Source organism: Phyllobates terribilis, unplaced genomic scaffold (assembly GCF_046119375.1).
Source record: "Phyllobates terribilis strain yellow unplaced genomic scaffold, ASM4611937v1 Scaffold_2__4_contigs__length_985480577, whole genome shotgun sequence".
NCBI lineage: Eukaryota > Metazoa > Chordata > Amphibia > Anura > Dendrobatidae > Phyllobates > Phyllobates terribilis.
In genome coordinates, this window is record NW_027362762.1 from 389179966 (window position 1) to 389300886 (window position 120921).

General features: G+C 43.5%; 2 protein-coding genes across 4 annotated transcripts; one reads left to right on the forward strand and one right to left on the reverse strand.

The window, feature by feature from the left end:
• Positions 1–18732: 18732 nt before the first annotated feature.
• On the forward strand, positions 18733–57177 carry LOC141252515 (F-box only protein 36-like). Of its 2 annotated transcripts, none has more exons than XM_073670521.1 (4): positions 18733–18924; positions 22120–22228; positions 50819–50991; positions 55943–57177. In XM_073670521.1, the coding sequence occupies exons 1-4, from the start codon at positions 18829–18831 to the stop codon at positions 56105–56107; spliced, it is 543 nt and encodes a 180-aa protein (XP_073526622.1). In that variant the 5' UTR covers positions 18733–18828; the 3' UTR covers positions 56108–57177. The 2 variants fall into 2 exon arrangements, with proteins under 2 accessions (XP_073526622.1, XP_073526621.1); XM_073670520.1 differs by lacking the exon at positions 55943–57177 and adding an exon at positions 52786–53363.
• Positions 57178–57756: 579 nt separating this feature from the next.
• On the reverse strand, positions 57757–109110 carry UPF3A (UPF3A regulator of nonsense mediated mRNA decay). 2 transcript variants are annotated; one of them, XM_073664840.1, is made up of 10 exons: positions 108774–109110; positions 92294–92400; positions 87873–87979; positions 86827–86925; positions 82013–82123; positions 81843–81898; positions 81596–81754; positions 77053–77207; positions 60522–60819; positions 57757–58347 (listed from the first exon to the last, which is right to left on the reverse strand). In XM_073664840.1, the coding sequence occupies exons 1-10, from the start codon at positions 108912–108914 to the stop codon at positions 58195–58197; spliced, it is 1386 nt and encodes a 461-aa protein (XP_073520941.1). In that variant the 5' UTR covers positions 108915–109110; the 3' UTR covers positions 57757–58194. The 2 variants fall into 2 exon arrangements, with proteins under 2 accessions (XP_073520941.1, XP_073520942.1); XM_073664841.1 differs by having other exon boundaries at positions 60578–60819; positions 108774–109108.
• Positions 109111–120921: the final 11811 nt, after the last annotated feature.

Sequence of the window (120921 nt, forward strand, 5' to 3'; positions counted from 1 at the left end):
TATGAATCAATTTGTGAAGCACCTGGGGGTTCCAAGTGCTCACTATGCATCTAGATAGGTGCCTTGGGGGGTCTAGTTTCCAAACTGGGGTCACTTGTGGGGGAGCTCCAATGTTTGGGCACACAGGGACTCTCCAAATGCAACATGGTATCCGCTAACAAATTGAATGGAAAATCGGCTCAAATTGTTAGCGGACACCATGCTGCGTTTGGAGAGCCCCTGTGTGCCCAAACATTGGAGCTCCACCACAAGTGACCCCATTTTGGAAACTAGACCCCCCAAGGCACCTATCTAGATGCATAGTGAGCACTTGGAACCCCCAGGTGCTTCACAAATTGATTAGTAAAAATGAAAAAGTGAAAAAAAAAACACTTTTTCATTTTTATGAATCAATTTGTGAAGCACCTGGGGGTTCCAAGTGCTCACTATGCATCTAGATAGGTGCCTTGGGGGGTCTAGTTTCCAAACTGGGGTCACTTGTGGGGGAGCTCCAATGTTTGGGCACACAGGGACTCTTCAAATGCAACATGGTGTCCACTAACAAATTGTCGGCTCAAATGGTTAGCGGACACCATGTTGCGTTTGGAGAGCCCCTGTGTGCCCAAACATTGGAGCTCCCCCACAAGTGACCCCATTTTGGAAATGAGACCCCCAAAGACACCTATCTAGATGCATAGTGAGCACTTGGTACCCCCAGGTGCTTCACAAATTGATTCATAAAAATGAAAAAGTGTTTTTTTTTTTCACTTTTTCATTTTTATGAATCAATTTGTGAAGCACCTGGGGGTACCAAGTGCTCACTATGCATCTAGATAGGTGCCTTGGGGGGTCTAGTTTCCAAAATGGGGTCACTTGTGGGGGAGCTCCAATGTTTGGGCACACAGGGGCTCTCCAAACGCAACATGGTGTCCGCTAACAATTTGAGCCGATTTTCCATTCAATTTGTTAGCGGACACCATGTTGCGTTTGGAGAGTCCCTGTGTGCCCAAACATTGGAGCTCCCCCACAAGTGACCCCATTTTGGAAACTAGACCCCGCAAGGCACCTATCTAGATGCATAGTGAGCACTTGGAACCCCCAGGTGCTTCACAAATTGATTCATAAAAATGAAAAAGTGAAAAAAAAAACACTTTTTCATTTTTATGAATCAATTTGTGAAGCACCTGGGGGTTCCAAGTGCTCACTATGCATCTAGATAGGTGCCTTGGGGGGTCTAGTTTCCAAAATGGGGTCACTTGTGGGGGAGCTCCAATGTTTGAGCACACAGGGGCTCTCCAAACGCAACATGGTGTCCGCTAACAATTTGAGCCGACAATTTGTTAGTGGACACCATGTTGCATTTGAAGAGTACAATTTTTATTTATATTTGTCTTTTTGATCGCGTGTTATTCCATTTTTTGTTTGGCAGTATGGTGATAAAGCATTGTTTTCTGCTTCGTTTTTTTTTTTTTTACCGTGTTCACTGAAGGGGTTAACTAGTGGGACAGTTTTATAGGTCAGGTTGTTCCGGACGCGGCGATACCAAATATGTGTACTTTTATTGTTTTTTTTTTGTTTTTTTTTATAATAATATTTATTGATGGGTACATTATATTTTTATTTTTGGTGGATTGTTTTTTTTATTTTTTTTTTTATATTTTTGCAATTTTTTTTTTTTTTTTCACTTTCTGGAAGCTTATATAGTTTATTACTTTGTCCCACTCTGGGACTTTCACTTTTTTTTCTTTGATCGCCTGCATGGCACAGGAATGCAGCACCATCCCTGTGTCATGCAGGCTGTCAGCGCCGGACAGGGAGAAGATTGTTTGGAGATGCACTGCGCATGTCCAAACAATCTTCCTGCTGTCTGGTGACCCGGATGTTGTCATGACAACATCGGGTCGTCATGGCAACACCCGGGAAGCCTTTGCAGACAGCGCTGGAAGCCGGAAGAGGAGGTGAGTATCTGCGATCACCTCCCCTTGCCCCCGCAATGCTGCGATCGACTTCGATCGACTTCGATCGCAGCATCGCAGGGGTTAATGTGCTGGGAGCGGTGCAGGACCGCTCCCTGCACATAGTATCGGGTGTCAGCTGTGACAATCAGCTGACACCCGGCGGCGATCGCGCCCGCACAGCCTGTGTGCGCGCGCGATCGCCATGACGTACTAATACGGGTCTGGCTCTTAAGTCCCAGGGCACAGACGCGTATTAGTACGTCAGATGTTGTTAAGGGGTTAAAGGGGTATTTCCATCTCCAAGATCCTATCCCAATATGTAGTAGGTGTAATAATAGTTATATTAGCAAATACCTCCAATTAAAAATGTAGTGTATTTTTTCTGATTCACTATCTCTCTTTCCTCATGTGCAGGCATCGCAGGACCTTAGGTATCCATGGTTACGTCCATTGATAAAATCACAGTTACTTAGCTAGTTACTAGTGGTCGTAACCATGGATACCTAAGGTCCTGTGAGGCCTGCACATGAGGAAAAGAGATAGTGAATCAAAAATACTATACTACATTTCTAATTGTAGGTATTTGCTAATATTATTATTATTTCACCTACTACATATTGGGATAGGATCTTGGAGATGGGAATACCCCTTTAAGGTGTTAAAGGGGTTATCTAACAACTTAAACTGTGCCTCTAATTAACTATTAAAAACTAAGAGTTTTTTCTAATTGACACTGTATAAAATTCCCTACCATTTCCTTGTTAGCTTCACTTCAGTTTTTCTCACTTCTTATGTCGCTGCATGCATAAAAAAGTCTCAGAAGATCAACACTGAAGTTCACTCATTGGGCCGATCCTGCACTGTGCTGTCCCTCCCTCCTCCTTGTTTCCCCACCTCTTCTTCCTTGAAATAGAATGTTATTAGTGATGGGGCTGGTCTCTTCTACTCTACTGACTGTCCAACTGATCAGTTTGTCCTCTTTTCCTGCCAACAACTCAGAGTATCCACCAGTTATTCTAATGCATACTTAGTGTGTTCTCTACTAGGGTTGAGTGAGTATGTTCTGTCCGAGTATGCTGGGGCCGAGCTTCGAGTATTTACAGCTGCTCGGTGATATTGTTGAATCGCTCCGGTGTGCATGATTTGCAACTGTTTGACAGCTTTATTACATGTGAGGAATGTGTAAGAAATAGACATTCCTCACATGTAATAAAACTGTCAAACAGTCGCAAATCATGCACACGGGAGTGATTCAAGCATATCACCGAGCAGCTGTAAATACTCGGAGCTCGGCCCGAGCGTACTCGGCGAAAGGGTTAATAGAACATACTAGCTCATCACTATTCTCTACTAGAGATGAGCGTTGTTCTACTCGAACTGTTCGCCAATCTCAAATTCGAGCTGTTTTGGGCGGTGTTCGAGCCGGTCGGCGAACACGAACAATTTGAGAAAAATTCGGCTGTTCGAGGTTATGTTCGATAACTGTTCGTGCACCAAAATCATAACTGGATTTTTTCTCAGTAATGATGAAAATTAATGTTAATACGCAGTTTGAGTGTACAGCGGGGCGGGGGGAGGGGCAGGGGATGGATCTCTACAGGAACAATGAAGATCTCCATTTTTTTTTCTCTTTCCCGCATTTGCAGTGGGGAGGTGCAATCTGTCAGCCTATCAGCAGCGCACACACGGAGCGAAGTGCTTTTTTTCACACAAGCAAGGGCATGTGTGATTGGCAGTGTATGTCACATGTCCTTGCCCTATAAGACCAAGCCATTTTCCCCGTCGCCACCATTTTCTCACTGCTGCAGCTGCGTGTTAGACGGCACCGCTGTTGCTGTGTGCGCTATACCTTGTTAATTTCAAGCCAATTTTCGCACAAATATACAGATAGCTTGGGAGTAGGGAATAGTTGTGATTGCAGTCCTTTTAAGGACTAGGTTACAGCATTTCCTACGACTTTTATCAGGCAGGTCTGTGCTCTTAAATAGATAGATTGTGGGAGTAAAGACTAATTGTAATTGGAGTCCTTTTCAGGACTAGGTTACATCAGTTCCTATCAGTTTTTGCCAGGCAGGTCTGTGCCAGTGCTGTGCAAGTTTTTTTCACAGCATTTGGCTGAATCTAGCAAAGCTAATCCTTTTTGGCCTATTGCAGAGTGTGTTAGTCAGTGGAGTAGCCTATCTGTGTTGCAAGATATACCACCTGTGTATAGAATACCAATTTTTTTACTGCACCTAGTGAAGTAAAATCTTTTGGGCATAGCATCATTCTATTAGTCCATGTATACTGACCTCCATCAGGTTGCAAACTGAATATAATTTTTTTCTGCATCTAGCTCTGAAAAAATATTTGGGCTTCTAGCAGTGTGTGGGACTTGGTCTATTAGTCCATCTATACTGACCTCCATCAGGTTGCAAATTAAAAATAATTTTTTTCTTCATTTAGCTCTGAAAAAATATTTGGGCTTCTAGCAGTGTGTGGGACTTGTTCTATTAGTCCTTCTATACTGACCTCCAGCAGGTTGCAAATTGAATATAATTTTTTTCTGCATCTAGCTCTGAAAAAATATTTGGGCTTCTAGCGGTGTGTGGGACTTGGTCTATTAGTCCATCTATACTGACCTCCATCAGGTTGCAAATTAAAAATATTTTTTTTCTGCATCTAGCTCTGAAAAAATATTTGGGCTTCTAGCAGTGTGTGGGACTTGGTCTATTAGTCCATCTATACTGACCTCCATCAGGTTGCAAATTAAAAATAATTTTTTTCTTCATTTATCTCTGAAAAAATATTTGGGCTTCTAGCAGCGTGTGGGACTTGTTCTATTAGTCCATCTATACTGACCTCCATCAGGTTGCAAATTAAAAATAATTTTTTTCTGCATCTAGCTCTGAAAAAATATTTGGGCTTCTAGCAGTGTGTGGGACTTGGTCTATTAGTCCATCTATACTGACCTCCATCAGGTTGCAAATTAAAAATAATTTTTTTCTGCATCTAGCTCTGAAAAAATATTTGGGCTTCTAGCAGTGTGTGGGACTTGGTCTATTAGTCCATCTATACTGACCTCCATCAGGTTGCAAATTGAATAAAAAAAATTTCTGCATCTAGCTCTGAAAAAATATTTGGGCTTCTAGCGGTGTGTGGGACTTGGTCTATTAGTCCATCTATACTGACCTCCATCAGGTTGCAAATTAAAAATAATTTTTTTCTGCATCTAGCTCTGAAAAAATATTTGGGCTTCTAGCAGTGTGTGGGACTTGGTCTATTAGTCCATCTATACTGACCTCCATCAGGTTGCAAATTAAAAATATTTTTTTTCTTCATTTAGCTCTGAAAAAATATTTGGGCTTCTAGCAGTGTGTGGGACTTGTTCTATTAGTCCTTCTATACTGACGTCCAGCAGGTTGCAAATTGAATATAATTTTTTTCTGCATCTAGCTCTGAAAAAATATTTGGGCTTCTAGCGGTGTGTGGGACTTGGTCTATTAGTCCATCTATACTGACCTCCATCAGGTTGCAAATTAAAAATAATTTTTTTCTGCATCTAACCCAGCCAATAGTTTTGGCCTAATACCACAGTTTGGCCACTCAGCTCTGCTCGGTTACCATCCATTGTTTTTTTGTGCAAACAACTCCAGAGTTGTGAATTAGTTAACCACCAAAATGAGTGGAAAAAGGCCTGCTGCTGGTGGAAAGGGGAATAGGCGTGTTGGGAAGGGGAAAAAAGGTTGTGTCCGTGGGGTAGGTGCAGAAGAAAGACCATCTTCCAGCCAAACTAAAATGTCTACTTCTTTTAGCGGACAATGTGATAAGATCCCTTTCTTACGGCCACGCCAATCGCTACAAATTCCAGATGAGGCACAAAAACAGCAGGTGCTTCAACGGATATCAAGTGCTCCTTTAAGTGGGCTCTCCTCCACATCAACTTCAACATCACAAATACTCCAGTCCTCAAAGGTGTCACCCAAATCGCACTTGCTTCCTCACAGCTCCCAAATCTCCAGCTGCCCGTCTGAGTATGAGGTAGAACAGATGGTTGAGTCTGCAGAGCTGTTTACTCATACTATAGCCTGGGAATCAGAGGTCGACTCCAGCGCTTCTGTGAATCCAGACGAGGAAATGATCTGCACTGATGCCCAGAATCTTTATGAGTCGGATCCAGGACCAGACGCAGAAGGTTCTGACCATAATGTAGACCCTCATTCCCAAACTGTAACTCCTGTTGGTGGAGACAATGAGGAAGACGATGATAAGACTCAAATACCTGATTGGAGCGACAACTTTAGTTTTTTGTCAGGGCAGGAACAGGTTGGCTCTGAGGACGACGGGTGTGATAACGCACAGGGTGATGATGATGAGGTCGGAGATCCCACTTACTGTCAACCCACAGTCAGCCAAGAGATGAGGTCAGCAGAGGAGGTGGAGGAAGATGCTAGTGACGACGAGGTCAGGTTGCGCCTTCCTGGACAGAGACGTAGTACTGGAAGCACGTCAACAACTGCATCCTCAAACACAACTCTGCCTCTCACCACAAGTCGTGGTGGCTCTTCAGGTCGCATGGGTGCTAAGCCTTGCATAGCCTGGGCATTTTTTCAGATCGATAAAGATGACCCAACTCGTGTTATCTGTAACATTTGTCAGCAAAAGCTAAGTAGAGGCCAAAAAATACATAGTTTGAGTACTTCATGCATGAACCGGCACATGGACATGAAGCATAAGTTGCAGTGGGAAGCTCAGTGTGCTACAATGCGGTCTAGCCGGCCGGGCCAACCACCGTCTGCCATATCTTGTGCATCCGCGGCCTCTTCATCCTCTGTGACTGGGGGGACAGCAGTCACACCTGTTTTGGGGCGCAGACCTGCCACCTCTTTACCCGCAACAGCCAGCGTGATTGGCAGGTCATCATTTTCTTTGGAGGTGGTAACACCAGCTGGTCTTGAGCGCTGTCCGACATCGATAGCACCACCTTTGGATCAAGGCAACCTAACATGTCCGCCTGCATCTTCCTCACAGACCGGCAGTTTGCCGGGGACACCCTTATCAACCCCGTCTAAGCACAATAGCCAGCCCTCGGTCCCTCAGATGTGGACAAGTAAAAGACCATTTCCTCCTAGCCATGAGAAAGCTAAGAGGTTGAATTTCACCATCTGCAAGCTCTTGGCTACAGAAATGCTGCCTTTCCGCCTGGTGGACACAGAGGATTTTCGAGACCTTATGTCCGTCGCAGTGCCCCAGTACCAGATGCCCAGTCGGCACTACTTCTCAAAGAAAGGTGTGCCTGCGCTCCACCAGCATGTCGCACACAACATCACCGCTTCTTTGAGAAACTCTGTGTGTGACAGGGTGCATTTCACCACAGACACTTGGACGAGTAGGCATGGACAGGGGCGTTACATGTCGCTGACTGGGCACTGGGTAACTATGGTGACAGCAGGACAAGGGGCTGCTGTCCAAGTCTTGCCGTCCCCACGAGTTGTGCGTCAATCCTCTTTATGTCATTTTTCCTCCACTGCTTCTGCCTCCTCAACCTCCTCTCGGTCTTCCACCTGCACCCAAAGCCTGTCTGGTCATGCCACAAGCTTTCTAACTGCGCAGAAGGGATCCTGCACACCTCCTTACTATGCTGGCAGTAGGGCTCAACGTCATCAGGCGGTTTTTACATTGAAATGTCTGGGAAATGTGAGTCACACAGCTGAGGAGTTGTGGTCAGCTCTGGAGAACCAATTTCATGAATGGTTGTCTCCACTGGACCTGAAACCAGGGAAGGCCGTGTGCGACAATGCTGCAAACCTGGGTGCGGCCCTTCGCCGGGGCAATGTCACACACGTGCCTTGTATGGCTCACGTGTTGAACCTGGTTGTCCAGCAATTTTTAGCCCACTATCCCAGACTAGATGGCCTTCTGCAGAGGGCACGGTCGCTGTGTGCTCACTTCCGCCGTTCGCATCCCGCAGCTCAGCGACTTACATCTCTACAGAAGTCGTTGGGCCTGCCACTTCACCGGCTAAAATGCGATGTGCCTACCCGGTGGAATTCAACTCTGCACATGTTGCAGCGACTGTGGCAGCACCGACAAGCCCTGGTGCAATACGTTCTGACGTATAGCCTGGGCCAACGAGATTCAGAGGTGGGGCAAATCACGCTGGAGGAGTGGTCTCAGATCAGGGACCTATGCACCCTTCTGCACAGTTTTGAAATGGCGACGAAGATGTTTAGTGCTGACGATGCCATTATCAGCATGACTATTCCGGTGATTTACATGCTGGAGCACATGTTAAACAGAATTCGGAGTCAGGTGGTGGCACAAGAGGAGGTGGAGGAAGTAGAGGAGGAGGAGTTGTATGCGGAAGGGCTAACATCTGCAAGGTCCAGTCGGCAGCACCAGGGCGGCAGGCATGTGAGGGTGGGGGAGATGATTTTACCAGGGCGCATGGTAGCAGCCAAACTAGTGAGGAAGGTGCAGGAGCCCAGGAAGAAGTGGAGGACGAACTGATGGAAGACTCATCAGATGAGGGAGACCTTGATCACATTTCTGTTGTGCGAGGTTGGGGGGAGAGGACAGAGGAAGGAAGCATGATTGTTACCTCGCCACCAACACAACAGGGACTTGGTGCTCCTGGATGCGCAACACACATGAGTGCCTTCTTGCTGCACTACCTGCAACATGACCCTCGAATTGTGAGAATTAGAAATAATCCTGACTACTGGGTTGCCACACTGTTAGATCCCCGGTACAAAAGTAAATTTGCAGAAATTATTCCTGCCATAGAAAGGGATGCACGCATGCAGGAGTATCAGCAGAGACTGTTGCAGAATCTTACATGTGCTTTTCCACAAAATACCAGTGGTGCACGTAGTGAATCTCACAGTTCCAACTTGCCAACCGTGGGACCGTCAAGTGTTCAGCACTCAAACCGTAACAGAACCACAGTATCTGCTGGTAACATCAATTTTGCGGAATCATTTCACCACTTTTTTAGCCCATCCTTTGCAAGGCCACAGGAGACAAGAAGTCTGACACATAGTCAACGCCTAGAGACGATGGTACAGGAGTATCTCCAAGTAAACATTGAAGCCACGACTGTGTCACTGGACCCTTGCTCTTTTTGGGCTTCCAATCTGGATAAATGGCCGGAGCTAGCCACTTACGCCTTGGAGATCTTGTCATGCCCCGCAGCCAGCGTTCTGTCTGAACGTGTGTTCAGCGCTGCTGGTGGTGTGCTGACAGATAAGCGCACGCGGCTCTCCACTGATAATGTAGACAGACTCACGTTCATAAAGATGAACAAATCATGGATCCGAAACGACTTTTCTACCCCTGTGTCATCCTGGGGAGAGTAAAAGCTTGATGATTGGTTAAAATCACCCTACCAACCGTTTTAAGCTTTCAAATTACTAATCATGTTTATCTGTATCTTGACTGGAAAATAATTTGGGCTTTGTAGCAGTGTGCAGCACTGATCCTATTAGGCCATCTATAATAAGCTTCACCAGATTTAAAATTAAAAATAATTTTTAGCTGCATCTAGCCCGGAAAATAATTTTGGGGCTCCGAGATGCGCAAGACACATAAGTGCCTTCTTGCTGCACTACCTGCAGCATGACCCTCATATTGTCAGAATTCGAAGTAATCATGACTACTGGGTTGCCACACTCTTAGATCCCCCAAACTTTTCGATCAACCTTTTCATTTTAATAAAGACCAAAAAAATGGTCATTTTTGAAATTATAAGCATTAGCAGGTTGTTAGAAACTGAAATCAAACAGTTTTCAACTCAAAACTTTATTCTAGGTGATGTTACATTTTCACATAGGACCCCTTGTTCGAAAGGAGCTTCTGAACTCTCTCGTCCATTGAATTTGTCAGGTTTTGGATGGTTTCTGCTTCAATTGTTTTGCATGAGGACAGAATACCCTCCCAGAGCTGTTGCTTAGATGTGAACTGCCTCCCGCCATCATAGACACTCCTTTTAATGATGCTCCAAAGGTTCTGAATGGGGTAGAGGTCAGGGGAGCATGGGGGTCACACCATAAGTTTGTCCCCTTTTATGCCCATATCAGCCAGAGATGCAGATGTTTTATGTGCAGCATGAGATGGTGCATTATCATGCAGAAAAATGATCTTGCTGTGAAATACACGGTTCTTCTTCTTGAACCATGGCAGGAAGTGCTGTTTGAGAAAATCCACATACATTATGGAGTTCATCTTTAGCGCCTTCAGGGATCCTAAAGGGGCCGACAATCTCTCTCCCCATGATTCCAGCCCAAAACATTACTCCACCTCCTCCTTGTTGGCGCTGTAGCCGTGTTTGCGTGGGGTGTCCATCAACCAGCCATCCTCCACTCCATTCATCTGGACCATCGAGCGCTGCACGGCACTCATCCGTGAACAAAACAGTTTTGAAATCAGTCTTCATGTAATATTTGGCCCACTGGAGCCGTTTCTGCTTGTGTGAAGTGGATAGAGGAGGTCGACAGGATGGCGTATGCACAGCTGCAAACCTCTGAAGGACCCTGCATCTTGTTGTTCGGGGGACGTTGGAGGCACAAGCAGCTTCAAAAACTTGTCTGCTGCTATGACAAGGCTTTTTTGCCGCTGCTCTTTCAACCTGACGTAATTGCCTGTAGGAAAGAGTCCTCAATTTGCCCTTATCAGCACGCACACGTGTGTACTGTGAATCAGCTACATACTTCTTGATTGCCAAGACACTTCATCCTGATCATCGCACAATGTTGATTGTAGTCATGCCTTGACCTAAACACTCCACAATTTGTTGCTTCTCAGCAGCCGACACATCCTTTTTCTTTCCCATTTTGGCAGAAAATGTAGGCTGCTTAATAATGTGAGAGAGCCTTCTTAAGTAGTCTTGCCTTTCATTGGACACACCTGCCAAACTAATTAGCACAGGTGTCTGCAATTGCTTACAGTGATATAAAGAGCCCTGACACACATCACCATCAATGAGTTTAACTGACAAACAAACAAATTCTTCCCTTATCACTCCTAAACACTTTTTGCATAATAATTTGGAACGCGGTGTACATGTGCTTTTCCACAAAACACCAGTGGTTCACGTAGTGAATCTTACAGTTCTAACTTGCCAACCGTGGTCTGTATGGAATTGTTCAATAAAGGGCCCAAAATTAAGATAACATAGATGGGAGAGGTCTCTATGAATAGGAATTCCTAAGTATTTGATACCCTGTGAGGGCCAGGCAAAGGGAAAGTTGGACTGGATGGAATCCTATATGGATTTAGGGAGGGAGACATCGAGGGCCTCAGACTTCGCTGCATTGATTTTAAAATTTTACCATGTAACAAAGTGATCTATTTCAGCCATAACAGCAGGGATGGATATATGTGATTGAGTGATATATACTAGGACATCATCAGCAAATAGAGAGCACTTGTACTCGGTGCCTCCCACCTCAATCCACCTAATATTGGGGTTATGGCGAATTGATGAGAGCAGGTGCTCCGTCACTAGGATGTATAAGAGAGGGGACAGAGGACATCCCTGCCTTGTCCCATTGGTGATTGTGAAAGGTGATGAAAATGTTCTGACGCACCCCCTGGGCCTTGGGACACCCGGAGCCGGACCCTTTTTGGTGGATGCTGGTGGTTGTAGTCTTCGTGGCGGCGATCCGGTTCCGTGGCTCAGGGCGGTCAAACCAGTGGCGGAACTATTTATGTGGTTTTGATGTTTAAATGTCCGACTACGCCACCCGTGGATTGCGGTCAGAGTGAACCGCCGCTACAGGGCAGACCGCTAAGGCTGGTGTTGTGGGTGCAGCAGAGCGTAGCATAACTCCCCACGGGAGGAGTATAGCCTCAGGGCAGTGTATGCGGAGGATGGGGGTGATGGTGCAGGGCAGCAGCAGTAACGACACGGAGTCAGTGATGCAGTTCAGGGCCTTTACTCACAGTTCTTATTATCCAGACCACGTCTGCAGGTAACGGCTGCCCACGTCGTACTGTGCTCACCAGGTGAGGGGCTCAGACAACTCCCAGATAACTTTGGAGCGCTTCACAGGACCCCCTTTGTGTGTCCTTTGTCTGGCCTTTCTTACCAACACTTCTGTCCGGCTGCCTCGGGCCTCCTCTTGGTAAACTTGGCGCCAGTTTCCCTGACCCTATGTGGTGCCTTCCTAGCGGGTGGAGCAAGGGGCTGCGCCACATAAAATGTCAGAGCCTCCGGTTTCTAGCTGAGGGTCGTTTCCTGCCTCCACTAGTTCGGGGACCGGTCTCCCCCTTTGGCCTGACCCCTCCACGCAGGTGGATTCGGGCGTGCGGTGGCGACTCGCCCATCCGCACCCCTGGGATCCCTTCATTCCTCGTTCCTGGAGCCTTCTCCGCTCCTCTTCCTTCCTTCTCCCTCTTGCAGGCCTGGGCCTCTGTTACTAGGCCCGCCTCCGGAGCAGAGCTCATGCAGAGCCCCTGCTCCCTGCCACTTCTGCTCAGACTTCTCTGCACTGAACTAAGATGGTGCCCACCTTTTATACTCCCTTCTCAATGCACCCAGGAACTGCTTCCTCCCTGCTCCTGCACTGCAGGGTTCCCCTTCCTCAGTGTTCCCTCCCCCCACTCCAGCCAGGGACAGGGACTGTCGTGCCCATCTCAGGGGCATATTGGTCGCCCTGCCCCACGGCAATGTGGTGTAATGCATGCAGGTGTCGGGTCCTGATCCACACTCCATCCTTATCTGAGAGTGAGATATCACACCTCTGGGTGAGGTGCAATACGTCTGTAGCAACCGAGCCCTCGGTGCTACAGTTCCATTTATCTTCAGCCTAGGTGACGTATTGTGATACAGGGCCGTGATTTTGGCTATAAAAGGGTCCCCTAGACCCCTACCCCAAGCTTTTTAAGAGAATCATATATGGCGTGCCAGGAGACTCTATGGAATGCTTTCTCAGCATCCAACGAGAGTATCTACTTACAAATTTTTAACTGCATCTAGCCCAGGAAATACTTTGTGCCTAGTAGCAGTGTCTGCTAGTCAGCGGATTATCCCGGCTGTTAAGCAAGCTACACCACCTGTAGTTTGGACACTTAATTTTTTCAAAGGAAATGCTTCGGGACCACGGGATACTTAGTGAAGAGCATCAGGAGGCACCCCAAGGCATAGGGGCTGGGACTGGCACTAGGATGCCTTGCGGTGGACAGCCGAGCTCGATCCTTATAAAAGCTTTTTAACTGCAGCAGCTTTAGTGGACGCTACTGGAGCTGGAATTACGCGGCTGCTGGCATGAGACTTGCCCTCCAATAGATCCTTGTAAATGGATTTAAAGTGTATTCATTCAAATTAGAGGGACAATTTAAATTAAAAAGCTTAGAGCTGCCTCCACCACAGGGGGGCTCTCTCGACCCACCAGCGGACAGGCACCAGTATTGGGAGAGGGGGGCTGGCCGTCAGGGTTCACCGCGGCTCTGGCACAAACCCGGCGACACGGAGGTGGCACGGGCAGGAGCGGACTGGCCGTCTCGGCTTCTCACTTTTTGGATTTTAGAAGGGCATGACATGCCTATATCTGTGTCTCCCCCTCCTTTTACTCCTCCACCTCTTTTCTTTTCGCATGACTATATGTACTTGTCACTTTTCCATGTGTTAGTTGTGTCTTCTGAGCAGTTTGTCAGCTTTTGGACACCTTTGAAGGTGTTTTCTATGTGTTTCTATGTGTTTTTGTTTGCCTGCCATTGGTTTTAACGGTGTTCGAAGGTGTTCGACGAACAGTTCGACGAACAGTTCGGCGAACACACGGGTGTTCGACGAACCGAACCGAACTCGAACACTACGGGGGTGGCTCAACACTATTCTCTACCCTTCCAGTGTTCTGTCAGAGCACTTTGCTATGAAGCCTCTCTAAATTGTGGCAAGTAGAGAGGACTCAGGGAATGTGCATCAGAATAGAAAACACATGCTCAGTGTGTTCTCTCTGCTTGCTGACAATGAGAGATGTTTAGGAGCAGAGCACACTAACAGAAAGCTGGCAGGCAGAGGGGATGCCTCCTCACTAATGACATTTGTTTCAAGGTAGGAGGGGTGTTAGCAAAAGTGAGGATCAGCATAAGAGCAGGAGCAGCCCACTGGGCGAAGGTCAGAGATGAAATTTTGTTTGAAACTCCACTATGCATGCTTCAAATAAAAGAAAAAAAAACAAAAAGTGAGGTTAGTAAGAGATCCATAGCAAATTTTATTAAAGTGTCAATTAGAAAAATGCTTCGTTTTTAAAAATAAATAGAGATCCATCATAAGGTATTGGACAACCGATTTAGGATCAACATCTGGAAAAGAGCCTAGGTAGAGGAGAGAAGGGCTGGCACCCACTCCTATTATTTAAGTTTTGGTCTGACCACTTCAGCTTATTCAAAACCAGCTGGGGTAGATCAATAAGAACTTGGTGAGCTTTTGAAACAATACTCACAATCTGGGAAAGCAGTGACCATAAAAGGTCCAAATGCTTGCAGGAGTTGCTTAAAATCAAGTCTGAAAGACTTACTTATTGATCAAAATGTCTTGCAAATAATGAAATCTGTTGAAAATGACGCACAACAGTTATGTAGCGGCACTAATTTAATGTTGAGTTTTCTGTCTACCATGCATTTAACCCATAAATTTGTGAAACAGCCTGAGTGGGTGAATGAATTTGGAAAGTGAAAGTGCATTTGGACTTCTAGTTTTCCTGTGTTGGATGAATTTTAGGCTAAGTTAACACTGCATTAACCAGTGGTTTGATGACTTCTTTCCAGGGCTTCCATCTGAATTCCTTAAAAACAGGATTAACATGAGCCCCTGACAAAGCCATTCATTACAATTAGACAAGCGGTGATCAAATAGATGCCACTTGTGATCCTTTGCAGTGGTGTCCCTCTTTTCAAAGAGGCACAAGTACATAGCTGACTAGATTTTTTTGTCACTCTGAAAAGACTGACACCACTACAAAGGATCACGAACTCCATAGCTTCATCAGGGGCTTCCTGTGTTACAGGAATTTAGGCTGAAGCCCCAGACAGAAGCCATCAAACCACTGCTGAACACAAGGTAACTTAATATTTCTAATACCATAATGTGTCCCTGATTTTGTTATCTGCTCCTACAGCTATAATGAAAGTTTTTGGACATCAGTAATTTGTGTTTATTTACTTATTTAAAGAGGTCGGCCACACACTGACAATGCACTTCTGTCCATAAATTGGAGGAGCATGTGGCCAGACCATCAGCCTCCTCTAATTGTAAAACCTCTCACATGGGAAAGCTACTTTTCTATTGGAGGAGGCTAATGAACAGGTTAGGTCACATTTTCCTCCATCAGCATCCATATTATAGACAGAAATGCTGTCTAGAAAAAGTACTACAGTTAACTAGCAATTGGTGGGAGACATAGTAAAGTTAAAATAGGAACTTTTGTTGTTGCCCATTTTAGTGATATACCATTAACACCTTTCATTGGAATACCTTGGTCCTGAAAGAGTTAAAGGGGTGATCCGGCACCTAAATCTCTATCCTTACACCCTAACCACTTTTGTAATTAGCTTTATTACACAGTACCCTATATTTCTCCCTATCTAGCTAATCCCTAAATGTGTTTTTTTAACTGTACTTCCTGTGACGTTTTGTTTGAGAGGAGTCTCAAATATGACAACACAGGAAGCTGGGGCTGCACTTACTCCAGTGTCCATTGACTCTCCTGAAACATGACCTAACCAGGGGTCACTGCTGCAGTTACTTACTACGAGTTTCTTATATCGCCGCCCCCTCTGAAGATGTCCTGGATGCTGGGTGATGGACACTGTAGGAGAGGTGAGTGTAGCGCGGACACTCTCCTTCTATCTCCGCCATCGTTGTAGCTTCTGTGAAAGACATTGGCAGGGGGCGGAGAAGATAGAAACAGTAAGTGACACCAGCACCTCCTCTCAACTTCTAGCACTGTCCTCAAATGATGGGTCATCAGGGGGTAGCGCTGGTGTCACTCACTGCTTCTAGCACCACCCTCAAATGAATCGTCAGCAAACGGTGGTGATCGAAGCAGTGAGTGACACCAATGCTGCCCCGTGGTGATGATTTGCTTGAGGGCAGTGCTAGAAACAAAAGCCACGGCAGCAGCAGAGATAGAGGCAGAGTGCTGGCGCTGCACTTGCATCTACCACAGCGTCCATCACCCAGGATCCAGGATGTCATTAGAGGGAGTGGTGATGAGAGAAACTAGTAAGTAACTGCAGCTCTGCCCCCTGGTGACGTACTGTTCCACAAGGTGCGATAGACGCTGCAGGGAGTGAGTGCAGCTCCAGTCTCTTCTCAAACGAAATCTCACAGCAAGTACAGTAAAACAAAAAACACATGTAGGGATTAGATAGGTAGGGAAAAAATTAGGGTATTGTGTAATAAAGCAAATTATAAAAGTAGTTATGGTGTAAGAATAGATATTTAGAAAACACATTTCAGGTGCCAGACCAACCCTTTAAACACTTTATGTAGCTTTTTAGCTCTATTTTAACATGGCCCAAGATAAGAGACTTTGCCAATGTTATCTTCTCACACTTATAAATGTATATGGTAATGTATAGTACAGACCAAACGTTTGGACACACCTTCTCTTTTAAAGATTTTTCTGTATTTTCTTGACTATGACAATTGTACATTCACACTGAAGACATCAAAACTATGAATTAACACATGTGGAATTATATTCTTAACAAAAAAGTGTGAAACAACTGAAAATATGTCTTATATTCTAGGTTCTTCAAAGTAGCCACCTTTTGCTTTGATGATTGCTTTGCACACTCTTGGCATTCTCTTGATGAGCTTCAAGAGGTAGTCACCGGAAATGGTTTTCACTTCACAGGTGCGCCCTGTCAGGTTTAATAAGTGGGATTTCTTGCCTTATAAATGGGGTTGGGACCATCAGTTGTGTTGTGCAGAAGTCAGGTGGATACACAGCTGATAGTCCTACTGAATAGACTGGTAGAATTTGTATTATGGCAAGAAAAAAATAGCTAAGTAAAGAAAAACGAGTGGCCATCATTACTTTAAGAAATGAAGGTCAGTCAGTGCGAAAAATTGGGAAAACTTTGAAAGTGTCCCCAAGTGCAGTTGCAAAAACCATCAAGTGCTACAAAGAAACTGGCTCACATGAGGACCGCCCCAGGAAAGAAAGACCAAGAGTCACCTCTGCTTCTGAGGATAAGTTTATCCGAATCTCCAGCCTCAGAAATCACAGGTTAACGGCAGCTCAGATTAGAGACCAGGTCAATGCCACACAGAGTTCTAGCAGCAGACACATCTCTACAACAACTGTTAAGAGGAGACTTTGTGCAGCAGGCCTTCATGGTAAAATAGCTGCTAGCAAACCACTGCTAAGGACAGGCAACAAGCAGAAGAGACTTGTTTGCAACGCAGAAAAGGTGAACGGATGGACTCTACATGCCTGTTTCCCACCGTAAAGCATGGAGGAGGAGGTGTGATGGTGTGGGGGTGCTTTGCTGGTGACACTGTTGGGGATTTATTCAAAATTGAAGGCATACTGAACCAGCATGGCTACCACAGCATCTTGCAGCGGCATGCTATCCCATCCGGTTTGCGTTTAGTTGGACCATCATTTATTTTTCAACAGGACAATGACCCCAAACACACCTCCAGGCTGTGTAAGGGCTATTTGACCAAGAAGGAGAGTGATGGGGTGCTACGCCAGATGACCTGGCCTCCACAGTCACCAGACCTGAACCCAATCGAGATGGTTTGGGGTGAGCTGGACCGCAGAGTGAAGGCAAAAGGGCCAACAAGTGCTAAGCATCTCTGGGAACTCCTTCAAGATTGTTGGAAGACCATTTCCGATGACTACCTCTTGAAGCTCATCAAGAGAATGCCAAGAGTGTGCAAAGCAGTCATCAAAGCAAAAGGTGGCTACTTTTAAGAACCTAGAATATAAGACATACTTTCAGTTGTTTCACACTTTTTTGTTAAGTATATAATTCCACATGTGTTAATTCATAGTTTTGATGCCTTCAGTGTGAATGTACAATTTTCATAGTCATGAAAATACAGAAAAATCTTTAAATGAGATGATGTGTCCAAACTTTTGGTCTGTACTGTATATGATTTATAATGTATAAATATACATTTGTATATTGTGTAGATTGTGAGCCCTCGCGGGCAGGGTCCTCACTCCTCCTGTACCAGTCGCTGTCACATTGTGTTCAAGATTATTGTAATTGTTTTTGCTATGTATACCCCTTTTTCACATGTAAAGCGCCATGGAATAAATGGCGCTATAATAATAAATAATAATAAAATATAAATGTATCAGCAGTTCAATTTGCCTAGATTTAGCTGTTTATGCCTTTATCATAGTAGTTATTGTACTGTATATTGATTGTTCAATTGATAATTTTTTTCATACATGTTATAAAAACACAGTATCTTTTTATTTCCCTGCATTGAAGAGACAGATTTTATATATCATCCGCTCCTGTAATATCTGTTGTAAACAATGTATGGTACAATTCCTTCTAAAACAGAAATCTGTTTACATTTATGTGCAAGTATGTATCTATGTAATTCGTTATTCTTTGTGACTGAGGATAATGACCCATTTACAATTAACAGAAATGCTGTTACATTGTAAGGATTAATCTGCTGGTGGATTTTCATTCAAAGGTTTAAGCTACACTTGCTGTCCCCCTGCCAGAAACTGAGCAGGTTACTCTGTAAACAAAGGTAGGTTTACTTAGTGAATAAAAGATTAGCACTTACATTCAGCAGGTGGAACCAAAGAATATGATGCTCTCTAATCAAGATAGATTTGGCAGCCCATATAAAAAAGGAGGTAGTTTTGTACAGGTCACAGAAGAAGTTTGAAAGACACCAAAAACTTGTGGAGCATTTCGCATATTGACTATGGCATCCCTTCTGCAAGAAACTTTGTTCGAAATCCAGAGTCAAGCCCCTGCCCCAAGCAAGGATTTTCACCATCTTGTCATCACAAAGAATGAGGTTAGTTTCTTTTTATTATCCAAATTTAGTATGTTAGCTTTTATCTTATTTCTGAGTTGTCCCATCAAAAACATTGCTGGCTCTTTGAAAGGATAAACCTAAGCCGCCAATGTGTAATTGGTAGCCAGAATGCAATGATAGCGGTACTTCGAAAACACCATGCCACTTCATGTTAAAACAACTCTATTGGGCTTTTTCCCAGTGACCATATGTAACAAACAATTTATACACAATTGCTTAATAGCCATGTGTCATCTGCGGAGTGAAGTTCCAGATTTAATAAAGGTTGAAAGAACAAAAAGAGTTCCATAAAAGTACTTATTAAACAACAAACAGAAAAAAAAACAAAGGTAAATCTAATGACACTAAAATTATAACATTAATAGTCAAAGAAACAAACAAAAAATGTTCACATAATGCAATCATACAAACTTGGTTCAGGTAAGATCTCTATTTTTAGTTACTTAAATATGGGTACGTCTTATAGCTAAAGGGTCTGTCTGGTGAAAGCAAGTTATCGCCTATCCAAAGGATAGGTAAATGTAGCAGCATTCGAGCTTGCATACTGGTGCTCCATTCAAACAGGGATAAAAGTTTCCTGTTCTTCCTATTGGTGCGAGTCTCAAAGATTGGACTTCCACTGCTCAACAAGTTATCACCTATCCGAAGGTATTAACTTGTTAATTGGTGGGGATTTGACCTCTGAGATCAGTTCTGATCCTGCAGAACGGGAAACTTTTATCCTTGTTAGTTAGAATGGAGTAGCAGTGCGCATGCTCGACCGACACTACATTTATTTTCTGTGGGGCTGCCAAGTTTTGCACTTTGCTTTTTCCGGCAGCCCCATTGAAAGTGAATGGAGTGGCGGTCAGGCATCGCTCCATTTTGTAACGGGGAAAAAGATGCCCAGTCAAGAATAAAAACTCCCAATTCTGCCGCTTGTTGTGGGTCCCAGCACGATTGGTGATAGCTTGTGTCGACCGGACAACCCCTTAAAGTCCTTATGTAAGAAATGCCATTATTACGGACAATATCGATATCGAACGACAAAGATTCTGATCAATAACAACATTAAGAAACATTATTATTGACAATAACAATATCAAATAATAAGAATATCACATGACAACAATATCCCTACGTAAATTCTTAGGGATGGTCAGCAATGAAAGCACACCAACAAAAGTGTATAAAATGAAATGATTTTATTTCCTGAATCAAAGGCGAAGTATAAAATTGATAAAACAAATTGATAAAGCAAATCATAAAATAATCATCAATAACAAAATCATTACGATAATACAACAAAGACACCTACATTCCTTAAAGGAGTTGCCCGGTCAAAAGTGGTAAGTCTGCAGTCACTCTGTGTGACCATAAGCTCAAAGGGGTTGTCCGGTCAAAACTACAGACTTATGAATCCCCCCAGCGCAGGCACTGTGCACTCTGGGGATTCGCCGGTATGAGACCCGGTAACAGAGGGTATGTATGTGTTATACATTTTCCCGGCCAGTGGGCATGGGCTCGCTCTCCATACACTGGTATGGAGTGCCCACTTGCCGTCCACGTCACTAGACGGGGTGTGGACTCGCTCCATACACTTGTATGGAGAGAGGCGGCGTTGAATGGCCGGAGGTATGAATAACGTATACATAGCCTCTGGTCCCGGGTCTCATACTGGCGAATCCCCGAAGGTTACAGTGTATACGCTGGGGGGACTCATAAGTCTGCAGTTTTGATTGGGCAACCCCTTTGAGCTTATGGTCATTCACATTATGTCATGATTACCAGAAAGGAACCCTTCACCTAGTGCCTCCTGGTTATGCCACCTTGTGTGGCCCTTATCTCCTTGGCATGGAACATCTTTCTCAAGGACCCATCCATGAATGACAACCTTGCTTCAGTCTCTCAATTTCTTCTCTTCCCTCATCTGTGTCCCACTTGGGTTCTTTACCTGTAACTTCAGCTGTACATCTCTCCCACCAACCTGGAGACACTAAGTCTCAACTTGTGAGCCAAGAACTGTATTGAACTACCTGTTATTTCTCAACAATATGCTTACAATGGATAGTGACATCCTAATTCTTCTTTGTTCACACACTGTATTTAATTTACACAGAGACATGTTGACCAGGTGGTGTCACCCCCTAAGGGTATGTGCCCACGTAGCGTTTTACAAGCGTATATGCTGCGGAATTTCCGCAGCGTAAACACTTGGGAAACGCTTGGTAATCCACCCCCATGGTCACCAATGACAAGTCGCAATGTCAATGCCCATGCTGCGGATTTTTCCGCAGCGTTTCTGCTGCGCTCAAAAATCCACAGCATGTCCATTAATTTTGCAGACACGCAGCGTAATCACCGCCATTGACTTGCATTGAAACGCATAATATCCATGTCAGTACATTTGTACATACGGATATTATGCGTTTCTATATGCGGATGGTACCCAAGTCTGGAGGAGAGGAGACTCTCATCCTGACGCGGGTACCATAGAAACTGTAAAAAAAAGAATTTAAAATAAAAAATAAAGCTTATACTCACCCTCTGATGTCCTTCCGGTGTTTTGTCTGCTCCGTCCGGTCTATTGCAATGCTCCCGCTGTTGTGAAGGACCTGCCATGCCGTCACTGAGTCATGTGACCCATCACATGGCTCAATGACGTCACCGCAGGTCCTTCACACCACCGCGAGCCGCCCAACACACCGGACGCGGCAGAGAGAACACCGGGAGGACACCGGAAGGACACCGGAAGGTGAGTATAAACTTTATTTTTTTATTTTTTACCATTTTATTCTTTTTTTTTTTAACTAACTTGGTCACACTACTATAAATCCATGCCGGTTGCATGGATTTATATAGTGTGAACAAGTTGTCAAGCACTTTTCCAAGTGATGCTAAAATCGCTTGGAAAAGCGATTGATAACCCGCATGCAGAAATGCATGCAAAAGCGCTTGACAAACGCTTCTACCTGGCGGGAAAAAAGCATGTAAAATCCGCATGCGTTTTTCCTGCCAGGGAAAAGCGTAAAAAATATGCAGCATTTCTGCATCGTGGGCACATAGCCTTATATTCCAAAAAATATTTTGGTATAGAGATTGCTGTATTTACATAAAGACTTTGGCACAAAACAATTCTTTCACCAATTGCAAAGTAACACTTGAAAATCTGCATGTGATTCCTATCTTTCCTAGGTTACTTTAAGATCTTGGAAAATTTCTGCCCGGGTTGAGCATAGGAAAATTCTACCAAGGGAAGTAAAGAAAACGCATGATGAATTTTTAAATGAAACAATGATGCACAGTAAGTTTGAAGTTGACCATCTAATGGGAGATATAACAAAACTCACAGTTGAATACTGTTTATGATTTAATTTATGTTCAAATATACAGTGCATATATATATATATATATATATTTATATATATATATATATACATATATATATATATATATATATATATACACCTTGTATAGTCTATATACTATGGGACTGTGCTATACATAATAAGGCTACATTCCTGTATCCGTGTGCAGTGTCAGTGTGCTGCCCGCTTTTACAGACGCATTGAGCATGTCCTATGCTGATCCTCAAAATCAGATCACAACAGGACAGTCTCTGACCCTCACAGATCTCATTCTCAGATCCGTGATTTTCATGGATGTGTGAATGGATCTATAAAACTCTACAAGTCATTGTGCCGTCTAATAAAAAAATCTAGCAGCACACGGACATTTCACGCAAAAGTGAGAATGCAGCCAAAGGGATTCTACAGATAACATTATTACTCCAAGTCACACAGTGCAGATATAGAATAATATTTACATCCAGGCACTTACCGCTGACGTCTCATCTGATCAGAGTCGGTTTCTGCTGCTTCTCCATCTGGTCAGACCTTCATGTAGACATCTCCCAGCCACAACTCGTCTCGTCTTGTCACGATGATCTCCAGCCTAGAAAATAACAAGGTCACATATATTGTATACATACATGTGTCTCCCCCATAATTTGGAGGTGGGGGAAGACGTTATCAAGTACTGAGCATCCTCCGCTATATCCCAATTCATTACAAGCCGCTGACAGCGTCTTCTCCCACCTTTTCAATTCATTATAAAGTGTCCTATGCATCTTACTCCCATCATTGCTCTCCTCCCACCTTTGTTCTCCCACACCACACCTCAGTGTCCTCTCCCCCACCCTCATCATTGTTCTCTCACACCACCTCCATCATTGCTGTCCCACACTACCCCCATCATTGCTGTCCCACGCCACCCCCATCATTGCTGTCACACACCACCCCCATCATTGCTCTCCCCCATCACCCTCATCACTGCTCCCCCATCATCCTCATCATTGCTCTCCCCCATCACACTCATCAATGCTCTCCCCCATCACTGCTCTGCCCCCATCACCACAATCCTTTCTCTCAACCATCACCCCCATCATTGCTCTCCCCCATCTCCGCTATCATTGCTCTCCCCCCATCACCCCCATCAATGCTGTCCCCCATCACCTCCATCATTGCTCTCCCCCATCATCCTCATCATTACTGTCGCCCATCACTGCTCTCCCCCCATCATTGCTCTCCCCCTATCATCCTCATCATTACTGTCCCCCATCACTTCTCTCCCTCCATCATTGCTCTCCTCCCATCATCCTCATCATTACTGTCCCCATCACTTCTGTCCCCCATCATTGCTCTCCCCCCATCATCCTCATCATTACTGTCCCCCATCACTGCTCTCCCCCCATCATTGCTCTCCCCATCACTGCTCTGCCCCATCATTGATGTCCCCCATCATCCTCATCATTGCTGTTCCCCCATCAACCTGGGGATGTCTGGGGATATAAAAGTCAGAGGTCTGGGGGACTCCTTAATCCCGGAGAGAGTCCGGGATCAACTGCCTGCAGTGGGGTGTCTGCAGGTAACGCACTTTGTGAAAAATAGTGTTGTGGGCATGAAATATTCATGGATAGGCCACAGCTTTCACTCTACCTTCTCCACATATTCTAGGGGGGTTAGCATCCTACTACATATGATGGTGGTGATGGGGGGAGAGCAATGATGGGGGAGAGCAGTGATGGGGGGGCAGTAATGATGAGGATGATGGGGGGAGAGCAATGATGGGGACTCTTTCCAGTATATCTGACCAGTATTTTCCTCTATAGGTCCCATTACACTCTCCCATTTCTCTTTTGCTCGTATAGGCTGGTTTGTCAATATAATGTCTAAGAGAATGTTGTAAAGTAATGAGATCAGTCCAGGAGAACTGTGTAGAATAGCTATTCTCTGTATTATTGAGTTTCGGGGTACCCCTTCTTCCAGAACAATGCCTTCCGCCGGAAATGCGTGCCTAAATTGTAAATATTTGTAGAATTCAGAGTGAGGTAACCCATATTCATTTTGCAGCTGTGAGAATTCCTTAATCACATCACCTATCAGCACTTGATTAAGTCTATTTAAACTTGGAGCTCAAGGAGCCAAATCCCACCTGTTTGTATAGATTTGGAAGCCATGGAGTGTTCCATAATGAAGTAAATTGTGAAACACCTTCTATTCCTTGTAAAGTTTGTGACATAACAGCATAGTCAGTATTTTGCCTCCAAGTGTCCAAAACTTATGCGCCTTCAATACCTCACAGAGTTTATCTCATTGGAAATAATGCTGTAGCAACATACGCTGAGCTCCCCCCTCCCCTGGGGTCGTCCCATCCCCGGATATGTTGAAGCTGAGATGTCACATAATATACCTGTTAGAACTCTCCTGTTAGGTTTTTTCTATTTTGCTGGTCACATGACCTTTTTTGCCTATTTAATCCTGCTCCGCCCTTCTGGCCATGCTGGACTTCATTGTAATTTCTGCTAGGAGGTGTCCATCTTTCTCCCAGTCCCTAGTTCTTGTAGGGATTCCTCCCTCACATCTATAGGTCTTCGTTCAGACTAGCTGAGGACTTTAGCGGGTCTGATCGCAGGATCAGGTTCCCCGTTACATCGTAGGGATCTAGCTTAGTTCTATTGTAGAGACAGATCTCCTGTCTTTCCTTAGTGCTTATAGCCTATCATAACAGTAAGTCCAGCCTAAAAATATCTCTAAGGAAAGACCTCCAGTTTCCATCATGGTGTCGGTTCAGGATTTGGCTCAACGCCTGCAGGGACTCTCTCTGGAGGTGGCCGAGCTCCAACAACACGTGAGTAGCTGTTCTGAAGCGCATTTTGTGGAGCCTAAGGTACGATTGCCTGATTTATTTTTTGGTGAACAACAAGATTTTTTTTCCTTTAAAAATGCTTGTTTATTGTATTTTCGTTTGAGACCCAGATCCTCTGGTGATGAATCACAGCGCATAGGGTTCATAATGTCACTTTTGCGCAAAGAACCTCAGGGATGGGCCTTTTCTCTCCAACCTAGTGATCCGTGCTTTAGATCAGTGGATATTTTTTTTTCTGCTTTGGGGTTGTTGTATGATGATCCTGATCGTGTCTCATCAGCTGAGACGGAATTGAGACTTTTGAGGCAGGGATCAGGTAATGTGAAAAATTATTGTACTCACTTCCGTCGGTGGTCTGCTCAGGTGGGGTGGAACGATTCAGCTCTGAAAAGTTTATTTCTTGCTGGGCTAGGTGAAAGGGTTAAGGATCTGCTTATTGCTTATCCTACACCTGGAAACTTGCAGAAGGCTAACAAAAAATCTAAGAGGTACTTTGACAGGAAACGTCAAGAGGTTTTGTTTACGGTTGGTGACATGGTTTGGTTGTCCTCTAAGAATCTGCGGTTGAGGATTCCTTCTAAAAAATTGGGTCCCAAGTTTGTAGGGCCCTTTAAGGTGCTTCAGGTAGTTAACCAATCTGCTGTTAGGTTGGAGGTTCCTACCTCCTGGAAGATTAATCCGGTGTTTCATGTTTCTCTATTGAAAAAAGCTGATGTATTAGATAGAGACGCCACTGCCATGGTTCCTCCGGTGGTGGAGGACGGGGAATATGAAATTTCCCGCATCCTTAATTCTAGACGGTATAGGGGGAGTTTGCAGCATCTCGTCGCTTGGAAGGGTTTCGGTCCCGAGGATAACTCATGGGTGAGGGCGGATGATGTTTCTGCTTCCAGACTTGTCAGAGCGTTTCACAAGAGGTTTCCTGATAAGCCTGGGCCTAGGGGATCCGGAGGATCCTCATAGAAGAGGGGGTACTGTTAGAACTCTCCTGTTAGGTTTTTTCCATTTTGCTGGTCACATGACCTTTTTTGCCTATTTAATCCTGCTCCGCCCTTCTGGCCATGCTGGACTTCATTGTAATTTCTGCTAGGAGGTGTCCATCTTTCTCCCAGTCCCTAGTTCTTGTAGGAATCCCTCCCTCACATCTATAGGTCTTCGTTCAGACTAGCTGAGGACTTTAGCGGGTCTGATCGCAGGATCAGGTTCCCCATTACATCGTAGGGATCTAGCTTAGTTCTATTGTAGGGACAGATCTCCTGTCTTTCCTTAGTGCTTGTAGCCTATCATAACAATACCCGTGGGTTAGGAACCACAAGCCCTCCCATTGTTTTGTTTCTTTGCAATGTTTCCAGTTTAATTCTTGGAGTCTGTTTGCCCCATATCAATTTTCTAAATTCCTGACTGACTTTAAAGAAAAACCTCTGATTTATACATATTGGGGAGTTGTGTAGAACATACAGCAATTGTGGCATCCAGATCATTTTGACCAGGTAAGCACGACTCACAACCGACAACGGTAACTTAGACCAGGCGCCTAGTTTACCTCTAAATTTAATTAAGACTGGATCAAGATTCAACTTCTCATAATCATTTATTTTTGCCGATATATTGATGCCTAAATATTTAAATTCCGATACCACTTGTAAACCCGTGTTAATGTAGTGGGAAGCATTCTCATCTGTATTATCCAATGGAAGTATAACTGATTTGCTCCAGTTTATCTTCAGACCAGAGTATTTTCCAAATGTTTCTATCGTTTCCATGGCTATAGGAAGGGACTCAGAAGTTTTAACCAGAAATAATAAAGTGTCGTCAGCGTATAAAGCGACCTTCTCTTCACTATTCCCTCTACGAAACCCAACTATTCCTGGATGCTCCCTGATAACTGATGCCTGGGGTTTAACCTCCAGTGCAAAGAGCAGGGGGGACAATGGGTACCCCTGCCGCGTACCTCTACTCGGTCCAAAAGCCAGGGAGAGGTATCCATTTACACGTATTCTAGCCACCGGCCTACCATACAGCAATTTAACTCATGAAATAAAACTAGGCCTTATACCAAACTTTTACAACACCGCCCATAAATATTACCACTCAACAGAATCGAATGCCTTAGCAGCATCTAGAGAACCTACAGCTCTATCCACATCACCATCCACCGGCAATTGAAGATTAAGAAACAACCTCCGGATATTAACAGCTGTGGATCTAGCCGGCATGAAGCCTGACTGACCTCAAAAACCTTTTTAAGTTCTCCCATGCTGTATGGTAATCGGGTTGGTCTGGTCCAATAGGCATGGTTTCGGGCTCTCCACACCCCCCGCCAACTTTCCTTGAAGGTCCCATCTGTTCCGGGACTCCGACCTCAAATGCAGGCAAATAATCAAGCACAGTCTCTTGTTCCTTATTTAACAGTTCATCTTTACTTAAACCGTTCAGTTCAGTTTTGGTCTCAAATACAGCACATTGGGGTTCCACAGACACAGTTTCAGCTTTCTTCAATGCCCCTTTCACTCCTAACTCTTTGTTCCCCAGGAATGATTCACTCGGTACTGCAGCTTTCCAGAACCTTGTTCTCCTCGCTATAGGGATGTCCCCATCCATTTCCTCTTCTTGGGAAGTAAGTAAGGCTGGCTCCTCCACGCCTTCTCCGGGCCATAGGCCCCGAACATTTAGGGAAGTTTCCTTGCAGTTTACCGTTCCTTTTTCCATAGTGCTATTCCACTCTTTCTCTGCCTCTTGCTGCATCACTGTCAACCTTCAGCCCACTACCCCTGAACTTCTCCACTCCTCTCAGTTATCCCTCCTGCACATACTTTAACGTTACAACCAACAACTACATCTCTGACTGACTGCCTGACTGACTGACAAAAAAACGTTACTCTACTCTGGCCCAAACTCCTTCCCCTTTTGACTGGACCAATCACCAACTCTTCCTCAGTTGCTGGGCGAAACTTCCCTGTTACTACCCTACTGCAGTCACTAAACCTTCTACAGTTAGGTCCATATATATTTGGACAGAGACAACATTTTTCTAATTTTGGTTAAGGAGCTGAAACTCCTAAACCCTTCATCCAATTTTAATGTGGATAACCTCAAATGAAAGCTGAAAGTCTGAACTTCAACAGCATCTGAATTGTTTTGTTTAAAATTCATTGTGGTAATGTCTAGAACCAAAATTAGAAAAATGTTGTCTCTGTCCAAATATATATGGACCTAACTGTATATCTAAGGTGCCCCCAACTAAATCTTCCTCCTTTCTAACTTAATCCCTAAGTCCTATGCTATGCCTTATGTCTTATACACTAATAGGCCCACCACTGCCTATCTGCCCTAATATTCCTATTTATCACTAAGTAAAAACTAAACTATACCCCATTCTTTCCCTATACACTATATATGAATAACATTATACATTGATCACAATACATTACATTTTAATACAAACACTGTTTAAAGAGGTAGAGGCGTATGACAGCCCCTGTCACACCCTTACACAAGTATCAGTGGTTGCTATGGACGATAGCAGTTTTTTTTTTATCAAATGGTATCACCCGCCAGCCAAAGCTAAGGTAACCGGGAGAGGCGAACGGTACGGGAGGCCTTACAGGAGCTGACTCTGGAGGACGACGTTGAGGCTTTCCTGATTGTATTTGAGAGGGTGACAGACAGAGAGAAATTGCACCCAGAGCAATGGGAAGAAATCCTAGTTCCATACCTTACTGGGTAACTGCAGAAATTGAAGAGAGAAACAAGCCAGAATTTCTTTGAGAAGAGTCTGCTCAGGCTGTGTGCACCAAACTGCAAATATCAGTGGTTGCTATGGACAATAGCAGTTTTGTTTGACCGAACTGGGGCTTGCTCAGCTAGCTATCTCCTGTTTATGACTTTGTTGTTTTGGTGGTATGAAGGGGTGTACATAGAAATTATGGGGCCCCATAGCAGAAGTTCTAATTGGGCCCCCCCTTCAAAAAAATAAAAATTAAATATTTTCCGGGGTCACAGCAAAACGTATATAATTCCATAAAAAATGAAAATAAGGATATAAGGATGGTCCGTATATTCATGTGGATTTTTGTGAAATTATATACCTTTTATGGATGGATTTTTCCTTAAATAAATTTACATGTTTTACTTGAAGTGTTGGATCACCAACTAGTGATGAGCGAGCACTAAAATGCTCGGGTGCTCGTTGCTCGGGTCGAGCAAATCGTAATGCTCGGGTGCTCTACCCGAGCAATGAGCCCGATGTAAGTCAATGGGAAACTCGAGCATTTTTCCGGCGCCCCCCTCCCACCCGGAGGTCTGGAGGGGGCCTAAAAATTGGCCAAATCAATGGGAACAGTGCTCAAATGATATGAAAACTGCATGGGGAAGACCCTTGGAAGCATCTCTGACTCCCAGGTCACTGCTGTGAACAATGTTGTCAGAGTATTATGCCACTTTTATGGACTTACAATAAAACATACAAAAACAAAGCCAAAATGGATTTTCCTGGAAAAAATGTTAAGGAACATTCTTTCCAGGGTAATGACTTGTATATAAGGCAAAATAAGTAACCAAAAACAAAAATGCTCCTCGACACCTTGGGCTATGTTCACACGTATCGTTTTTGATGCGTTTTTGCACTTTTGCATTGCTTTCAATGGTGAAAAATACATTAACTGGTAAATGTAATTTTAGCATTTTACTACCTTATCTGGCCATGTGGTGTGTGAGACATGATCAGACACATCCTCCACATGGGTCTCCTATAGTGGTAATACCCTTGCAGTGACTGCATGGATACCCAATAGTTACAAGGCACAGAGGAATCATGGAGGACGTGGGTATGGTCGGCAAGGTATTCCTTCAGCATCTTCCAAAACTATTCCCTCCTTGTCAGAGTACCCCACGCATCAGGGCCTGGGTGCTGGGAGGGTCTGAAAAAACTGTTCCACGATTCCTCAACAAGGGCTTTCTGGTACTGCAACATTTTATTAGACCTCTCCGCCACGGGAAGGAGAGATAGAAAGTTCTCCTTGTTGCATGGGTCTAGAAGTGTGACCAACCAGTTATTACTGTCGGCCAAAATGTGTAATGTTCTGGGACACGTGCTTGTGTAAGGCGGGGACGGCACATCGGGAGAAGTAGTGGCGGATGGGGACCGAGTACCGAGGGACGGCCGCCACCATGAGGTTGCGGAAAAATTCTGTCTCCACGAGCCTAAAAGCCAACATTTCAAGTGCAAGCAGTCTAGAAATGTGGCAGTTTAGCACTGTGGACTGTGGGTGGTTGGCTGCATATTTGTGCTTGCGTTCAAAAGACTGGGGTAGAGACAACTGAATATTGCACTGTGACAAGGACCTGGATGTGGTTGCTGATGGTGGTGGTTGCGAGTGTGCAATGATAGGTGGAGGGCGGGAGGCATCTTCACCTGCACCATGGACAGAGGATTGACGTGCACGCACAACAGCGGAACAGGCAGTGGTGTCACCCGCAGACACTGTCCATGGACCCTGGCGTTCGGCCCAACTATTCGGGTTCTTTGCTGTCATGTGCCTGAGCATGCTGGTGGTGGTCAAGCTGGTAGTTTTGCTGCCCCTGCCGATCCTGGCATGGCAAATGTTGTTAATGGCCTTTTTGGGATTATCTGGAGAGTCTTTAAAAAAGAGCCAGACTCTGGAAGACCTAACAGTTGGGCTGGCAACTTCCCTCGTGTTGGTGTTCCGGGGAACAGTTGCCTGCCTTGTGTCTGTGGCCACGCCACTGCTTGTTCCTGCCTGTTATGGTGCAACGCCTCCCTCGCCCTCTGTGCTGCTGTCCTCGCTATGCATGTCACCTTGCTAGGTTGGGTCAGTGACTTCATCGTCCACCACCTCGTCTTCCACGTATGCACCCTGGGCCTCCTCCTGACTTGCTGGCAATTGTGTCTCATCATCATCATCCACCTCTTGCGACAGTAACTGCACTTTCCCACCATCACCTTAGTGTGACTGTGGCTCCTCAAATAGTTGGGCATCGCTACATGCGATCTCCTCTTGCCCCGCTTTAAGCGAGCCGAGTGAGAGGCCCGAATCTATAAGTGAAAAAGTGAACAGATCTTCGGAGTGTCCAAGTGTGGGATCACTTGTCTTCGGACACTCGGCATGGTGGGAGGAAGGAGGATTAGTGTGAGGAATATGTGGTCCAGACTAGACTCACGGCTACTGAGACTGGACCGTGTGGAAGACAGGATGGTGGTGGTGGCAAACTGACTGGAAGCATTATGTGCTATCCAACCAACAACCTTTTCACACTACTCTCACTTCAAGAGTGGTGTTCCACAGCCCCCTAGAAATTGGGACAAGAATGTAGTTCGACATGATGTGTTGTTTTGTTGTGCTCCCTCAGCAGGCGCAGTTTAATCTTGCCCATGGCCTTGACCTCTATGTGCAAAATCAGCATAACGTTCACTTCCCCGTCTCTTGCCACACGCCTTGCCCATTTTAAATGGAGTGTAATAATTGGCACGCTCCAAAAAAATGTGACTATTATAACGGCAGTAATATCGGATCTCGTCTAATGACCATGGTTTTAGACAGTGGCCTTATAGATGTGGTATTGGTCAGCGACCAAGTGTGAATAGGTTGAACAACACACGACTAGCAGACTTTAACTGGAGTATAATATTTGGCACGCTCCAAAAAATGTGACGATTATTACCGTAGTAATATCGGATCACGTCTGATGACCACGGTTTTAGGCAGTAGCGTTATAGACATAGACAGATCGTGCAATGAACCCTATTCTGCTGTATACAGTGTCCATAAACTCTGCCTGTGTAACTCCTGCTATCACGAGTAATATGCAGCTGGATTAGTCCTTAGAAGGACTGTTAGTTCAGATTTGTATATAGGTGTGGAATACCTAATACCTGACTAATAAACCGCCAATTCTCTGCCTAGCTCAGCAGCACCTCTTCCCACTCTGCCTGTCTGAAGGGTAGACTGTGACGAGCATGGAGGCGCCAGGTCTGATATAGACCCGATGACCCTATGCGGCCAGCCAATCACTGTAATGCCACAACCAACATGGCTGCGACATTACAGTGAGTGGCAGGCAATCCCCGCATGTTTATTTGCTGTTAAAACAGCGCCAAACAAGCTCGCTCATCACTACTCACAACTTTCCAGCCTTTACATAGTAATTTTCCTCATGCTGAAGTCCTAGATTCCTCTTTCATTGCCCCCATAAAGTATGATGTCAACAAAAGTGCCTCCCAAACACAGTATAGTGTGCAAATTGAAGCGGTCAGTGGGGCGCTAGAAACTGGATAAGGCGCTGGAAAAGGATAAAACAAACCTCTTTATTGAAGTTCTAATGCCCACAACGCGTTTCTGCAGCGGTCTGCTGCCTTCATCAGGTGGAGTTATGGGAAAATGGCAGAAACAGGCACTTTTATACATAAAGCAAAGGAACTCAATGGGAGGTGCCAAGGGAGAATTTAGTACTTAACCCCTTAATCACCATTAAAAAAGACAATTACAATTTAATAACAAAGGGGACTTAAAAAAGCATTACGGGTCAATAACTACACATAAACTTACTATGAAGATGCAAGATGCAGACATTAACGGCAATGCTTTAAAAATACATACATATGAAAATGCATATATAAATGAGGGTAAATAAGCATATTACATAAAAATTGGTGAGGCATATTCTGAGTATACCCCTCAACCAGTTTTTATCCCCCCAAAAATATATAAATATTAATAATTCATCTGCACACATTATCAATCGCTAAATTCAAACCTTCCGGATATAATGTACCCAATTTAAAAATCCAAAAATTCTCTCTCTTCATAAGATAATTAAGCCGATTTGTTACATTATCTGGTACTTGTTCTAAAATCGTGAGTTTCAAGCTAATGGGATCTCTCTGGTGGGCAGTCAGAAAGTGCTTGGAAACACTATGCTGCACATACCCATTCTTAATATTAGAGCGATGTTTATTAAGGCAGGCCTGCATTCTTTGTATAGTTCGGCCCACGTATTGCAAACCACATCCACACTGCAACAAGTAGACCACATAGTCAGAATGACAGTCTACTTTACAGGTGATGGGGAATTGTTCACCAGTGGTTTGCGAGCAGAAGGATACTGCCCCATGATTAATGGTACTACAGCATAAACAGCCAGGAGATCTGCAAGCAAAACAATCTACTCCTTCTTGCCTTTGCCTCCCATATCTCCGTACTGAAGCTGCAGATTTCAATGTCGTGTTACTGGGCGATATGAAGGACCGTAAATTCCGATTCTTCCTATAAACAATCCTTGGTTTACATGGCAAATGTTTGGACAAAAGCGGATCCCCCAACAGGACGCACCAATAATGACTTAATAGTTTCTGTATGTACACTCTAGATTTATTGAAAATAGTCACTAAACTCCAATCTTTATATCCTGTATTCGTATGCTCACAGTTAGGGCCAGAAAATCGAGCCAGACATGATTCCTGACTGAGCGGCTTAATTCTTTTATGTGCATCCCTAATCAATTTCTTAGGATACCCCTTCCTCAAGAATTTTTTTTCAAGGACATCAGCCTCCTTTTCAAAATCTTCATCCTGCATACAATTTTTCCGTATACGCCAATACTGGCCATACGGAATGTTCTTAATCCACCTTGGAAGATGGCCACTGTCAAATCTGAGGTAGCTATTCACATCCACGGTTTTGAAATGGGTGGATGTGAGAACCCTCCCCAAATCATCCAATTTCAAAACTAAGTCAAGAAACTGTATGGAGTCACTTGACATGGATACAGTAAACTTAAGACCCCATGGGTTATTATCCAAAATTTCAAAGAAATCCTGGGCTGATTCTTCCGTCCCTTCCCAGATAAAGAACAGATCATCGATGTAACGACGATATAATCGTATATGGTCTTAGGTTAGAGGAGAAGACGTGATGAACAAAGATTCAAAGCGTCCCATGAAGATATTTGGGTAGCTGGGAGCTACCCTCGTCCCCATTGCACAGCCCTTTATTTGCTTATAAAAATTATCTTCGAATGAGAACACATTATTATTTAATATGAATTCTATTGATTTCAAAATAAACTATTTTTGAAAAAGGGGGATACTTCCATCTTCCATTAAGTAATGGCGTACCGCTTCTGTACCTAGTTCGTGGGAGATATTACTGTAAAGAGCTGCAACGTCTGCTGTGATAAGGATACAGTTCTTCACAGACGGCAAACTTCTAACTGTGGCAATTAAAGTTGAGGAGTCTTTAAGATAGGACCCCAATTCACATACATATTTCTGAAGAAACAAGTCGATGAAGTGTGATAGATTGGACGTAATGGAATTTATCCCGGATATGATGGGGCGCCCAGGCGGATTACAGGTAATTTAGGTAAAAAATAATGAAAAATGGGGGTCCGGTAACTTGAGATATCTAAGAACCTTTTTTCATTCTTATTCAGAATGCCCTTTTCATAACCTTCCTTAATCAAATAATTATAATTAACAAAGATGGAGATAGAAGGATCAATGTCCAACTTATGGTAGTATTGGTTGTCACTAAGTATCCTAAGACCCTCACACAAGTACCAGGATCTGTCCATAATCATGACTCCTCCTCCTTTATCAGCACTTTTTATTATAATGTCTTCAAAGTCTGCATTGCTTCCCTTTCACTTTTCATCAAATTGTCTGGTTTCCTGCGCTGCTCAATCGAGCGTAGATCTCTGAGGACCAATTGTTGGAAAGATTCTATATGTGCACCCTTGTGGTGCATCGGGTAAAACTTATTAGAGCCTCCCGCCATATGCTTATATTGATCAGTAGGGATGGTTACCTCATCAGGTGAATTGGAAAAACCTATGGAAGCATTGGGAGCTGGTAATTTCTTGCCACGTTCCTCTATTAAAAAATGTCGCTTAATAGTCAATTTACGAAAGAATTCGTTCAGATCTAAGAAAAGATCAAAACTATTTAATTCAGCATCTGGACGAAATGATAATCCTTTAGCCAATAAGGAAGTTTCACCTTCTGTAAGCATGTGACTAGAAAGATTAAATATACCACAGGATCTTAAATCACTAGTCTCCGAAATTTGTGAGCTGGATGCTATCTCACCTATACCTTTGTTTTCTTGGCGATTAGGGATTCCGAGGTCACGGCTATTACCTGAGATCCCTCTACCTCCTCTACCTCCTCTACATCCACGTGTCCTCTTTTTCTTTTTGGGTGGCGCCCTGGTGCCAATTGAAAAAACTGAGTGATTTTTGAATCTTTCATTGTTATTGGTGGCTTAAATGGGCCAAATAATGGTGTAGATCTCATTGCTATGTTAGCCGTATCTAACATGGGCGCAGTTAGAAACAAGGCAGAATTTTTTACCTCTAATGCTGGCGAGTCTATGGTGCATGTGGTATCCACAATGGGTTCGACCAAATTAGTATTATTATCTCTTGATTCAAATAATTCCTGACTCATGTCTGGTCCTATTAACCTATTAAAGTCTTGCGAGGTCGGGTGAATTGTGAGACATGAGGAAGCATCCACAGTGTTCGTATTACTAAATGAACATTCGTGACCTGATGCCAACCCAGCACCCTGATTTGTTAAAGGTATAATGTTGGGGAAGGAGGTAATGGAACTACTCGTACATGACATAATGATGGGTTCCATTGTGTTATGTGTAACTACAGGTGTGTTGTTAAGCATAACCGTGGAATTATTAATATCAGAGGCAGTGATTTTTCCTTTGTCACTGACATTACATGCAGCAATAGTGCCCTGTGACTCCGGTATTATTGACCCTATGGGGAGCACGGACACATTGTCCAACCTCATGGAATTCCCCAAACCATCATTACAGCCAAAATCCAAGGGTGGAACAAACTGATTTGATAATGCTGCAGTCTGCATAATGCCATCACTGCCTTGCATCTTATGCTGATTTAATGGTGCACCTGATGGAATGGAGAATACAGCAGTTTTGGGTACACTTCTATTTAAAGCATTGCCGTTAATGTCTGCATCTTGCATCTTCATAGTAAGTTTATAATGTGTAGTTATTGACCCGTAATGCTTTTTTAAGTCCCCTTTGTTATTAAATTGTAATTGTCTTTTTTAATGGTGATTAAGGGGTTAAGTACTAAATTCTCCCTTGGCACCTCCCATTGAGTTCCTTTGCTTTATGTATAAAAGTGCCTGTTTCTGCCATTTTCCCATACCTCCACCTGATGAAGGCAGCAGACCGCTGCAGAAATGCGTTGTGGGCATTAGAACTTCAATAAAGAGGTTTGTTTTATCCTTTTCCAGCGCCTTATCCAGTTTCTAGCGCCCCACTGACCACTTCAATTTGCACACTGTTCACTTTTCCCTTGGGAGTTGTGGCTGGAGGCTGCAGAGAACTGGATACAATTTCAGCTGCAGGATCTGCGATGATGTCATCACCCATGTGACCCCACCCGGAATCACATGATTGGAAGCTCCATCTGCTAATCCAGAGGAGACACTGAAGGCATCGTGGCAGCGCTATCAGCGCCAGTAGCTGTTTAACCTGGGTTGTGCGGTCTGCACAACCCACTCAGGTGAGCAGACCACTGTATCTGCACGTATATTCTACTTCCATACAGGTTCACACAAGCACTGCGCTTTTCCACCCCACCCCCTTTTTTGTCTCCCAAACACAGTATGACACCCCCATTGTAAAATTCCTCCACATTAGTTTCCACATGCACAGTATAATGACCCTACTGTGCACCACTTCAACTCCCAAGGCAAAGTATAGTGACCCCAACACAGTATGATCCCCCAACTGTGACCCTCACACAGCTCTCCTTGCAGTATAATAGCTCCACACTGTATAATGGCCCGCACTAGGCCTCCAAACAGTATTATGGACCCCACATAAAACCTCACACTGTATAATTGCTTGCATACAGTATAATGACCCCCCCACATAGCCTTCCAAATATTATAATGGCTCCAAACAGTATAATGGGCCCCATATAGTTCTCCATGTAGTATAATGTGTCCCCCATAATCCTCCATATAGTATAACACCCCCATAATCCTCCATGTAGTATTACGCGGCCCCATAATCCTCCATACAATAACATATATGCCCCCATAATTCTCCATACAATAAAATACACTCTCTTCATGGTCTTCCACAGAGTATAATACACTCCCCATGGTCCCCTCTAGAGTAAAATGCAGCCCACTGTCCTCCAGTATTATGGGCACCATGTACTCACTGATTGAAAAAAAAAATACAATACTCATCTCTCCTCATTCCCCCACTGCTCCAGTCTCTGCAGCGTGTCTCCTCACCTCAACAGCTCCACTGCTGACACAGCGGGGAGTGCGATGAAGGGATGGCATCGCGCTCGCTGCGTCAAATACAAAGGGAGAATAATGGGAGAGGGAGTGTCACGTGACGTTCCTTCCTCCATCATTGCTAACAACTGTATCGGCTGATGCGGGGCAGGGGAACGACACTGGCTGGTCGGAGAGAGGGCCCGGTGCGGGCGCTGACAACGGCCCCCCCCCCAGTTCACAGGACCCATAGCTGTCGCGTTGCCTGCCGCCATTGGTGTGCAACCTATGTAAAGCAATAAAAACTGCACGTGTTTGTACCAAAGCTGTATTACCTGTGTGAACGCTACCTAATGCCTACCAGAGTGAGTGAATCCCTACAACATATACATATATATATATATATGTAAATATATATATATATATACTGTATACAGACAGACTGTCAGACAGGCATAGAGGAGGAGAGGACCCTGCATTTGTGCACATACAATCTACAGGATATTGGGGAAGGAGACAATAGGTCAAGGGGGTAGTATGTTATTGAGCAGGGGAGCTCTTTAGATTGATATATAGTTTTGTGAGACTAGATTCAATATAATGTGTTTTCATCATTAAATCCTCTGCTCTTTCTGGGGTTTTTAGCTCACTGGGCGGTCCTATCAGTGATTGACAGCCATCTCTGTATGAACACTTAAACATAGAAGGCTGTCAGTCATTAATAGGACCGCCCACTGAACTGAAAAGCTGAGAAAGAGAGTAGATAATTACTGAATCTTTTTTTCACAAAACTACAGTATATATCAATCTACTTAGCTCCCCCAGCTCTATAGCAAAATAACTGCAGGTTTGACTGCATTTTCTAAACCTGAAAATAAATCTGAATCTTCTTCACTCCCACAATTGTAGTGAGAACATACAGTAGTCTAACACTGTCCAAAGATTTTGGAAAATGTTGGCTTCTGCCATATCTACACGTCAGAAACTGTTTTGTTCAGCCTTTGAATTGGTTTAGTCAATTACTTCAGTGCCAAGCACAACATACTTTGAATAAGGATTTCACAAGTGAATCATATAGTTTGGTGTATTACATTAGGCAAATGTCTCTAGCGTATCTGTTACCATAGTGCAACAATTAAATCACAAAATTACAACATCAGCGACTCAAATTTCATTCTAAGTATTCATACCCCCTGTGCTACAATAAATAAAGTGATGATTTCATGAGTAGTCAGTACGTTGTTTATTCAAGAAAATATGTTCTTCTTGTCTATTGTATCCATATGCTCTAACCTTCTTCTAATGGCAAACAATAAAATAGTCAGGCAAGCCTGGGCATTGCTTGGTCAGTTCTCTGCATGTGCAGTTACGGTAATCATGAGTTACCACTTAGGAAATGACAGCTATTTGTTACTTTGATATACTGTATATACATCATGGGGATATGTCAACTCTTAATAGTGCTTCCGCAGAGAATCTTGGCACTAGCCACTCTGCTTAGGAGGTTCCAGGGATTGCTCTGTATTTTATTTTACCCCTATACAGGGATCTATCGTTCTGGTTATCTCCACAGAGTAGCGGCTGGCTAGAGTAGTACGTTAACAGAAGAATGGCCAGCAAGCTGGGTCAGAACCAACAAGATTAGGAAAAAAAACAGAGATAAGATCAAGATAAAAACCAGGTTCTATCCAGTGAATTTGGCAGGGTCATATCCAATAGGGCATTAAGGAGTTAATCAATGGTTAAACTAGACAGTTCTGAGATTAGAATATAAATATATGGATTGTATCCTGAATTTTCACCAATTTACCCCTTTTTGCCTGCTCTCTCTTAATTTGTAATCCACAGGGAACTGGGGGAGGTGACTAGCTGCAGTGATGTATTCTATACACAACATATCACACAAAGAAAATATATCTTTGTACTGTGTTAGCCAGTAGATAGAAACAGTGTTAGCCAGTAGATAGAAATTATTCAAAATATAGAGAGTCCTATAGGCCCTCTACCAGAAGGAACTGTCCTAGCCAGCATGGAGGTGAAATCTTTGTACTCTAATATCCCACACCAGGATGGTTAAAATGCCTAGAAAATACCGGAGTTGATGCTGATTCTGAGATGAAACTTCATCCTCACTCCAGGGGCGGACCTTGCCGGGTGGCTAATATTGAGGGCAATCTGGCCTGCTTCTTGGAGCCCGAGGCTCCGGGGGGGCCATGGCCAGATTGCCCTCATCATATGCAGTGGGCAGGGAGCGATCCCTCCAGCTCCCATGCTGACAGGAAGAAAATGGCAGCAGAGCTGGAGGGATCTGTCCTCACCTCTGATTTCTGCCCGGCGCTTCCTCCCTGACACAGGCCCGCACTGCTTGATGACGTCATCATGCAGTGCGCACCTGGGTCAGAACGAAAGTTTCTGGCAATGAGGAGGATGCTGCAGGGGAGCGGGCTGAGATGTAAGTTGTGTTTTTTATTTTTTTTTTATACTGAAACGCTAGGGAGAGGAACAGGGGAAAGAGGGGAGGTGGGGGGAGAGCAATGGTGGCGATGGGGAGAGCAATGATAGGGCTGGGGAGACCATTGATGGGGCTGGAGAGAGCAATGATGGGGATGGGGAGAGCAATGATGGGGCTGGGGAGAACAATAATGGGTCTGGAGTAAGCAATGATGGGGCTGGGGAGAGAAATGATGGGGCTGGAGTGAGCAATGATGGGGCTGGAGTGAGCAATGATGGGGATGGGGAGAGCAATGATGGGGCTGGGCAGAGCAATGATGGGGATAGGGAGAGCAATGATGAGGATGGGGAGATTAATGATGGGGATGGTGGGGATGGGGAGAGTAATGATGAGGATGGTGGGGATGGGGAGAGTAATGATGAAGATGGTGGGGATGGGGAGAGCAATGACGGGGATTGCTGGGATAGAGCAATGATGTGAGTGGTGTGGGGAGAGCAATGATGGGGTGGTGGGAGAACAATGATGGGGGTCCTGGGAGAGCGCAATGACGGGGGTTGCTGGGAGAGAGCAATGATGGGGGTGCTGGGAGAGAACAATGATGGGGGTGCTGGGAGAGCAATGATGGGGGTGCTGGCAGAGAGCAATGATGGGGGTGCTGGCAGAGAGCAATGATGGGGGTTTCACTTTGCTTGTACTGTAAAGCCTTGTATATTTTCCGTGTGCACATAGCCTTACAGTTAATTGGGGAGAGTCACAGAGACTGAATAATTTATATTATTGGAAGGTGGAGATTATAGTTAATGGGGGGCACAGTGCTGCCTATCACTTTATATTTTGGTTACTAAGTGGCTAATGGTATATTAATGGGGGGTACATATCTGTAGTCAAGGGCGCAGTGCAGGGGAGACACATGTATGTATACAATATATGTGACCTTGTTATTTTCTAGGCATGAGATCATCGTGACAAGACAAGTCGTGACTGGGAGATGTCGACATCAAGGTCTGACCAGATGGAGAAGAAGCAGCAGAAACGGACTCTGATCAGATGAGATGTCAGCGGTAAGTGCCAGGAGGTAAATATTATCCTGTATCTGCACTGTGTGACTTGGAGTGATAATGTTATCTGTAAAATCTCTTAAGGCCCCGTCACACTTAGCAACGCTGCAACGATCCCGACAACGATACGACCTGTCAGGGATCGTTGCTGCGTCGCTATGTGGTCGCTGGTGAGCTGTCAAACAGGCAGGCTCAACAACGATCAGGGGAGCAGCGACATCGTGGAAAGAATCTTTCCACGATGTCCTGCTTCTGGTTACCAGCCTGCTGAAGCAGGAGCAGGCTGGTAACCATGGTAAACATCGGGTTACTAGGGGCACACGCACACCTAGTAACCCGCTGTTTATCATGGTTACCACTCTGCTACGGTGAGAGGGAGGTTACCGCTCACTTTAGCAGGCTCGTAACCATGATAAACAGCGGGTTATTAGGTGCGCGTGTGCCCCTAGTAACCCGATATTTATCATGGTTACCAGCCTGATCGCTGCTCCCGCTGGTCACACACAGCGATGTGTGCTGACCAGCGGGAGGGCAACGACCAAAAAAAGGTCCAGGACATTCTGCAGCGATCAGCGACCTCACAGCTGGGGCCTGATCGCTGCAAAGTGTCACACATAGCGACATCGCTGGTGAGGTCGCTGTTGCGTCACCAAAACCGTGACACAGCAGCGATCTCGCTATGTGAGACGGGGGCTTTAGGCTGCATTCTCACATTTGTGTGAAATGTCTGTGAGCTGCCAGATTTTTTTATCGGATGGTCCACGGACTGGTAGTTTTTATAGATCCATTCACACATCCATGAAAATCATGGATCTGAGAATGAGATCGGTGAGGGTCAGAGACTGTCCTGTTCTGATCTGATTTTGAGGATAATAGCAGGAGTTAGGCAGGCATTGTATGTGGCAGACTGCAGTGCATATAGTGCAAATGAGTCCATTGAAAGTTCTGTCTACTGCTGCTGTTCTGACATATATTTGTAGAGATAACCCCATATATCAGGGGCCAAGTCAATTTTTTTTTATCTTAATCCTGGTTATTTGACTAAAAAACAATCCAGAGTACACATTTTTCTGCTCCATTTGCTTGTTAGCACTGCAGAATACAGCCAGATCTTTTCCATATTTCAGCGATAAAAATCCAGAAATTTGAACTGAACGTGGAAAATATTGGCTTCCTTTTCCATTTTGTTGCAGTGTGTCGGTCAAGCTAATCACACTAGGTCTCTGTGAAGAACAGTATTGCTAAATTACAGGCCTGCTATTTAAAATTGTGGTTCTCCGTCAGACATATCACATATAAAAGCGTTCCAAAATCAGCCATTTCTGCCTTCCATTTCTTTGCAGTTGTCGATCAAGCCATTAGTATTAGTAAATTACAGGCCTGCTATTTAAAAACGTTGTTCTCTGTCAGACATATCACATATAACTATGGTTCAAATCCAACCATTTGTAGTGAATGTGGAAAATATTGCCCTCCATTTATAGATTGTAGCAGTGTATCAGTGTACACCATTTTACAGCTCCATTTGCTTGTTCGCAGAAAACAGGCAGATTTTTTTAGCTTTATTCATATTACTGTATTGTGGAAGCAGAGGAACTTTTTTCAACGTGATCCATATGACTGTCATAATAATACATAGAAACAGAAAAAACTGACGGCACTTCCAATACAAGAAATAGGTGTGAACAGGTGCTTACTAGGAGAAGCTACCTCCATATACAATTAACAAATAAAGTAGCACACTGCAACGCTAAGTCTGTAAACATGAAGTATGAAATATGAATAGCATTACTGCTGTAGAAAATAGAAATAAATGAGAAATTTTAGCGCATAAATTGGCCAAGTCATGTGTACCTGGCAGCCGCGGTAAGGAGTTTTGTCAGTGCCAGGACCCTACCAATCAATAACGTATATCATGTAATCTGTTTCACATGACATGGGATATGGAATTTTGAAATTTTCACCAGTGGCCACCGAAGTGAAATTATCAGTGGAGTGTATAATAGATTTACAACACATGCAGCTCTTGTTGCCACATTTGGTAACTATGTTTTTTCTACCATCTACAACCATATTTGGTTCCCGCCTGCGTAATTTACTCTGAGCCAATATATTTCTTAATGTAGGTGCTCTCCTGAATATTATGGAGGGATTTCTCAGTAAGATCTGATTTAGTAAATGGTCATTTTGAAGAATAAGCCAATTTTTTTGAAGAATTTCAGACATCCATGCCCACTCACCAGCTCTTATGTGCGGAGGCTGACCTGAATGCCGACAGACGTGTTGAAGCTGATGCTCAGCAACTGCTCTCTGCTGCTCAAAATCATTCCAAACATCTGCAACGTTGATTTCCAACGCGTAGTCACATCACACATCAGTCGGTGAACTGGAAACTGCAAACGCTGCTGAAGCCCTGCCATGGCGGCGGAAGCTGTAGCTGACTTTCTGAAATGGGCACACACGAAGCGTACTTTCACAAGCAGCTCTGGCAGATCCGTGTAGATTTTGAGAAACTGCAGAACCAATAAGTTGAGCACATGGGCCAGGCATGGTACATGTGAGAGCTTGCCTAGCTTCAGAGTATTTCAGAATGCAGCAGTTTATTATTTTTTCATAAACCGCAGTTCACACATATAATGTCCACGAGCCCAAGTGGCAGGCAGGCCCACTTGGCTCCAGGTACAGCCTTCAGCTAGGTAATAATATAGCAATGTCCATATCAATGTCCATATAACGCAGTGTATTACCTTTGCCGGGTTTTTAGCTGCTTCAGTCCATTTGGTTTGCCACCACTGTGGCTTTGCGGCTTCCCAGATGGGGGTCTCTAGCCGTCGCTCCCTCTAAGGCTACTGGTATGTCTTTCACACTTGATATCTAGCCTGCGCCTTTCAGGACTCATCACCAAGCCGGCTTTCCCTGCAAGGCCACTAGCATCCACACACAGGATCCAGGCTTGACCTTTCAGGCTGCTAGGCTTCACTCGGCCTCACTAGGCCTCACACGAATGTTGTCCCACACACGGGAAACAGGCCTCACGCCTACCACACTGTCTCAAGACTACCAGGATTTATATATCCTGTAGCACACACACACATACACAGACAGGACCTTAGCTGATGTCACAGTCATGTGTTCAGACCTTCTGTGTGCAAAAGGACCTGTGTGATGTCACAGTCATGTGACCATTCAGCTGAGGGGGAGGTACCTGGTCAGCCAAAACATACCCTGGACCATACAGTAATGCCAAGCAAGGCGCTGCATTACAGACCCGAGCTTGTGGAAGGCGGAGACGATACCGGGTAAAAATAGTGGCGGCTGGGGACCGAGTAAGGACACCTGGCCGCCGCCATGAGGTTGTGGAAAGCTTCCACCTCCACGAGCCTAAAAGGCAATATTTGAAGTGTAAGCAAGCAGTCCAGAAATGTGGCAGTTTAGTACTGTGACCTGTGGGTGGGTGGGAGACTGGCTGTATACTTGCGCTTGCATTCCAAGGACTGTGGTAGGGACAACTGAATGCTGCAAATGGACAAGGACGTAGACGGTGATGGTTGCAAGTCTGCAACGATAGGTGCAGGGCGGGAGGCATCTTCGCATAGGTCATGGACAGGGGATTTGGCATGCACGCACAAGAGCGGAAGAGGCAGTGGTGTCACCCGCAGACACTGTTTCTGGACCTTGGTGTTCGGCCTAGCTAGTTGGGTGGTTTGCTGTCATGTGCCTGAGCATGCTGGTCGTAGTCAGACTAGTAGTTTTGGTGCTCTTACTGATGCTGACCTGGCATATGTTGCAAATGGCCTTTTTGGGGTTATCTAAACAGTCTTTAAAAAAGAACCAGACCTGGGAAGACCTAACAGTTGTACTGCCAACTTCCGTCGTGTTCTGGGGAGCAGTTGCCCGCCTTGTGTCTGTGGCCACCACACTGCTTGTTCCTGCCTGTTGTGGTGCTATGCCTCCCTCCCCCTGTGTGCTACATGTCCCCTTGCCAGGTTGGGTTATTGATTTCATCGTCCACCGCTTCATTTTCCACTTCCACACCCTGCTCCTCCTCCTGACTTTCTGGCCATTGTGTCTCACCATTATCCACCTCTTGCGACAGTAATTGCACTTTCCCACCGTCACCTTCGGGTGACCATGGCTGCTCAAATTGCTACATGCGATCTTCTGTTGCCCTTCTCGAAGCTGGCCGGTCGAGAGGTCCGAATTTATCAATGGAAAAGTGAACAGCTCTCGGGGTAACCCTGGACTCTCTTCATCAAACCACATATCCAACCTCTTTCCACTTCCGAGCGGACCGAGCAAGAGGCCAGAATCTATAAATGGAAAGATGAACAAAACAGCTCTTCGGAGTGTCCAAGTGTGGAATCACTTGTCTCAGGGCACTCGGAATGTTGGGTGGAAGGAGGATCAGGGTGAGGAAGATGCCGACTCCAAGTAAAAAAAAAGTCAAAAGTTTACATACATTTAATTAGTATTTGGTACCATTGCCCTTAAACTGAATGACTTCGGTCAAACGTTTGGGATATCCTTCCACAAGCTTCTCACAATAGTTGGTCGGAATTTGGGCTCACTGCTCCTGAAAAAACTGGTGTAACTGATCTAGGTTTGTAGGTCGCTTTGCTCGCACCTGCCTTTTCAGCTTTGCCCATAAATTTTAATAGAATTGAGATCAGGGCTTTGTGATGGCCACTCCAAAACATTGACTTTGTTATCCTTAAGCCACTTTATTACCATTTTGGCAGTATGCTTCTGGTCATTGTGCATTTGGAAGACCCATTTCCGCCCAACCTTTATCTTCCTGGCTGATGTCTTGAGATGTTGCTTCAGTACTGCAACATAATCTTCTTTTCTCCTGATGCCATTTATTTTGTGAAGTGCACCAGTCCCTCCTGCTGCAAAACAACCCCACAACATGATACTGCCACCTCCGTGTTTCACAGTTGGGATGGTGTTCTTAGGTTTCCAAGCTTCTCCCTTTTTCCACCAAGCGTAATGATGGTCATTATGACCAAAAAGTTCAATTTTAGTTTCATCAGACCACAGGACATGTCTCCAAAAATTAAGGTCTTTGTTCCTGTGTGCATTTGCAAACATTAATCTGGCTTTTTAACATTTCTTTTGTAGTAATGGCTTCTTCCTGGCAGAGTGGTCTTTCAGCCCATGTTGATACAGTACTCTTTTCACTGTGGATATTAACACAATCTTACCAGCTTCCGCCATTATCTTCTCAAGGTCTTTTGCTTTTGTCCTTTGGTTGATATGCACAAGTCGGACTAAAGCAAGTTCATCTCTGGGAAACAGAACCTGTCTCCTTCCTGAGCGGTATGATGGCTGGAGATTCCCATCTTGTTTGTACTTGGGTATAATTGTTTGTACAGATGAACGAGACACCTTCAGGTATCTTGAAATTGTACCCAAGGATGAGCCAGACTTGTGCAAGTCCACAACTCTCATCCTGATATCTTGGCTGATTTCTTTAGACTTTCCCATGATGTTACACAAAGAAGCAGTGTGTTTCAGGTGTGCAATAAAATACTTCCACAGGTGTGTCTCTAATTAAATCATATGGTTCCAAACACATGACATCATCATATGAGCAGTCCAGAACTGTTTAAAGGCATAGTAATCTTAGTGTGTGTAAACTTTTGACTTTGCAGTAAGTAATAAAAAAGCCTTAAAATATTCTCTCTCTCATTATTCTGGCATTTGGCAAATATTAAAAATTATGGTAATCGTAATTGACCTAAAACGGGAAAGGTTTGTTCTGAATTCATGTCAGATATTGAGAAAAACATGCATATGTGTTTTATTATATAGTGTATGTAAACTTCTGTATTCTACTGTATCATAAAGTTTATTTTATTCACCTGTACTATTGATTTAGGGAATGTTTTAAAGTAGAGCTCCATTTTAAATAGGTCAGCATTCATCCTCATGGCTGCTGAACCCACCCTACCATTCATCTACTAATTGACCCCAAGAGCTAACCAATCAGCATGACCTTGTCTATATACATAAATATAATCAATTACAATGTATAAGTGTGCGACCAGCACAGCAACCAGCAGGAAGAGCTACAATTGGGAAAGTTCCTGAGGTTTTTGCCAGGCACTCTGCACACCTCCTAAGATGAAGAGAGATCATTCTACTATATGAATGACAAGCTGGCTAACATACTACCCAGCTGTGGCGTCATCACTGCTTACACGCTCTGTTAGTGCTGTCTACTGAATCAGAGTTGCAGCAGACAGTGTGGGGTTTATAGTTTATAATGGTAGACGATGTTGAGGCCATAATCTTTTTTTTATCATAGTTCGTAAGAGGGGATGGTGTAAATGCTACAGTTCATAAGGGCAGATGGAGTGGAGGTTATAGTTAATCAGAGCAGATGGTGTGGAAGTTATAGTTCATAAGGGGTGATGGTATGTTATAGTTAATAAAGGAGGACTGTGTAGAGGTGATAGGTGATTTTTTATAGGAGAGGAGTGTGGAGGCTATGTACCATAAGCGGGATAGTGTGGGAGTGGCTGGACCATTCCAATACTTTAATCTTCTTCTTTCTTAATCTTCATTCTTTTCTTGATTTGCAATTATGCTTTGGGTCCTTGTCATGCTGAAAGGTGAAATTCCTTTCATCTTCAACTTTATAGCAGGGGCCTGAAGGTTTTGATATAAACGTAACTGATATTTGGAACTGTTCATAATTCCCTTCACCTTGATAAAGCTCCAGTTCATCAGCCAAAAACTGCCTCAACGCATAATGCATAATTTTCATAATGCATAATCTTCACCATGCTTCACTATGGGTATGGTGTTATTTTAGTGATGCGCAGTGTTGGCTTTGTGTCAAATATACCTTTTGAAATGATGACAAAAGTTCAACCTCGGTCTCATCAGACCATAACATATTTTCCCATTTGCTTTGGGCAGACTTGATATTGGGTTTGGGAAAATATAGTCAGGCTTGGATGTTTTTCTTTGTAAGAAAAGTCTTCCATCTTACCACCCCAACACCCCAGGTGAGATATATAAAGAATACAATGTACTGAGCAGGAACAGACAATGAACAGAAGCAAAACATTAATTCTACACCTAGGTTGGTTTGATTATTACTCTGAGATGGTGCTAGTCAGCAGCACACAGGTGAGGGAAGAAACAGTAGCAATGAGTAGAAACAAGTGCTGCTGGGTAATGTAGTTTTAGCAGAAAAGAATAGGACTGCCCATTCAGCTATGTGAAGCTGGATGTACAAAGAGGCAAATAGAGATTAAAAAAAGGCAAATACAGGAAAGAAACGTTATGTTGAGCTTAATTTTGCATATTAACAATAAGTATTTGATTTTGTGCATTATGAAAATTAATGCAATTCTGGTATTAATTTATCACTTTAGTATCTCAGGTTTCCCTTCGTTCTCTACAATTATATTACTATAGTCATCTTATAAGGGGCTGACGCTATTGGAATTTTTATTTTTTGACATTTATATATTCATAGTAGTTCTTTGCATTTATTTTAACACTTTCACCCCGTAGCCTGTTTTCACCTTCCTGATAAGGCCAATTTTTTTCAGTTCTAACCAGTGTCACAGCAGTAACTCGCATGCCTCCTCAGTGCCGCCCTACTCACCGTGCGGCTTCTCTTTGTCTAAGGCCATCCCGCTGAGTTTGCTTCTTACCGCACTCCTCAGCACTGCTGCATCAGCATGTGGTTTCCATCTGGCTTTAGGGGACGTGACCGGGCTCTGCAGGAATTTGCACCTGCATACCCCTATGACTAAATGAGCAGGTGCGATATAACTATATAAAGTGCTTTTTGGATATCATTACAGCACCTTTTTTTTAATGAAAACAACGTGTTACCATACATTTTTACTTGGGGAAATGAGTTAAAACAGCACAAAAATTTCACATACAATTTCTGCTGAACGTGGCAATACCCAATATGTGGATGTACAGTACTGCTTAGCCACATGGCGAGGCTCAGGAAGGAAGGAGTGCGATTTGACTCTTGGAGAACAAATTATTGTAGAATAGTTTGTGGACTCCATATACCGAGCCCCTAAGTGCCAGAAGAGCAGAATTCATCCTCAAGTGACCCCATTTTGGAAATTACTTTCCTCTGGGAATTTATCTACAGGTATAAATGTAGGGACAAGTTTGACTCCGTGGATGTTTTCCAGAAACAATCAGCAGTGAATGTTGCTGAGTGAAAATTGTAAATCTGCAATTGTAGTGCCCAGTCTGTTGTAGTGCCCAATTAAGCTGGCTCTCATCGCTACAGAAATGCCAAACATGTGGATGCTAAATGTGGTTTAGGCACACTGTCGGGATCAGAAGGGAGAGGGGCATTAGGATTTGCGAGTGCAGAATTTGCTTGATTTCTTTTGGGGGATGAGGAGCCATAATGCTTTTCCAGAGCTTTTGTGCTGCCTGTAAGATGGAAGCACACTATATTTCCATTGATGGATTACGGATCTGTGTGGGGACTTGTTTTTTTTGTGGATTGAGTTTAAGTTTTTATTGGGAACATTTTACATAATATTTTGGATCAAATTAATCCTGTGCTCTATGCTGAGCACTTGCATTGGGGTTTCCATCTAAATCTCTGAATGACATGAGTCAGATGAAACCTCGACTGGTTCATTCACAATAATGAGGCAGCAGACTTACTTTGGACACAAAACTGTGGCCGACCACGTTTTTATTAAAAAGACGGACACTGCTGGATCATAAACCAAACAGCATCCACGGTGTCTCCATCTGTCTCATTATAGGGAATGTTCCACCCGGACTTCCGTCTGAATCATGTTTTTCAGAGATTTACATGGAATCCCCGGTGTAAGTGCTCATCGAAGAGCGCAGGATAAATATGCACTGAGCCTTACTGCGATCTTTCGGAGGGAGAATGAACAAATCAACTGCAGGTCGAGAATGGGTTTTATTTATCTTTTACCCAGTTCTTCTTGCTGTATAAGTGATTAGGTGGCTTTATTCTTCTGGTCGATGCAATTACAGCGATACCAGATTTATATTGGGTTTTTATGTTTGGCTACTATAAGAGTAAACCCAAGAAACAATAAACCCCTTTTAAAATTGCTCTTTGTTAAATATCTAAAAAAATTCCAATATATACCATGACTCCATGGCCCATAGCTGTTACAAAAATTTTAAATATTATTTTTGTGGTTGTGCGCTAATGATTTACCCTATTAAATTGTAAGCGTTCTGTTGCTATATATCTCCACCCAAAAAGGATCTATTGGTGGGGGAGCATGTGGTGTCACTTATAGTGGGACTATATCAACTATCCCTACCTATCTATCCCCAATAGCCCAATAATCCCCTGAGCACTGCAAGGCCCAATAGGGATATATAGGGCTAATGACGATACCAGTAATCACTGTCCTCTCCTCTTAGTAATGTAACAATCTGTCTTCACTGAATACAGATTTTACCTGGGAATTGAGAATTTTGAAAATGAGTGTTCAGTCCTGGTGGAGAAAGAATCAGATTTCTCTGATAAGATATGTTACAAAGTTGCTTATTTTCATATGGATTATTGTCTTATGAAATAAAAAATAACACTGCTGTGACTCTTTATATTTTGCACAACAAGTATTTTGTGAAATAGATATGACTGAAAGCTTGTCAGGTCCTTTTTACTTGAACCACAATGTATTCTAAGGTGATTATTAATAAAACGATTGATGCTAATCAAGCATGATTTTTTTCTCCTGTGGCAAAAAAGTGCACTGGTGGGTCAGGGTCAGGTACCATATCAATATCTAATTTATTAAGATCATGCTTTCTCTTAAAAAGTATTTTCCTTGTCTCCGTTTCATGTTAAATTATTAACAATGTAGTTTTTTTTTACCTATCTAGGACCATTAGAAAAGATCTTTGGCAAGGGCACAATGGAATATATATTAAATTTGTGCCGGGGACAATTTGATTTCATTGTTCGGATACCTGATAGCCTCAAGGTACGGATCTTATCATTTCTTGATACAGAAGACATAAAGCAGCTGTCAGAAACATGCAAAGCTTTCCAGCAGGTAAGCTGCAAGGTGATGTTAAGATGTTGGTCTTCTAAAGATCATGTTCTAGTTATTGTGTTCTTTTATTCTGGCAGCTTGCCTATAGTGCTGAACAATAATCACCTTAAATACTTTAGCTGTCCTCACTCATAGAAGGGCTATAATTTAATTACTATTACCAACTTTTTTTCCACCATGTCCAACACTTTACTGTTAGTGGAGTTATTAATTAGAGATAAGAGAATCGACTTTGAGTCAAATTTTCTAAAATTCGCAGGTCCCCATGAATTCAAACCATTTGTGATGCTATTCACGAGGATCGAAAAAATAATGTCTGATGCAATTTCATATTGCAGCAGCCAGGGAGCGGGCTAATGATGTCAGGAGCGGCCACGTGGCCTTCCCAATAATGGCTTGCAGCTATCACCTCACATGTCTAGCATAGCCAACGAGTGGACAGCTCATTCCACATAGGGATAGAAAAGGCTGAAATTAGATTGTGGTGCAGTAGTACAGTGCTGAAGCACATAGAAAGTGGGAGTGGTAGTCTCAGTTTGTGAACAATAATCCAAAGATTCAAGTGATAGGGAAGTGCTGTACCTGTATAGTCAGTGTAAAAAAAGAACATCTGTCCAGTGATGATATTGTTAATAAAAGTCTATTTCTCTTTATTGAATAAAATTTAAAAGATAATCCAGTGGATACAATAAAGAGCAATTACCATGCACCCTCCTACACAGTATTACACCGCGCCTACACATTTAGATAGGTTTAGGGAATAAAAAAAAAAAAGTTCTTCGGAGTGCTTCTTTAATAGGGTTTTGTAAAATTTGCTTGGAGATGTTTAGTTTTTATTTTACATGATAAATACTGAAACGCACTAAAGTTGAGCAGTCCTTGGATTATAGGAAACAATTCAAGTCAAGTCTGAGTAAATCTAATATCTCTAGAAATTAGAAAATGACTCCCAGGCAGCAGTGGTTTAATACAAAAGGAACGCTTAAATCTGACAAAGGAAGAAGGACCTTCCAGTTACTAATGTACGGGTTCTTGATTTCAAAATTCAGCCAGGGAGAGGGAAAGAAAATAAAAAACAGTGAATCTACACATTTATAATGCGTAGATAATAATTTATTTTGTTTTATATAAGATAAATAAAAATCTCCACATTCCAGAAATTTAAATGCAATTGTTTACCCCACAAAGTGTTTGTGTTATTAAAAAATAAAAAGTATTTTTTTTTATACACGTCCTTGTTGTAATAGTCCAACATTACATCCATACATGCCACCCGAATACAGTGATCTCTTGCAGGTGTATACTTTTAGGACATAAAACTGCCTAGCTTTTCTTGTCCTGTCTTTTTTGCTAAAGGCCTAGGGGTGTTATTTAAAAAAAAAAATCTTTTAAAACAAGGATACATTTTAATTTTTGAATATCTGTTTTGATTGTCCAATGTAGCAACCGTACACCGTGGATTTGTAATTATCATCTGGCAGCATTCTATTAATTTTATTTGTTGCATCTAATATATCTTATACTGATAAAGTGGGACATTGGGTACACCATTTGTTCAGACCAGTGGGTGTATCTATCTATTCAATTTCTGGTTTAATGACTTAACACTAGTGATGAGTTAACCCTTTCACCGAGCACGCTCGGGTGCTGACCAAGTATTTTTGGCGTGCTCGACAACTACGAGGGTCAGTCAATAAGTAATGCCTCCTATTTTTTTTCTCCTTATTATGTAGGTAGTTATGTTAAATATTCGAATTTGGCACAATTCCTCAAACCTTCTTCTCCAATCCACAGCAATTGCAACTTCCTGCACCAACAGGTGGCAGGACTGTATCCATTTGCAAAATGGCTGACATCGATGTTCGTATTAGACAACGTTCTGTGATTGAATTCTTGCATGCAGAAGGTGAAACACCCATTCGAATTCATGAGAGACTGAAAAATGTGTACGGTGATGCAACAGTGGATGTCAGTACTGTTAGACGATGGGTTCGTCGCTGTAACACAGCTGAAGGGCCATCACCGTTGGCTGACAAAATGCGGAGTGGCAGGCCAGTAACCGCAGTGACTCCAAGCAACATTCAGCGAGTTGATGACATTATTTGTGGTGACCACCGGGTGACTGCAGATGAATTGTGTGGCATTATCTGCTTCAGTAAAGGCAGTGTGATGAAAATTATTGGACAACTGGGATACAGAAAAGTTTGGGATACAGAAAATGCTTTTTACCATGCTGGAATACATGCCCTTGTTAAACGGTGGACCAAGACTGTGGAAATGGATGGAGATTATATTGAAAAGTGACAAATTAATCGTTAATGTTGTGGTTTTCAACCTATGTAATTGCATTTGAATTTCTTGCCAATTAAAAGGAGAAAAAAAATAGGAGGCATTACTTATTGACTGACCCTCGTATGTTTGAGTCGCCGCTGCTGCATGTGCCATGGCTGTTAGACAGCTGCGATACATGCAGGGATTGCCTAACAAATAGGCAATCCTTGCATGTGTCGCAGCTGTCTAACAGCTGCGACACATGCAGCCACAGCGACTCAAACATAGTTGTCGAGCACATAGTTGTCGAGCTTTTCACAGAACTATTTTAATTCTCATGACATAGGGGTGTGTCTAACTGGGTCTTGAAAGGCCTAGTCATATTTCACTGACACATGCTGGGCAACTTGTAAAGCCTGACGTAGAGCACAGCATAGAGTGGCGGCCATATGTGAAGTGAGCAGAACCCGGCCCAGATGCCGAGACAGATGCATTAAAGTAAAACCCTCTTGGGGCCCCTTTTTAAAGAGTCAGTAATATAAAAAAGAGGATGCTTAGAGTGACATTTCAAGAGCAAGATTGGAGCATTAATGTCCTTTTTGGGGACTCAGCATTAAGGGACAGTATTCCTTTCAGTCTATAAAGTACATGAGATTTCCACTAATCTTCTTACAGTCCAGAGTTTGGTTGCTCTTATACTATGTGTTTGGATCAGAGGCAAAAGTATGAACTGTTCTGACAGTAGGATCCTAAAAAATGCTCTGGGGCAAAATCTGCTTGTTCTGTTCATCTCTGGATCAGGTGATGCTGCACATTTTGTTGGTGGACATTCAACAGCACCTGATAGCTCTAGTCGCAGTGTTGGCGAGTTGTACGTGTGGGCATCTTATGTGTGGTTCTTTGACATTCTGCAGGCTCTGCAAGAGAAAAATAAGCCACGGATGTCATAGTTCGTTTAAACTAGGAACTATGGCTCTCCATGAGCACATGAAGAACATCACCTGGTCATATGGGAAAAGCAAGCCTGCAAGCAATCAGAGCAGGTTTCAAGTTGTCCTTCTCCCCCTTCTCCTCACGGTCCATGTTACATGCTGCAGGAGAATGAAAAGCAGCAGAGGGATGTGGAAGTGGATATTTAGTTGGCATTGGTAAGCCACAAGGTTGACAGAGTGAAAATGATGACAAATGTATTGTTACCATCAAGCAAAGGGATAACTATTAGATAGTCATTCTTTTTGACCCTCACTTTAAAAGCAAAAGTCCAAATTGCTTTGTTACTAGGACAAGCTGTAACCTGCTCTGCAAAGCTTTTGCCAAACAGAAGCCTGTCAACCGCATGACCAACCAGGAGACTTCTCTGCAATCCCTGCAGACCCAACGGTCCCCCGCACGCTCCAGTGTTAGGGCTATAACAAGTAGCCGAGGCTGTAGCAGCATCAACAATATATTTGACATGATGGACCAGATGTTTTATCTGTCATTGCGCCAACCTGATGCACCTCAGCAAAAAGATGCATTGGCTGAACAGATAGGTTTAGTCATACCTAGACTGTGTCCTTTCTCAGGCATACACCTTAAGCCTCGATCCCATGGACTTATGGGTCAGCAGACTGGACCAGTGGAAAGAATTGGTCCTGTTTGCTATGGGAAATACTGTCAAGTCCAGCCTCCAATGTAATGTCAGAGGGGGTATTCAGCTCTGCCAGTGGCTTTGTCACATTCAAATGCACCAGGTTATTCTCTGCAAGTGTGAAATATGTTACATTTGTTCATTTCCGTTGTTCAGAACAATGAAAATGACTGAAGTGCCAGATCCATTACGCAATTGATTATAAAAGAGCATGGAATCTATGACAGAGACTTCTCAGGGAGCCTCCAACATAAGGAAAGAGATAAGTATCTGTGCATGTACCTCTAGCACTTATAAAATAACTGGTATGCTTTGCTTTCTCTTTAAGATAATTCCTGCAATCAGTTATGCACAAGAGGGCAATAAAATTTGTACAACTCCTTTAAGCCATAGATGACCTGTAGTTCTATCAAACAGAATTTTAGCAGAAAAGCTGATTAGATTAGTGGATAGTTTTAGGTTAGGGTCACATGGCTTGTGTAAGCATTGGATTCTCCATCCAAATTTTCTACTCCGTATTACAGTACTCAGTTGTAGAGGTTCAGATTTGACATCCACCATCTGACAATTTATGCTGCGGATTGTCACAGCCGATTTGTATTGCAAAGGGTGAAAACTGCAATAAAACCTCTACGAAGTCCAAAACAGCAAAATCCTCAGCATATATGACATTTGTGCATGTACTCTTGTGGTAGAAATATGAACTTGTGCCAACATTCAGTGTATTGAACTAGCTCCTTTGTATTTCTGCAACTCCATTATTCCTTATGTATACTGCCAATATACTGTATAATGGTATGGCCAATATGACTTCCTGCATTAATAATGCATTACAGAATTATGCTTCCTTAAGAGAGAAAAACATCTCTAATTATTCCTACTGTTAATTGCCTAATAAATGGGTCACATCATGCATGACTCCTTTGCACATTGTGTAATATTAGCACACAGCATCAACTGTTTATGTAATCCTAAATACAAAAACTGTTTTAATGTGATGTATATTTAACTAACAAACGTGTTTTTGAGGTGTTGCATATTTTTTTACAGCTCTGCAGCAGTGAGGAATTTTGGGAAAAAATGAAACCAAAATCAGAAACAAGTTTTAATGCTGTTAACAGAAAAATCAGTTCTGTTTCTATAAAGACAAGGAAGCTCGGTGAGAAGGTGCAAGGTCCAGTGTGGATGCGAAGAAGAAGAAACACATTATTTTAGTGAAATGCAAGACATGGTGTTATTGATTGGACTTACCTATTCTGCAATGGGCTCTGATACATGTTCTAACTGAATTCACTCTGTACAAGCATATAAAAGCAATCCTGCCCTTTATATTACAGTTAATTATTATTTCCATTTTCCCCTCTTGACTAAAGATAGATGACATCCGAATGGACTTACAGCTATTCCTCCCAACCCCTCCATTCACATGCACACTCATCTCGGCCGTATTGTGTTCTCAACAGACAGAGACAAACAAGCGATTGCTGTTGCTTACCTACTTTTTGAGCAAAAGGATTCAATCCAACATGACCAACCCTTCTTTCTTAAAGATATCTGCCATCGGTAGAGAGTCAGGACACCACAACGCATATCATGCTAAAATCGGCATGTTGAGCTAATATTTGCCTAGTCAGTATGGCCAGCCTAATATTTAGCAGCTGGAAAATTGAATACATTCTGCACCTCTGCAATTTCATATATTAATTAGAGTAATATGTCACGACTTGTGGTTGTGGAACCACTGTGCTACGGATCAGGGATAGCCTGGAGGGGAGTATCTTACCGCCCACCTGGTTCTTCATTAGAGCCCCTGATGATGTGGTTACACTTGGGCCGTAGGTGGACGCCAAGTGCTACTCCAGGACAGAGCCCGGAGCTGCAGCAGCTGTCCCCAAAGGGACAGGGAAGCAAGGATTGACTCAGAGAGTCAGGATGGTCAGAAACTGGTTAACAGGAGGAATGGACGCTGTATGACTGGCTAGACAGAGCGGATATAGGAACAGGTCCAGACAGGACAATTCCAGGAACACAAGACGGATCATAGGATCACTGGTGCAGGTTCAGACTGGACAGTAGAAGGGTAGAGGTACAGAAGGCGGATCAGGACTAGATAAAGGCAGGATTTAGGATGAGGTTCAGACAGGATGGTCAGGATCAGGTTGAGGGAGCGTAGATACAGAGATCTTACAACTAAGACAGTAGTGTACACACTAATCACTAAAGTTGCTCAGTGTTGGAATCTGAGAGTCCTCAGTGGTTGATACATTTTAATGGCTAACTGAAAAGATGGTAAACATAGCAAGCTTTCGAGACAACTCAGGTCTCTTCTTCAGGCTAATAATGTATTATTATTATTATTAGCCTGAAGAGGAGACCTGAGTTGTCTCGAAAGCTTGCTATGTTTACCATCTTTTCAGTTAGCCATTAAAAGGTATCAACCACTGAGGACTCTCAGATTCCAACATTGTTCTATCTACTGGCTAACACGGTATAAATATTCTTTACCTTATAAAGTTGCTCAGGCACCTCCCTATAGGGAGGGTGTCTTAAATATCTGATGTCTCCCTTTTGCCTGGGGATATTTCAGAATTGTGTGCGGTGCCCCTTTAAGAAGCCCAAAGCACACTCCCAGGAGACCTGCGTTCCCTGTGCAAGTCCTGGGAAGAAGCACACATGGCAGGGACAGGAGCAGAGTGGGTGGGAGAATGAAGAGGGATTGTGCAGAGACGCCGGCACTGACATTACATAATATCTGCTGCTTTCATAGAAAATGTATGTATGTATGAATGAGTAGGACTGAACATTAAAATGACAATAACTTAATGGTAAAAAAAATAATGTCTACACAGATTGGTAACAACACATTGGTACAGTATGACGTTTATTTACTTGCATACAGAAACATGGAAATGCTGCAAGTATCACTAACCTCACAAAGTACACTGGAAAAAACATTAATACAACTTTATGAAACTGCATGTGCTATCTCTGCATTCTCTTCTTGGACTAAAAGATCACCTAGTATTTCACATTAAATAAGAATAATAAATATAAAGATTGCTCAAAGCTACTAGTAGTGTTTTCTCTCTCTGAAACATAAAGATCAGTAAATGGGCTGCGGTACAATTTATTAGGAGCTCTTTGGCACAAAATGGGTTAGCAGAAAGTATGCACCATTTTTTCTACTCTCCAGGGGAAGAATGAGGCAGGCAACATGTGGTTTGGCTTCAGCTTCTTTAGTCCATAGTCAAAAGTGGAGTCAGAGAACTTGCATAAATGCTTTTCTATCCAGGACCTGTGCTTTATCCAGCATCTTCACTCTTCTCTGAGCTTCTTCCAGATATGTTGTCTGCATCATTCTTAATGAAAGGTGGTTCCTCCACATATTTATTTGTAAATCCGGTAGTTATGCGACTGCGAGCTCCTGGCTGGTACAGCTGCATGGTCGGGCGATCCTGTTAGCGAGAACACAGTTACAATGATACAAGAATTGCCCATATCAAATTAACTAATTTTTTAATACGGCATGCCAAAATCCAATGCTGAAGTAAAGTTGCACATTAGGGAAATTTTAGGGCAAACAACAGTTGAAGCCAAGGTAAAGACCAATGGCCCATGACTATAACAATTCAGTGGCTTGCAAAAGTATCCATCCCCCATTGGCTTTTAACCTATTTTGTTCCATTACAACCTGTGTTAAAATATTTTTGTAATCCGATTTGTGTGTGATGCATCAGCACTAAATAGTCTAAGTTGGTGAAGTTAAGTGAGGAAAATATATAGGAGTAAATTAAATGTATCAGATCAAACAACTAAAAATTGGCATATGCATATATATTCACCCCTTTTGCTATGAAGCCACTAAAAAATTGTGGTGCAAGCAATTACCTTCATAAATCACATGCTTAGTGAAAGGAAGTCCACTTGCGTGCGATCTAAGTGTTACATGATCTGTCAGTATATACACACCTTTTCTGAAAGGCCGCAGAGGCTGCCACATCATTAAGCAAGAGGCATCACTAACCAAACAACACTATGAAGACTAAGGAGATCTCCAAACAAGTCAGGTACAGAAAAAAGCCTTTACTTATACACAAAAATTGCAAAGTTCGTTTTGAGTTTGCCAAAAGACATGTGGGAGACTCCACAAATGTATGGAGGAAGGTGCTTTTGTCAGATGAGACCAAAATTCAACTTTTTGGACACCAAGGTAAACACTATATCTGGTGCCAAACCAACACAGCTCATCATCTCAAGAACACCATCCCCACAGTGAAACATGGTGGTGGCATCATCATGTTGTGGGGATGTTTGTCAGCAGCAGGGACAGGGAAAATAGTGCAAGTCGAGGGGATGATGGATCGTGCGAAATACAGGCACATTATTGAGCAAACCTGTTTCAATCTGTCAGTGATTTAATACTGGGACTGAGGTTCACCTTCCAACAAGACAATGACCCAAAGCATACTGCTAAAACAACATTCAAGCAGTTTAATGGGAAACATGTAACTGTTCTGGAGTGGCTTAGTCAAAGCCCAGACCTTAATCCAATTGAGAATCTGTGATCAGACTTGAAGATTGCTATTAGAGGAAACCATCTAACTTGAAGGAACTGGAGCAGGGGGCAAATAATTTCGCAAGCCACTGTGTATAAAGCAGCCCACACATTTAAAACATCTGTCGGCCAAAAGCTTAACCAGCCGTTAGCTGTTCCTCCCGACTACCCTATATGCATGTACGCTTGAGGAGAGGAGAGAATGCTCCTGTAAGGATAAGGGTATGTGCACAAGTTACTTTTTTGTCATGTTTTTTCTGCACTGTTTTGTCACAAAACTTGAAGGATTTCCTATACAAAGCAAAATGAATAAGATTCCTGAAGTCTCATGTACACATTGCTTATTTTTTCCTTGCTGATTTGCAGCAGGGGTATTCCCATCTCCAAGATCCTATCCCAATATATAGTAGGTGTAAGAATTTTCTTCTACAAATCCTGATCATGTGCACATACTCTTAATGTTTGAGCATGTTCAACATGCCCAATCCTCCTTTACCCCCACATCTGTTGTCAAGGGAAAGAAATCAACACCTTTTTGTGGTGTTAGGTCATAAAACGTGCGCTTTTAATTCAAGATATTAGAAATATAGTAGTGAAATGTTAAAAAAAAAGTCTACATAAAAAGTGTTTCTGATTGTAGCGTTTTGAGAGTCAAAACCAGTTTTTATATCTTCTCACCCAAGTAATGAATGAAAAAACAATATATGCAATGTCCATAGCAAACATTGAATTCAATTTGTCATAGATCATGTTTAATCCATAAAGAATGTGCACTTAAATAGTTTCTATGGAGAACAGCGCCATTTTTCTTTCATTTGTGATACTGTGTTTTATATCATGAATCGCACATTTTTACTTCTACTCACCATGATGTGTATCTTTAGATTTATAAAATGCAATCTAAATGACTAAAACTGAAAGCAATATCATCCAGAAAAGATGCTACATGGAAATGATAAATGTGGTTATTTTTATATACGTGGGTCTTTATGCTTTATTCTTGGTTCATAAAGAACACTCTTTATAGGGGGCATATTTAGCTAATGAGAAATGATCCTAAAAGAATAAAAGAACCTTATTTCTTATGCGCTCCTTTTTGGATGCCATGTCATCACACTTGTCCTCTTTACCCAGTTTGTCTACAGCATCCGCTGCAAAGTTGTTGTTGTGGCTCCCTTTCCTGGTCCGATCTTGGCTGAATCCTTTTCCCCATTTCTGGTCATCTTCATTCCTTCTAAGAAACTTGTCAAACTCATAGTGGTTTCTCGGTTTTCTGCCATCATCCATTCGATGATACCTTTGTCGATCTTGATCTTTATCTCTGTATCTCCTTTCCATATCTCTTTGCTCCTTGTCACTGTCATTTTGAGTTCTACAACCAGAAAACATGGTATTTATTTTATGTTTTGTGTAAGGTCACTTATAGGGGTTGTCCACTACTTTGACATTCACCTATCCTTAGTTTTAGCAGTTATCAGCTCCACCTGGAGTCGGTTATAAAGAGTATATGGAGAAAAACAGCACGGCTCAGTATACTATTTAGTTGATATTGCTGAGAACTGTAGATCAGCTATGCAACTGAATAAAAGCTGACCTGTAGTACCCAGCAGCAGCCACTAAACACTGATTGGAGCTGTGTTGTTCTGGTCCATACACAGTTTACATCTGGCTCCTGTTGGAACTGATATCAGCTGATCAGTGGGGATGCTTGGTGTTGAACCCCACCAATCAGGCACTGATGACCTATACTAAGGATCTTTCGTTAGTTGTTATCCAAATGTAAATTAATAAAACTTACCTATGTTCTTTACTTCTGAATTACTGATCCAATTTCAGGCCCCCTATAAGAGTTCTTTAAGCTCCCTTTCTGCTGTTAAACGCCACAAGCAGAAAGCTTCCTCCTCCTCTCTGTGTCAGTGATGTGTTTTAAAGGCTGTCTGACCCAGTTCATTAGCTAAGTCATCATTCTCTGTCACAGTTGATGTGTAGACAGAATGGGAGGCTAGCTTAGTTAATGAACTGAGCCAGACAGCTAGCCCAATTCATACATGCCACGGACATAGAAAAGAGGAGTCTCTCTGTTGATGTTGGAACAATAGTGATGAGCGTCTGAAAGTGCAATAATTCAATTTATAAAACACAAGTTTTATTCATTTACATTTGGATAACAGGCAAAGAACTTTTTAGAGTGTCCAAGAACTCCTTCAAATATACAACCCCTGGAATCTCCGGGCTCGGAGGATGTTCATTCAGTTGTTTAATGTTGTTGAAAAAAAGCAGATCACAGACATGGCACAAAACTAAAGTCATTTCAAATGGAAACTTTAGGGCTTTAAGAAACACTAAAAGAAATCAAGAAAAAAAAAGTGGTACTCCATAAATGTAATTTTTTTCAGAACAAGCAGAGGGAAAAAATTATGGAATCACTCAATTCTGAGGAAAAAATTGTGGAATCACCCTGTAAATTTTCATTTTCAAAACTAAGACCTGCATCAAATTAGATCTGCTCGTTAGTCTGCATCTAAAAAGGAGTGATCACACCTTGGAGAGCTGTTGCACCAAGTGGACTGACATGAATCATGGCTCCAACACGAGAGATGTCAATTGAAACAAAGGAGAGGATTATCAAACTCTTTAAAGAAGGTAAATCATCACGCAAAGTTGCAAAAGATGTTGATTGTTCACAGTCAGCTGTGTCTAAAATCTGGACCAAATACAAACAACATGGGAAGGTTGTTAAAGGCAAACATACTGGTAGCCCAAGGAAGACATCAAAGCGTCAAGACTGGAAACGTAAAGCAATATGTCTCCCAAACAGGAAATACACAACAAAACAAATGAGGAACAATTGGGAGGAAACTGGAGTCAATGTCTGTGACCGAACTGTAAGAAACCGCCTAAAGGAAATGGGATTTACATACAGAAAAGCTAAACAAAAGCCATCATTAACACCTAAACAGAAAAAAACAAGGTTACAATGGGCTAAGGAAAAGCATTCGTGGACTGTGGATGACTGGATGAAAGTCATATTCAGTGATGAATCGCGAATCTGCATTGGGCAAGGTGATGATGCTGGAACTTTTGTTTGGTGCCGTTCCAGTGAGATTTATAAAGATGACTGCATGAAGAGAACATGCAAATTTCCACAGTCATTGATGATATGGGGCTGCATGTCAGGTAAAGGCACTGGGCAGATGGCTGTCATTACATATTCAATAAATGCCCAAGTTTACATTGATATTTTGGACTGTTTTCTTATCCCATCAATTGAAAGGATGTTTGGGGATGATGACATCATTTTTCAAGATGATAATGCATCCTGCCATAGAGCAAAAACTGTGAAAACATTCCTTGAAAGAAGACACATAAGGTCAATGTCATGGCCTGCAAATAGTCCGGATCTCAATCCAATTGAAAATCTTTGGTGGAAGTTGAAGAAAATGGTCCACGACAAGGCTTCAACCTGCAAAGCTGATCTGGCAACAGCAATCAGAGAAAGTTGGAGCCAGATTGATGAAGAGTATTATTTGTTTTTAAACAACTGAATGAACATCCTCCGAGCCCGGTGATTCCATAATTTTTGCCAGGGGTTGTAACAGAAAGAGCTTGAAAAAAAATGTACCTTTTTTTTTTTTTTAAAGCCAGGCTTTATATTTTATACATGCATATTTACCATTGCAAAGGATAGAAGCTTTGTCATTTATTTATTTATCTATCCATGAAACACATTGATGACACACTGATGGTGAAAACGGACACACAAACCAAACACTAGTGAAATCAGTACCATTTTTAAATGTACGTGATTAAACACAGCTGTGTGAATGAGGCCTTACTCTGGGTAAGCCTCTATGATGCTAAAAGTACTAGTAATACAGCAGGACAGAGAGACGATATTATACTCATAATATGTAAGCAAATACTATGCCAATATTGCTTTACTTTGGTGTTTTTATTCATCTTTAAAAATCAAATTAACCACTTCGCACCAGAGCCTGTTTTTGTCTTCGTGACCGGGCCAATTTTTTCAATTCTGACCACTGTCACTTTATGAAGTAATTACTCTGGAACGCTTCAATGTATTCCCCTGATTCTGAGAATGTTTTGTCATGACATATTGTACTTCATGATAGTGGTAAAATTTCTTCTATATAACTTGCGTTTATTTGTGAAAAAATCGGAAATTTGGCGAAAATTTTGAAAATTTTGCAATTTTCAAACTTTGAATTTTCATGCCCTTAAATCAGAGAGATATGGCACACAAAATAGTTAATAAATAACATTTCCCACATGTCTACTTTACATCAGCACAATTTTGGAACCAAAATTTTTTTTTGTTAGGGAGCTATAAGGGTTAAAAGTTGACCAGCGATTTCTCATTTTTCCAACAAAATTTACAAAAACATTTTTTCAGGGACCACATCATATTTGAAGTCACTTTGAGGGGTCTTTATGACAGAAAATACCCAAAAGTGACACCATACTAAAAACTGCACCCCTCAAGGTGCTCAAAACCACATTCAAGAACTTTATTAACCCTTCAGGTGCTTCACAGGAATTTTTGGAATGTGGAAGAAAAAAATTAACATTTAACTTTTTTCACAAAAATGTGACTTTAGACCCATTTTTTTTTTTATTTTCACAGGGGTAACAGGAAAAAATGGACCCCAAATTTTTTTGTGCAATTTCTCTTGAGCGTGCTGATACCCCATATGTGAGGGAAAACCACTGTTTGGGCGCACTGCAGGGTTCGGAAGGGAAGGAGCGCCATTAGACTTTTTGAATGTAAAATTTGTCTGAATAATTAGCAGACGCCATGTTGCGTTTGGAGAGCTCCTGATGTGCCTAAACAGTGGAAGCCCCACACAAGTGACACCATTTTGGAAACTAGACCCCTCAGGGAACTTATCTAGATGTGTGGTGAGCACTTTGAACCCCAAGGTGCTTCACAGAAGTTTATAATATTGAGCTGTAAAAATAAAATTTTCACATTTTTCCCACAAAAACGTTTTTCATCCCTTAATTTTGCATTATCATAAGGGTAATAGGAAAAATTGCACCATGAAGTTTGTTGTGCAATTTCTCCTGAACACGCCGATACTCCATATGTGGAGGCAAATTACTGTTTGGGCGCATGGCAGGGTTTGAAAGGGAAGGAGCGCCATTTGACTTTTTGAATGTAAAATTTGTTTGAATAATTAGCAGACGCCATGTCGCATTTGGGGAGCCCCTAATGTGCCTAAACAGTGGAAACCCCCCACAAGTGCCACCATTTTGGAAACTAGACCCCTTAGGGAACTTATCTAGATGTGTGGTGAGCACCTTGCACTCCCAGCTGCTTCACAGAAGTTTATAATATTGAGCCGTAAAAATAAAATTTTCACATTTTTCCCACAAAAAATGTTTTTCATTCCCTAATTTTGCATTATCATAAGGGTAACAGGATAAATTGCACCATGAAATTTGTTGTACAATTTCTCGTGAGTATGCCGATACCCCATATGTGGGGGAAAACCACTGCTTTGGTGTACGGCAGGGTTCGGAAGAGAAAGGAGCGCTATGTTGGCTGGGATAGGCAGCAGACACCATGTCACATTTGAAGAGTCGCTGACATGCCGAAACAGCAGAAACCCCCACAAGTGACCCCATTTTGTAAACTACACCTCTCAAGGAATTAATCTAGGGAAGTAGTGAGTATTTTTTAATTTTTAAATTTATACCATTGGGCAGTGAAAAAAGCATAATTATATTTTTACCACAAAAAAATGTTTTACCCTCAGATTTTACATTTTCACACAGGGCAGTGGGTAAAAATGGTGCCGAAATGTGTCACACAATTTCTTCTAAAAGTGGCAATACCCCATATGTGGCTGTATCGTACCACTTAGCCATACGGTGAGATTTGAGGGGGAAGGAGCGCTATTTGACAATTGGAGAACAAATTATTGTAGAATAGGCATTTGGATTTGGGAGCACAAAATTTTCTGAATTTCTTTTGGGGGGCAAGGGCCATTTCGCTTTTCCAGAGCCTTTCTGCTACCAGTAACTTGGAAGTCCCTTATATTTTTAACAGATGACGGACCTGAGTGGGGACTAGCTTTTTTTGAGGACTGAGTTGAAGCTTTTATTGGGAACATTTTACGTAACATTTATCCGGCGCTCTAGGCTGAGCACTTACATCGGGGTTTCCATCTAAATTTCCAAGTGATGTAATTCAGATGAAACCCCTGCCGGATCCATTCACTGTAATGAGGCAGCAGAGTTACTCTGGACACCGTCTGGCCTCTGTGTAGCGGTGTCCTTTTTTTCAGAAGTGCACAAAACTGTGGCCAACCGCACTTTTATGCACGCCTAAAACAAATGACACCGTGGGATCACAGGCCAGACGACATCCACAGTGGCCTATATCTGCCTCATTACAAGGAATCTTCCGTCATGGGTTCCGGCTGAATCACGTATTTCAGAGATTTACACGGAAACTCTGGTGTAAGCGCTTAGCGCAGAGCGCAGGATAAATGTGAGCAGAGCCTTACTGCTATCTTTGGGAGACATAATAAACAAATCAGTAGCAGGTGAAGAATTGGTTTTATTTATTTTTTACGCGGTTCCTAGTGTGATATAACTAATTAGATTACTTTATTCTTCGGGTCAGTGCGATTACAGAGATACCAGATTTATATCGGGTTTTTATGACTGACAGCTGTCACACACTAAAAGACGCTTTTTTTTTGCAAAATCTAGTTTTTGCATCACCATATTTTGAGAGCTATAATTTTTCCATATTTCGGCCGACAGTCATGTGACAGCTTGTTTTTTGCGGGACGAGTTGACATTTTTATTGGTACCATTTTTGGGTACGTGACATTTTTTGATCGCTTTCTATTCCGTTTTTTGGGAGGTAAAATTAACAAAAACCAACAATTCAGGAATTGTTTTTTGAGGTTTTTTTTTATGCCGTTCTGCGTGTGGTAAAAGTGATCAGGCAGCGTTATTCTTCGGGTCAGTACGTTTACAGCGATACTACACTTACTGTATTTTTTTTTATGTTTTGGCGCTTTTACACAATAAAACAATTTTATAGAAAAAAATATTTTTTTTGCATTGCTTTATTCTGAGCGCTATAACTTTTTTATTTTTCGACTGATGGAGCTGTATGGCGGCTTTTTTTTTGCGGAACAAGATGACGTTTTCAGCGGTACCATTTTTATTTCTATTTTGTTTTTGATCGCATTTTTTTCCACTTTTTGTTTGGCGATATGATGAAAAAGCATATTTTTTTGCTCCATTTTTTATTTATTTTTATTACGGTGTGCACAGAAGGAGTTAATTAGTGTGACAGTTTTATAGCTCGGGTTGTTTCGGACGCAGCGATACCAGATATGTGTACTTTTTTTGGTTTTGTAAAAATAAACGGATTTATTGGTTTAATATTTTATTTATTTATTTTTATTTATTTTGTGATTTTTTTTTTAACAGTTTAAAAACTTTTTTTTTACTTTTTTTTTAATTTTTACTTAGTCCCTGTATGGGACATTAATTTTTATTTTTCTGATCACTGATCTCATGTAATGTAATAGACATGTATTACATTACATGAGATCTTCGCTGACTGTTTCACAGTCAGTCTGCTGCCTGGCTTCAGCTGCAGGCTGAGCCAGGCAGGACACCATATATGGCAGATCTGGAGGCGGTCATGTGACCTCCAGCTGCCATAGCAACCTCAGGTCCTGGAAGCTATCAGGGGTCGTCGGAGAGGTAAGTAAGACGACCCCCTCTCCTCCTTCTATCTTCTATATGCCGCGATCACTATAGATCGCGGCATATAGAACATAGCAAAGGGTTAACATCACTGGGACCTGATCCAATCAGGTCCCGATGATGTTCCCTGTCAGAGCTAACACTCTGCACCGGAATCGCAGCGCTTGCAGGACCCTGGGGGTCCTGAGCGCTGCGAGACCACCCAACGTTTTTAAACGTCGGCGCAGCACAGAGCCCAGCAAGCGCCGACGTTTATCTACAGTGGGCGGTCGGGAACCGGTTAAACAATATGAAGTTATGTGGGGGAACTCACAGGGATTGACAGTCTCTTGTGAATACCGTCAATGACTACTGACAGGGAAACTTGGATGATACTTTGAACCAAGTTTCATCAGTGTTTTTCATCAATGTTCTCGTATAAGCAAAATCACTGACATCTGAATGAGCCTTTGGCAGAGACATAATGGACCAGAGATAATAGAGGTCACAGGCACAAAACTTCTCAATATTGATTTCACAATTCCAAGAAAATCCAGAATGGCACATATTTCATAGTAAATTCAGTAAGTCACTCAGCCATAGTTGTGTGTAACCAAACTCTAAGGCTAGGTTCCCACATTGATTATTTGATGTTGCAGATTTTCTGCGGCTACTGTATTATGTAAATTAGGTTACTTTCATTTTTTCATTACGTATTTAACTGTGTTTTTTTACTTGCATTTTTATCGCGTTTTTGATGCTGCGTTTTTGGTCTCTTTTTGGTGTGTCATGTTTTGCTTTGCTTTTGATACTTCCTGCTATTTCTCTTTGACAAAACCTCATGTGTGGCTTACATGCGGTTTTAGTGAATTTCCAGAGAAATGCACTAAAAACGTTTATTTTACCTGTGGATTTTCCGTATCTAATGCACTTCTATGGGGGAAATCTGCACATAAACCTCAGCGTAAAAAAAAAGCTCAGTGGGAATGATATGTATAGAAATTCCATCCACTTTTTAGAACTAAAAGACACTTTGTTTTTATGCAGCAAACATGTGGTTTCAAAAACTCATAGTACAACCATAACCCAATGAGCAGAGAATGAAACCTTTAAGAAATGCTTCTTTGTTTTCCATCACACACATTATTTTTCCAGTGTTTTTTAACACTTGTAATAAATATTCAGGTTTTTTTTTTCAAAAGATATTATGGTGGTGTTTTTGTTTTGCAATATTTAAACGCTTATGCTGTCATTTTCTATTACAGAGAAGCCTATGGAAAAAAACAACAGAAAAAATACCACATCCAGAACATGCTGCATTTTTATACCCACTTCCCCCCAAAAAAACCCACAAAATAAAACACTTTATATGAAGACTTATTAATAACTTGATATAGACTTTTAAACGACATCTAGCTCCAACATTTTTAACATAAAAATCAAAAAAAGGCCTAAAAGGTGCTGCAAACAATGCGTCCCTGATTCATCAAGACCTGTGATGTTCACGCCGGACTTGATGAGGCGGAGTGTTGGAGTCAGATGCTCCTGATTAATTAAGAGGCACCTAGGCACAAATCTTATTTCAGTTAGACACTGGAGTAAGATTTCTGGCCTAAGGAACGCCAGAGCTCATCATACTTAGACAACTTGTGGCATCATACCCCTGTCCCGCCCTGGCTCAGCACATTTTGGAAGAGCTGTGAGAAATTGGCGAAACGCCAAAAGTCGTATGATTTTAACTTTTCAAAGTAATTTATGTCAGAATTCCGGACTAGTTTTGGCTTACAAATACTCCTGATTTTGGCTTACAAATACTGATGTAAAATACTGACCAAATGCTGAACGTGTGAATGAGGCCTTACACTGTGGAGCCAGTCTAAAAATCAGCACCAAAATCTGTACATCTTAAATGCCTATTTCGCCTTTGACTTTGGTGTGGAATTTTGAAGTGGATCACAATCTGCGGTGGAAGTTTAACACTGTGAATGAATGAGAATTGGTAAAACATTGCACTGCACTTTGTCGCAATGTGTTTATCCACAGGTCTACATTCCCATGACGGGTATTTGATGACCTTGTGATGTTGCAGATTTTCTGCACCTCTTAGCTAAATTAGGTTGCTTGCATTTTTTCATTGTGTTTTTTTACATCAGTTTTTATGGCGTTTTTAACACTGTGAATTTTGTCTTTTCAGTAAAGCTGCTTTGTTTTTAAAACTTCCTGGTATTTGACTTTCATAAAACTTTATTGATACAATAGGGTGGATTACATGCATTTTTGTACCTATGGATTTGCCACATATAATGTACTTCTATTATGAATATATGCACATAAAACTCAGAGAAATTAACATGTTGCAAAACTGAAAAATGCATCTTTGGTCAGTTAACACAGAGTAAAAAAAAGTCCAGTGTGCATTAGATGTTTATGAATCCCATCCACTTTGTTGTAACTATAAGATGCTGCATTTTTTTTCTTGTGCAACGAAAATACGTAGTGTCAGTAATTCACCAAAAACTCAACATGGGAACTTAACCTAATTGTCACAAAAAAAGGTAAGAATTCCCAAATACGGTACCATATTTTTCAGACTATAAGGCACACCTTACCATAAGACACAACCCAAGTTTAGACAGCAGAAACTAGAACATACATTTTTCCTATTAATTAAAACGTCCCTGTTGGAGTAAAGTAGAGAGGTCATTATCACTAATTTTAATGCACTAGTGCAGAATAGAGAGGTAATAGATCTATTTTTAGTGTCTCTCTGCAAGTGTGTGGTATACACACACAGCTCTGCTACATATGCACATATACATACACACACAGCTCTGCTACATATGCCCATAAACATACACACACAGCTCTGCTACATATAAACATATACATATACACACAGCTCTGCTACATATGTACATTAGTCAATTAAAAACATTAATTAGTCAATTAAAAACAGAGCCACATATTTTGAAAAAAGGTTAAAAAACAGGACGAAAAAATATATCACATATACCATAGAAAAAATGCCCGCCTCTATGGTGTGAGGTATAGGCACAAAAATAGAGGGAATGGATGTCCCATGTATCATAGATGTTAGGTGTACATATCAAAAAAGTAAAGCATCTAGATATAAAAGATTGGAATCATCTCATCCAATTTCTTCTGTGAACAATGGAGTCATGGTGATCCTATGGTTGAAGATGGCCTTTAAATGCTGTCTTCAGTGGAGCACTTCATCCTGTAAATGCCATAGAGAGCCTAAACTAAACTAGCCCTGTGACCCCAAACTCCCACCCTTAGGCTATGTGCGCACAATGTGGATTTGAAGCAGAAATTTCCTCAGTGTTTGTGCCTCTCCCTGACAGAAAAAACGCATGCGGATTTTACATGCGTTTTTGACGCGTTTTTACATGCATTTTTTAAGAGTTTATGTACATTAATGAATGCTTTTTGGAGCTAAATAAAGTTATTTGGTGGGACATTGCTTAAACCCTTGGATTACCATAGAACTGGGGTGAGTATATTGATTCATTTAATTGAATAAAGAATGTGTCTGCTGTAATTCAAATAAAGTGTTTACTCTGTGTCTGCGTGTTTATTTAACTCTTTACTTTACTTTAATTAAGTTTGCTCATGAAAAGGTCTGATTGACACCTTGTCATCAACAAACAAAAGAGCTGGGTGTCAGCTAGTCCCGTTCGCCCAATCTTAATTAACATTTCTATTCATGTAATTTATGCGGCTGCTGTGAGTTATTATTTTTAGCCTGGGAAGGTGCCATTAGGCAAACATTTTCCCTGGCCATAATTAACATCTCACAGTTGTTTTGTCAGCTACTACGTCCCCCGATCAGCACTCAGCATCGCTTTGGACGCAGCGTATTTTTGTTGCGTCCAAAACGCGGTGTTCTAATACCGCACTTTTGTTGTCGGTACATGTGAATCCACTGCATATAATAACACTTCAATCGGTCAAAATCTGCAGTGGAGACTAGCGTGTCTGCTCCAGAAATTGACATGCCGCGGGTGAGTTTGGGTACGTGGTCACGGTCAGGAGCCGCTGCAAGTTTGACGCTGCGTGTTTATACAGTGTCAAACCCGCAGCGTCCAGATGTTACAGAATAGTGGACGGAATCTCTAGAAATCCCATGTCCACTATGCGTGCATCAGAGGCTGCGAATGACCCGCGGACACTAACATGCGGCGCGTCTTTCAGGACCGCAGCATGTCAAATTCTCTTGCGGAGTTGCTAGTCTCCTTAACAGAAATTTGACCACAAGAAAGTATTGAATGGGGTAAATCAGCATGGTTCAGTAAACACATGTCAATTTACCTTTTTTGGACGCAGAAAAAATTTGTGTCCAAAGCGCTGCTAAGTCTGAATTATGGGCACAGAGCCTAAAATTTAAAAAAAATGGCGTGGGCTCCCGCGTCATTTTTATAACCAGCAGAGGGAAAGCCGACCGCTGGGGGCTGATATTAGTAGCCGGGGAAGGAGCCATTAGTCAATAATGTTCCCTGGCTATTAATATCAGCCCACAGCTGTTTGTTTAGCCTTTACTTGCTAGATTACAGAGGGACCCCAGAAAAAAATTGACGTGGGGTTCCCCTATAAAATATAACCAGCAAAGGCTAAACTAGACAGCTGCAGGCTGATATTAATAGCCAGGGAAGGGGCCATGGATACTAGCCCCCTCCGCAGCTATTAATATCACCCCTCAGCAGTCTCAGAAATGGCACATCCATAAGATGCGTCAAATCTGGCGCTTAGCCTCACTCTTCCCACTGCCCTGTAGCGATGGCGAGTGGGGTAATGGGGTTCACGTCAGCCTTGTATTGGCGGCTGACGTGAAGCCCAGGTTAGTAATGGGAAGCGTCTATAAGACGCCCCCATTACTAACTGCGTAGTAAAATGGTCGCCGCTTTTTCAATAAAAGACACGGCCAGAATAAAGTATTTTAATTAAATAAAAAACACACACGGTTCTACAATTTTTTTAATTACCTTCTGTCCGCGAAGCCCTCGATCTCCTGAAAAAAATGTAAAAAGACAAACAACCATATCCCTCACCTGTCCGACGTCAACGACGCAGTCCACGATTATGCCGAGTGTCCCACAGCGATCTGGGTCACTTCTACAGCAGTGACATCAGCCATCACTGATGTCACTGCTGTAGAAGACAACACTGTATACTGACAGGGGTGTAAAATCACCCCTGTCAGTATACATGCTGCTGCAGGAGGTCACTGAGGTTGATCAGCTGAAGATCAGCTGATCAGCCCCGGTGAACTTACCACCCTGGGATCATTCTTGCGCATCTTCCCAGGGTGAGCATCAGCTGATGGGCACGTGACTGTCAGCTGATCCCTGCCGGCACTGATCAGCTGATGGTCACGTGACCATCAGCTGATCAGTGACGACACCACAGGTCCTGGCACCTCGGTACATTGCGGGGCGCGAGCCCGCTCCCCGTAGTGTACCGCTGGCCGCCGGGAAGACGGTATCGCCAGGGACCAGGAGGACGTTGGGGGCCACCAGACAGGTGAGTATAAAGGTTTATTTTTTTTATTTTTGCTTTTTTTTACTACGTGGGCACGTGGTCTGGGAAGAGCAGACTGCTGCTCCTCCCATCCACGCAGCTCTCACTGTTATCAGCCAGAGCTGCGATCGGATGAGAGGAGTAATAGCCTCCTCTCCTGACCCGGATATCACCCGCAGCGCGTTTAAGGCGCGATTTCGCGCCTTATGATTTTCATTGAAACCAGCAATTCCGCAGGTATAGATATTCTACCTGCGGGTTTGCTGCGATTCAATGCAAGTCAATGAGCGCAGATTTGCCGTGGAATCGTTTATTAACAAGCAGTTTTAATGCGTGGCCGCGGCGGAAAAGCAGCCTTAAAGGTGGGAGTTTGGGGTCTCAGGGCTAGTTTAACCTTACCGGGCTCTCTAGGGCATTTACATGATACATGGGACATCAACACCCTCTATATTTGTGTATATGCTTCACACCATAGAGGCAGGCATTTTTTCTAGGGTATACAGTATGTTATGTTTTTTCGTTCTGTTGTTTACCTTACCTAAACAATGTGGCTCAGTTTTTAATTGACTAATTAAAAGTTAAATTTTAATATTTATAACAATCTTCCATATTGCTGCTAGTGTATAATTGATCAGTTAAGTGATATTGGAGATCGGACTGATTTCTGTGTTCCTGTGCTTTGATATGCACATATATATACACACAGCTCTGCTACATGCACATTTAGACACACAAAGCTCTGCCTGGCAGGAGAGAGAGCAGTTCTCACAGTGTTTAGGAAGGACGAAAGGTCTGTGTTCTCCTCCATCACAGGAAGCTGCCTCCAGACTATAAAACGTACACACTTTGTAGGAAGAGTTTTTCTTGCTCAAAAGTGCATCTTATAGTCCAAAAAATTCAGTACATACAGTGATGGCCAAAAGTATTGGCACCCCTGCAATTCTGTCAGATAATACTCAGCTTCTTCCTGGAAATGATTGCAATCACAAATTCTTTGGTATTATTATCTTCATTTAATTTGTCATCAATGAAAAAACACAAAAAGAATTGTCCTAAAGCCAAATTGGATACAACTCCACACCAAACCTAAAAAAGGGGGTGGACAAAAGTATTGGCACTGTTTGAAAAATCATGTGATGCTTCTCTAATTTGTGTAATTAACAGCACCTGTAACTTACCTGTGGCACCTAACAGGTGTTGGCAATAACTAAATCACACTTGCAGCCAGTTAACACGGATTAAAGTTGACTCAACCTCTGTCCTGTGTCCTTGTGTGTACCACACTGAACATGGAGAAAAGAAAGAAGACCAAAGAACTGTCTGAGGACTTGAGGAACCAAATTGTGAGGAAGCATGAGCAATCTCAAGGCTACAAGTCCATCTCCAAAGACCTGAATGTTCCTGTGTCTTCCGTGCGCAGTATCATCAAGAAGTTTAAAGCCCATGGCACTGTGGCTAACCTCCCTAGATGTGGACGGAAAAGAAAAATTGACGAGAGATTTCAATGCGAGATTGTGCGGATGGTGGATAAAGAACCTCGACTAACATCCAAACAAGTTCAAGCTGCCCTGCAGTCCGAGGGTGCAACAGTGTCAACCCGTACTATCCGTCGGCGTCTGAATGAAAAGGGACTGTATGGTAGGATACCCAGGAAGACCCCACTTCTTACCCCGAGACATAAAAAAGCCAGGCTGGAGTTTGCCAAAACGTACCTGAGAAAGCCTAAAACGTTTTGAAAGAATGTTCTCTGGTCAGATGAGACAAAATTAGAGCTTTTTGGGAAAAAGCATCAAAATAGAGTGTACAGGAAAAAAAAAAGCATTCAAAGAAAAGAACACGGTCCCTACAGTCAAACATGGCAGAGGTTTCCTGATGTTTTGGGGTTGCTTTGTTGCCTCTGGCACTGGACTGCTTGACCGTGTGCATGGCATTATGAAGTCTGAAGACTACCAACAAATTTTGCAGCATAATGTAGGGCCCAGTGTGAGAAAGCTGGGTCTCCCTCAGAGGTCATGGGTCTTCCAGCAGGACAATGACCCAAAACACACTTCCAAAAGCACTATAAAATGGTTTGAGAGAAAGCACTGGAGACTTCTAAGGTGGCCAGCAATGACTCCAGACCTGAATCCCATAGAACACCTGTGGAGAGATCTCAAAATGGCAGTTTGGAGAAGGCACCCTTCAAATATCAGGGACCTGGAGCAGTTTGCCAAAGTAGAATGGTCTACAATTCCAGCAGAGCATTGTAAGAAACTCATTGATGGTTACCGGAAGCGGTTGTTTGCAGTTATTTTGGCTAAAGGTTGTGCAACCAAGTATTAGGCTGAGGGTGCCAATACTTTTGTCTGGCCCATTTTTGGAGTTTTGTGTTAAATGATCAATGATTTGATTTTTGCTTCATTCTCTTTTGTGTTTTTTCATTGAAGACAAATTAAATGAAGATAATAATACCAAAGAATTTGTGATTACAATCATTTTCAGGAAGAAACTGAGTATTATCTGACAGAATTGCAGGGGTGCCAATACTTTTGGCCACCACTGTATAGTGGGTACGGAAAGTATTCAGACCCCTTTAAATTTTTCACGCTTTGTTTCATTGCAGCCATTTGGTAAATTCTAAAAAGTTCATTTTTTTTTCTCATTAAAGTACACTCTGCACCCCATCTTGACTGAAAAAAACAGAAATGTAGACATTTTTGCAAATTTATTAAAAAAGAAAAACTGAAATATCACATGGTTATAAGTATTCAGACTCTTCGCTCAGACACTCATATTTAAGTCACATGCTGTCCATTTCCTTGTGATTCTCCTTGAGATGGTTCTACTCCTTCATTGGAGTCCAGCTGTGTTTAATTAAACTGATAGGACTTGATTTGGAAAGGTACACACCTATCTATATAAGATCTCACAGCTCACAGTGCATGTCAGACTAAATGAGAATCATGAGCTCAAAGGAACTGCCCAAGGAGCTCAGAGACAGAATTGTGGCAAGGCACAGATCTGGCCAAGGTTACAAAAGAATTTATGCATTCCTCAAGGTTCCTAAGAGCACAGTGGCCTCCATAATCCTTAAATGGAAAAAGTTTGGGACCACCAGAAGTCTTCCTAGACCTTGCCTTCCAGCCAAACTGAGCAATCGTGGGAGAAGAGCCTTGGTGAGAGAGGTAAAGAAGAACCCCAAGATCACTGTGGCTGAGCTCCAGAGATGCAGTAGGGAGATGGAAGAAAGTTCCACAAAGTCAGCTATCACTGCAGTCTTCCACCAGTCGGGCCCTTATGGCAGAGTGGCCCGACGGAAGCCTCTCCACAGTGCAAGACATATGGAAGCCCGCATAGAGTTTGTTCAAAAACAGATGAAGGACTCCCAGACTATGAGAAATAAGATTCTCTGGTCTGATGAGACAACGATAGAACTTTTTGGTGATTATTCTAAGCGGTATGTGTGGAGAAAACCAGGCACTGCTCATCACCTGCCCCATACAATCCCAACAGTGAAACATGGTGGTGGCAGCATTATGCTATGGGGGTGTTTTTCAGCTGCAGGGACAGGACGACTGGTTGCAATTGAAGGAAACATGAATGCGGCCAAGTACAGAGATATCATGGATGAAAACCTCTTCCAGAGTGCTCTGGACCTCAGACTTGGCCGAAGGTTCACCTTTCAACAAGACAATGACACTAAGCACACAGCTAAAATAACAAAGGAGTGGCTTCAGAACAACTCTGTGACCATTCTTGACTGGCCCAGCCAGAGCCCTGACCTAAACCCAATTGAGCATCTCTGGAGAGACCTGAAAATGGCTGTCCACCACCGTTCACCATCCAACCTGACGGAACTGGAGAGCATCTGCAAGGAAGAATGGCAGAGGATCTCCAAATCCAGGTGTGAAAAACTTGTTGCATCATTCCCAAGAAGACTAATGGCTGTACTAGCTCAAAAGGGTGCTTCTACTCAATACTGAGCAAAGGGTCTGAATTCTTATGACCATGTGATATTTCAGTTTTTCTTTTTTAATAAATTTGCAAAAATTTCTACATTTCTGTTTTTTTCAGTCAAGATGGGGTGCAGATTGTCCTTTAATGAGAAAAAAATTAACTTTTTAGAATTTACCAAATGGCTGCAATGAAACAAAGAGTGAAAAAATTAAAGTGGTCTGAATACTTTCCGTACCAACTGTACATATCTTTAAATTATGGTAGAAAGTGCTGACACATTCTAACCTCCTTTTTATATTATGCACTGTAAAAATGTAAAATGTGGATGAAATAGCAAAACTATAATAAATGTTTTATTTCTATGTAGAAAAAACAACAAAATCATAATTCTTACTTTTCTTTCAGTTCCTTCACAAAGTTTTCAAATGCTCTCACTTTGTTGTTCCCAGATGATTTTTCCCATTTTAATTCTTCATGGTCAATTTCAACTACTTTCTCCTTTTGTTTCTCACTGATGATTTCATCTCCTTTTTCAGGTTTCTTAAGGAGCTAAATGTGGAGATATATTAAAGTGAACATATAGTGAAAAAAACTTAGAATATGATTCTACATATAACTTTACTTTATACAGTATGTACCTTATTTTTCGGACAATAAGACGCACTTTTTTCCTACAAAATTTTGGAGTAAAGTGTGGGGTGCGTCTTATACTCCGATATATGTATATACTATGGCTGTGGGTGGTGGGGTGGAGTGACAGCGGCGGAGGAGCGGGGCACAGGAGGCAGTAGCCCGCTGCTGCATCCTACACTGTGCCCGCTGCTAAAGAAAATGAATATTCACTGCAGTGAATACTAATCTTCTTAATAGTGCGCACATTGTACCTGCAGTGCGGCTCCTGGTATGTATGGCCCCCTCATCCCTCATTCTGGTATGTATGGCACCCTTCATCCCTCATCCTGGTATGTATATGGCCCCCCTCATCCCTCTTCCTGGTATGCTTGGTACCCCTCATCCTGGTATGCTTGGCACCCCCTTATCCCCATCAAGCTGCACACAAAAAAAATAAACAATTATACTCACCTCCTCTCTCCTCCAGCTCTGCGTCCTGCAGACAAGGATCTCACTGTGTGAGCCGCGCATGGCGTAACTGCCATGCTCCCTCACACTTTGAGATGCTATGCTGGAATAGTCACTGCTCCCCACGCCAGGACCGTGTGCGTGGGGAGCAGTGACCATTCATTCTCCTTAATAGTGCTCACACTATACCCGCAGCGCGGCTCCTGCTGCCGCTCTGCGGTCTGTGTGACCACTATTAGAGATCATGAATATTCACTACAATCCACTCCCATACATACCAGGAAGAGGGATGAGGGGTGCCATACATACCAGGAAGAGGGATGAGGGGTGCCATACATACCAGGATGAGGGATGAAGGGTGCCATACATACCAGGAAGAGGAATGAGGGGGGCCATACATACCAGGATGAGGGATAAAGGGTGCCATACATACCAGGATGGGGATGAAGGGGGGGGCACACATACTAGGATGAAGGATGTAGGGTGCAATACTTACCAGGAAGAGGGATAAGGGGGGCCATGCATACCAAGATGGGGATGAGGGGTGCCATGCATATCAGCATGGGGATGAGGGCCACGTATAACATGAAGGAGGGGGCCATATATACCAGGATGGGGGATATTAACAGAATTGGGGGACATTACCCCTCCCCTATAACAGCAGCAGACCCCCTCCCCCTTAACAGGGCATCATGACCACATGTTTTGCTTAATTTTTTTTCTATTTTCCTCCTCTAAAACCTAGGTGCGTCTTATTGTCCGAAAAATACGGTAACTATGATCACAGGATTTAATTTTGGCTCTAGTGTTTATGCTTTATATGTGTGAAACTTTTTATATTAGAGCCATTTTGGACTGTATTTTTATTATTATGTGACGGAATCAATGCCTACAGTACTATGCAAAGACATATATATATTTCAAATATACTGACTCCTAATAGAAGCATTTTCCAACTAAATTTATATCTGTTAGTCGATTAACAACAAGTATGGTGCATAGTTATCTGCGCCATTCTAGTCCTCTTCTGTACCACGTGACCAGAATTTAAACTGGCCGGATGACACAGCATCTTATGTGCAGACTGGTACACCAAGGCTTTCATAGGATTACATTGTGAAAGTGATTTCTGGCCCAGAAATAAAATGCTGTGTGATCTGGCTAGTCTGAACTGTAGTCATGTGGCGCAGAAGTTGACTGGAATGGAGTGGATAACAGGAGGACAGTGATTGGTAATTATATGAACACTTACACTGTATACACCTTACATTTGTTTAGCACTTTAGGTATTGATTTAGTCGCATAATAATTAATGGATTTACAGTCCCAAATAGCTCTAACATAAAAACTTCAATACAATTAGGCTAAGTGCTCACGATGCAGAAACACTCCGGATTTTTCCTGAGCGTTTCTGCATCTCCCTGGCAGAAAAAACGCATGCGGATTGTACATGCGGATTGTACATGCGTTTTTCCTGCCAGGGACATGCGGATGTGAAGCGTTCTTCATATGCATTTCCGCATGCGGGTTGACAAGCGCTTTCCAAGCGATTTTAGCATCACTTGGAAAGTGCTTGACAACTTGGTCACACTATATAAATCCATGCAACCGGCATGATGGATTTTATATACTGTGACCAAGTTAGTTCATAAAAAGAATAAAAATGGTAAAAAAAAAAAAACATATACTCACCTTCCGATGGGCCCCGGTCTCCTTCTCCAATGCGTTCGGTCTTCCCGATGTCTCGCGGTTGTGTAAAAGGACCTGCGGCGACGTCATTTAGTCATGTGACAGGTCACAGGACCGTCGACGTCAGCGGTCGCGTGACCCATCACATGACTAAATTAAGTCTTGGCAGGTCCTTTTAGACCATCGCGAGCTGCCGGGGAGCCAGGACGCAGTGCTATTGAGACTAGGGGCCATCAGAAGGTGAGTATAATGTATATTTTTTATCTTAATTCTTTTTTTAACAGGTACTATGGCACCCGGGTCTTCTCCAGACCCGAGTACCATCCGCACATTGAATCGCTTAATATCCACATGTGCGCATGTAGTCATGCGGATATTAAGCGATTCAGGAAGTCAATGGCGGCGAAAACGCCGCGATTACACAAAATAATTGGTAGTGCAGCGGATTTTTCCGCAATGATAATCCGCAGCGGAAATTTCCGCAGCATGTGCACATCACATGCGGATTATCATTGGGGAACATTGCAGACCTTCTACCAAGCCGCTGCGGAATTGCCGCTGCGGAAACACTTAAAAAACACATAGTGGGCACACAGCCTTAGTCCAAAAATATTTGGACAGTGACACAAGTTTTGTCATTTTAGATTTTTACTAAAACATATTCAAGATACAGTTATATAATCACTCTATGGTTAAAGTGCAGACTCTCAACTTTAATTTGATGGCATTCACATCCTAATTGGAGTAAGGGTTTAGGAATTACAGCTCTTTCATATGTAGCTGCCTCTTTTTAAAGGGACCAAAATTGGACATTTATCTCAAAAGCTCTTTAATGGGCTGCATGGGCTATTCCCTTGTTAAGACATTATCAATTAAGCAGGTAAAAGGTCTGGAGCTGATGCCAGGTGTGGCCTTGGCATTTGAAAGCTGTTGCTGTGAACCCACAACATGTGGTCAAAGAAGTTCTCTATGGAAGAGAAAAAGACCATCATTAGGCTGAAAAAAAGAAGAAATCCATCAGAGAAATAAAAGAAATATTAGTAGTGGCCAAAACAACAGTTTGGTACATTATGAAAAAAAAGAGAGCAATAGTGAACTTGGGAACATAAAAAAGGCCTGGATGTCCACGGAAGACAACAGTGGTTGATGATCACAGAATCCTTTCCACGGAAAAGAAAAACCCCTTCACAACATCACCCAAGTGAAGAACACTCTCCAGGAAATAGGTGATTCAGTATCTAAGTCTACCATAAAGAGAAGACTTCATAAGAGCAAATACAGAGGGTTCACCTCAAGGTGCAAACCATTAATCAGCTTTAATAATAGAAAGGCCAGATTACACTTTGCCAAGAAACATCTAAAGAAGCCAGCCCAGTTCTGGAAAAGCATTCTTTGTAAAGATGAAACTAAGATCAACCTGTAGCAGAATGATTCAACCAATGCAGAAAGGTTGATAGGACGGCGCTTCACAGTACAAATGGACAATGGCCCAAAACATACTGCAAAAGCAACCCAGGAGTTGTTTAAGGCAAAGAAGTGGAATATTCTGCAATGGCAGAGTCAATCACCAGATCTCAAACCCTTTGACCACTAACAACTAACTAACTAACTAACTGTATGAGTGGTCGTAACCATGGATACCTAAGCTACTGCAATGCCTTGCACATGGGGTAAGCGACATAGCGAATCAGAAGAACTATACTACATTTCAAATTGGAGGCAATTGCTAATATTGTTATTATTATACCTACTACATATTGAGATATGATTTTGGAGATAAAAATACCTGTTTAAGGCAGAAAGACCCACAAACAAGCAACAACTCAAGTCAGCTACAGTAAAGGCCTGGCAAAAGCATCACAAATGGGGAAACCCAGTGTTTGGTGACATCCATGGCTTCCAGACTTCAGGCAGTCATTGCCTGCAAAGGATTCTCTACAAAGTATTAAAATGAACATTTTATTTATGCTAAAGTTAATTTGTCCCATTACTTTTGATCCCCAGAAATGAGGAGTCGGATCTGGCCAGTACTTGCATAAATATTCCAAAAGTCACATTTTTGTAGAAAAATCAGTTTTACTCTTAAATTCTGGCAAATACTGTTTGTTGAATTGGGGCCTAAAACTCTATGTTCTATTTTACTACATATTATTCATGTGAATTGCTACCTTTATACGTATTTCTTTTTCACACAATTTCTTTTGCTTGTCTGCTTCTTTCCGTTTACGCCTTTCTTCTTCTCGCCTTTTTCTTTTTTCTTCCTCTCTCAATCGCTTTTTTTCCAACTCCCTTCTCCTCCTCTCTTCCCTTTTTTCTTCTCGTATTCTCTACAGCAAGGTTACATAAAACCTCCAAAATGAAGTGATACAAGAATCTGTTACATGACACCTGCTCTGGCATTGTGATTTAACATACCTGTTTCTCTAACTTCCGATTTTTGATGAAGTCAAGAAGTGGAGTTGTTCTTCTCGCTGAAAGTCAAAATTGTCATAATATTACACAAAGTATTCTTTATCAATGGAAATAGAACTAAATATGATTACAGAATAAGATAGACATAAAGCAACAAATGGAGCTATACACACCAATGAGCTCCTTTGTTTTTGCTTCAATTTCTCCCAATAGTGTTTCTGGATTTGCACAAATCTTTTCCTCTTCTGCACAGTAGTTCTCCAAAAATTTCTTATATTCCACATCTGTACAATAAAAAAAATGCTTGCTTAGTTGCCAGTGCCCTGGAAGGAACATTTCTAGTTTCTTAGCAATTTAATGAGTTGGTAATTACAAAAGTCCTTTACTTTATTTAGCATTTTATATATACAGGAATGGAGATAAATCCCATAATATATATATATATATATATATATATATATATATATATATATATATATATTGTCATTACATCCAGAAAATTAACTTTATTTCTCGCGGCAGCCGTCGGCTTTCAGTCATGCAGGCGTGCCGGGAGGAAATACAGTCACTACTCACAGCACTAAAAGCGGCAGCAGTAAGCACGCCTCGGCTCTGACTGACAGCCGGCTCTACAGTGCATCAGTACTGTCAGTCAATAAACTTCATTTTCTCCCGCTTCTCGCACTTTCAATACAGCGGCCGGGCACTTTCACAACGCTATTAACCTTCAGATTAACCCTATATCTGCAGATTAATAACATTATAGGACATGTCAAATTGTTGTTAATGGTCTTTTTTGTAATATTTTGTAAATGTTTGCTTTCACTGACAACTTGCATAGATCTTAATGATCTTACAGGGAATCTACCAGCAGTTTTGCATTGTAATCTGAAAACAACATGATGTAGAGGCAGAGACCCTGAATCCAGCAATGTTATCACTTAGGCTACGTGCACACAATGCGTTTTTGGTGCGTTTTCGCTGCATTTTTTCAGCGCGGAAATGGGCCAAAAACGCCAGGTAATACGTGTGCCAGCTAATGCAATGACAATCCTGAAGGGCTGTGCACATGATCAGGAATTTTCTTGTCAGGATTGTCATTGTGTTTAAACCTGCAGCATGTCAATTCTTTATGCGTTTCTGCAGCATTTTTCACCCATAGACTTGAATTGAGTCAGTCAAATCCGCAGCAAAAACGCAGGTATAAAAATATTTGGGGATTTGCTGCGGATGTTTGCTGCGTATTTGACTGACTCAATTCAAGTCAATGAGTCTAAAACGCGGCAAAAACGCACAAAGAATGGACCACGGGAGTCTACTCCTCCCATCATCCTACGGCCGCTCCTGCTGACAATAGCGGAATCAGGCGTGGCTAAGGGGAGAAATAGTCTTCTCAGCCTGCGTCTGTGCGCAGTGTAAAAAAAAAAAAGAAAGTAAAAATAAATTCATGATAAAATAAAAAAACACCTTATATTCACCTGTCAGCCGTCACCCCAATGTCCCACGGCGATTCGATCACCCGGCAATACACTGACAGGAGCGCGATTGCTCCCGGCAGTGTATAGCACTGCGCTGCTGGGACTGAATTCACCAGAGTTCATCAGCTGAGAGCTCTGGTGCCCTCACTTACGGCATGGGTGCTGCGTGAGAATTTTCCCACGCAACACTGATGCAGTAAATTAGGTCACCGGAGCTGTCAGCTGATCTTCAGCTGATGAACTCAAGTGACCTCACTCCTGCAACACAGCGCCATACACTGACAGGAGTGATTACACTCCTGTCAGTGTATACAGTGCTGTTCTCTACAACAGTCACATCAGTGATTGCTGATGCGGCTGCTGTAGAAGTGACCCAGATCTTCGTGGGACACTGTGGTTTATGACATTATGGCAGACAGGTGAGGGATGTGGTTGTTTTTATTTTTGGTTTCTTACAGGAGATGAGGGCTTAGAGGATTAGGCGTTAGGTGAGTATACAGTGTTTTTTTTATTATTAAATAAGTGATTAAAACCGTTGTACAGTACTTTATAATACCCCCCCCCCCCCCCAATGTATCCCCCCGGGGCCCCTAAGACTTTTTGTAATTACTTTACGTTGCTGATAATGCCTGTGAGTGGCACTATCAGTGGCCGATCACAGGCATCACGTGACATCTCCACAAGAGAGTTTGACATGCTGCGGTCCTGAAAGACGTGCCGCATGTCAGTGTCCGTGGGTGATCCGCAGCCTCAGATGCATGCATAGTAGACATGGGATTTCTAGAAATCCCATCCGCTATGCTGTAACATCTGGCCGCTGCAGGTTTGACGCTGCATAAACACGCAGCATCAAACCTGCAGCATTTCCTGATCATGGGCACGTACCCAAACTCACCCGCAGCATGTAAATTTCTGTAGAGCAGACGCTAGTGTATGCTGCAGATTTTGACCGATTGAAATGTCATTACATGTGGTGGATCCGCATGTACTGACAAAACAAGTGCGACATTAGAACACAGCGTTTTGGAAGCAGCGAAAATATGCTGCATCCAAAGCGCTGCTAGTTGCTGACATAGCGGCTAACCAAACAGCTGTGAGCTGTTAATAATAGCCAGGGAACCTTTCCTAGGCTAAAAATAGCAGCTCTCAGCTGCCCCATAAATGACATGAATGGGAATTAGGGCTAATGAAATTAGTGTTAAAGGGGTTAGGTGTCGCTGACACCTAGCCCTTTGTTTTGTGATGAAGAGGTGTGAATCAGACACCCTCATTACTAAACCTGTAAGTTGTAAGTAAAGCGTTAAATAAACACAAACACTGAGAGTAAAACACTGTATTTTAAATAAATATACTCACCCCAAGTCCAAAGGTAATCCAAGGGTTAAAGTGATGTCCCACGTTTCTTTTTTCAAACATCTTTATTTAGCTCCAAAAACAAAAAGCATTCATTGCTGTACAAAAACGCATCAAAAAACGGATCAAAATCGCAGCAAAACACGCGTTTTTCCTGCCAAGAGATGCAAAAACCTTGTAGAAATTTCTGCAATCAAATCCTGAACATGAGCACATACCCTTACAGTGCTGCTCACTATTATTGACACCCCTTAATTTTTTTCATAGACTGTACCATATCTTCTGAAATAAATGGAAATGTACCAAAGTTATATCCTTAGGATTTTTTAATTAGTAGTCCAAACTAAAACAATAAAACATTGTTTTTCAACTTCCTTGTTGCAATTTCAAAGAAAAAACTGAATAAATAGCATGTGCAGCAATAAATGCACCCCTGATTAATACTTGGCTGACAACCTTTTGGCACTTATGACAGCCTCCAAATGTTTCTTGTAGCCATTTATAAGATTCTTGCACTTCTCAGCTGGAATTTTCTCCCACTCTTCCTTTGCAGTTTGTTCAAGTTCTTGAATGTTTGCAGAATTCTTTTTCCCAATTGCAGATTTCAACTTGCCCCAAAAAGTTTTAATGGGATTGAGGTTAGGACTCATTGCTGGCCATTTTAAAACAGTCCATTTTTTCTTTTTCAACCATTCCTGTGTACTTTTGGATGCATGCTTTGGTTCATTGTCTGGCTGGAGGACCCATGATCTTCAACTCAAACCAAGTTTTTTTTACACTGGGTAGGACATTTCGCTCTAAAATCTCTTGATAATTATCTGATTTCATGATTCCTGTGATACAGTTAAGGCCTCCAGTACCAGACGCAGCAAAACAACCCCCCAGCATTATGGATCCTCCACCATGATTAACTATTGGTAAGGTGTTCTTTTCCTTATAAGCTTCATTGTGCCTTCTGTAAATAAACTGTTGCTTTGAATTGCCAAAAGATCTATTTTTGTTTCATCTGTCCACAAAACATTTTCCCAGAAGGATTGTGGTTAGTCAAGGTACTCTTTGGCAAAGATCAGTCGCTCCTTTTTATGTCTTTTCTTCAGCAATCGTTTCTTCCTTGGACTTCACCCATAAAGCTCTGCTTAGTTTAGTGTGCGGCGTATGGTACTTGTTGAAACCATGACTCCAGACTGTTCCAGGTTGGCCTTCAGGTTTTTGGATGTTTGACATGGTGTTTTGTCCACCAATCGCACCAAACTTCAAAACATCTCTTGTCAATTTTCCTCTTTCCCCCACATCCAGGGAGGTTCTTGAGGTTCCATGCTGGGCAAACTTCTTAATATCTTAATAACATTGAGCACTGTTGAAACTGGGATACCAAGGTCTTTGGTGATGGCCCTTTGGAAGTCTTTTGTTTGCTAATAATAGCAGTTCTGATGTCCTCAGATAGCTCCTTTGTCTTCACCAATGTGACAAAGGAAAATGGCCTACCATGTGGCTTTTTAAAACACTTAAGTCATCATTCATTGGCTAATTCATGTTACATGGGCATTGACAACTAATCACAGGTGAATCTCTTTTGTGATTAACACAGGCGAGTCAAAATGTGTTTCCATACTAAATTAATGTAAAGGGTACCAATACCAGTGACACAGCAAGCTTTAGATTGTTCTATTTTTCCCTCCCATTGTGTTTTGTTTTAAATTATTGTTGATCATTTGTGATACAATCACTCTTTTCTTTGCTGCAAATGCAGCAGTGCTCAGAATGCTGAGCTCTGTACAACCCTGCGCTCACCACTGATTGGCAGCTTTCTGTATACATTATACATTGGGAGAAGCTGCTAATCAGTGGTGGGGGCAGAGTTACAGAGAGCAGTTGACTGGGAGACACCTAATCCTGCAGTAAAAATCTCTTGCTGATAAAACCCTGATTTTAATGAAACGGCAACACACAGCCTAGAAAGTGACACATCCCTGTAATCAGGCTCTTAGCCCCTAGATAATGCTGCTCTCAGAATACATAGAAAATACCTGCTGACATATTCCCTTTAAGGAATGAAAACTATATTAAACACCTGTACATCTATACAATAGGTATTCTATTATTAAAGTTGTAAAGGTATATGAGAAACCTGTATATCTTAAAGGGAAAATACTTACCATCTGCTATGCTTCCAGCTTTTGTGTCTTTTTTCTTTAGTTTCTTTTTGGAGATTTTCTGAAAGGGTGCAAATTCAACAACCGCTGGATACTCCTGGCCTGGGGAAACGTATTATTGGTGTTATTAGCATGGTAAAGCACAATGCAGTCTACAGTTTAGCCTGCAATGGGTGGAGTTAATAACGGGCTCATATATCAACCCCAGAAGTTACCGGTCTGTAACATGTTAAAGGGTTTTTCCCATATCAGCCTTTCATGGTTGAGATGGAAATAACTCAGTCCTTACTTTGTCCATGTGGAGCTACAGAATCAGCCAAGATAACTTGCACTGTTTCTATAACTCCCATAGAAATACATGGGAGTTATGAAAATAGCATACAGTAGCTCAGCTGCTCTCAGATGCATCCTTAGCTCTACTTACAGTTGTCAGAGCAAGGACGGAGTTATTCCAGCCTTTTATGACCCTTTAAAAATACATGTCAAGGATTAGATGTCCCTTTACAGGATAGCCTAAAATTCTTTTCATCAGGAAGGATAGGTAATTTTCCCTTATCCTTGTGTTTTGTGGTGATTTCTTTTATTCACTTCAACGGGTAAAAAGAAAACAAATGAAATCAAGTATTTGCAATTTGTATTAGAAAGAGTTTATATTTTTTTCCTGTAACAGTTTCAGTGAAAAAATAGTGAACTCAGGAAGTGAATACAAAATCTGCCTTTCACGCATTCATATTTTGCATCGGATTTGCTGTGGTCCACAAAGAAAAAATATGTACGAGTGAATGTCCCCTAATACAACACCACTTAATGAGAACTGAACATATGGATCACAAGTGATGGACTCGGGTTAAACCAGGAAGAACTGAAACAACAGGGAAGTAATATGCTGAAATGTGCATGTTCTGAACAGAAATATTTTGTCATGTCTCTTGTGCTTTAACTTATATCTTCCAGTGAATAGTATACTGATACTGAAAAAATCTAATTATATAGTGCATATCAGTATAAACAAGGATCTCTAACTGTAGGAGAGCTAGAACATTTCTAACCTTTGCTGTCAATGAATATAAATCCATCAAATCTGTCTCTGAAGAGAACAATGTCTTCTGGGTTTCTAAAACTGATATAGGCTCTTGAGAAGAGATGTGGGTATAGACTAGAAGAAAAACAAAATAACTCAACTTCAGTTACAAAAAGGTTAGGACTTACATAAAATGTAAAGAAAACAAGAATGCAATGTTTTGGAAATCTCTTACATCCATATTTAATTCACAGCAGAACATAGAACACAGATCAGAAGGTGAAAGTTAGACATTTTTCCTTTTCAAATGAAAAAATTAAATCATTTAGAAATACATGGCAGCAACACATCTCAAAAAGTGGGGTCATGCTTAACAAAACACTGGAAAACTAATTAAGTGGTACTACTAAAAAACAGCTGGAGGGTAAATGTTTAACTAAGTCACATTACTGTATAAAAAGAGCATGGTAGAAAGGCAGAGTCTCTCAGAAGCAAAGACAGTCAGAGGTTCACCTGTAAACAACTGCATCTAAAAATTGTGGAAGAATTTTATACAGCGTCCCAAAAGGAAATTGAGAGAACACTGAAGGACTCATCACTGAGACCCCTAACAGCACTGTGATCTTTTTGCTATTTTTGTCAGCCCCATAGACTTTGAATAGAGCATCCAGGCACATGCTTGGCCACCACTCCATTTCAATGTTTCCTCACTGCATTGGTGCAATAAGAGGACACAGAAATTCAATACTCTTATTCTACTAGGGACCTCAGCAATCAGATATTTAACATTTATTTTGTGTATAAGTGATAAAAGTCTTGTGTGAGAAACCTCTTCAAAGATAATCTTTCACTAGGTTTATGCTGTCCCATATAAGAGAAGCATAATGTAGGGCCAGAGACCCTAATTCCAGAGCTCATCAGAGGACTTATACAGAGCTCTCCATTGAGAGGACTAACAGATTAAATTGTGATATTGTCAAAACTACAGCAAGGAGCCCAGTAAGTGACAAATCATATATTGCTGGAATCAGGGTCTCTGCCCCTATTTTATGTTTCCCTCACACTGAGGAGCAAAAACCCAGGGTTATAATCGCCACTAGGCACATGAGGGCTGGTGTCTAAGGTGGAAGGTTACGGGAGCGGCGCCAGCTTAAATTTTTTTTTTAAGCTATACCACCTCCGCTCCGCTATATGAAATAAAAAAAAACAGCATCTTTGCAAGGTGAGAGATGGTGTAGATTCCCTGCTTAAAGATGCAAATACAAATGAAGATGTGAGTGCGCTGGCATTTCTGAGGTCAGAAGAGCGCCAGTCAGCTCCCCACCCCAACAAGCAGCGGCGTCATCATGCTGCCAATGTCACTGCAGCTCAATGAGGTTACCTCCCCATGATGCAGACATCACTACAGTGCCGCAGAAGAGGAAAGATGTTGGAACGGCAGCCGGTAAAAGGTAAATGCTCTGTAGAGTCGATGATACAAGGATTTTTACTATAGAAAGGGGTAATTAATGAGAGAGAAGACACAGTATGGCGAGGGAGCAGTATGTGGGGAAGATAATGTGAAGAGAGTACTCAGTATAGAGAGGAGGCAGTGTAAAAAGGGGGCTCAGAATGGAAAGGGGGCAGCATAGGGGGACAGTCTGAAGAGGGCTCAGTATGGAGAGGGGACAGTGTGAAGAGGGGGCAGCGTGGGTAGACAGTGTGAAGAGGCTAATGTCACTGCAGGTCAATAAGGTCAGCTTCCCATGCTGCAGACGTCACTACAGTGCCGCAGATGAGGGAAGATGTTCGAGCGGCAGCTGGTAAAAGGTAAATGCTCTGCAGAGCCGATGACACAAGGGTTTTTATTTTAGAAAGGGGTCATTAATAAGAGTGAAGGCACAGAATGGAGAGGAAGTAGCATGTGGGGAAGATAATGTGAAGAGGGTGCTCAGTATAGAGAAGAGGCAGTGTGGTGGGGGGGAGTGCAAAGAGGGGGCTCAGTATGGAAAGAGGGCAGCATGGGGGGACAGTGTGAAGTGGGCTCATTATGGAGAGGGGGCAATGTGAAAATTGGGCTCAGTATGGAGAGGGGGCAGCATGCGGTAGACAGTGTGAAGAGGCTACTCAGTATCGAGAGGGGTCAGGGTCAGGGAGACAGTGTGAAGAGGGCACTTAGTATGAAGAGGGGGCAACATGTGGGAGATAGTGTGAACAGTGAGCTCAGTATGGAGAGGGGGCAGTGTGAAAAGAGGGCTTAGTATGGAGAGGGGGCTCGATATAAAAAGGAGGCATTGTGGGTTGACTTAGTGGAGGCCATAGTTCATAAGTGAGGAAGGTGTGATGGGTATAATTCATAAGGGGGGAAAGTGTGGTAGTTATAGTTCGTAAGGGGGCGGTGTGGCAGCTGTAGCTTACAAGGGCAGACAGTGTGCAGTCATAGTACATAAGGAGGGAATTGTGAGGGGTGTAATTCATAAGGAGGACGGTGAGGTGGTAATAATTCACAAGGGCAGACAGTGTCACAGTTATAATATATAAGGGGGGACTGTAGAAAATATTTTATAGGAGAGGGCTGTGTCGAGGCAATGTACCATAAGAGGGACAGTGTGGGAGTATTTTTTGTGCAGAGCGTAAGGCTTATTCAGGGCACAGCATGGGCTGTTATTTTTTATTCAAGTGGCATTAAAATGACACTTATTTTTAACGACAATGCATTGGGATGTGCTGCAGAAAAACAGAGAAAAGGGAAATCTGCAGAGATGAGCTGTAGCTTTGAAAAGTGATCATTGCATGGAGACCAGAGGAAGAAGAAAGGGATAACAACAACTACAAACAGAGAAGATGCCAACTGTAAGGTACCTAGATCTAATATAAGGCTGCATTTACACTGACCAATCACAGCCTTTAAACTACTTTAAACGACTAACAATCTGCTATATGAACTCAATCAGCAGTTATTTTATTGCCTGTTTAGACAGTCCGACTGCACTTTCATGTGTACATATCGATCGTTAACATGATTGTTTTGTTGGCATAGAGTAGCATTGTTCTCGGCAGCTCATGTTTACACAGATATTTAGAACAATATTTAAAAATCATTTCATCAGACGAACAAACATTTTGCTTGTGCATCAAGTGATTGGCAGCCTGTTTAGATAGGCCAATATTCCATTCGGGCAATATAAATTAACTCTTTAATTCTGTGTAGATCAGTGAGGGTCCAGGTCCTAAGACATCCACAACCTCTCAAAAGACATTGTAGAAGTGTGCAACTCAGGAGATAGGAGTGTACAAACATCGGAGTATGGATGCGGTATAAAGTCATAGAAGTGTGTAGCTCAGGAGAAAGGAGCATTTGACATTCTACTGCATCCATACTTCCCTTTGAGTGTGCTCCTCTCTCTGAGCTGCACACTTGTGAGAGGTATTTCGAGCTATTGGTGGGGATTTTAGTGCTACTGTTTGTGGCTAATCAGTACTGTGGTTCCTGTAGGGTTTTCAATCTGATGATGGCTGCTGGTAACAATAACAACACCCAACAATTATGGTGCTGTATTGATGTACTGATGGTGGTTCTGGTGATGTACTCACAATGATCCTGGTGATGTATTCATGTACAAGTGGTGGTTTTGGTGCTGTATTTATGCAATGTTGGTAGTCCTGGTGCCATCTTCCTGTACTGATAGCGGTTCTCGTGCTGTAGTCATGGATTTATGGCAGTTTTGAAGTTATATTCATGTACTGATGGTGGTTCTGGTGCTGTATTCAAGTATCGATGGTGGTTATGGTGATGTATTCATGTACTGATGGTGACTCTAGTGCTGTATTCATGTCCTAATGGTGGTTCTGATCCTGTCTTAATTTAACTGTAGCAATATTAAATTTATTAGACATGCCATTAGATTACTATAGGGTCAGTGTGTTGTCTGTTCCACACACTGACAGCACAAAGACTGAAAATACAGCCATCTGAAAGAGGATATATATGTCAGACAAACAAACCCCTATACAATTTAAATAGCTGTCTAATCTTTCGGGCAGCAGCCATCTCACCTGAGTGTCTTATTCACAGAACAGCTCACTCGGCTGAGCGCTCCTTTGCTCTCTGAGAGCCACTTTCAAACATGTACAGTGGGTACCAAAGGAACAGCAGTAGGGTGAGGTTTAGGCAAGACATGTTTATAAAAAATCACTACAGATTACCAATGTAGCTTCTATCTATGAAGAAATTACAGGAAAACCCCCATATTTTTCAAGCATTTTAACAGTTTTTGGAATGAAATGCATCTGTTATTTGGAGTAAAACGTGAGATTTACTTTTGCAGTTTCAGCCTAAACAACATACTAGTAACGTCATTCAGCACATGAGAATATCCGATATAAAATAAGAAAGAAACAAAAGATCACAATGTAAATGAAAGCATCTAAATTACAAATGCATCGCATATCATTGCCACGCAACTGTACCTGGGATCAGCAGTGCAGAACTCAAAATAATCGTATGCTGGTAAAGGATGCAGTTGTTCCTCCAGTTGCTCCTTACTAAAGCTTGGTGGAAGACGACGTATAACCACCTGCAAGAGACATGAAACAGTAAACTGGAGCTGTGCAAGAAAACTAATGTGGGCAAAGGACAGAAATATTAACCACAGCTGGCAACTGGATAACTCTTTCCAACATGATAGAAAAAAAAACTTTGGAGCAATGTACTGCATAAATATACTGTGTAAGAAAAAATATATTTCGGCGTTCGTTATTTTCTAATCAATCACTCCCACTACACTATCTCATCCAGCTTCCAGCAGTTCCTCTGACTGGTAGTATCATCCTATACCAAGGCCAGTATATGCTCATCCAGATCTGCCTTTCTATGCAGGACTACTCACAAAACGGTGGCTCAGTGGTTAGCACTGCAGCCTTGCAGCGCTGAGGTCCTGGGTTCAAATCCCACCAAGGACAACATCTGCAAGGAGTTTGTATGTTCTCCCCGTGTTTGCGTGGGTTTCCTCCGGGTTCTCCCGTTTCCTCCCACACTCAGTATGATAGGGAATCTAGATTGTGAGCCCTGATGGGGACAGTGCCAATATTGTCTGTGAATTGTAAAGCGCTGCAGAATATGTTGATGCTATATAAATAAAAAGATTATTATTATTAAAAATCATCATCTGGAAACCAGCCCTTCATAGCTGTTTGCTATTCCCGGTGCTAACGGGCTAAGCTGGCAGACAGCCAATCAGGAGAGAGTGTTCCTAAACCGCTTGCTTCTTATTGGCCAGTCCAAGCAGGTTATCAAAAATGCTTGTTCGTCAAGTAAAATTATTTTTAAAGGTGTTGTCCAGTCTCACAAGTAAAGTCTGCCGAATCATGACAATATGCGATGCATACGCTGCTACCAATCCTCTGTATTCTCAATGCATGTGGGTGGTCTCATCCATCTTCTTTCAATAGAAGAAAATAGAGAGAAGTCGGATGAGATTAGTCAGTACATGACAGCAAGTATGCAAATCTCACACATGCCGCTATGTGACTACCTCACGGGGAATACAGGTCAATCGTGATAGCATTCGTGTTACACACAGTTATGATTTGACAGTCAGCAGCCACATAGAGTGCCTGCAGACTTTTCTCCTAGACTGGATAACTAAAAATCACTTAAAATCACTGCTCTCGACGGCACATCGTTCTGTGTAACCAGGTGATATGCTGCCGATAATACGATATTCTATGCGCACAGAACGATCCTTTTAAAACAGGCCAATAAATGAGCTTGCATGTAGCCGATTGGTGGTCATTTAACAGCCATGGTTGCCAGCATAAATGGGCCCTTAGTCGCGGTGTCATACTTACTTGCTTTCTCTTCCAGGTTGGGCACATACATCTTCACAGGATCTCCAAGCCACATCCCTGTTTTCCATTAAGCCCCATCCCCACAAGCCATTAAACTCTGCCCCCCTTTCGTTAGCTTGGGGGGGGGCAACCTTCACTGTGTCCAACATGATAAACAGTAAAGCATACAAGTAGAGGAGGAATATTCCTTCTCCTCTACAACATCTAAAATAGCGGAGCGTTTCTTCCCTACAGAAGCCTCTCAGTGTGTGTGCTGTATGTGTCTGATACTGTATGTGAGCGGTGTATGTGTCTGATATGTGTCTGATATGTGAGCTATGTGTGTGCTGTATGTGTCTGATATGTGAGCGGTGTATATGTGCTGTATGTGTCTGATATGTGAGCTATGTGTGTGCTGTATGTGTCTGATATGTGAGCGGTGTATATGTGCTGTATGTGTCTGATATGTGAGCTATGTGTGTGCTGTATGTGTCTGATATGTGAGCTATGTGTGCGCTGTATGTGTCTGATATGTGAGCGGTGTATATGTGCTGTATGTGTCTGACATGTGAGCGGTGTGTGTGTGTGTGCTGTATGTGTCTGATATGTTAGCAGTGTGTGTGTGCTGTATGTGTCTGATATGTGAGCGGTGTGTGTGTGTGCTGTATGTGTCTGATATGTGAGCTATGTGTGCGCTGTATGTGTCTGATATGTGAACGGTGTATATGTGCTGTATGTGTCTGATATGTGAGCGGTGTGTGTGTGTGCTGTATGTGTCTGATATGTTAGCAGTATGTGTGTGCTGTATGTGTCTGATACGTGAGCGGTGTGTGCTGTATGTGTCTGATATGTTAGCAGTGTGTGTGTGCTGTATGTGTCTGATACTGTATGTGAGCGGTGTATGTGTCTGATATGTGTCTGATATGTGAGCTATGTGTGTGCAGTATGTATCTGATATGTGAGCGGTGTATATGTGCTGTATGTGTCTGATATGTGAGCTATGTGTGTGCTGTATGTGTCTGATATGTGAGCGGTGTATATGTGCTGTATGTGTCTGACATGTGAGCAGTGTGTGCTGTATGTGTCTGATATGTTAGCAGTGTGTGTGTGCTGTATGTGTCTGATACTGTATGTGAGCGGTGTATGTGTCTGATATGTGTCTGATATGTGAGCTATGTGTGTGCAGTATGTATCTGATATGTGAGCGGTGTATATGTGCTGTATGTGTCTGATATGTGAGCTATGTGTGTGCTGTATGTGTCTGATATGTGAGCGGTGTATATGTGCTGTATGTGTCTGACATGTGAGCGGTTTGTGTGTGTGCTGTATGTGTCTGATATGTGAGCGGTGTATATGTGCTGTATGTGTCTGATATGTGAGCGGTGTGTGTGTGCTGTATGTGTCTGATACGTGAGCGGTGAGTGTGTGCAGTATATGTCTGACATGTGAGCAGTGTGTGCTGTATGTGTCTGATATTTGAGCGGTGTATATGTGCTGTATGTGTCTGATATGTTAGCAGTGTGTGTTTGCTGTATGTGTCTGATACGTGAGCGGTGAGTGTGTGCAGTATATGTCTGACATGTGAGCAGTGTGTGCTGTATGTGTCTGATATTTGAGCGGTGTATATGTGCTGTATGTGTCTGATATGTTAGCAGTGTGTGTGTGCTGTATGTGTCTGATACGTGAGCGGTGAGTGTGTGCAGTATATGTCTGACATGTGAGCAGTGTGTGCTGTATGTGTCTGATATTTGAGCGGTGTATATGTGCTGTATGTGTCTGATATGTTAGCAGTGTGTGTGTGCTGTATGTGTCTGATACGTGAGCGGTGTATATGTGCTGTATGTGTCTGATATGTGAGCGGTGTGTGTGTGCTGTATGTGTCTGATACGTGAGCGGTGAGTGTGTGCATTATATGTCTGACATGTGAGCAGTGTGTGCTGTATGTGTCTGATATTTGAGCGGTGTATATGTGCTGTATGTGTCTGATATGTTAGCAGTGTGTGTGCTGTATGTGTCTGATACGTGAGCGGTGAGTGTGTGCAGTATATGTCTGACATGTGAGCAGTGTGCGCTGTATGTGTCTGATATTTGAGTAGTGTGTGCGGCAAGTGTCTGATATGTGTGCGGTGTGTGTGCACTGTATGTGTCTGATATGTGAGCGGTATGTATGTGCTGTATGTGTCTGATATGTGAGCGGTATGTGTGCTGTATGTATCTAATATGTGAGTAGTGTGTGTGTACTTCATGAGGGTGATATGTGAGTGATGTGTGCGCTGTATACTGTATATCTGATAAGTGAGCACTGTGTGTGCAGCATGTATCTGATATGTGAGTGAAGTGAGTACCACTTACGGTAATAGAATAGAACCTGAACAACAGTATCTAGGGAATAATGAGCAATTCTACACATTAATATATATGAGAATCTCATTATACCTCCACTTGAGTACTAATACCATATTAGTACGACACAATGCAGCTTAAGTTTTATTGCATGCCCCTTGAAGTAGATAAAAATGACATTGTAGCCCTCAGACTACAAAGGTTATGCACCCTTGGTATATATGGTTATTCTTCTTACATCCTATTGGAAAGAATAGGCTTTAAGCATACTTTCATATCAATTATACATCAGTTGTATTTTTGCCATTACAAATTCTCCATTATCATTATGCGCTTCTGCTTCCATCTTTTCAGCAATTTTTAATGTTTATGTATTTTTTTAATATGACTGTGTTATCATTTGTGTATTTATAAATATATATATATAAGTATATACATACTTTTATATGTGAAAAAAGGAGAAAAGGGAGTATATGGTATAATCAGCACAGAAATTATTTTATTAAGTTGAGAACACCTTCCCTTGAGAAAGCAAAGATAGTATTATGCGAAACGCGCATCGGGGGTCCTATGGGGGCTCTTCCCCACCCGGTTTTCTTTTCCTATTCCTGCTTGCACCGGGGGTAAGAATACTCAGTTAATATTGCTCTAATTGCCACTTCGCACAAATAATATACATGTATCTTGATTTCATTCTGTGCTTCTCCCCTGGTGTTTGTCTCCATCGGTATACTCTATAGTGCTGTTTTTTCTGATATATTTAAACCCTTAACTTGGTCTCTATCTGGTGTGCACCATATTCAGCAATCTGTATGTATACTGGCAAATTTTGCAGGATTAGCACTTTTCCTTCATTTGTCTGGCTTTTAACAATTTTTATTACATGTATGTCTCTCTTTGGACTTAAAATAATTTCTGTGCTGTTTATACCATATACTCCCTTTTCTCCTTTTTTTCATATATACTGGAGTGGTTTTCCTCATGGGCCACAGCGTCTATTTATGATGCTGTGGACCCATTATTATGATATGGATTTTTTGTTTCTCATATATATATATATATATATATATATATATACTGCTCAAAAAAATAAAGGGAACACTCAAATAACACATCCTAGATCTGAATGAATGAAATATTCTCATTGAATACTTTGTTCTGTACAAAGTTGAATGTGCTGACAACAAAATCTCACCAAAATCATCAATAGAAATCAAATTTATTAACCAATGAAGGCCTGGATTTGGAGTCAACCCCAAAATTAAAGAGGAAAAACACACTATAGGCTGATTCAACTTTGATGTAATGTCCTTAAAACAAGCCAAAATGGGGCTCAGTATTGTGTGTGGCCTCCACGTGCCTGTATGACCTCCCTACAACGCCTGGGCATGCTCCTGATGAGGCTGCGGATGGTCTCCTGTGGGATCTCCTCCTAGACCTGGACTAAAGCATCCGCACTGAGCACATGTGACAGACGTGACAGAGTCTGGAGACGCCGTGGAGAGCGATCTGCTGCCTGCAACATCCTTCAGCATGACCGGTTTGGCAGTGGGTCAGTAATGGTGTGGGGTGGCATTTCCTTGGAGGGCCGCACAGCCCTCCATGTGCTCGCCAGAGGTAGCCTGACTGCCATTAGGTACCGAGATGAGATCGTCAGACCCCTTGAGAGACCATATGCTGGTGCGGTTGGCCCTGGGTTCCTCCTAATGCAGGACAATGCCAGACCTCATGTGGCTGGAGTGTGTCAGCAGTTCCTGCAAGATGAAGGCATTGAAGCTATGGACTGGCCCGCCCGTTCCCCAGGCCTGAATCCGATTGAGCACATCTGGGACATCATGTCTCGCTCCATCCACCAACGTCACGTTGCACCACAGACTGTCCAGGAGTTGGCGGATGCTTTAGTCCAGGTCTGGGAGGAGATCCCACAGAAGACCATCCGCAACCTCATCAGGAGCATGCCCAGGCGTTGTAGGGAGGTCATACAGGCACGTGGAGGCCACACACAATACTAAGCCTCATTTTGACTTGTGTTAAGGACATTACATCAAAGTTGCATCAGCCTGTAGTGTGTTTTTCCAATTTAATTTTGGGGGTGACTCCAAATCCAGGCCTCCATTGATTAATAAATTTGATTTCCATTGATGATTTTTGTGTGATTTTGTTGTCAGCACATTCAACTTTGTACAGAACAAAGTATTCAATGAGAATATTTCATTCATTCAGATCTAGGATGCGTTATTTGAGTGTTCCCTTTATTAAAAAAAAAATATATATATATATATATATATATATGTATATATATTATTTTTTATGCAATGTATGTGGCTTATTCATTTGAATATGGATTTAGGCTGTGTGCCCATGATGCGTTTTTTAAGTGTTTCCGCAGCGGCAATTCCGCTGCAGAAATGCTTAAAAAACGCTTGGTAGAAAGTCTGCCATGTTCCCCAATGATAATCCACATGTGCTGTGCACATGCTGCGGAAATTTCCGCTGTGGATTATCATTGCAGAAAAATCCGCAGCAAAACCAATTATTTTGCGGAATCGCTGCGTTTTCGCCGCCATTGACTTGCATTGAATCGTATAATATCCTCATCACTACATCTGCACATGCGGATATTATGCGATTCAATGTGCGGATGGTACCCGGGTTTGGAGAAGAGGAGACTCTCCTCCAGACCCAGATACCATAGTGCCTGTAAAAAAAAGAAAGAAAATAAAAAATATACATTATACTTACCTTCTGATGGTCCCCGGTCTCCTCAGCAATCCGTCCTGGCTTCCCGGCAGCTTGCGATGGTCTAAAAGGACCTGCCATGACGTCATTTAGTCATGTGACGGGTCACGCGACCGCCGACGTCAGCGGTCACATGACCCGTCACATGGCTAAATGACGTCACCGCAGGTCCTTTTACACAACCGCGAGACACCGGGGAGACCGGACGCATTGGATAAGGACACCGGGGGCCATCAGAAGGCCAGTATAATATTTATTTTTGACCATTCTTTTACGGTCAAACTATATAAATCCATGCCGGTTGCATGGATTTATATAGTGTGACCAAGTTGTCAAGCATTTTCCAAGTGATGTAAAATCGCTTGGAAAGTGCTTGACAACCCGCATGCGAAATCGCATGTGCAAAATGCTTCAATTACGCTTGTCCCTGGCAGGAAAAACGCATGTACAATCCGCATTGTACATGCGGATTGCATGTACAATCCGCATGTACAATCCGCATGCGTTTTTTCTGCCAGGGAGATGCAGAAACGCTCAGGAAAAATCCGGAGCATTTCTGCATCGTGGGCACAGTATTTCATTGGTTTGAGTTCCTGTATTCAGTCATAGTGCTGCATGTCATGCAAACATAATTTTTTTAGTTGATTTAGTGAATTATATCCTTCATTTGCATTTTATATTTTTCATAGTTGTTAGGTAATGCACCAAGCTGGCAGTCATGGGCCACACATAATGAGCCCAGAAGCCACATGTGGCTCCTGAGCCACAGTCAACTGTGCTATTTTATGTAGAGGATTCCACAAAAATGCATTGACAGCTCATGGGATACTTTTTTTTTTTTTTTTACATGGAAGCTTTAGGATGTCATGTGTTATTGTAAGACTATGGAATTATTGTTTAATTTGTAAAAAAAAAAAAGAAAATCTTGTCCAATATATCCCCTAATTTTATATCTTTTTTTTATTCCACAAACTTGAACTTATTTGTCCATTCTTTTTATGATATACACAGTGATTGTTTCATGAATGTACAACTGGCCGATACACTTGCCCACATGAACACTGAGTCTGCAAGAGCAGCTTCTTCTCTAGTGCCCTCCAAAGCAGAACTGTAGATTTGGGGGTATGTTTATGGGTTTTTTTTTGGTGGTCTGCCTCGATTCTGAGTGAATTGATCTATGTTAACAGAGTTCTGGCAATGATGACAGATCCTGAGATTACGCAATGCAGATATTACAAATCATAAAACATAATAGGAAAAGAAGTTAAAGCAAAATATAACCACATGAACAGTATAGATGTCGCACTGCTTCTTTTTCACTAGGAAAACACTTCCTTTTAAGAATAAATTATAACTCACCAATACACCCATGCACTATTACAGGAAATCCTGCATGTGAACTGAAGATATATAAGAGGTGGGAGAAGGAGCCCATAGTTATTACATTACAGCTGCTGTCCATGGTGCTGCCACATACCCCACCTGTCACGCTATGTGGTGCCAGACTAGTAGAGTACAAGGTATCAGTCCAACACACATTACAGGCCAGAGGAAAACTGAGGGTTAGGGATGTTAGTGGTAAGAACCGCTGCAAAAGTGACAACAATGGTCAATTCAGGTGTCACTTTTTGTCAGCCTCTTCGTTCACCTCCATCTCTGTAATTTTTTTCCTGTAAAATGTTGACCACCCTGGTGAATGTCCAATAGACCCCTCGTGATAGATCTGGTATTGCCTGTTTTTAAAGTTCTTAGAACAAAACATAAGAATGGAAATAGTGCAGATGTAAACCGAACCTAAGTTTTGATATACTGCATATCAATTTTTACATTTTTTGGGTTGAAATACTCATTAAAGGGAATCTGTCAGCAGGTTTTTGCTAAGTAAACTAAGGACAGCATGAGGTAGGGGTTAAAACACAGAATTCAATCATGTGTTACTTGTCAAGATGTGTGCTGTTGTTAACTTAGGCTGAAGGTTTTATCACCTTGTAGTTATTGTCCAGACAGGAAGCGACTCTGTCCCATCCCCCTGTCATAAGCAGCACACTGTTTATACACTATGCATATACAGAGCCTAGTGGGGGTGGGGTAAGCTTTCTTAACACTGCCTGCTGTATTGCTAAATCGAAAAGCTCTGATTGTGTGAGAACGGCAGCACCTAGTAATGTAAGCGATACATTGTTGGATTCAGCTTCTCTTTTCCTACATAATGCTGCTCTCAGATGAGGTAGCAAAGTCCTGCTGACAGATTCCCTTTAAAGAGGCTCTCCTTACATGTATGTTTCATTTAATACCTGTAATTCTTCATGATATCACAGGTATCATTTTTAGAGCTCTTTTATTGTACTATTCCTCCATGATTCCTCCGGGAAATGCATGCATAAACTGACATCATCCAATGGAGTGTGCCCTTACACACTCTAAGACCGATTTAAGATGTCCAACACTCACAATCCAAGTATGAATCGCGATGTCTGGACCAGCGTCTAATCTCCTGACCCAAGCTGAACAGCATAGGGTTATATGAGGCTGTCAATTTACGGCCTGAAGAACAACGGACATTTTGGTACAAATTCAGACTGTGAACGTTGGACACATGAAACTTGCCTAATACTGATGAATCTGAGCTGACAATGTCAGGCTATGTAGAGATACACCCTGTAACATACCTGGCGGCGTCCTTGCATAGTGGTCCATCTCCCACTGTGCAGGAGCGCGCACTTGATCTCCTGTCCAGAATGTCTCTCTGGCTTCCCTCCATGCTGTCTGTTTGTGTCTGTCTCTGCTGCTTAAGGGCGGCGCCCGATCACTTCCTGCTTTTTGTACCTGCTGTGGGTCACACCCCTTGTGCGTCCTCAGCCTATTGCTGTCTGACACTTGGTATATAGCTCAGCAGCTCCCTTCTATCCCTGCCTGAGCATAAGTGTTTTCCTTCAGTGTGTGTTTGCACTCTGAAGGTGCCAGGTCCCGTCTTTGTTTCCTTGTCTGCCTTTCCTGGAGGCTGTCTTTCCAGGCCTGTCTGAACTTAGTCCTGTATGTCTCCTGCTTTGCGGTATCAGCTCCCGTGTCTGAACTGTGTCCTGTATGTCTCCTGCTTTGCGGTATTAGTTCCCGTGTCTGAACTGAGTCCTGTATGTCTCCTGCTTTGCGGTATTAGTTCCCGTGTCTGAACTGAGTCCTTTCTGTGTATCTTGTCTGTCCTGTCTGAACACGCTCCTAGCCTGTTCCTCCCGCCTTCTAGGGGCCGATTACCTAGACCCGCTCCTGTATCTTGTCTGTCCTGTCTGAACACGCTCCTTGCCTGTTCTTCCCGCCTCTCTGGGGGCAGTATTCCCAGACCCGCTCCTGTATCCCGCTGCAGTGTCGGTCTCCTCCGTACACTCAGTTCCAGTCTGAACTCTCTCCTATCCTTTACCTGTTTTTCCTCTATGTCCGTTCCCTTCCTTTTTCTGCAGAGTCTGAACTCGTACCTAACTCCTGCCTGTTGTCTCTGTACTCCCGTTTGTGAGTTTGTGGTCCACTCGCTACTTCACTGCAAGTACCCTGTGGGTGTCTGGCTCTGTCTTTCCCTTCCTGTCTGTTCCGTGTGAACAGAGTCCTGTCCTGCCCTGCTTCTGCCCGCTGCTCCGGCAGTCCTGTCCTGCCCTGCTTCTGCCCGCTGCTCCGGCAGTCCTGTCCTGCCCTGCCTGCTTACCCGCCTGCCTGCATACCAGTCGTGCCTGCCTATTCCCATCAGTCAGTGTGCCAGCCTACCAGTCTGTTCCTGTATTCCCCTGTGTGGGTCAACAGCCGTGTCCGGGGTCTGTCCTGGAGTAGCACCTGGTCCCTCTGCTCGGTTCCTCCTTGGTGCACTGGCGTCGTATGCCGTCGTGCGACCCTGGTCGGATCGGGTGAATACCTAGTTACGCCCCTCCAGGCATTCACTCTCCGGCACGGTCCAGTGGAATCACTACCAATCACATGCACACGCCGCTTAGCCCGGGCGCGTGCATAACAGCATGCTCAGGCCATGGTTCCCGTTGAGCCCCACGGCCTTCGCTCTTTGAGAAGTTTTTCCAGCGAATACATGCATTAAAATAAAATAAATAAATTTTTTTCCCCCTTTAGCTGAGTTCCAGGCGAGTTACGCACCCGTCCAGATGGATCTATCAGCCCTCGTTCCTGCGGATCCGCCACGTTACTATGGGGATCCAAGACAGTGTCGTGCATTTGTGGAGCAATGCATGCTACACTTTAAGGCCTACCCTCTCTATTTTCCTTCCGATTGGGCTAAAGTGGCCTTTATGATTGACTACCTAGCGGGTGATGCCTTGAAATGGGTCACCCCCCTATGGGAAGCATGGGATCCTGTCATCCTTGACCTGCAGGCCTTCCTGGTGGCCTTTCGTATGGTCTTCGATGATCCTAACCCGGAGGCTCCTGCTGAAGCTTCACCTCCCAATATCCCGGAGCAGCCCCGATGGGTAATGTGTGTGGGTAGCGCAATAGTCCTCCAGCCCAATGAGACTACTGCCCACCCAGAATCCTCACAGGGTGACTACGCTTTCCGGAATACTTCTCTCAACCTCAAGAGGCAGTCCAGACGTGCTAGACGTAGAGGCAAGCCGTCACGCCAGGGTCTGTCCTCCCTGAGACCTCCTGACCCCAACCTTGAAGTCCCTACTGAAGCTTCATCTCCCTGTATCCCGGAGAAACCCCAATGGGTAATGTGCGTGGGTAGTGCACCAGTTCTCCTGCCCGAAGAGACTTCTGCCCATCCAGACTCCACACAGGAGAACTTCCTGCACCCGGCATCAGATGCTTCTCTCTCTTTAACCGGTGTGCATGTCCAAGGATGCTCCAAAGCTGTGGTTACCTCTGAGTCTGTGCACCTCTACTACCTGGCGGAGGATCCCCTGTTGCCTCCTGAATCCTCCGGGATACCACTCGATGACAAATGGAGAGAGACTTCTCTACACCCGGTACTCAATACTTTGTCCGCTTCGTCCTGTGAGCCTGACAATGGGTACCCCAAAGTGGTAGTTACCTCCGAGTCTCTACACCCCTCCGACTAGGCGGAGGATCTCCAGTTGTCTCCTGAACCCTTCGGGGTGCTACCTGGTAGCGAAAGGACAGAGACTCTCCTATACTCTGTACCTGATACCTCGCTCGCTTCGTCCAGTGAGTCCAACTTAGTATACTCCGAAGCAGAGGTTACTCCTGAGTCTCTACACCCCTCCGACCAGGCGGAGGACCTCCAGTTGTGTTCAGAATCCTTCGGGGTGCCACCTGGTGGTGAATGGACAGAGACTTTCCTATATCCTGGATCTGATACCTCGCTTGCTTCGTCCAGTGAGTCCGACCTAGTGTACTCTGAAGCAGAGGTTACCTGTGAGTCTCTACACCCCTTTGACCAGGCGGAGGACCGCCAGCTGTCTCCAGAACCCTTCGGGGTGCCACCTGGTGGTGAATGGACAGAGACTTTCCTATACTCGGTACCCGATACCTCGCCTGCTTCCTCCAGTGAGTCCAACCTAGTGTACTCCGAAGCAGAGGTTACTCCCGAGTCTCTACACCCCTCCGACCAGGCGGAGGACCTCCAGTTGTGTTCAGAACCCTTCGGGGTGCCACCTGGTGGTGAATGGACAGAGACTTTCCTATACTCGGTACCCGATACCTCGCCTGCTTCCTCCAGTGAGTCCGACCTAGTGTACTCTGAAGCAGTTGTTTTCTCTGAGCCTCTGCACTCTTCTGACCCGGCGGAGGACCTCCAGTTGTTTCCTGAAGCCTCCGGGGTACCACCAGATAACAAAGAGACAGTGACTTTTCCTCATTATGTACCTGATAACCCGTCTATTTTTTCCTGTGAGCTTGACAAGATGTACCTCGAAGCAGAGATTACCCTCAAGTCTCTGTCCCCCTCCAACCCAGTGAACGACTGGTCCTCGAATTCCCTGCGGAAGATTCTGGCAGGCCTGAAGAAGAGGGGGCGTAAGGGGGGAGGTACTGTAACATACCTGGCGGCGTCCTTGCATAGTGGTCCATCTCCCACTGTGCAGGAGCGCGCACTTGATCTCCTGTCCAGAATGTCTCTCTGGCTTCCCTCCATGCTGTCTGTTTGTGTCTGTCTCTGCTGCTTAAGGGCGGCGCCCGATCACTTCCTGCTTTTTGTACCTGCTGTGGGTCACACCCCTTGTGCGTCCTCAGCCTATTGCTGTCTGACACTTGGTATATAGCTCAGCAGCTCCCTTCTATCCCTGCCTGAGCATAAGTGTTTTCCTTCAGTGTGTGTTTGCACTCTGAAGGTGCCAGGTCCCGTCTTTGTTTCCTTGTCTGCCTTTCCTGGAGGCTGTCTTTCCAGGCCTGTCTGAACTTAGTCCTGTATGTCTCCTGCTTTGCGGTATCAGCTCCCGTGTCTGAACTGTGTCCTGTATGTCTCCTGCTTTGCGGTATTAGTTCCCGTGTCTGAACTGAGTCCTGTATGTCTCCTGCTTTGCGGTATTAGTTCCCGTGTCTGAACTGAGTCCTTTCTGTGTATCTTGTCTGTCCTGTCTGAACACGCTCCTAGCCTGTTCCTCCCGCCTTCTAGGGGCCGATTACCTAGACCCGCTCCTGTATCTTGTCTGTCCTGTCTGAACACGCTCCTTGCCTGTTCTTCCCGCCTCTCTGGGGGCAGTATTCCCAGACCCGCTCCTGTATCCCGCTGCAGTGTCGGTCTCCTCCGTACACTCAGTTCCAGTCTGAACTCTCTCCTATCCTTTACCTGTTTTTCCTCTATGTCCGTTCCCTTCCTTTTTCTGCAGAGTCTGAACTCGTACCTAACTCCTGCCTGTTGTCTCTGTACTCCCGTTTGTGAGTTTGTGGTCCACTCGCTACTTCACTGCAAGTACCCTGTGGGTGTCTGGCTCTGTCTTTCCCTTCCTGTCTGTTCCGTGTGAACAGAGTCCTGTCCTGCCCTGCTTCTGCCCGCTGCTCCGGCAGTCCTGTCCTGCCCTGCTTCTGCCCGCTGCTCCGGCAGTCCTGTCCTGCCCTGCCTGCTTACCCGCCTGCCTGCATACCAGTCGTGCCTGCCTATTCCCATCAGTCAGTGTGCCAGCCTACCAGTCTGTTCCTGTATTCCCCTGTGTGGGTCAACAGCCGTGTCCGGGGTCTGTCCTGGAGTAGCACCTGGTCCCTCTGCTCGGTTCCTCCTTGGTGCACTGGCGTCGTATGCCGTCGTGCGACCCTGGTCGGATCGGGTGAATACCTAGTTACGCCCCTCCAGGCATTCACTCTCCGGCACGGTCCAGTGGAATCACTACCAATCACACGCACACGCCGCTTAGCCCGGGCGCGTGCATAACACACCCTATTAGTGGGAGGGCTAAAAACGCCCAGTTGTCATTTTAATAATACTTTCCCAGGGGGAATAACAGACAGTTAAAGTAGATGCATAGATAGGAAACAGATACTGTAGATAATAGATAGATAATAGACAGGTAGATAGATACCCATGTTATATGCCCTTGTTATAAGCCTGTATTACCTGCCCTTGTTATATGCCCTTGTTATGTCTGTGTGTTACTTGCCCATGTTATCTGCCTGTGTCACTTGTCCGTGTTCAATGCCCATGTTATATTCCAGTGTTACATGCCCGTGTTATATGCTTATCTGCCCATGTTATATGTCAGTGTTAAATGCCCGTGTTAAATGCCCGTGTTACATGCCTGTGTTACATGCCCGTGTTAAATGCCTTTGGTGCTGTCATGGATGTGTCAGAAGTGACAGTCGCCCTGCAGTTGGTTGCAGGAGATCTCTTTGTTTGGCATTACAGACAACTTCTTAAAAGCTGTCTCTCTAGGACCCAGTGGCTACCTTCCTCTTGCTAATTAACACCCTGGCCTGGGTGGATAAATACCTGTTGTTTGCTAGAGTGAGGTGCCGGCTATATGCACATGACCCCTTGTGAAGGCTTGAGCAAGAGCAGTACTTCTTCCTCTCTGGTGCTAAGAGGACGTATGTTCATCTCTCTGAAGTCAACTAAAGCTAAGCTATCTTCCCTTGTTTGCTCCCCCTTGTTGTCTTTACTTGTCAGTGGGGATCGACTAGCGCTCATCCCCTCCCTTCTCTAACCAGGACCAAACGCCAGGGAAAGACAGGTTCCTGTGCGGTGATTGGTGCAGAACCAATATAGGGAAGCTAGGGGAGACAGGGTGATATGAGGTCAGCCTAGGAGGTCTCCACTACCCCCTTTCCCTAGAGTCTGGGTCCCCTTTTCCCCCTTCCCTTCGTGCTGCACTTAGTCTTTCCTACACCTTGCATGACAGGTACATGCCCATGTTATCTGCCAATGTCAAATGTCCGTGTAATAAGCCCGTGTTACATGGCAATGTTATATGCCAGTGTTTTATGCCATTTTAAATATACTCGTGTTACATGCCAGTGTTATATGACAGTGATATATGCCCATGCTACATGCCCGTGTTATGTTCCAGTGTTATATACCAGTGTATATACGGTCGCACTTCAGTGACATACATCCAGTCACGGGCGGGACGGCTTGCTGGACGTGTGGCTAGTGATGGCGCCCGATAACATGGAATCCTTGATTTTTAAGTGACCACAGCAGTAATCATTCTTTAAATATCACTCCCTCCCTCTCCACCTCACTCCCTGATGAAGCCGCAGCGAAACGTGCGTTGGAGCAGGTGGAGGGGGTTGTGATGTGCCTCTGGTCGGTATATATTTACACTATACTTTAATAATATACACCTTTTGCACATGCTAGGTATACATAGTCTTACAGACTTCTGAATTACCTCTTATTTTCTTATATCATTTGGTGATCACTGACTTGATCAACTAATGTGGGCTATGCATATCTCTTTACATTAATTTATGCACATGCTTCTTATTCTATTATGGGCTATGCATATCCCTGGAGAAACATTAATGTACAATGCACCTTCTGAGTAATAGCAATCTTATTGTAGCAATTAGCTTTTTATATGTAAAACATTTTTGAATTATGTGATCAATGGAGTCTGGTTTATTATAATCTGCACCATCTCTTTATTATTATTATTATTATGTATATCTATACTTTTGAGCATTTTTATTCATAAGAAATGTATAACAATTATGTACTGACCTGATTGCTGTATCTTGTATTGGCCACAGAGTGCACACTCATCCCCCTCCCAACCTTTATTTATTTTATTCCTTTCCATTCCCCTTCCTTCCTACCCCCCCTTGTTTAATCATGGTAGAGGGAATATTGTGGTTTTTTTAATTGAATAAATAAAAGATTAACATTTTATAAATATACATAGTCTTTGCCTAATTGTGGATATATATTGTTTGTGGTTCTGATATTGGTATATCCGGAGGCCCTTATAATTTTTGTATTTCCTTCCTATGTAGGTTTTTACATACCAGTGTTCCATGCCCATGTTATGTTGCAGTGTTATATGCCCATTATATACTTGTTATGTTCCAGTGTTATATGCCCATGTTCTGTGCCAGTGTTATATATTAGTGTTACATGACATTGTTATATGCTCAAGTTATGTTGTAGTATTACACGCCAGTGCAATCTGCCAGTGTTCCATGCCCATGTTATGTTGCAGTGTTATATGCCGGTTATATACTTGTGTTATGTGCCAGTGTTATATATTAGTGTTACATTACAATGTCATATGCCCATGTTATGTGCCAGTGTTATATATTAGTGTTACATTACATTGTTATATGCCCAAGTTATGTTGTAGTATTACACGCCACTCCAGTGCTATCTGCCAGTGTTCCATGCCTATTATATGCCCATGTTATAGTGTAGTGTTACATGCCCGTGTTGTGTGCCCCCCGCCTTAGCTGCAGTGTACCCTGCCCCATGTGTACAGCCTGCGCCCTCCGTGCACGAGGACTACTAGGAACAGACACAAGTATACAAAGGGGCAGAAGACGGGGGACAGGTCACGTGACGTCACTGGCCAATCACAGCCTGGTCCACAGCACAATACAAGGCAGTAGTAGTACATAGCACAGGAGGATGATGACGGATGATGCCTCCCAGCTTCACCTTGCTCAAAGTCGCCTTCCTTTCCTCCCGGTGCTTGGCGGTGGTCGCCGTCCCGCTCAGGTCCACATCTCGTCTGTCACGGCTCCGGTTCTCCCGGTTCCCTCTCAGCACGGCCGGCGGCGTTTCCCGCTCGCTCCTCATGACCAGGGTGCACCCCCAGCCTGTAACCTTTCTGATGAGAGCCGTACGTGCCCTGTGTATTTCGGTTACTCGTTCGTATATGGCTCCGCTGCCGGTGATCAACCGTCTGCGCTCATTCCCGAATCCTTACGCGTAACCATCACAAGTGCACGCGGCGAGCTGCGGCCGGTGCGCGGCCCCGACACCGACAACGGGGGCGCGCACCAGACAGCTCCTCACTGGCGCTCAGTGCAGAATACACGGCGACCTCGTGTGCTCCCCTGACATAACACCCCAGCAGTAGTAATAGAATCGTGTTCACATGGGGCGGTCTGAGGAGACCCATTCACACAGGTCCATTGAAGTGATGGGCTAACACACATTGTGGCACTGCACAGGGGCTGGAAACTAGAGTCCCCGTCTAATGAGAGGTCTATGCCCTCTGCCCTATGAGAGGTCTATGTCCCCCCCGCCCTATGAGAGGTCTATGCCCCCCGCCCTATGAGAGGTTTATGTCCCCTTCTAATGAGAGGTCTGTGCCCTCTGCCCTATGAGAGATCTATGTCCCCTGCCCTATGAGAGGTCTATGTCCCCCCTGCCCTATGAGAGGTCTATGCCCCCTGCCCTATGAGAGGTCTATGCTCCCCGCCCTATGAGAGGTTTATGTCCCCTTCTAATGAGAGGTCTATGCCCCCTGCCCTGTGAGAGGTCTATGTCCCCTGCCCTATGAGAGGTCTATGCCCCCCTGCCCTATGAGAGGTCTATGCCCCCCCGCCCTATGAGAGGTCTGCCCCCCACCCTATGAGAGGTTTATGTCCCCTTCTAATGAGAGGTCTATGCCCCCTGCCCTGTGAGAGGTCTATGCCCCCAGCCCTATGAGAGGTCTATGTCCCCTTCTAATGAGGTCTATGCCCCCTGCCCTATGAGAGGTCTATGTCCTCCGCCCTATGAGAGGTCTATGTCCCCCGCCCTATGAGTGGTCTATGTCCCCCGTCCTATGACAGGTCTATGTCCCCCGCCCTATGAGAGGTCTATGTCCCCCGCCCTATGAGAGGTCTATGTCCCCCGCCCTATGAGAGGTCTATGTCCCCCGCCCCATGAGAGGTCTATGTCCCCCGCCTCATGAGAGGTCTATGTCCCCCGCCCCATGAGAGGTCTATGTCCCCCGCCCTATGAGAGGTCTATGTCCCCCGCCCTATGAGAGGTCTATGTCCCCTGCCCTATGAGAGGTCTATGTCCCCTTCTAATGAGAGGTCTATGCCCTCTGCCCTATGAGAGGTCTATGGCCCCTGCCCTATGAGAGGTCTATGTCCCCTGCCCTATGAGAGGTCTATGTCCCCCACCCTATGAGAGGTCTATGTCCCCCGCCCTATGAGAGGTCTATGCCCCCTGCCCTATGAGAGGTCTCTGTCCCCCGACCTATGAGAGGTCTATTCCCCCTGCCCTATGAGAGGTCTATGCCCCCCGCCCTATGAGAGGTCTATGCCCCCCGCCCTATGAGAGGTTTATGTCCCCTTCTAATGAGAGGTCTATGCCCCCCGCCCTGTGAGAGGTCTATGCCCCCCGCCCTATGAGAGGTCTATGCCCCCTGCCCTATGAGAGGTCTATGCCCCCCGCTCTATGAGAGGTCTATGCCCCCAGCCCTATGAGAGGTCTATGTCCCCTTCTAATGAGAGGTCTATGTCCCCCGCCCTATGAGAGGTCTATGTCCCCCGCCCTATGAGAGGTCTATGTCCCCCGCCCCATGAGAGGTCTATGTCCTCCGCCCCATGAGAGGTCTATGTCCCCCGCCCCATGAGAGGTCTATGTCCCCCGCCCTATGAGAGATCTATGTCCCCCGCCCTATGAAAATTCTATGTCCCCCGCCCTATGAGAGATCTATGTCCCCCGCCCTATGAGAGATCTATGTCCCCCGCCCTATGAGAGTTCTATGTCCCCCGCCCTATGAGAGATCTATGTCCCGTGCCCTATGAGAGGTCTATGTCCCCCGCCCTATGAGAGGTCTATGTCCCCCGCCCTATGAGAGGTCTATGTCCCCCGCCCTATGAGAGGTCTATGTCCCCCGCCCTATGAGAGGTCTATGTCCCCCGTCCTATGAGAGGTCTATGCCCCCTGCCCTATGAGAGGTCTATGTCCCCTGCCCTATGAGAGGTCTCTGTCCCCCGCCCTATGAGAGGTCTATTCCCCCGCCCTATGAGAGGTCTATGCCCCCCCGCCCTATGAGAGGTCTATGCCCCCCGCCCTATGAGAGGTTTATGTCCCCTTCTAATGAGAGGTCTATGCCCCCTGCCCTGTGAGAGGTCTATGTCCCCTGCCCTATGAGAGGTCTATGTCCCCTGCCCTATGAGAGGTCTATGCCCCCCCGCCCTATGAGAGGTCTATGCCCCCCGCCCTATGAGAGGTTTATGTCCCCTTCTAATGAGAGGTCTATGCCCCCTGCCCTGTGAGAGGTCTATGCCCCCCGCCCTATGAGAGGTCTATGCCCCCTGCCCTATGAGAGGTCTATGCCTCCCGCTCTATGAGAGGTCTATGCCCCCAGCCCTATGAGAGGTCTATGTCCCCTTCTAATGAGAGGTCTATGCCCCCTGCCCTATGAGAGGTCTATGTCCCCCGCCCTATGAGAGGTCTATGTCCCCCCGCCCTATGAGAGGTCTATGTCCCCCGCCCCATGAGAGGTCTATGTCCCCCGCCCCATGAGAGGTCTATGTCCCCCGCCCTATGAGAGATCTATGTCCCCCGCCCTATGAAAATTCTATGTCCCCCGCCCTATGAGAGATCTATGTCCCCCGCCCTATGAGAGGTCTATGTCCCCCGCCCTATGAGAGATCTATGTCCCCCGCCCTATGAGAGATCTATGTCCCCCGCCCTATGAGAGATCTATGTCCCCCGCCCTATGAGCGGTCTATGCCCCCCGCTCTATGAGAGGTCTATGCCCCCAGCCCTATGAGAGGTCTATGTCCCCTTCTAATGAGAGGTCTATGTCCCCCGCCCTATGAGAGGTCTATGTCCCCCGCCCTATGAGAGGTCTATGTCCCCCGCCCCATGAGAGGTCTATGTCCTCCGCCCCATGAGAGGTCTATGTCCCCCGCCCCATGAGAGGTCTATGTCCCCCGCCCTATGAGAGATCTATGTCCCCCGCCCTATGAAAATTCTATGTCCCCCGCCCTATGAGAGATCTATGTCCCCCGCCCTATGAGAGATCTATCTCCCCCGCCCTATGAGAGTTCTATGTCCCCCGCCCTATGAGAGATCTATGTCCCGTGCCCTATGAGAGGTCTATGTCCCCCGCCCTATGAGAGGTCTATGTCCCCCGCCCTATGAGAGGTCTATGTCCCCCGTCCTATGAGAGGTCTATGCCCCCTGCCCTATGAGAGGTCTATGTCCCCTGCCCTATGAGAGGTCTCTGTCCCCCGCCCTATGAGAGGTCTATTCCCCCTGCCCTATGAGAGGTCTATGCCCCCCCGCCCTATGAGAGGTCTATGCCCCCCGCCCTATGAGAGGTTTATGTCCCCTTCTAATGAGAGGTCTATGCCCCCTGCCCTGTGAGAGGTCTATGTCCCCTGCCCTATGAGAGGTCTATGCCCCCCTGCCCTATGAAAGGTCTATGCCCCCCCGCCCTATGAGAGGTCTATGCCCCCCGCCCTATGAGAGGTTTATGTCCACTTCTAATGAGAGGTCTATGCCCCCTGCCCTGTGAGAGGTCTATGCCCCCCGCCCTATGAGAGGTCTATGCCCCCTGCCCTATGAGAGGTCTATGCCTCCCGCTCTATGAGAGGTCTATGCCCCCAGCCCTATGAGAGGTCTATGTCCCCTTCTAATGAGAGGTCTATGCCCCCTGCCCTATGAGAGGTCTATGTCCCCCGCCCTATGAGAGGTCTATGTCCCCCGCCCTATGAGAGGTCTATGTCCCCCCGCCCTATGAGAGGTCTATGTCCCCCGCCCTATGAGAGGTCTATGTCCCCCGCCCCATGAGAGGTCTATGTCCCCCGCCCCATGAGAGGTCTATGTCCCCGCCCTATGAGAGATCTATGTCCTCCGCCCTATGAAAATTCTATGTCCCCCGCCCTATGAGAGATCTATGTCCCCTGCCCTATGAGAGATCTATGTCCCCCGCCCTATGAGAGATCTATGTCCCCCGCCCTATGAGAGACCTATGTCCCGGGCCCTATGAGAGGTCTATGTCCCCTGCCCTATGAGAGATCTATGTCCCCCGCCCTATGAAAATTCTATGTCCCCCGCCCTATGAGAGATCTATGTCCCCCGCCCTATGAGAGGTCTAGGTCCCCCGCCCTATGAGAGATCTATGTCCCCCGCCCTATGAGAGATCTATGTCCCCCGCCCTATGAGAGTTCTATGTCCCCCGCCCTATGAGAGATCTATGTCCCGTGCCCTATGAGAGGTCTATGTCCCCTGCCCTATGAGAGGTCTATGTCCCCCGCCCTATGAGAGGTCTATGTCCCCCGCCCTATGAGAGGTCTATGCCCCCTGCCCTATGAGAGGTCTATGTCCCCTGCCCTATGAGAGGTCTATGTCCCCTGCCCTATGAGAGGTCTATGTCCCCTTCTAATGAGAGGTCTATGCCCCCTGCCCTATGAGAGGTCTATGTCCCCTGCCCTATGAGAGGTCTATGTCCCCTTCTAATGAGAGGTCTATGCCCCCTGTCCTATGAGAGGTCTATGTCCCCTGCCCTATGAGAGATCTATGTCCCATGCCCTATGAGAGATCTATGTCTCCTGCCCTAATCGCCACCAGAAACCTCATGTATTTGTACTGATAACACAGGATGATTCACCCACTACTTTACTGGGAGAAATTGCTGTAACTTCTAAGAGACGCATCCAAGCACACCTGTATGCACCGCTCCATATTGTTGAATGTATTCCACAGGACGTCTGGTGTCATAGCCTGAATTTCTCGCTGTAGGTTCTCTCTGCCTGTAATGTTCGTGACTTGTTACTGGACACCAACCTTTCACATGGCCCCAAAGGAAAAAATCTGACATTAAGGCTATGTGTCCATGATGCAGAAATGCTCCGGATTTTTCCTGAGCGTTTCTGCATCTCCCTGGCAGAAAAAACGCATGCGGATTGTACATGCGTTTTTCCTGCGAAATACATGCGGATTCACATGCGTTTCCGCATGCGGATTGACAAGCGCTTTCAAAGCGATTTTAGCATCACTTGGAAAGTGCATGTCAACTAGGTCACACTATATAAATCCATGCAACCGGCATGGATTTATATAGTGTGACCCGAGAGAATCGTTAAAAATAAAAAAAATAAACCTATACTTACCTTCCGATGGCCCGGCGTGTGTTGCTGCGCTCCTTCCTGGCTGCTAGCTCATCGCGGGACACTGCACTGAAAGACCTGCCGTCACATGACTGTGACATCACTGCAGGGCCTTCAGTCCTGCCTGCAAGCACAGGGAAGGAGACCGGGGGCCGTCGGAAGGTGAATATAATCTTTATTTTTTATTTTATTCTTGTTTTTACAGCTTGTATGGTACCTGGGTGTGGAGGAGAGTCTTCTCTTCTCCACACTCGGGTACCATCCGCACATTAGAACGCGCCAATTACGCAAGTACAGATGCAGTCTTGCGGAATTGGCGCGTTCTAATGCAAGTCAATGGCGGCGAAAACGCAGCACTTCCGCAAAATAGTTGGTAGTGCTGCGTTTTTTTCCGCAATGATAATCCGCAGCAGAAATTTCCGCAGCATGTGCACAGCACATGCGGATTATCATTGGGGAACATTGCTGCCCTTCTACCATGCGTTTTTAATGCGTTTCCGCAGCTGCAAAAATGCTGCGGAAACGCATTAAAAACGCATCGTGGGCACACAGCCTAACAAATTCTTTTCTCTTGATCGGACACTTACAATTCCTGAACGACAGTGACTCTGTACAGGCGAACACAACTTTTCTTGGCCGTTCGTTGACATGTGGAATACGACACCTGTCTCCTGCAACGATTTTCGTGGGGATGCAAGAAGTGGCTTCATTTCCTGAATTGTTTCCTCAAACATTTTTAGACGTCTGCCATCTTGCCCATCCAGTAATGTTCCAGCTTATTCACCAATGACAGAATGCATAGTTTGGACGGTGGATTTCGAGCTCCAAACTTCTTTAGAAACTCACTTTGGCACCTCTTTAAGGGTATGTGCCCACCATTAGGAAATGCTGCGGGTTTGACGCTGCATGTTTATGTAGCGATAAACCCGCAGCGGTCAGATGTTACAGCATAGTGGATGGTATTTCTAGAAATCCCATGTCCACTATGCGTGCATCCGAGGCTGCGGATCACCCGCGGACACGGACATGCGGCGCGTCTTTCAGGACCACAGCATATCAATTTCTCTTGCGGAGTCGCTAGTCTCCGCAACAGAAATTTGACTTCTAGAATGTATTGAATATGGTAAATCTGCATGGTTCAGTGAACACATGGGGTTTACCTGTGTTCAATAGAACGCAGCGTTTTGGGTGCAGCAAAAATACGCTGCGTCCTAAGCGCTGCTTCGTCCGTATCTCGGGAACATAGCCTAAGGAATCAGTTTTCCAATAAGTTTTCACAATGAAAACACGCTCCTCCAAACTGTATTTGTATATTGTTAACAAATGAAGAAGGAATTCAGCAGGAGTGAAATTCAAGCACCACACATAAACTACCGACGCGCAGAAAGGCGTGCAGCAAGTGGAGACGACCGGGGGGCGACAAGTCAGCGAGACCACTCGGTTTCACATTGCTGTCACTGAGGTTCATTGCATTCTCACAAACCAAAGTATGTACAGTTCAACTTTCAGTACGATAGATCATCTCTTTTAGAAGTTACAGCACTTTTTCCAGGTAAAGTAGAGAGTGAATCATCCTGTAGGTCGGGACCCATGACAGAACCCAACAGACCCTAATAAAGTCAAAGTGGGTCTGTCAAGCAGTGCTGATGTAAGGCATGTAAGCGTGTACAGATTACACATAGGACAGAGGCACATGCCACCTGACCAGCGAATATTCGACCAATGTGCTGTCCGTGTGCTCAACAAACAACACACTGACTCGATAACCAGTGCACAAGAGCCATTAATTCATATGACTGACGATCCGTGTGAAAGTCAATTACAACATGCACTAGTCTGGTCTATTTAAAAGAACGCTTTAGAACGCTATTATCCTACAGATTAGCCCCATATCTGCAGGTTAATAACATTGGGGACATGACAGGTTCCTTTTAATGGACCAAACTTGAGCATGTCAATAGCTGACAGCTCCCGCACCTGTCTAGTATGCAGACAAGCACACAGAGCCAGCTAAATATGGATGTGACTGGCCAAAGTTTTAGTACAGCCACAAGAACCTGGCATTTAGGGGAAAGTCATAAAACTTGAATGAGGAACACAATACTCGGACTGGCTGTCTGCTCTCCCAAGAGGAGCTTGACAGCAAGCATTTCTATGCAGTTGTCACACTTGGGTCGAGAGAGCAGACGGGCCAGTCTTTAATATTAGAGTTAGGACTGTCCCATAAGGGTTGCCGTGAAGTGGCGGAAGGCTTTCACATTATTTTGATCAAAATTATGTTAACTAAATACCCTTTATTATTTATTATTATTTTTGCACTGTGCGATTTATACATCTACTTTCAGTTATTTGGGTATTTTTCTTGTTCTTGGTTTCTCTCTGTTTAATGGCCTTGTGTGAACATGCATTTACATTTTGCATGCACATCAACCTACGTTTCAGTTCAGACCTTCAGGTTTTTTCTTTGCAGTCAGTATGCTTTAGTGCATATAAAAGGGTGTGGCTGCCCTTTGTCTGGGCTGAGACACTCATTTTGCCTCGGTTTTATGCTTACACTAGGGATCAGTCTCTCTGCCCTTGTCCATATGTATGTCACTTGACAAATGGTAAGGTTTTTAATATTAGAGTTAGGACTGTCCCATAAGGGTTGCCGTGAAGTGGCGGGATGGCTTTCACATTATTTTGATCAAAATTATGTTAACTAAATACCCTTTATTATTTATTATTAATTTTGCACTGTGCTATTTATACATCTACTTTCAGTTATTTGGGTATTTTTCTTGTTCTTGGTTTCTCTCTGTTTAATGGCCTTGTGTGAACATGCATTTACATTTTGCATGCACATCAACTTACGTTTCAGTTCAGACCTTCAGGTTTTTTCTTTGCAGTCAGTATGCTTTAGTGCATATAAAAGGGTGTGGCTGCCCTTTGTCTGGGCTGAGACACTCATTTTGCCTCGGTTTTATGCTTACACTAGGGATCAGTCTCTCTGCCCTTGTCCATATGTATGTCACTTGACAAATGGTAAGGTTTTTAATATTAGAGTTAGGACTGTCCCATAAGGGTTGCCGTGAAGTGGCGGGATGGCTTTCACATTATTTTGATCAAAATTATGTTAACTAAATACCCTTTATTATTGATTATTATTTTTGCACTGTGCTATTTATACATCTACTTTCAGTTATTTGGGTATTTTTCTTGTTCTTGGTTTCTCTCTGTTTAATGGCCTTGTGTGAACATGCATTTACATTTTGCATGCACATCAACTTACGTTTCAGTTCAGACCTTCAGGTTTTTTCTTTGCAGTCAGTATGCTTTAGTGCATATAAAAGGGTGTGGCCGCCCTTTGTCTGGGCTGAGACGCTCATTTTGCCTCGGTTTTATGCTTACACTAGGGATCAGTCTCTCTGCCCTTGTCCATATGTATGTCACTTGACAAATGGTAAGGTTTTTAATATTAGAGTTAGGACTGTCCCATAAGGGTTGCCGTGAAGTGGCGGGATGGCTTTCACATTATTTTGATCAAAATTATGTTAACTAAATACCCTTTATTATTTATTATTATTTTTGCACTGTGCGATTTATACATCTACTTTCAGTTATTTGGGTATTTTTCTTGTTCTTGGTTTCAGTCTGAGCATTGCGTTGCGAACGTCGTCCAAGTTATTCGGCCGTGTGACACACTGACCGTGCTCATATCAGAATACCCACCCCAACTACCAGGACTGCTGTCCTGAACTAACTGCCTCATAGATGTGTCAGAAGTAGTTAGGTCAGGTCAGAAGACCAGGCGGTTGGGTCAGGTATTGCAGCACAATCCATGAACACATATGTGGGAAATAGGCCTTACGCTTCATACTAACCACTTATACTGGATCTCTTTTTATAGGAACTGCAGGACCTTGCACTGAGAAAAAGCCTTGCTCTCCATTTTGGCAATTTACAGCCACTAAGCAACGCCTTTCATAACATCTCTAAATTATGATCTGTCCGTACACTCCTCAATATTGTAATCGAAACACCAGTGGAAAGACAAGCCATAAAATTATGCAAATCAAGGAAGCAGCAGGTATCTCTAAGATAATAAATAAATCTTCACGCACGTTGCTCCAATCTTTTTCATGTAAGAGGGACATAAAAGTAAGGCTGAAAGCTAATTTTTTTTAGCCATGTGAAATTTCAAAAATCGTATTAAGTCTTGTAGGATGATTATATGATGCCTCCTTTTGTGTTAGACTGAGAGGGACAGAATTATTTAACTAAGAGTCATTGGTTTATTATTATTAATAATAATAATAATAATAATAATAATATGTGCAAAGTCCAAAATGTCAGCACTGTTCAAAAGTGCGTGTCCCATTTGTTGGGAGAACACTGATAAAGTGCACAGAGATGCACAGGCGGATTATCAGTTTAGAAGAATGGTGCATAGTGATCAATTCTGTATTGCAAGTGAAGTTGGACGCTACATACCAAAGCTTAGGCAACAAACTGTATAAACAAACCATCAAAAGGTATTTGCACGACACTGGGTTACGAACCAGAGGTCCAGCTACAGGTGTTCCATTGACCTCATAGCACCACACTCAAAGGCTATCATGGAGCAAGGCGGCAATGGAGGCTGGAGCAATGAGTGCCACTTTTGTCTTGGTCGCAATGATTGCCGGAGATTAGTCTGCCAACCACATGGGCAAAGCCATGACAAGGCCTTCACGGGAGAACGACACACTGGTCCTTTTTTGTGGGATTGTGAGATGGCATAATGTACAGTAGCCAGACCCTTCTAGCCTTAATCCCATGTAAACAGTTAGATATTACATTGATTTGGTTTTAGCTTACAATCAGTTGTACGGCCATTTTTCCAGTGTCCCAGGAGGTTTTTCAACATGACAATGCCATGTTGTTGGTTGCTCATGCTACTGTGAGCAGCCTGCATGGCCTAAATGTGATATCATGGCCTGCAGCATATTTGGACTTCACTCCTGTCAACACACATCTGAGATGTCATTGGTGGCAATTTCAATGGAAGCCACCTGCGTATTTTTTGACAACTTGCATACCCAAGTGCATTCAACATGGCAGACCAGTCCACAGACAATAATTAACCCCTTCACGACCTATGACAAATCCATATGTCATAGGTCGTGTCCCTGCACTCCATGCGGGCTCCTGGGCTGAGCCCGCATGTTTTCAGGCACATGACAGCTGATCTGGGCACCGATGGGTTGGCATTATAACCCGGGCTCTGCAGGAGACCCCTGTGGTTGTCATAGCCAATTTGCTATGAGCGCCACCCAGCGCTACATCTTCTCCAACTTTGGCGTTAAAGTCGCCCATATTGTAGGTGATATCCTTTTTTAGGTTCTACTGAGAGGATTTTGGACCTCAGAGTATAAGTTTTCAGTGTTCTACTATGATGCATCTGCAGTTGAAGCGTAGACTTCACTTCACATGGGCACGTTCAGAGGTTTCTGTTTGATGCAGATCACCACGACCCCATCATTGATGTACTGGCGCCTCTGTACACATCTTGCAATCCTTTTGTTAGCCAATATGACAACTCCCTTTCTCGTTTCGGTGTCATTGAATGAATGTATGGATGAGTGTATGGGATAGTCGTCTGAGCTGAAGTCCCCAGATCCAATTCAGTGCAGTTCTCTGGCACCCACTAGATCTACACCCATTCTTTCCATTTCCCTCTTAGGTAGTGTCCAGACTTCCAATGTTATTCCTTCTCACATTCTGATGATATATTATTCTTTACAGCTCAGGTACCCCTTTTCATCACTGACTACATCAGCATTTGGGCCTCCAGGTGTTTCGCCGCATTGCATCATCTTTGTCCTGATGAATTTGGATGTATCTTTGCTCTTCCCCCACACGCTTGACTGATGCTGTCTAACTTGAGGGACCCACTGTCAAGTACCATATATGAAGCATATTGATTTTGAGCCAGAGTTTTAGGCCACTGCCCCACTATCAGTATTTGGTCAGTATTCAGTCAGTATTTTTTCTCAGGAGTGGGAGTCAAAACCAGGAATGGGTGATAAATGCAGAACTGGTGACTTGTTTCTATTATAGCTTTTCTCTGATTGTTCCTCGCCCGATTTTGGATTCCACTCCTGAGAAAAAGTACTGACCAAATACTGATAGTGGGGCCTTGGCCTTATTGTGAATGTTTTATAGGGTAGGTCACCAGGTCTTTCCCCAACCCATAGCACTTTACCACACGACAACTGCAGTTGGTATGTCATGTGTTGTCACTCTAATGGCACTTTGAGACGGATATAGAAATCTGTAACACTAAAATAGAAGTATTGCAGGGTCTTTTCTTGCACTTGTTAGTGTAGCTTTCCTCAGACAGCACAGCTCTCCAGTCCACAAAATGGCTGCTGGTGGACAACCTCCTGACCACACCAGTTAATCTGTTGACTCCAATTGAAAAACACCTATGGGAATAAACATGCTAGAAATAGGAGGAAACCACTATGGTTAAATAGAGCTGTAAGGGGTGCAATAAGTGACAAAAAGAAAGCATTCAGAGAACTAAAGCAAGTAGGTAGTGATGAGGCATTAAATAAATACAGAAAATTAAATAAATTCTGTAAAATCCAAATCAAGGCAGCAAAGATTGAGACAGAGAGACTCATTGCCAGAGAAAGTAAAAATAATCCCAAAATATTCTTTAACTACATAAATAGTAAACTAAAAAATGATAGTGTTGGCCCCCTTAAAAA

Coding starts and splice junctions, on each gene's coding strand:
- LOC141252515 (XM_073670520.1), top strand. CDS start 18,829: ATGGCATCCCTTCTGCAAGAAACTTTGTTCGAAATCCAGAGTCAAGCC. Junction 22,229..50,818: donor AAATGAAACAATGATGCACA/GTAAGTTTGAAG, acceptor TTACCTATCTAG/GACCATTAGAAAAGATCTTT. Junction 50,992..52,785: donor CATGCAAAGCTTTCCAGCAG/GTAAGCTGCAAG, acceptor TCCAATCCACAG/CAATTGCAACTTCCTGCACC.
- UPF3A (XM_073664840.1), bottom strand. CDS start 108,914: ATGAGGAGCGAGCGGGAAACGCCGCCGGCCGTGCTGAGAGGGAACCGG. Junction 92,401..108,773: donor GGAAGGCGACTTTGAGCAAG/GTGAAGCTGGGA, acceptor TGTCTCTTGCAG/GTGGTTATACGTCGTCTTCC. Junction 60,820..77,052: donor GTGAAGGAACTGAAAGAAAA/GTAAGAATTATG, acceptor TTCTGGTTGTAG/AACTCAAAATGACAGTGACA.